This window comes from Peromyscus eremicus, unplaced genomic scaffold (assembly GCF_949786415.1).
Source record: "Peromyscus eremicus unplaced genomic scaffold, PerEre_H2_v1 PerEre#2#chr22_unloc_1, whole genome shotgun sequence".
Classification (NCBI taxonomy): Eukaryota; Metazoa; Chordata; class Mammalia; order Rodentia; family Cricetidae; genus Peromyscus; species Peromyscus eremicus.
This window is the reverse complement of record NW_026734286.1, coordinates 9962914-10076482: the sequence shown is the minus strand read 5'-3', so window position 1 is coordinate 10076482 and position 113569 is coordinate 9962914. Positions and strand designations below refer to the sequence as shown.

At 60.0% G+C, this 113569-nt stretch overlaps 10 protein-coding genes across 16 annotated transcripts; 6 read left to right on the top strand and 4 right to left on the bottom strand.

The window, feature by feature from the left end:
* The first annotated feature begins 1063 nt into the window (after window positions 1–1063).
* On the top strand, window positions 1064–28335 carry Pip5k1c (phosphatidylinositol-4-phosphate 5-kinase type 1 gamma). 3 transcript variants are annotated; one of them, XM_059252034.1, is made up of 19 exons: window positions 1064–1190; window positions 13705–13736; window positions 14321–14413; window positions 14882–15012; window positions 15579–15696; window positions 16381–16533; window positions 17732–18031; window positions 19070–19275; window positions 19978–20061; window positions 20677–20725; window positions 21250–21334; window positions 21561–21722; window positions 22011–22149; window positions 22243–22275; window positions 22630–22731; window positions 23469–23595; window positions 24382–24459; window positions 25661–25738; window positions 26045–28335. In XM_059252034.1, exons 1-19 carry the CDS (start codon window positions 1097–1099, stop codon window positions 26045–26047), a joined length of 2067 nt encoding a protein of 688 aa, XP_059108017.1. In that variant the 5' UTR covers window positions 1064–1096; the 3' UTR covers window positions 26048–28335. The 3 variants fall into 3 exon arrangements, with proteins under 3 accessions (XP_059108017.1, XP_059108015.1, XP_059108016.1); XM_059252032.1 differs by lacking the exon at window positions 24382–24459 and having other exon boundaries at window positions 1066–1190; XM_059252033.1 differs by lacking the exons at window positions 24382–24459; window positions 25661–25738 and having other exon boundaries at window positions 1067–1190.
* A 1140-nt stretch (window positions 28336–29475) lies between these two features.
* On the top strand, window positions 29476–34962 carry Cactin (cactin, spliceosome C complex subunit). Its single transcript, XM_059252049.1, has 10 exons — window positions 29476–29681; window positions 31055–31541; window positions 32108–32203; window positions 32307–32452; window positions 32624–32786; window positions 32918–33032; window positions 33282–33474; window positions 33659–33778; window positions 33895–34187; window positions 34283–34962. Exons 1-10 carry the CDS (start codon window positions 29491–29493, stop codon window positions 34771–34773), a joined length of 2295 nt encoding a protein of 764 aa, XP_059108032.1. The 5' UTR covers window positions 29476–29490; the 3' UTR covers window positions 34774–34962.
* Window positions 34963–40029: 5067 nt separating this feature from the next.
* On the top strand, window positions 40030–42007 carry Tbxa2r (thromboxane A2 receptor). The gene is made up of 2 exons (XM_059252043.1): window positions 40030–40839; window positions 41631–42007. The coding sequence occupies exons 1-2, from the start codon at window positions 40069–40071 to the stop codon at window positions 41877–41879; spliced, it is 1020 nt and encodes a 339-aa protein (XP_059108026.1). The 5' UTR covers window positions 40030–40068; the 3' UTR covers window positions 41880–42007.
* Window positions 42008–44487: 2480 nt separating this feature from the next.
* Gipc3 (GIPC PDZ domain containing family member 3) lies at window positions 44488–49749 on the bottom strand. Its single transcript, XM_059252051.1, has 6 exons — window positions 49570–49749; window positions 48213–48398; window positions 47816–47996; window positions 46862–46974; window positions 44763–44844; window positions 44488–44639 (listed from the first exon to the last, which is right to left on the bottom strand). Exons 1-6 carry the CDS (start codon window positions 49747–49749, stop codon window positions 44488–44490), a joined length of 894 nt encoding a protein of 297 aa, XP_059108034.1.
* A 2697-nt stretch (window positions 49750–52446) lies between these two features.
* On the bottom strand, window positions 52447–57949 carry Hmg20b (high mobility group 20B). The gene is made up of 10 exons (XM_059251896.1): window positions 57877–57949; window positions 57594–57649; window positions 56777–56885; window positions 56285–56488; window positions 55739–55859; window positions 55526–55572; window positions 54378–54450; window positions 53684–53899; window positions 53148–53280; window positions 52447–52833 (listed from the first exon to the last, which is right to left on the bottom strand). Exons 2-10 carry the CDS (start codon window positions 57629–57631, stop codon window positions 52821–52823), a joined length of 954 nt encoding a protein of 317 aa, XP_059107879.1. The 5' UTR covers window positions 57632–57649; window positions 57877–57949; the 3' UTR covers window positions 52447–52820.
* A 6621-nt stretch (window positions 57950–64570) lies between these two features.
* On the top strand, window positions 64571–81636 carry Mfsd12 (major facilitator superfamily domain containing 12). The gene is made up of 10 exons (XM_059251707.1): window positions 64571–64859; window positions 68211–68421; window positions 69188–69326; window positions 69404–69586; window positions 79116–79208; window positions 79315–79407; window positions 80024–80194; window positions 80271–80365; window positions 80842–80972; window positions 81077–81636. The coding sequence occupies exons 1-10, from the start codon at window positions 64571–64573 to the stop codon at window positions 81097–81099; spliced, it is 1428 nt and encodes a 475-aa protein (XP_059107690.1). The 3' UTR covers window positions 81100–81636.
* Tektip1 (tektin bundle interacting protein 1) lies at window positions 81369–83368 on the bottom strand. The gene is made up of 4 exons (XM_059251708.1): window positions 83219–83368; window positions 82052–82290; window positions 81857–81982; window positions 81369–81563 (listed from the first exon to the last, which is right to left on the bottom strand). Exons 1-4 carry the CDS (start codon window positions 83299–83301, stop codon window positions 81391–81393), a joined length of 621 nt encoding a protein of 206 aa, XP_059107691.1. The 5' UTR covers window positions 83302–83368; the 3' UTR covers window positions 81369–81390.
* A 2102-nt stretch (window positions 83369–85470) lies between these two features.
* Fzr1 (fizzy and cell division cycle 20 related 1) lies at window positions 85471–98871 on the bottom strand. 2 transcript variants are annotated; one of them, XM_059251984.1, is made up of 14 exons: window positions 98631–98871; window positions 90018–90120; window positions 89794–89919; window positions 89637–89700; window positions 89379–89506; window positions 89123–89205; window positions 88844–89027; window positions 88486–88551; window positions 87656–87758; window positions 87391–87575; window positions 86457–86690; window positions 86244–86348; window positions 85758–85850; window positions 85471–85658 (listed from the first exon to the last, which is right to left on the bottom strand). In XM_059251984.1, the coding sequence occupies exons 2-14, from the start codon at window positions 90084–90086 to the stop codon at window positions 85617–85619; spliced, it is 1482 nt and encodes a 493-aa protein (XP_059107967.1). In that variant the 5' UTR covers window positions 90087–90120; window positions 98631–98871; the 3' UTR covers window positions 85471–85616. The 2 variants fall into 2 exon arrangements, with proteins under 2 accessions (XP_059107967.1, XP_059107966.1); XM_059251983.1 differs by having other exon boundaries at window positions 98643–98870.
* A 5462-nt stretch (window positions 98872–104333) lies between these two features.
* Window positions 104334–107738, top strand: Dohh (deoxyhypusine hydroxylase). 4 transcript variants are annotated; one of them, XM_059251758.1, is made up of 5 exons: window positions 104334–104435; window positions 105875–106192; window positions 106384–106460; window positions 107096–107336; window positions 107422–107738. In XM_059251758.1, the coding sequence occupies exons 2-5, from the start codon at window positions 105919–105921 to the stop codon at window positions 107736–107738; spliced, it is 909 nt and encodes a 302-aa protein (XP_059107741.1). In that variant the 5' UTR covers window positions 104334–104435; window positions 105875–105918. The 4 variants fall into 4 exon arrangements, with proteins under 4 accessions (XP_059107741.1, XP_059107742.1, XP_059107740.1 ...); XM_059251759.1 differs by having other exon boundaries at window positions 104337–104435; window positions 105872–106192; XM_059251757.1 differs by having other exon boundaries at window positions 104340–104464.
* A 1744-nt stretch (window positions 107739–109482) lies between these two features.
* Window positions 109483–111056, top strand: Smim44 (small integral membrane protein 44). Its single transcript, XM_059252091.1, has 2 exons — window positions 109483–109733; window positions 110703–111056. The coding sequence occupies exons 1-2, from the start codon at window positions 109538–109540 to the stop codon at window positions 110903–110905; spliced, it is 399 nt and encodes a 132-aa protein (XP_059108074.1). The 5' UTR covers window positions 109483–109537; the 3' UTR covers window positions 110906–111056.
* Window positions 111057–113569: the final 2513 nt, after the last annotated feature.

The window sequence follows — 113569 nt, the reverse complement described above, 5'->3', positions numbered from 1 at the left end:
AGTTTCAGGTTTTTGGGGTTTTTTTTAATTTGCTTTTAAATTGCACTCATGACCTAATTCCTTCCTGCGACGCCCCAAGGATTCTCAGCTTTTGCCAGGCGTCCCCATCTCTGGAGGAGCTGGTGATGCCCACTGTAGTTCCTGCGGCAGGGAGGCTCTCAGGAGACCGCACGTTTGGAGGCGCGGGCGTTAGTCAGGCTGACTCGGTTCTGCCCATGCGCTCTTTCCAGTGGACCTGAGTGGACAGGAAGGGTGGTCACGCCTGTCGCCTTAGCACAGGGGAAGCTGAGGCAGGAAAATCAGGGTTATTATCCCCAGCAGCCTAGAATACATGAGTCTCTGCCTCAAAGAAATTTACTATGTATATTAGTTAAAATGTTCTTTACTGCTATAATTTTATCACTTTACAATATAACGTGAATTATCGATATAAATAAAAATATATTATATTGCAAAGTAATATAATTAAAAAAAAAAAGACGGGATGCATTATGTAGCCCTGGCTGGCCTAGAACTTGCTGTGTAGACCAGGCTGGCCTTCTGTCTGGTTTACAGTTTTGCTATCCGCGCGGGGCGCTCCTGAGCCTCACGACTAGGCCCCGCCTCCGGTTTCCGATTGGTTGTTCAGGGTTCTAGGCCTCGCCCCCTATCTCCGCCCCTGCAGCCTTCCTCGCCTCGGGTCTCCGGTTTATATGAGCCGCTCCGTCCTTCCCTCTGTGGACGCGTGGAGGCGCTAGTGAGTCATACTTCCCCTTAGCCCCGCCCCTCACCGATCCTGGGTTGGTTAGGCTCCGCCCCCTGCCGGAGCCCCTCCCTCCGCCCCCGAACTGCACGTGAACACGAGTCCTCCCGGCTCCGGACGCCTGGGGGCGCTCTCGACTCCCGTGAGCGGGCGCCGCCCTAAGCCCCGTCCCCGTTTCTGACTGGTTCGGCCGTGCGCGTCAACGCCAGGCTCCGCCCCGGCCACGCCCCCGCGCGCCGGCGCCCCTCCCTCCGCCCTGTGGTGCCGGCGGCGGCGCTTGTTGTTCAGCGGCGGCGGCCGAGCTCGGGCGCATCCTCGGGCCCGCCGCCGCCGCCGCCGCCGGAGCGCTCGGCCATGGAGCTGGAGGTGCCGGACGAGGCGGAGAGCGCCGAGGCGGGGGCCGTGACGGCGGAGGCGGCCTGGTCCGCGGACAGCGGGGCGGAAGCAGGTAAGCCCGGACCCCCCCGGCGCCGCCGTGCGCTCGCCCCGCTCCCCCTCCGCGGCGCGGTGGCCTCGCCCGCTCGCCCTGCGCCGCGCTGCGGCCCGCCGGGCCGTTCCATTCGCCCGCGCCGCGCGGGGGTGCGCGCGCCCTCCCATTCCGTGCGCGGAGGGGAGTCGGCGCTCGGGCCGGGAGGCTGCACCGCCCCGCCCGGGGACACGGGGTTCGCGGCGCCCGGCCCGGTTTCAGGTCCTCGGGTGACGACGCGGTCGACTCGCAGACGTGCGTGGGTGCGGCTCTTTATGCTGGCAGCCTGGGGAGGGAGCGAGCCCCGTTAGATGCATGCGCTCGCGGGGACGGGGTCCTCGGGCTTGGAGGCAGAGGGGACCCCTTGCTGCGGGTGATGGGCAAGCCCTCCGCGCCTGCCCCGTTGGGTGTGTGGAGAGTGGCCTGTCCACGGCGTGGGAGGCTGGAGCACCCTGTTCCAGTGGGGGGACCCCACCTGCGGGCCCTCCCCGGCTGGGAAGGGCGAGAACGTCCTCCATGCGACCCCCTTTCTGGGGCCACCATGCTGGGCTGTCAATCCTGCAAGTGTCACCTTCTGGTCCCTACACACCGCCGACCACCCATTTGTGGGCCTCAGTTTACCTCTCTCTGAAACGGGGTGTGGGGGCAGAGGAACGATGTTGAGGTGATTTCTCCACCCTGGCTGCGCGAGCCGGTGTCCTGTCAACCGCAGACCTCCCAGGCCCTTCTCCCGACCCTGGCTGCCACGCTAGCGTGGCCCGTGGGACGCCCCAGCTTCCTCTCGTCCCCTTTGCTGCCACGAGCAGCCTCTCTGCGTGTGCGTTCCGGCTGAGAACAGAACGCTCCCTTCTCCATCGAGGTCACGGGAACTTTCTGGATTCACAGAACCCTAGGCTCCTCCAGCAGCATCCCATGGCAGACCGCGCGCTGTGGTCTCGGTGGACCCACACAGGCATAGGGGTCCCCCCTGGAGCTGTCCTTACCGGAGACCAGGAAGGGAGGAAGAGCCAGGCAGCCGGTGGTCCCCAGCCGCGGGCTGCCATCTGGAACCCAGTGGTAGTGATCCGGCTTCCTGCCACCTGCCCCTCCTTCTCCACTGTCACTCGGGGTCCTGGCCCCTCAGTCCCTTGCCCTGCTGGAGGAATTGTGTGGGGGACAGCCCGGTCCGTTTCTCACTGTCCGCCTTCTGGCCTAGTGTGGCCATAAACCTGATAGTTCTAGGTGCTCAGGTCCCAGGGCAGCCTCAGGGCAAACATTCCCTCCCCTGGAGCCTTGGGGACAGAAGCTTCCACAGGGTCTGTCTCTGAACTCTGGACAAACCTGACTCCAGACCCCCAGGGGCTGTTCCTCCCGGAAGTCCTTCTTCCTGACTGGAGTCCTGCTAAGCCAGTCATTCACACAGAATCCCGCAGCTGCCGTGTGGTGTGTGGGTCCCAACCGCCAGTCCTGCTCTTCAGGGTGCCCCCAACTATAAAATGGGGAGCACCCCAGCCCTGACCGCCTTAAAGGAGTCAGTGTTGTTGGTTAGCATTTTGTTACCACCCCATGTACCACCGCCCTCCGCTGTGGCCCATTCTGTCGGCTTCCGTCTGTTAAACGTGTGAACACAGTGTGCGTGTCCAGGGTTGGTGCCGTCTGGTCATGGCGGGGGTGGGCTGGAGGTCAAAGGCAGGCAGAGCGAGGCCTCCCCTGGTTCTTCCCGGAAAGGCTGAGTGCTCTGGGTGCCCCCTCCCCTGCTGCCTGGCCAGCCAGTCTGCTATCTGCTCTGGTAATTTCCATCAATCTGATGGGACGCTAACCTACCTCTGTGCTGTTTAGAATCCAGTTACATTAAGGACTCCTTGCTCCAGAGGCCTGGCCCCAAAACTGGCCCGCCTCATGTCTTCCCGTGATTGCAGGGGTCCCTGTGTGGTTTGTGGGCTCATGGCCTGGCTTGGGAAGGCTGGGTACTCAGGGCACGTGGCTTGGTGACCTGCCTGGACTATAGTGTGAGCTGTTCCTAAACCTCATCGTTCCCAGCCTGCCACTGCCTCCTCCCCCATCCAAACTGGCGGCGAATTATGTCAGCGCTGCTTCTAAAATCACCCCAGAGTCTGCCCACGTCTCCTCCACCCTCTGCCTCCACCTGGTCCAGCTCCATCGTCCTTCGTTCGCTTCCCCCAGCTCTCCCGCTCCAGAAGGAGCCCCGTGAAAACTGGCTCAGGGCCCTCCCCCTGCCCCATCCCCTCCCGCCCCCTCCTCTGTCTCTGCCCCTCGCTCTCTCGGCTTCTCCAGTAGCACAGCACCAGGACAGGGTGGCATTCAACAGGTGCGCCGTGACTGCCAAGGTGTGCCGCGGTGATCCGTGCCGTGCCAGGTGTAGCAGGAAGAAGCAGTGACCTTGACGTCAGGGTCAAAACTGTTGACCTTAGAGACAAAAGGTTCGGTCAGGTCTTACCCTAGGTGTCATGCTGAGATCCTACGGTTGTATGTCTGCGCCTCAGTCTACCCGGTGGAGAGAGACTCTGGGGCCCTTCCTCGATTAGACTTCTGGGGTCAGGGTGCTGACGTGCACAGGAGCAAGGTAGGGCCTGGGACCCGGGCTGGACTAATTGCGGCCCCCATGCTAGGTTTTGTTGATAAAGTTTTTTGGTTTTGGTTTTGGTTTTCGAGACAGGGTTTCTCTGTGTAGCCCTGGCTATCCTGGATCTCGCTCTGTAGCCCAGGCTGGCCTCGAACTCACAGAGATCTGCCCGCCTCTGCCTCCCGAGTGCTGGGATTAAAGGCGTGCGCCACCACCGCCTGGTAATAAAGTTTTATCAGTACATGGCCGTGCCCATCATCCCACAGGCTGCTGCAGCTGCTCCCTGCTCAGTTTCCGGGCCAGCAGCCACAGCTGGGACTGCTGGCCACACCGACCTTCCCGGCCTCAGCTCGCTTCCCTTGGAGCACATCAGATAGGGGTCAGCCGTGAAGGTGACATCAAGCTGGGACCTGAAGGAGAAGCAGCTGCCCAGGCAGGGGATTGGTGAGCAGAGCCCTGGCTCCACCCCAGCACCGCATAAGCCGGGTGTGGGGGTGCCCGCTGTCAGCCCAGCACTCGGGAGGTGGAGGCAGAGGGTCAGGAGCGTGCTGGCAGCCCAATCCTCTCCTCTACCTTGTTGGTCCTGGGACCGGAGCTCAGGGCCTCAGGCTTGGCGACAAGCTCCTCCCCCCACTGAGCCGTCTGCAGGCCCAGTGCCGACCTATCTCGAGGAGGTCCAGCTGTACCAGGTTGGCCAGGGCTCCGATGTCAGGGCTTGTGATGACCAGGGACAGCGTCAAGGGCTGCATGGCTGGGGCTGGCCTGGAGCTCTTGCTCCCTCCGGGAGGCAGGGAGCCAGCCGGTGCAGAGCCCCGAGCTGTCTGTGGTCGTGTATATGTGCTGCAGGTTTGGGGATCTGGGGTTTGGCAGCTGGACTTGATGGAGGCCACACCAACATTGGTCATGGGCAGCTGTGTCTCTTGAGAATAGTGTGGTGGGTGCTTCGGGATATGTTGAGGTCTCTGGTGGGTCGTGAGTGGACCAGGAGTCAGTGGCCCCTGTACTTGGTGACCGTGCAGGTGGGGACCCTGCGTGGGATTACCCTGAGCCAGGAATTAGCTCAGAGCCGCCACAAAGCCACGGCCTCGTGGGCTGACAGACCCTCTGTGCCACCACAGGCCTTCAGGGGACTTGACTCCTAACACTTCCAGTGTGTCCATCTGTGTCCGGGTGAGGGGGAGCAGATGTGGGGCACGGGTAATCCCCAGCCTGCAGTGACAGGGCGCTGGGTGGAGGCAGGGCATGGCGTGCGTACTGAGCAAGCTTTGGATCTAGCCTGGTTCGAGGGTGCTGGGGTCCAGGTGACTCACCACACGCTGTCGACCCGGCTTGGGGAGCTAAGCAGAGCCAGGCCTGCTGTGAGGGGGGGACCCGTGGGCTCAGCGTACTGGGTTCATGCAGGGGCTCAGCTGCGGCCACTCCACCTGATTCCCGGCCTGATTCCATGCACTGTTTTTTGGTTTGGTAGCCTCTTGCCACGGTGGTTCTGTCACCGTCACTGCGCTCCCATCTCACCTCCCTGTTGCTCACCTCGATGCGCCTGCCCTTGGTCCTGTGCCAGTCACGGATTGGCCTCATTTTCTGGAAACTGCATCTTTCCTGCTTCCCATTGTGTTGTCTTTTGTTGGTTTGTAGGAGCTCTTTGTATATTGTGGACCCTTCTCTTTCCTCTGTGACGCCAGTGTGTGTCCCGTCGCTCTTCTGGTGGCTACTGACCATCAGCAAATTTTAGTTTTGCTGTTGTCAAGTGTGTCCATCTGTCCCCAGTTTGACATCATGGATAGAAATTTCCCATCCTGAGGTTTCTACTCTTCGAAGTTCCCTCTTTGTGTTTTGGTTTGGTTTCATGTAGCCCAGGCTAGCCTCAAACTCACTGTGTAGCAGAGGACGATCTTAAACTTCCAATTCTCCTGCCTCTACCTCTTGAGTGCTGGGTGACAGGTGTGCACCACCACACCTGGTTCACGTGATGCTAAGGACGGACGGACGGACGGACGGAGCCCGGGGCCTGGTGCCTGCTCTGCCCACTGAGCCCCAGCCCCACTTTTTCTTTTTTTGGGGGGGAGGGGTGTCTTGTAACCCAGGTGGCGACACAGAGCAGGAGAAATGACCAGGACTCCTACCTGGCTGGACACTGCCTAAGGGGGACACAACCACCTGGCCACGTGTCCTGGGGGGGCACAGCCTGGCCCCCACCTGGGACTTGGCTGGTGGTCGCTTTGCCCGACACAGCTCTTCATGGCAGATGCCGAGCCTTCTCTCCTGTCTCCATCACTGGCTCTTAGCATTGTCCCACTGCCTGGGGACCTGGAGGACTGTGGGTGGCCCGGTCCCCTGTCTGGCCTGGCTTCCTGTTTACCGCAGGAGCTGACCCGCAGGGTAGTTTGTCTTGTGTGGTGGGAGGGCCGAAGGGACAGTCACCCTGGAGAACAAGGGCCATGGGGTCCCGGTGCCCACCCAGGGTTGTACCCGTCCCGCGGCCCCGCCGCACCCCTGCCCTGATGGTCGGTCCCAGCGGGCCCCCAGAGTTCTGTGGTGTGTGTGGCAGCCTCCACCTCTCCCGCCACAGCCACCTCGTGATTTCCTCTCTCTGTTCCAGAGAGGTGACGCCAGTTCCCAGGACAGCTGGCGGCTGAGGAGAGGAAGTGCAGCCCAGGCCTGCCCAGCCTCCAGGCCACATGGGGTGTCCCTGTGTGCTTACAGGTCACCGACCTGCCACCTTGAACATTAACAAGGTTGACATCTGCACTGGGGCCTCTCAGCTCCAGTGAAATTCAGACACGGTTGGCGTGCTCAGCCGTTAGTCCACAGCTTACGTTATAGTTCCTGTCGCCATCCTGCCATCCGTGGGGTGGCTGGCGATCACGTGTGGTGTGTGTGCCAGGGTGCGTGTGGTGGTCCAACTCTGGGTCACTTCTCTCCTCTTGTGTGGGTTCCAGGGATTGAACTCAGGTCCTCGGGCATGTGCACCTTTACTTACTGCTCTTGTGGTGTTTATATGCAGTCTCCATCTCTGTCTCCTTCCAGAACCTTCCATCACCCCATCCTCTCTTTAGCACCTCCTGGAAACGCATGAATCCAGTTCCTGTCTCAGGGCGGCCTCTACTGGAGCACATGCCCTGTGCCTTCGTGTGTCCAGGTCCCTCCACACTGGGGTGTCAGAACCTTGCTCCTGTTCACGGCTGAGTAATACTCCATTTGGGGATAAATCACGCTTTTGTACCCTTCCTCCTGTGGGCAGATGTCCATTGCTTCCCTAGCCTTGGCTGTTTCCGGTGCTCCTGTAGGGAGTGTGTGCACAAGGTTTTGGGTGGACCAAGCTGTTCACTTCCCCTGCTGGCTGCCGGAGGGTGGATTCGCTGAGTCACTGAGAAACTGTGTGTCCAACTGAGGACAATCCAGGCTCACCCACAGCAGCCGGATACTTCTCCCTCCCTGCCGGCTGCAGGTGGCTTCCCATGACCAGCTTAGCTGACGTTGGTGATTGTTTTAATTTTTAATATTCCATATGTACTTCTCATGTGCTGCCCTGTGGTTGTTGAGGCCAGAGGTCAACTTACAGGAATCACTTTTCTCTCTCTGCGGTGTGGTCCTGGGATTGAACTCAGGCCATCCAGCTTGGCAGCAAGCACCTTCGCCCACTGGGCCCTCTCACCGGCCCACATTGCCTGTTTTCTGACTACAGCCTCACTAGAGGGCACGAGGTGGCATCTCATTGTGGGTTGTTTCATTGTTTATTTATACGTATGTGCGCGTGTCTGCGTGGGTTTGTGGCCAGTGTGCGTGGGGCGCCATGGATCTCCGGGAACTGAAGTTGTAGGTGGTTACAAGTCGTGTGGGTGCTGGGAATCAAACTTGGGTCCCCTGGAAGAGCAGCCAGTGCTCTTGACCACCATGTCACCTCCTCAGCCGCCGTCGTCATGGTGACTGTCCCTTCTCTCTGTGTTCTGGACAGGGTCCTCATTGTGTAGCCTAGGCTGGCCTTGATCTCCCGAGAGCCATGAGGACAGGCAGGGGCCACCGTGCCTTCTGTGGAGCGGGAGCCGGGATGTCATGCATGGCCTCTGAGTCAGCACCCCTGTGGGTGGGGCTGCTCCCCTCTGCAGAGGGTTTTTTTTTAAATCTTCAAATGGGCTAGCTCCTGCTAGTGTCCCTAAGATGAACTCTGAGCTGGGAGGTGGCCGTGAGTCCTGCCGTGGCTCGCCCTGCAGGGACCCAACAGCAACAGGAGAGAGTGATGAGGTCACTGAAACCGAGGGGACCGTCCCTGAGAGCTGAGCCACAGCAGTGGGCAGCACACAGGTGTGGGCTGTGCAAATGTCCTGTGGCAGAGACCCTGGCTCAGGGCGGTGATGGGGACAGCATGTGGCGGGCAGCAGCGGTCTAATGTGAGTTCTCCTTCAGCCAGAACCGGAACACCCTGGTGTGGAGTCTCTGCCCCCCAGGGAGGGTTTGATCATCAGAACCTCCAGAACCTCTGGGGAATGAATAGATTTGGACTGTGGAGCGGCGGCCTACTGGGCAGCAGCGGACCCTTGTCCTGTCCCTCCACCTGTCCTGTGATCCAGGCCTCCCGTGCTCAGCTCCCCACCGCCACTGTGACCTGTTCTCTCGAGAACATTAAACCAGGGTCCTCAGCCTCCCCTAGTCCTCAGATAAAATCTGAGGTGAGGCAGAGTATTCTCCTGGCTTGCACTGCCCTCAATACCAGCCTGGTTTACACAGTGAGACCCTGTCTCAACATCCTCTCCTTGCCTACACACCACAGGAGACCATCTTGCTCTGTAGCCCAGGCTAGCCCGAAACACATCATCCCCCTGCCTCAGCCTCCCAGTTGGACATGGGGCACGATGCCTGCCTGAATTCTTCCTTTCTGCCTGTCGGAGTTGTCAGTGGTGCATTGGTGGGCACAGCAGCTCTGGGGCCCCTGGGGTCAAAGGATCCAGCATTGTCCCGCTGCCCGTGGTGTGCAGTAAAGAGTAACGGGCAGAGCGGGCAGCAGGCGTGCCCTCGCACGAGGGTCCAGGCAGTGGCTCCGCCAGGGTTTGGAAAACTCGCTTTATTTGTGACCTTGAACCCTTCCTGTTCCACAGGACTCAGTTTTTCAGCAGTGGGTGACAGGACACACCAGCAATGTGTCGACTTGCTCACCAGGGAAAGGTGGTCGCCCATGGGAGACACCGAAGCTTCTCTTGTGTGAGACAAGGTCTCGTGTGGCCCAGGCTGGCTCAAGGTGGCCGTGTAGCCAAGGATAACACTCCTGATCTTGAACGGTAGCCAAGTAGATGAACTCCTGGCCCTCCTGCCTCCACCTCCCTGTGCTGGGATGACAGGCTTGGGCCACCAGCTCAGCAGTGTGACATCCAGCTCACCACAATCCCCCTGCCTCAGCCTCCAGAGTCCTGGAAAGATGGATGTCACCACCAGTTCTGGTCACTTCCTTACCTGAGATATTCTTTCTCCACCCCTTCCTCCTCCATCTCCTCCTTCTCCTCTGTCCCCTCCTCCATCCCCTCCTCCTCCTCCACCTCCTCCTTTACCTCCTCTATCTCCTCCTCTTCTATCATCTCCTCCTCCATCACCTCCTCCATCTCCTCCTTCTCCTCTGTCCCCTCCTCCATCCCCTCCTCCTCCTCCACCTCCTCTATCTCCTCCTCTTCTATCATCTCCTCCTCCATCACCTCCTCCATCTCCTCCATCACCTTCTCCATCTCCTCCTTCACCTCCTTCACCTCCTCCACCTCCTCCTTTACCTCCTCCTCTTCCATCTCCTCTACCTCCTCCATCACCTCCTTCATATCCTTCTCTATTACCTTATCCTCCATCTCCTCCTCCACCTCCTCCATCACCACCTCATCCATCTCCATCATTTCCTCCTCTTCCATCTCCTCCTCCTTTGCCTCCCCTACCTCCTCCATCTCCTCCACCCTCTCCTCTATCTCCTTTTTCACCTACTCCTGTATCTCTTCTTCCATCTCCTTCATTCCCTCCTCCATCACCTTCTCCATCTCCTCCACCACTCCTCATCTCCTCCATCACCTCCTCCATCTCCTCCATCACCTTCTCCATCTCCTCCATCTCCTCCACCACTCCTCATCTCCTCCATCACCTCCTCCATCTCTCTTCCATCTCCTCCATCACCTTCTCCATCTCCTCCATCTCCTCCACCACTCCTCATCTCCTCCTCCTCCTCCATCACCTCCTCCATCTCCCCTTTTATTTTCTATTTCTGCAGTTCTGGGGACAGAGCTTAGGGCTTGTGGGTGCCCTGCAGTATCTCTGGGAGCTGCACGGTCCCAGCTCCTCTCTCGGTAGACTTTGTTTGGAGCTTGGTATTGGAGGCCTCTGGGTCAGGTGGTTCTTCATGTGGGCCTGGGTCACTCTGACATCTGTAAAGTCCCTTAAAACAGCAGTCGCAAAAAGAGACCATTAACCACCACCACCACCACCACCCCCCACTCCACCCCACCAGGGAACCAAGTGCCCACAGGTTTCCCCAGCTGCACGGTGGGCACAGACCAGCGTTGTATAGACCAGGCCAATGGTCGGCTCATGATGTGGCCTTGGCCTTCAGACCTGCCCGCTTTTCAGGGAGCTGAGCTTTGTCTCTCAGTCCTGCAGAAAACCACTAATCCTGTCCCCCCACACTGCAGGGGTGGGGCCGGGAAGCGAGGTGAGAGGCTGCTGAGGGAAGTTGGCTCTCACTGAAAGGATTGGCTACAAAGCCAGGCTTCCCGACCTTGGCTTCTCAGAGGCCAGGCCCCAGCTCTGTGACAGCTGGAGTCTGCAGGTTCCATAAGGCCACACCGGTGGTCATGTGCTCACAGCCATGGGCACTCACTTCTGTGCCTGGATTTGGGCCTTTCTGAGCTCTAATTGGTAGACTGCGGGCATCACTTACTCAGGGTGCACCTGCATGACATCAGGGTGTTCGCTGGTCTCTCAGGCTTCTCCCCTAAAGGCAGCCCCTAGCCCACAAACGCACTTCCCTCTGCATTCTCCTGTCCTGGGCATGTCCTGTCATCGAGTCCACATTGTGGCTTTTGGGTCTGGGTCTCTCTGAGTACTTGTCCTCAGTGTCAGGCCTCACTCCTGTTCTTGGCTGTGTGGTACTCCGGTGAATGGATGGACAGGATGGGACTACACTGTGGCGTGTGAGGAATCCTGCCGGGCAGCGGCGCTGGCCCTGCGCTCCTCCTCGAGGTCTCCGGGCACAGCCTCTCCATCTCCGGGAGCCGCTGCCACCGCTGCTGAACCGGCGGCCCAGATGTGGGAGCGCCACACCACTCTTGGCCTTTAACCATGCCGCTGTGCCTGGGGTTGCCACTCTTTGTGGGTCTCACCTGTGGTCATGGTTAGCGGGAGAAGCATCTTGAGCCGGCTCCGTGGGTGGGTGTGGTCCTGGGTGGCCAGAGCTGCTGGGACCACCAGGACCACGTGCCAACTCTTCAGAGGGTCTCTCCTCTAACACGACCAGAGCAGGCCATGTGTACGTGTGGCATTGCGGCTGTCAGCCACCAGGCCCTTAACGGTCGTGCGGGAGGGTTGTGCAGCATGCCCGTGGGGTTTTGCCGGTGGGGTCTCTCTCAGCCGTGGGGCAAGCCTTGCAGGGATCTGGCAGAGCGAGCTGCAGGGGACAGAGCTGTGCAAGGTCCTGACAGGATGGAGCAGGGAAGCAGGGAGGTGTCTGCACAGGAAGCACTTGGTGGGACCCAGTCCCTGGGCTGGTGGACACCCCCCCACCTGTGCTTCCTCCTCTCCTGCCCCGGGCCTTGCCCTCTGAGGCAGAGCGAAGGCCTGCTCAAGGATCTGGGATCTCCCTGGCCGCGGTTTCTGTTTCCTGTCCGGTCAGCCCCTTCCCTTCCCTTCCTTCCTGTGCCGTGGGCCTCCCTCTGTTTCTCCTCTGTTGGTGTCATTGGGGTGTGCCGCTGAGTGGCCCCAATTCCTTGTTCCCTGCCTCGGTTTCAGGGCCCTCAGCGTGGGGAGGCCTGGGTGCAGAGGCAGAGAACCGTCATCTGGCAGTCAGTCGACAAACGTTGATGAATGGAAGCGTGCTCAGGCAGGAGGAAGCAGATGGCGTCTTCAGAACAGGGCAGCATCGATGAGGCAAAGGGTGGCTGGTGAGGAGGGTCGCAGGTGACGGGCACAGCCAGGTCTACAGAGACACAGGCTGTGGCCGGGGTGGCGTCCCCAGGCAGCATGCTGTTGTGGCCCGAGTGGTTGTGATGGATAGAGACACAGCTCCCAACCTGCCCAGAGAGGGTCATAGACTTACCTGAGGCCACACAGCATTGGGGAAGCAGACAGCGGCCCGAAGGTAGAGGGTCGCTGCCTGCCCCACCTAGGCAGAGTCGCCCACTTGCCTGAGTGCTGCCCGCGGACGTGGGCTGCCCGGGGCTCACGCACTGCGCCCGTAGCCAGCTGGTGCCCTGCCTCCCTCCTCCCCGACTATTTTTAAACATAATTTCCTGGAAAACGGGGCTGCTCACTCAGAAGATAATTGGCTGGGAGGAGAGGGCGTCTGTGCCGTGTCAGAGCCGCCGAGTGATGCTGTCCCCAGGGCCTGTCTTGGCCTCCATGTTTTAGGCAGGAAGGGAAACTGAGTCAAAAGCCCAATGACTCCAGAGAACCCGTGGCCACGTTGGGGCCTCAGTTTGGTTACGGGCAGGGTGGGGGCCTTGGGACCTCAGAATGTCACCTACAGCCCTGGGAGGTACTGGTTCTCGCTTCCAACCCCAGGGGCCTCCTGCAAGTCCTAGAATATTCCGCCTCGGTCCCCTGTCGTCGTCGTCCCCCCCCACACACTCCTTCTCCCTCCTCTCTGGGCCCCAGACGCATCCACAGATTGCTGCACTATCAAGGCAGATGCCAGGCCAGCTTCTAGAACCTTCCACTGGCTGCCAGGTGCCTGGTCATCAGATGGCCACCCACTGTCACCCAGGCACAGCCACAGCCGTGTGCCGCTGCCCAGGGTCCCAGTCAGGGCCGGGATCCGGGCGTCATTCCTGCACCCGATGTCCACGCATCTGTCCCAGGCCCACCCGGGTGCAGGGACCTTGTGTCCTTGGCTCACAGCCTCTTCCTTCCCCAGGACCCGAAGTGACCCTGGGTTCTAGGAATCACCCCCATTCCAAGCCCTCTCCTTTCCCCCACCAAGCACCTCCCGCAGAGGCGCCTGGCCTCCCCAACCCTTCCGTCACCACCCTAACGATCCACTCACGCCTCCATAGCCCCGCAGCTCCAGGCTGGGAACGCTCCTCTCCCTGAGGCTCCACTCACTCCACTCACTCCGGGACCCTACAACAGCCAAGTCCCTGCTCCCTGCGTCACCACAAAGCCCTGAATGTGAAACCCACGCGGGCACAGTCGCCTGGTCCCTGTGTCTGTCTGCATCCAGGGACCCCAGTGAGCCTGGGGTGGGTCAGAAGTCACCCCTGGGCACAGGCGCACACACCCCTCGTGGACCGGGCTCTGTGGTAAAGTGTTTACTGTGCAAGCCGAGGGACCAAGTTTGGATCTCTAACACCCAGGTAAAAGGCTGGGTGCCGTGGCACACCTGTAACCCCACCACGGGGGAGATGGAGGCAGGAGGGTCACCGAGCTCTCTAAGAGGCCAGACAGCCTGATGGTGAGCTCCAGGCTCAGCGAGAGACCTGGTCTCAAAAGCCAAGGTGCAGCCGGTGGTGGTGGCTCATGCTTTTAACCCCAGCACTCGGGAGGCAGAGGCAGGATCTCTGAGTTCGAGGCCAGCCTGAGCTACAGAGCGAGATCCAGGACAGCCAGGGCTGCACAGAGAAACCCTGTCTGAAAACAAAACAACATCAAAGCCAAGGTGAAGATGACTGAGGACGGCACCAGCCTGGACCTCTGGCATCCATGTGTGTGTCGAGGTAAAACATGAAGACACATGCTAACTGTGCCCTCCCTCTCCAGGTATGACCCAGAAGAAAGCTGTCCTTGCAGAGGTGAGTCCCGAGACCCTCCTCTCTGAGGAGACAAAGGTTTGAGCAGCCGCTGTGTGTTCCAGGCCGTGCACAGCACCTCTCTGGGCCCAAATACTGTTGAGTGTGTTGGGCTGAGAAAGCAGTAGTGGGGGGAGGGTTCCTGTTATCTACACAGCAAGAGGCCGGGGCCTTGGTCAACGGAGCCTGGTGTCTAGGACACCACCTGCCCAGGGGCCTGAGAGTCCTGAGTCCATGGTGAGGAATTGGAGGACCTTGTCCCCCTGGCTGGGGACCGTAATTCTTCAAGTCCTCATAAGGAAGGGTCCCAGGGACACCCAGAGCCGTGGAGTGATGAGGGGTGGGCCCAGGCTCCAGTGTCCCATGGATGGGGTGGGCAGCCATCTGGGTGTCTGGGAGCCGTGCGCGCCCCCTGGTGGCAGGTGCAAAGAACTGCAGGCCGCTTGGCCCCTGGTGACAGGCCTGCCTCTGTCCCCTCAGCCCACAGCGCCAGGCCAGCCTCCTTCTGCCTCCCAAGCCCTCTTCTGCGCTGCCTGGACCTTCTGGAGACCTTCCCGACCTAACTGGTTTTGCTCCCTGTTCCCCAGGCCCCCTCGGTGACAGGGCAGCCGGGCCCTGGCCACGGGAAGAAGCTGGGCCATCGAGGTGTGGACGCGTCTGGAGAGACCACATATAAGAAGGTAACCAGGGGCTGTCATGGGTGGCCAGGGAGGGAGGAACCGTGGCCAGCCGGCAGGCCCTCCGGGTCAGCAGGGGCCGCAGCCTCCCGCTGTGGCTGTTGCTGAAGCTGTTTGCTGAGGTAGGCAGTATGTCCCTCTGACTCGCCTTTTTTAAGGTGCACAGCCATCAGAGCTGTGAAGCCAACCCCTCTGTCTAGAACGTTGTATTACCCCAAAGAAAACCTGCTCGTCCCCATGATAAGCAGCTGCCCCTCTGAGCCCCTGCATCCACGAATCCACTTCCTGTCATGGCGTCTTCTGTTCTATGTGGCCGTGCACGGAGGGGCCCTGCTGTGGGAGGTGGCTCTTGGCTTGACGGATGCGGCTCTCGATGCAGCTGGATGCCCCCTGTTGTGGCACACTGGCGGAGGGGGGCTGCACAGCACAGAGAGGCCTTGAGGGTCCTGATGCCACCGACTCTCCCCACAGACCACCTCGTCCACCTTGAAGGGTGCCATCCAGCTGGGGATCGGGTACACAGTGGGCAACCTCAGCTCTAAGCCGGAGCGCGATGTGCTCATGCAGGACTTCTACGTGGTAGAGAGCATCTTCTTTCCCAGGTATGCCCCGATGCCACCGCCCCACTCTCCTGTGGCTGAGCAGGAGGCTGTCAGTGTGAGCCAGCAAGGCCGCCATGCCCCTGCCTGCACATCCACATTCTAGCAGCAGGAAGGAGACACACATGACCTCTGTTCTGCGTGCATCTCATTGGCTAGAATTGGTCACATGACCGTAGGTAGCTGCAAGAGAGGCTGGGCAGCCCTGTCTTATCCTGACCATCTCTGCCCTGGAAAGTGTCACAGGCCCCAGTGCCAGTGAGAAAGGGAGGAGGCCGTGGGTGACATGGCCGCCATGTAAGCATGCCTTTCTGAGTTCTGGTCCCCAAAACCACTCAAGCCAGGCCTGGTGCCTGTCTATAACCTTAGAGTGGGGGAGGCGGAGATTCATGGCCAAATAAATCAGTGACCTCTGGGTTCAGTGTCTCAGAAAATAAGGTGGAGAGGGGTTGACCTCTGACCTCCACATGCACATACATATGGAGGGAGGGAAGGATGGGACGAATGGGGAGAGGCACCCCAAAAAGCCACAGTCCCTCACAGCCATCCCCCTGCGTCCTCCTCCGCAGCGAAGGGAGCAACCTCACCCCCGCCCACCACTTCCAGGATTTCCGCTTCAAGACCTATGCACCTGTTGCCTTCCGTTACTTCCGGGAGCTCTTCGGCATCCGGCCAGACGATTACTTGGTAAGTGTATCAGTCAGCGTTGCCAAGTAACAAGCTACCCCAGGCTGGCACCTGAGAACAGCAGCTGTGTGCCACCTCCCAGGGGCCAGAGTGTGCGGCTCCACTGGGCACAAAACAGAAGCGGGGTCCCTCGGCCCCTTCAAGGACATCATGTCCTCTCGTGGGCTATGCCACTGCCTGTGAGCATCCTGGGGACCAAGCCTTCAGCCATGGGGTCTGGCTTGACGCTGCCACCCGCGGCCCCCTCATGGTGGCCTGCCCGTGGTCCTTGTTTGTGAGCTCCTGTTGAGTTGGCACGGTCTCCAGGAGGCTGTGGATTCATCTAGAGAGCGGCCGGGGCTTCAGACCCGGGTAGCCTTGGTCCAGGGGCCCTGGGGGAAGTGAGCGGGCACTGTTGACAGTGGGCAGACACAGGGCAGGCTCCTGGGTTCCCAGGAGGGTCCCCACCACCCAGTCACCGTGACGCTGTAGGGCCAGCAGTGCTGGGGCAGGAGGGAAGCCAGGCGTGGGCGTCCCTGCCTTCTGGGGACAGACAGATGGCCGGGCTGTGGAACGGTCACGGCTGTCACGCTGAGGTTCCAGGCGGGGAGTGGGGGGGGCGAGGTGTGCCCACGGTCACACAGGACCCGGCGGCCGAGGCAGACAGAGCCCCGGCTGCTCACGCCTCCCGCCTCCACCCTCCAGTACTCCCTGTGCAATGAACCACTCATTGAGCTGTCCAACCCTGGTGCCAGCGGCTCCGTCTTCTACGTCACCAGCGACGACGAGTTTATCATCAAGACCGTCATGCACAAGGAGGCGGAGTTCCTGCAGAAGCTGCTGCCCGGCTACTACATGGTGCGTGCCTGCCTGGGGGTGGGCGGGCTGGGGCGAGGCCTTTCGGGGAGTGTGTGGGAATGCCCCCTCCACCCTCTGGGCCGCAGGGCTGGGGGATGCACTGAGTCAGGCACAGAGGAGAAGACCCCCTCATAAAAGGTCACTGTGTAGGGCAGCAGCTGGCTCCACCCTTCTCCGCTCACCTCAGAACTCAGACAGGCCTGGAGCCAGAGTAGACAGACACTCAGCCCAGGGCGGGAGCTTCATTAGTGACCTCACAGGCCTGGCCGTGACCGCCCTGGGTGTCCTAGCCAGACTGCGACGCTTTCCCCTTTGGGACATCATTCTTACATTGGATGATACCTAGGGTGGGACCCCAGATGTCCCGAGCTCGAGCCAGCCTGTGTTCCTGCCGTGGGACGGGACGGGAATTCTGACCTTGAGAGAGCACTGGGAGACGCCAGGCAGGAGCAGGGGCCAAGGGCGGCCGGGGCAAAGGCCCCTGTCCCCAGCCTGCCATACCAAGCTGCATCTCGGGGAAACAGTGTGAAGGAGAGAAGTGGTCCCTGACCTGCACATGCGTGCTGTGGCATGCAGTCGTGTGCAGGTGCTTGTGCTCACAGACGCACTAGCAAATGACAAGGAGCAGGGTGCACTCATGCAGACTGTTGGCCTGGCGTCAGAGTCTGCGACCCTGTCTCAGAATAAAGAGTGTCGATGTGGTACCCACACCTCCAGTCCCAGCTCTCAGGAGCAGGAGTCAGAGGCAGGCAGATCTCTTAGCTAAAGGCCAGCCTGGTCGACAAATGAGTCCAGGCTGGCCAGGGCCACACAGTGAGACCTTTTCTTGAAGAAATAAACAACAAGAGAGGTAATGGGGACTGGAGAGGTATCCCAGTAGTTAGGGCACCCGCCGCTCTTGCAGAGGACCTGGTGTCAGTTCTCAGCACCCACGTAGCTGCTTAAAAGCTCCCTGTAACCCCAGGTCCAGGGATCTTATGCCCACTTCGGCACCAGGCACACGAACATGTTTATGTGCAGATACACATAAAGTAAAAATTAAAACTAGGTGAGAGCCGGAGGGTGGTAGTTCCCTCCTTCAATCCCAGCACTCAGAGGCAGAGTCAAGAGGACCTCTGTGAATCACACACTCTTCTGAGATCCAAGGACGAGGCTCGACCCAGCCCATCTGACAGCTCCTTGTCCACTTGCCCTGCAGAACCTCAACCAGAACCCGCGCACGCTGCTGCCCAAATTCTATGGGCTGTATTGTGTGCAGTCTGGCGGCAAGAACATCCGTGTGGTGGTCATGAACAACGTGCTGCCCCGAGTCGTTAAAATGCACCTCAAGTTTGACCTCAAGGGCTCCACGTACAAGCGCAGAGCGAGCAAGAAGGAGAAGGAGAAGAGCCTGCCCACCTACAAGGACCTGGACTTCATGCAGGACATGCCCGAAGGGCTGCTGCTGGACGCCGACACCTTCGGCGCCCTGGTCAAGACGCTGCAGCGTGACTGCCTGGTAAGCGCATCCCCCTCACCCCGGATCTGCCCTGCGGGGCTCAGCGGTGGAACCAGTTTGCTCTGGTGACTCCTGTCGTCCCAGCGTGGGAGGCAGAGGCAGGAGCATCACTCAGGCCAGGGAGTTAGTCAGAGCCGGGAGACAGAGACAGGGCTGGGTGGTTAGTGTTAGGTAGCATGGGGGCTGGCCTCCGTCCCCAGCGTCCCCGGTAAGAAATGAGAGCTTAGCCGGAAGCAAGGCTCAGTGGGTAGGTGGGGCCTCTGCCCAGCGTGCTGGAGCCCTGGTTCCATCCTGCTGCCACAGAAACCAGGTGTGGTGGCGCAGGCTTGTACTCAGGAGCGTCAGCCTCAGCTACATAGTGAGTTTGAGGCCAGCCTGGGCTACATGAAACCTTTTCTGAAAAATAAGGCAATTAATTTTTTTTTTTTTTTTTTCAAGACAGGGTTTCTCTGTGTAGCCGTGGCTGTCCTGGATCTCACTCTGTAGACCAGGCTGGCCTCGAACTCACAGTTCTGCCTTCCTTTGCCTCCTAGTGCTGGGATTAAAGGTGTGCGCCACCACCGCCCGGCCTTTTTGTGTTTGTTTTTTTGAGACAGGTTCTCACTATGTAGCCCAGACTGTCCTGGAACTTGCTATGTAGACAAGGCTGGACTCAAACTCACAGAAATCCACCTGCCTCCGTCTCACGTGTGCTGGAATTAAAGGCGTGTGCCAAACAAGGCCTGCCTGAATGTGGTTTCTACATTCCTGTGTCTTGTGGAGACTGGAAGGGCCTAGCTGTCAGCACTCTGTTTTCTTGAACTCACTGTTCATAGCTCTCAGGCTCCAGGAGGGACCAGCCCAGGGGCCTCCAGGAGGGCTGAGTACCTCCTCCTGGTCTGAGTCCTAGATCCAAGAGTGACAGTCTGGCCCCTCCAGGTCCCCAGACCTCCCGGTCCATCCAGACAGCCTGACCCCAGTGCCCAGTGCGCTGCGACCCCGTCAGGTGTGGGTTGGCAGCTGGGCCAACTGTCCCCTGACCCGTGTCCCCGGTGCCAGGTGCTAGAGAGCTTCAAGATCATGGACTACAGCCTCCTGCTGGGCGTGCACAACATCGATCAGCAGGAGCGCGAGCGCCAGGCCGAGGGTGCGCGGAGCACTGCGGACGAGAAGCGGCCGGTGGCACAGAAGGCCCTGTACTCCACCGCCATGGAGTCCATCCAGGGTGGCGCTGCGCGTGGGGAGGCCATCGAGACGGATGACACGTGAGTGGGGTGACAGGGCCCCCGTAGCCGCATTCTCCCTTGCGGTGGACCGACCATGTGTAGTTACCAGTCCTGACCCCAAGGGGGCAGTGGAGCTGGACAGGGAATCTCGGAGTTCAGGCCAGCCAGGACTGCACAGGGAGACCCCGTCTAATACCAGGAGGGACAGTAGCTTTGAGTGACCCTCCTTCTTCACCCACCACCCCGTCGCCCCCAGAGGGAGGCTCTGTGGGGAGAGCTGTCAGTCCTAGCCTGGGGTGAGGCCCGAGGACTGGGGGCTGCAGCTCTGTCGCCATGGACGGGGAAGAGTGAGCAAAGGGCCTGGGAGGCTGTCCCCCTCAGACTGTCTCGGCTTTTGTAGGGTCTGCGTGGGGCCCCGTGGGGACCAGGTGAGCCCGTGCGCCCCGTGTGGAGTGAGCCAAGCCGGTGGGGCTCCATCTTCAGCTGCAGGGCTTTGGGCTGCTGTGGCGTTTGGGGGCATCACTAACTGGACTGGGCCGCGTGGTGGCGGCCGGTGTGGTGTGATTAACATGAGGATGTGTGAGGCTGCCATGCCCTGGGTGCCGTGTGCATGCGCGCAGGGAGGCATGCTGTGTCTGCTCAGCCTGGACCCAGTGGCTGCCCAGTTGCCCCCAGGATGGAGGTCCCAGACTTGTCGGCCTGGCCGTCCTGTGTCGGGCTGATGAGAGCCTCTCTCCGCAGGATGGGCGGAATCCCGGCAGTGAATGGGCGCGGGGAGCGGCTGCTGCTGCACATTGGGATCATCGACATCCTGCAGTCTTACCGGTGCGTGTAGCTAGAGTTTCCCTGCCTGGCCCACGGTCAGGACAAATCTCTCTCACCCGCCAGTCCCACAGCCGCTCAGACCCGACCAAGTAAACACAGAGACTTATAGTGCTTACAAACTGTATGGCCGTGGCAGGCTTCTTGCTAACTGTTCTTACAGCTTAAATTAATCCATTTCCATTAATCTATACCTTGCCACGTGGCTCGTGGCTTACCGGCATCTTCACATGCTGTTTCTCATCATGGTGGCTGGCAGTGTCTCTGACTCAGCCTTCCACTTCCCAGCTTTATTCTCCTCCTTGTCCCGCCTACACTTCCTGCCTAGCCAATGGCCAATCAGTGTTTTATTTATTGACTAATTAGCAACACATTTGCCATACAGAACATCCCACAGCAGGTGTGCAGGCCATGCCCAACAGACTGGCCATACTCACCTCCTGCCTGACCACGCCCCCAGGGTGATTGGTCACGCCCACACGCCCGCCCTCCCTTGACCCTATCTCACTAACCTTCAGGCCATCCTGATGACCCAGCCCGTCAGCTTGGCCTGCAGCCCTGCCTCCGCCAGCGTTGGGCCAGTGGGCTGACCTTCTGGGCCCTTCTGTCTGTCCCCAGGTTCATCAAGAAGTTAGAACACACCTGGAAAGCCCTTGTCCACGATGGGGTGAGTGCCATTCACAGTCATTCATTCATTCATTGTACCCATCTGCCCTCTGCTGAGCAGCTCAGACTTCCCAGGGTGCTGTGCAGCCCAGCGGGGCTAGGCCTGTCACCTGTCCAGGCCAAGAGGAGCAGGGGACATACAGGTGCCCCACAGCTTAGAGCTGGCCTCTGGTCTGGGTTCCACGGGCATGCTGGGAAGGGTTTCTTTACATGACAAGCTGCTGGGGGCCTCGTTCCCACAGCCCCCGTCTCCGTGATTCTTACTCAAGTATTCAAGACTACGGTAGAATGCAGACTCTAAGAGAGAATCTCCTCTAAGGGTCATTGGGAAGGGGCAGGTCGAAGCTTCCAGAATGTGTGCTAAGGTTGGGATGCAGTGTCATCCTAGCACTCAAGGGCCTGAGGCAGGAGAAGCCTGGGTTTGAGGTCAGCCTGGGCTGCATGTGACCTTGTGTCTGGAAACAAGGAAGAGGCTGTGGGCGCATCCTCCGGTGAGACTGTCCCCGCCCCGCTGTGCTTTCCTAGGACACCGTCTCAGTCCACCGGCCCAGCTTCTATGCCGAGCGCTTCTTCAAGTTCATGAGCAGCACAGTCTTCCGGAAGAGTTCATGTGAGCCGCCGCCTGCAGGAGGGGACACAGGGCCAGAGAGCCCCAGCTGGGGTTGGGGGCAGATCAGGGTCAGCCTGTGAGCTCCTGTGAGAGCCAGCCCCCCCCCCCCCCCCCCCCCCCCCCCCCCCCCCCCCGACACTGGCCCAGAGAGGGGCAGGCCGTGAGGGGAGGAGTCACCTCCAGGAAGCTGTGGGGCCGAGGCCACCCCTGACCTCTTCCCCTGCAGCCCTGAAGTCCTCTCCATCCAAGAAAGGGCGCGGTGCCCTGCTGGCCGTCAAACCCCTGGGGCCCACGGCCGCTTTCTCAGCTAGCCAGATCCCCAGCGAGAGAGAAGACGCACAGTATGACCTGCGGGGGGCCCGCAGCTACCCCACACTGGAGGATGAAGGTGACCTGCTAGCCTGTGGTCTGGGCACCCAGGAAACCAGACCCTGAAGGAACCCTGGGGATGGCCCGGGGACACAGTACACGTGCCAAGGCCCTGGGGCGGGCCTGAGCCCGGGAGGTAGCGGGAGGTGCAGAGGACAGCAGAAGTCATGCGTCAGTAACAACCAGATTGGACAGGGTGGCTGAGGGGGGGCGGGGGGGGCAGGAGCAGAAGGCCAGCTCCTGAGGCCAAGCGAGTGGGGGGCGATGGGAGGGGACCCCAGTCTGCTTAGGCGTGCCCTCCACACAGGCCGGCCCGACCTCCTGCCCTGCACCCCACCTTCCTTTGAAGAAGCCACCACGGCCTCCATTGCCACCACCCTGTCGTCCACCTCCCTCTCCATCCCAGAGCGCTCCCCTTCAGAGACGTCGGAGCAGCCCCGGTACAGGTGGGTGGAGTTGTTCCGAGTGGGCGCTAGGAGCAGGGGGCACAGCGGCTCGTCGCCGCAGCGCTGACCGCCACCTGTGTGCCTTCCCCACAGGCGGCGCACGCAGTCTTCAGGCCAGGATGGCCGGTGAGCCCCCGCTTTCCCCAGGGCCCCATCCGCCTTCTTCAAAGGCGGCAGCATTTGGCATTGAGCTCCAGGCTTCACCTCACAGACACTGCAGGCCTGGCCGGCTTCCAGAACCTTCCGACCCTCCTGCATCTCAGGTCCAGACACCCAGCAGTGCCCGGCTCCCCAGCGTGTGGGCCGCTGGGCACTTGACCACCTGCTTGTGCTGCGCACACCCCTCGGGCCCCAGCAGGACCCAGCGGCTGCTCCCACTCCCTCGCAGCCCCCAGGCTAGGACCCCCGGGGACCAGGAATCAAAGGCAGCTCTGGGGCTCTGGGGTCGGGGGGAAACTGAGGCTGGGCCGTCCCCTGCAGGCCCCAGGAGGAGCCCCACGTGGAGGACCTACAGAAGATAACGGTGCAGGTGGAACCAGTGTGCAGTGTGGGGATCGTGGTCCCCAAGGAGCCGGATGCAGGGTAAGTGAGTGCCTTCCCCGTTCAGAGATGGTGACTTGACCTGGATTCTGCACCGGCCTGTGTGTAGGGACATGTGGCTGTCACTGTCACCCAGGCCTGGCTGCTCTGTTAGATAAGAAGTGTGCACACCTGTCCCCCCAGCACTGGGGAGGCTGAGGCAGGACAGGGTCTTGGTTAAGGCTTGTGTTGCTGTGGTAAACACCATGAGCAGCTTGGAGAGGAAAGGGTTTATCATCTCAGGTCACACTCGGTCAGGAGGGAAGCTGGGGCAGGCACTGACCGAGGCCATGAGGAGTGCCACCCGGGAGCCTCAGCTGGCTTTCTTCACGGCTTTGTGGAGTGGATCCTCCCCCATCAATCCATCAAGAGAACGTCACCATAGGCTGGGCATAGTAGCAAATACCTTTAGACACGGGAGGATCCGAGTTCAAGGCCAGTCTAGTCTACAGAAGGAGTTTCGGGACAGCTGGGCTGTGTAGAGAGACGTCGGTAACAGGAAGGGAAATGGCCGGCATACAGAGCAGTCTGGTGAGGGCGTTTTTCTCGTTCGTGGGTCCATCTTCAAGGATGACACTGTCTTCTTGACAGAACTAGGCAGCACAGACAGCTGTGGGTTCCACAACCAAGAAAACTAGTGTCCCCCAAGATGGAGAGGGAGTTGATAGATGCAGGGAAGGCCAGGAGGGCGGCCTGCTCACAGAACCACCTAGGACGCCACCACTGTCCTGTGTCCCCAGAGCGGAGGTCCCCCTAGCTGGGGCATCGGCTGCCGCCACTGTGGAAGTGGACGCCGCCAGCCAGGCCTCCGAGCCCGCCAGCCAGGCCTCGGATGAGGAGGACGCACCCTCCACAGACATCTATTTTGTAAGTCCCCTAAGCCTCCCCAGCCTCCGTGGGCCCTCGTGCCCCCAAGGTACCTGTGGACAGTCACACCTGCCTCTGTCTGGCATCATCACTCTGGGTGACAGGGGCAGGGCCCCTTCTTGGCCATGGGGAGACCGGAGCAAAGACTGAGGCCCTATGTCTCTGGCAAGCTGGAGACCCAAGAGTGTCTGGTCCTTCTGGGGGCAAGTTCTATTCATGATGGTGGGGCCTGGGGACCCAGGGAGTGACAGGTCCGATGCTGCCTGCTCTGTGAGGTGGGGACTTGGCCCCTCATGGATAAGGCTGGTTCAGTCCAGGCCTCGGGGATCTGGGACCCTCAGTGACCCTCGTCCACCACGGGGAGAAACACTAGAGGGGTCGTGGGTCCAGTGCAGGGTCATGCCGTATAAATGGGTCAGAGCCTCGGCAGCCCCTTGGGGGCCCGCCGGCCTATCACGGTGTCATCTTTTGTCCCTGGGGCCCAGGGTTGTCCGCACACCCACCTGAGACCCTCACTGCTTCCCGACTAACTCACCCACTGTCTACACTGCGCCACTGAGGCCCGTGCCCCTACCTGGGCCTGGCAGTGCCCAGGGCTGCGGCATCGTGGGTTAGGTTCTGGCCTTAATGGGCCCCCACCCCACCCCACCCACACATCCCGCTTCAGTCGCCTGTGCCCGCCAGCCCTGCTCGGCCGCCCGCCCGCCTGTCCCCCTGCCTGGTTCCCGCCTCATCCTCTGCCCTCTCCTCTCTTCCTTCCTCCCGCCCGGCCCGCTGTGTGGCCAGTTCGCCCATGGGAGATACTGGCTTTTCTCTCCCCGTCGCCACCAACTGCGGGCCGTGACACCGAGCCACACAGGCACTGTAAGTGACCGCAGACCGTCACACGTGGAGATGGGCTCCCAGAACACAGCAGCCCACACCCCTTCTCTCCTCACATGACTGTGGAGTCAGAGCCGTAGGGCGGTCAGCTGGCCCTGACCCGACTGGATGTGCGCTCATAGAACCGTCACAGCAGTGGCCATCTTCGGCGGGGCCCAAGGACCCCAGCCTGCCTCCTGTGTCACGTGTGTGCACACTTCTTACCATCCAGGCTCTGCCCCTCCCTCTGCAGCATACTTCACAGGAGGAGAAACTGAGGCTCAGGCCACACAGGGAATCACGTCCTCAGGGCCCCCATCACTACACTGCTGGGTCACCTCCCAGTGCACATGCCTGGGCCGCAGCACGGATCTCGTTCCCTAGGGCTGTCACCTCCATACCAACGAGTATTGGCCCAGAGAGGTTGAGTGACATGCCAGGGCTACACCAGCACTGGTGTGGCAGGAACAGCACAGACAGGCACACACCCGTCACCCCAGCACTGAGAGGTGGAGGCAGGAAGTTTGGGGATTTGATGGAGCCAGGCATGGCTAAGGTGGGGGTGCCGAGCCTCAGTCTGCAGAGGAGACTCTGGTGGGCTCCTTGCAGGAGGTAGACCGTGGTTGCAGGGCTGGCCTGGCCCTGGGAGGTCGTCCTGGGCTCTTTGTCCACCAGCCTTGCTGTCTGAGGCCCTCCTGTGCCTGGGACACCCCTCCCTGGGACAGGGCCGCTGGCCTGTGGCCCGTTCCCACCCGGGACAGTGCTGCTTGCCACCGTGACAGCCCAGGCTGGCTCCCTGGGGTTCTGGTTCTGTGGGAGTCCGCTGAGGCTCGGCTCCGATAGAACTCATGCAGGGCCACGTCCTGCCCGGGCACCCACAGTGCGCAGCGGCCTGTGGAGGGAGCCCAGGGTGCTGGCCAGAGCAGGCCAGGGGACCAGGCAGGCCGGGTGGGGTACAATGGAGAGGAGGAGACCCCTGCCCCTCCCCCGCTATCCCGCCTGCACCCCGGCTTCACTAACTGCTTCCGCTGCCACTGCTGCTTCCCCAGGGCTGAGGGTTGGGGGCAGGCGCCCCTCACGGAGGGCACCGGGGTTGCGGCTGCTCCCCGGGTTGGGGTCCCCCTCTTTTACTCTCTGTCTCTTCCTTCTGCCTGTCTGCTCCTCGCCCCCGCTCTTCTGCACCCCTCCTGCACGCGCTGCGCAGCCCACCGACGAGAGGAGCTGGGTGTACTCCCCGCTTCACTATAGCGCGCGGCCCGCCTCCGACGGCGAGAGCGACACAGTAAGTCCCAGGCAGGGTGGGAGGACGAGGCCGGAGCTCCTCCCTCCCCTGCCCCTCCTCCCTGTACTCCTCACCCATTCTTCTCGCTCCTTTTGCTTCAACTCCTCCCTCCTCCCCTCCCTCCCCTCCCCCTCCCCTGCTTTAGGCATAGGCATCTCTAGTTGTGCCTGCCAGGTGGGCCAGGGAGCCCAGGCCTGACTCTGGGCCACCCACACCTGCAGCCCCGAGGCTGCACCTGGAGCCTTGGTGGGAGGCTGGGGTCCCGCCAGGCCCCGCCCTCCCTCACCCGCCCTCTGGTTTTCACAGTAACTTCTATGCAGTCCCCAGTCTGGAGCCCAGGGTCCTGCCAGCCCAGCCACTTCCTGGAGGCGCTGCTCCCCACTGGGGCCCAGAGCTCAGTGACATCACCCCGAGGGCCCTGGCCCGACCTCATCCTCGTCCTCCCCACCAAAGGATGCCACCGGCCAGGCCTGTCCCCAGGATAGCTTGGGCCACCATCCGCCGCTACCTGTGCCTGTTGGGGCGGTGGCAACGTTCAGAGTGCCCAATCCTGTATTTATTTTGGGTCCTTTTTTGCACGGAGAGGGAGCACAGGAGTGATGTTCCAGGAGACAGACAAAAGACAGAACCCAGGAAGAGGCTGCAGCCGCTGGCCTTGGCGGATCAGGCTCTACATGTTCTCCTACGTTGGGGATCCGCCTCAGCGGCCAGTGGCTCCAGTAAAGCCCACTCTCTCCAGGGCTCTCATGGTGGCCTGCAGAGGGGACCGGCCCTGGAGCCTCCTTGCCATCCCAGACTGTGCTCCTGAGTGGATGAGGCCACTGTTGCTGCCTCAGCGGAGCCCCTCCGTCACCTCAGGTTTGGACCTGAGCAGACCAGAACTAGCCATGCCCTGTGGACTTTCTGCATCTTTTTACCGCCACCGGAAGGATGTCCCCAAGCACGAATGTCCTGCGGTTACAATCAAACCTGGCGCTGACTGGGAGTGGCTGGATTGCCTGCCTCCCATCCCCGTGAAGCCCTGAGTTGAGGGCATGGTTCCCTTCAACTCTCAGGGGACTCCCTGAGAGGAGCAAGACCAGGTTCCAGAGTGACAGCAGGGTCCAAACACCCCAGCTGAAGACAACACCAGGGAGACCCCACCACACCCACATGGGACTTCTGGGAAGTAGTGTGTTGGGAACAGTCCCGTCTTGTCCCTGCTTCATGGATGCTCCACCCATGGTGTTCTTGTAGAAAGAGTCGAGCTGGAACATTCTGAAAGCCAGGCTTCAGCTCCAGCACAGGGCCCTCAGGTCAGCCCCACGGGCCTTGGGTTGTACCTTCAGGGACACAGAAGTCAGGACCTGGCTGGCTGACTGGGACCACAGCAGAGGAGTAGAGGCATTGAGGAGCATGATGCAGCCCATCCTGCAGGGGTGGATTTCCTTTGTGGCAATGGAGGGCTTGGAGCCCGGGATCTGACCCTTGCCGGTGTGCTCATGGGAGCCGCAGTAGACAAGATGGACAGATGCCTGCTCTGGACCTCCCCACAGCCCCACATTAAGTCTCAGGGCCCCTCCAAAGGTCGGCACTGCTTGCTGACGGGAGTCCTGTTGTTCGGAGACCTGCAGGTGGCAAGTGAACACCCATGTGGTGAGCCACTGAATGAGTTGACTCAGGCTACAAAGGCAACGTCTGGCCTTGCACACACCCCTCCAGGAAGGCATTGTCATACCTGTCCTCCCAACACCTGGAAAGGTAAGGCAGGAGGACTGTGGCAAGTTCCAGGCTAGGCGGGGCTACAGAGTGAAATCTTGTCTCTCGAGACCAAAAGAAGAAGAAAAGAGAAAAAAAAAAAAAAAAAAAAAATCCCCGGGCTGGCGCTACTGCTCCTTGGGCAGAGCTCACCCAGCAGCGGGAGCCCTGGGTTCCATCCCAGCACGTGGGAGGTGGAGACAGTGAGCAGTTCAAGGGCATCCTTGTCTATATATCCAGTTGGAGGCTGGCCTGGGTTACATGAGACCCTCTCAAAAGAGAATCTGTAAATAACTTTGTGACTCCCCATCCTGTACCCCATCCTGGTCGCCAATGGCCTCTACCGCCCCACCGTGGACGGCGTGTGAACTGTACTGTAAGGACCAGAGGCACCTCCACGGCTGAGGTGTCCTCGGTCCGCCTCTGTCCCCCCCAAGCCATCCCAGCAACTCCCCTGTCCAGCCCCACAACCACCTCAGTGCAATATACCCTCCCCGTGGGGTCCCTTGGCACGGTACTGTCTCCGCAGCCCTCCGTCCCCCACCCCCACCTCTCTCCGGTGGTTAAAAATGGCATCGCACACCCTCACCCCGTCCTGTTTTTATTGCTGAATCCATTCGGAAAACGACAAACCTCGTGTGTCTTACTCATCAGGGCGAGGGAGTCCCGGGTCCTCAGCCCCTGCGGTCTGGTGTGTGACAATCCAAGCACGGTGTCCCCCGGCACCAACCAGGGGGCCCTGTCCCTCCGGTACAGCCGCTGCTGGCCGCCGCCGCTGCCGGCATCTGTGTGCAGCCCAGGTTCCCGCCCCACCGCCACAGTCCCTCTTTTGGAGATCTCTAATAAATCGGGTATAAACAGCTGGCCTCCGACGACTTGGGCGTGCCCTGGTGTCTGGGGTGGGAGACGCGGGTGACACATCCCAGCAGGGACAGGCGAGCGCTCAGACTCCCCTTCAAGCCTCAGTTTCCCTGTCTGTCCGTTATTACCCGGTCTGACGCACTGCACCTCGAGCTGACCGACCGGCATCTGGGAGTCCGCAAACGCTCCGGTCCGGGCCCGCCACGTTCACAGGCTGGCCTGGGACAGCGAAGGCCTCCGTGACTCACGTTCCGGGGCTTGCGGGTTTCAGCTCTCAGACCTCCACAGGCTGCACGCCCGTAAGCCCCGCCCACGTTAGCCACGCCCTTCTCTGGCCGAGCACTGCCCGCGGCGGTTCTGGATTCATTAGTCCCGCCCTCACGTCCACATCTGTCAATCGTGCGGCCTAGGCCCCGCCCGCTGGGCTCCACTTCCGGTCCGTTCTCATTCACAGTTCCTGGTTGCCTGGCCTCTCGGCCCGGCTAGCCTGGCTCCGCTTCCTCGGTTCCGCCCCCTCAGGTCCTGATTGGCCCGCCACGCCCACTGATCACGCCTGTCAACGCGGTTTACCAGATCCCGCCCATCCCCGCTCCTGTAACCGCCACTCTTCGGTTCCTTCCCAGGCCCCGCCCTGCTCTGCCTGATTCCCTCACTGATCTACGACTGTCAATCTCCGTCAGCCCCGCCCACTCCCCCTCCCCTTTCCTGTAACTTCTAGGTTCCGCCTCCCTAGGCCCCGCCCCATGCAGGTCCCTATTTCTTTGACACCGCCCACTCGGACTCCTCTTCCGCCTTGTAACCGCCGCCTCTTGGTTCCGCCTCCCCAAGCACCGGCACACTCGGCCCTGATTTCCCAGGCTCCCTTGGGCGCGAGGACCCCACCCACCTGAGTCAGTCTCTCTCCCTGCCTGAATGGAGGCTCGCCCCTCTTGCTCTGACGGCGACCCTGTCGGAGTCCGTCATGCGTGTCAGACTTGAGAACTCAAGAGATATCCCGGGTTGTTGCGTCCCCGGAGTCCGAGGCCGAGAGATTAAGTCGCTCTCCGGAACCAGGCGCACACTAGGCCGCCCCGAGCGCGCCGCGGCGAAGGAAAGCCCCCGGCGCCAGGCCCCCAGGTTGTTTACGTCAGCGCGTGCGCGGCGCCCACCGCCAAATGGGTCGCGACACTCGCTCGCGCTCGCGGTCCGCGGGGCGCAGGGGTCGGAGACAGCGGAGCCGCAGCCGCAGCCGCAGCCGCAGCCGCAGCCGCAGCCGCAGCCGCAGCGGGAGCCATGGACGCAGCAGCCGGCGGCGCCGGGAGCGCGACGGGCGGCGCGAACGCAGGCGGCGCAGCCGGGGGCGCAGGTGAGCGGCCGGGGGCGGCGGGCGGGCGGGCGGCCTGGGGGCCGAGGCGCGGGCGGGACGTTAGCGTAGTGCGAGGCGGCCGGGCGGCGGCGGGGCGGCGGGGCCCGGGGGCGTGCGAGCGGGGGACGGACGTGACCGCACGCGCCATCCGCCCGTCCTACAACCCAGGCTGGCCCGAAAGTCACCGCAGCCCAGGCTGCGTGCGCCGCGGCTGTTCGCTGACACGCAGTTCGGGTGTTCTCGCCGGGCGGCGGAGGCGCACGCCTTTAATCCCAGCCCTCGGGAGGCAGAGACAGGTGGATCTCTGTGAGTTCGAGGCCAGCCTGGGCTACAGAGCGAGATCCAGGACAGCCAGGGCTACACAGAGAAACCCTGTCTCAAACCCCTCAACTCCCCTCAAAAAAAAAAAAAAAAGACTGTGTTTTTCCACAGCTAAGTCCTTTTGCTCAATTGGAGTCCCCTTTTCTCAAATGGCTGTAGTTTGTTTGCCTCGAGTTGACAAAAGACTAACCGGGACACCATCCATATTGGGGTTGCTCCAACAGCCACATCCAACTGTTTTTTTGTGGGTGCTCGGGATTCGAACTCCTGTCCTCAAAATATTACCTGGTGGTGCTTTTTCCTCTTTCATGGTTCCCGGGATGTCAGAGAAGCCATCCGCTGGGCCTCATTCCTTCGACCTGTCACCTCAGCGGGACTTGATGGTACGGTACACACCAGTAACCCAGCACTTCAGAGACAGTACTGGTGGCCAGCCTGGGCTGTAGAGGGAGATCCCCCCAGGCAGGATCATAGAGATGATATTTAAAATAAACCCATCTCCATCTTCCTCTTATCTCATAGGACCAACCTAAGTACTCCTCCAGCTTGTATGCCCACCTTGAGTACCTTGGAGGGGGTCAGCCCTCTCGTTCCCACTGCATTGGCTCCCGGGTCTGTCCCTGCCCCAGGACTTTGGTCGGTGCCCAGCATTCCACCCCCCCCCCCCACACCCCCGTTTCCTCGGGCCTAAACTTGGCTCCTTTAAGAACCACCCCCATTTAGTAGTGGTGCAAATCTTTAATTGCAACACAGGCAGATTTCTGTTTGTGTGAGTTTGATGTCAGCCTGGTCTACAGAGCGAGTTCTAGGACAACCAAGGCTACACAGACTAGAAATAACTAAAAAACAGAAAAATACGCACACCTCAAACCACGGTTGGTTGTTTTAGGCCTGAGGCTTTAGGGCAACCTAGTTTGTGTGGGGACCAGTGTGATTTGCAGGCTGGTGAGGTGGCAAGGCGTGTGATCTCAGTGTGTTGGTCGTTGTCAACGCCTAGAACGGAGGCCCAGCTGCAGCTGGCATTGAGGAGGCCTTGGTGTGTCCTCCCATAGGTCAGACTCGGAGGGAGACCGGCGGCGGCGGCGGCGGGGGCAGAGGTCTGGGAGGCGCAGCCGGAGCCCTCGGCCAGCCCGCTGGCACTCACAGGACCAGTCCTCACGGTCTGACTCGGGTGAGGAGCGGGCATGGGGCTCCTGGGCCAGGCACAGTCGCCGGCGCTCGTGGTCCCCAGCGTCGTCAGCATCGAGCTCGGAGTCCCCGCGACGCTCCCAGAGCCCGGGGGCGGCTGCCCTGGCCCTGAGCCAGCAGCAGAGCCTGCAGGAGCGGCTGCGGCTGCGTGAGGAGCGGAGGCAGCAGGAGGAGCTGCTCAAGGCCTTCGAGACGCCTGAGGAGAAGCGGGCACGGCGACTGGCCAAGAAGGAAGCCAAGGAGCGCAAGAAGCGCGAGAAGATGGGCTGGGGTGAGGAGTACATGGGGTACACCAACACAGACAACCCCTTCGGAGACAACAACCTACTGGGCACCTTCATCTGGAACAAGGTGGGCGCCACCCTGAGCAGCCAGGTGCTGCGTCGTCCTGAGGGAACCTTCCTGCCCCGGGGCCCTGTGCTGCTGTTCCTTCAGCCCAGCTCCCTGGGGCTCCTGTCCTCCCCGGCCCCACTGACTCAGCCCTTCTTCCGGGAGGCCATGCTGGCCCCTGTAGACCCCGCACATGGTGCTTCTCAGTGCACTGTCAGTGTGTGCTTCCGAGATAACCTGGCATCATCTGTGCAGGCTCCAGGCTCAGCTCTGCCACCAGCCCCCCTCTGAGCCCTGGAGACAGCCGGGGTGAGAGGCGGCCCACACATACCGCCTGAAGGGGGGGACCGAGGCAGCATCAGAAAGCACGTGAGAAGAGCACAGCTGTTCGTGACAGGCAGGGCTCCAGGGGCTGCGTTTGGGAGAAGAGCCGACCCCAGGAACCCCTACCATGGACCTGGGGGTCCCGGGCGGCCCTTACCAGTCTAGCCTGTGAGCACACATGGCCGCGCTGGGCGCTCCGCTATCTCCCTTGCCAGCGTGCCCGACTGAGGGGCTGAGTGGGTGTGGCTGCTGCTCCTCCGCAGGCGCTGGAGAAGAAGGGCATCAGCCACCTGGAGGAGAAGGAGCTGAAGGAGCGCAACAAGAGGATCCAGGAGGACAACCGGCTGGAGCTGCAGAAGGTGGGCGGGCACCCAGGCAGGGCCGCCCGCGTCTGGAGGCTGAGCTGGCGCTCCGGGCTTCGGCGTGCCGGGCCCTCACCGCGGTGCCTCTGTGCTGCCCCAGGTGAAGCAGCTGCGGCTGGAGCGTGAGCGCGAGAAGGCCATGCGGGAGCAGGAGCTGGAGCTGCTGCAGCGGGAGAAGGAGGCGGAGCACTTCAAGACCTGGGAGGAGCAGGAGGACAGCTTCCACCTGCGGCAGGCCAAGCTGCGGTGCGCCCCGCGGGGGGGGGATGGGGGGGCAGACCCTCAGGTCCTCCGAAGACTGCGGTGGGGGGGTCCAGGTCCGAGCACAGCCCGGCCGTCCTACCCTGGTGAGGGCCAGGGTCAGCTGCGGTCACGCCAAGCTCTGGTCCTGACCCTGCACCCCATCCCCTTCCACAGCTCCAAGATCCGCATCCGAGACGGGCGGGCTAAGCCCATCGACCTGCTGGCCAAGTACATCAGTGCAGAGGACGACGACCTGGCCGTGGAGATGCACGAGCCCTACACCTTCCTCAACGGCCTCACCGTGGCCGACATGGAGGACCTGCTGGAGGACATCCAGGTGCCACCATACCTCAGCGTGCGGCAGTGACTGCCTCTGCCGCCCACTGCTGCCCTGCCCCCCCCACCCCCACCCCCACCCCCGTTAGCCTCCCCCCCCCTCACGCTCCTCCCTCTCGGCCCGCCCCCCAGGTGTACATGGAGCTGGAGCAGGGCAAGAACGTGGACTTCTGGCGGGACATGACGACCATCACAGAGGACGAGATCGCCAAGCTCCGCAAGCTGGAGGCCTCGGGCAAGGGCCCAGGTGAGCAGCCTGTCTGGGGACAGTCGGGGAGTTGGGCTGCCTCGGGTCGGCTGCCCTCCCTGCCTGCGGAGCCCGGGGCTTCAGCCGGGCAGTTGATGTCTACAGGGGGCACTGCTTCCTGGCGGCTGGCACTCCAGCCCCTTCCCGGCAGGCCCATCATCCTCACGACCGGCCCGAGTGCAGCCGGGGAGCACCCGGCAGGGTGGGGCGGTGGGGACTCCAGCCCACTCTGAACAGCCCGCCTTGCAGGCGAGCGCCGTGAGGGGGTCAACGCCTCGGTGAGCTCCGATGTGCAGTCGGTGTTCAAGGGCAAGACGTACAACCAGCTGCAGGTCATCTTCCAGGGCATCGAGGGCAAAATCCGTGCCGGGGGCCCCAACCTGGACATGGGCTACTGGGAGAGCCTGCTGCAGCAGCTGCGCGCACACATGGCCAGGGCCAGGTGAGGCCCCGTCCCCTGTCCCCTCTTCCCTGTCCCCGTCCCCTGTCCCCTGTCCCCCGCTCCCGTCTGGCCGCCAGCGCCCCTGCCCGACCGCTTGGCTAACGCTGTCCTGAGGGCCAGGCTTGGGGCACAGGGAATGCGTCCTGCCCAGGGACTGTGTTGGTGACACCCTCCTGTCCCCCAGGCTCCGTGAACGCCACCAGGACGTCCTGCGGCAAAAGCTGTTCAAACTGAAGCAGGAGCAGGGGGTGGAGAGCGAACCCCTGTTCCCCATCCTCAAGTCCGAGCCCGCGGCCACCCACAGGTGAGGACCCCGGGGGGCCGGCAGGGGGGCCGGCAGGGGGGTGAACACCGGGCGGGCCCGGCAGGGACAGGCCTGCGTCCCGCCTGTGGGCCTCACCCCTCCGTCTGCCCCTGCAGCCCCGAGCCCGAGGAGCCGGCCCCCAGCCCCGGGCCCTCCGGGGAGCCCGCCGAAGCCGAGGGGGCGCCGGCCCCCGGGGAGGCAGGGGTGGCGGAGGCGGAGGCGGAGGCGGAGGGCGAGGCGGTGCTGATGGAGGAGGACCTGATCCAGCAGAGCCTGGCCGACTACGACGCCGGCCGCTACAGCCCGCGCCTGCTCTCGGCCCACGAGCTGCCGCTGGACGCGCACGTGCTCGAGCCGCACGAGGACCTGCAGCGCCTGCAGCTGTCCCGACAGCAGCTCCAGGCCACAGGTGGGGGCGACGACGACGACGACACGGGCCGCGGGGGGGGGGGGGGGGGGGAGCGGGGGGGGGGGGACCCCGCGGCTGACCCTCCGTCCCCGCAGGCGACGCGAGCGAGAGCGCCGAGGACATCTTCTTCCGGCGGGCCCGCGAGGGCATGGGCCAGGACGAGGCGCAGTTCAGCGTGGAGATGCCGCTGGGCGGCCGCGCCTACCTGTGGGCCGACAAGTACCGGCCGCGCAAGCCGCGCTTCTTCAACCGCGTGCACACGGGCTTCGAGTGGAACAAGTACAACCAGACGCACTACGACTTCGACAACCCGCCGCCCAAGATCGTGCAGGGCTACAAGTTCAACATCTTCTACCCCGACCTCATCCGCAAGCGCGCCACGCCCGAGTACTTCCTGGAGGCCTGCGCCGACAACCGCGACTTCGCCATCCTGCGCTTCCACGCCGGGCCGCCCTACGAGGACATCGCCTTCAAGATCGTCAGCCGCGAGTGGGAGTACTCGCACCGCCACGGCTTCCGCTGCCAGTTCGCCAACGGCATCTTCCAGCTGTGGTTCCACTTCAAGCGCTACCGCTACCGCCGGTGACGGTGCGGCGGGGCCGGCCCTGGACAGCTTGGGGGGCGGGGACCAGGCCCGCCCTCTGGACAGGGTTGTGACTGTTTCTCTAGAAAGACTGCTCTGGGAGGGAGGGCACCTTGTTCTGTTTCCACGGACGTGTTCTACGGGGGGACCCCGTGTGGTTTTGATACGTTTAATAGAAAGCTTATTCTAGAACGAACGGTTTCATGTCTGCGTCACAGCTGAGGCCGCGGCGCAGACACCACACCCAGATGGCCCGGGAGAGGTCAGGACTGGGGTCTGCTCCGCCCACCCGAACCCAAGACACCAACGTCTGGGAACGTGTGGTCCTGGTTTGCACCCGGTGGCCACCAAGATGCCTCTCTGCAGCGCAGATCTGGGCACCCCAGCCCCAGGCATGCAGCGCAGCAGCACTGATCCTTCCGCAGGTGGAGCCCCCCGTGAGGCAGCACCCACGGGCACTCGGTCCCCAAAGGCCCCGCTCAGGGCTGAGTTGGGCAGGGCTAGGAGCATTTGACCTTAGGAGTTACTTGGGTGTGTGCACAGTGCACAGCGTGCGGGCCTCAGTTTCTCTACCTGGGCCAGAAGGGGGCGGTTTCCCTCTCACCTGCCCGGGGGCATCTCCGGCCTGCTGGGTCTCGTGTGTGCACAGTGCAGCAGGGTCCTGGCCTTGGGAGAGGTGCCCAGAGGGGGCGAGCAGGCCCTGCCCTGCAGAAGACACTTGGAGAAGGTCCAGCCCAGGGAACCGGACCCCTGGGGCACTGGGGAGCCGTAGCCGGCGGGTGAGCCTGGCGAGGATGCACACTGTCCCCACGGCTGCCCTGATGTCCCAGAAACCGTCGGCAGCTCCCGCTCCAGCCTTTCCTTCCTTTGCCTGTGTCCAGAGCTAAGAATAGGCACCCGCAGCCTGGCCCCGGCCTCGGCGGAAGCCACAGCCACAGGGGGTACATCCTGAGCCTGGTCTCCCACATCCACCCCCGGCTGCAGCCTGCTCCCGGCCTTGAGCGGTGTGTGTGGCCAGGAGCCATGTGTGGCTGCATCACATCTCTGCCTCAGTTTCCCCATACATACCAAGCTCTGTCACCTCCACAGCCCAGCTGCATGTCCTTTGACCATTACCTGATTCTCTAGACCAGCCGCTACCCCCGCGCCCATCCGCGTCCCACGGGGAGCACGGCCTCATCGCCTCTTCCACAACTCCACAGGGCATCACGCTCCCATCCACACTCCTGCCAGACCAGAGGAACGCCACAAATCCGTCCCACAAACCCCAGGCCTTACACTCTCCCCACAGCGTTGATTCCCACCACACTTGGGGACGCTGAGGACACTGCTCGGGCTCAGCAGCCCCGACCACAGAAACCGCGGTGGCGAGGGCAGGCCCGATGGGGGAGAACTCCAGAAAGGAGCTCCACAGTGACCTTGGGGCCGGCGCCTGACCAGAGAAGGGGCAAGTTAGAGTTCAGGGCTGAGTGTACATCAGCGAGGAGGCCCCCAGGAGTGAGACCGGAAGAGGGGGCGGCCCACAGGGAGGGGGCTTCCTGCTGCTGACAGGAGTCTGGTTGACCCTGGGCAGACTGGAACTGGGTGGGTTGGGGTCACGGCCAGGCCAGGCATCCTGTTCCCCACCAGGATCTGTCCTGTTCCAGTGTGTGAAGAGAGGCAGGGAGGCCCAAGACTGCCTCCTGGCCCAGATGTCCCCTCGGGCCACAGCTCAGGACAACACAGCCCCCAGCAGCCCTCAGGGCTCCGTGCGTGAGGCTGCGGGGAAAGGGCCCAGGGGACGCTCCATCGCTGCGGGGGCATCCTGGCATCCGGCCTCCCCCTCTGCCCCTCCCCCATCGCCCCCTCCAGCCCTGTGGCCCCCGAGGCCCGGGAAGTCCAACCGGCCTGCTGCTGCCTTGCCAGGGCCAGCCCCATCTGGCCGGTTCTTCCCACACGGGCCCGGGGGCGCTGGCCTGTCAACAACCTAAGTCTGTCACCCTCGTGCCCTGCCGGGTTCCCACCCTAGCCCGGCACCCGGCTGCGGGGCGAGGCCAGCTCAGGGGGCGGGGCTGTCGAGAGACAGACAGGCAGAAAGACAGATGGAGACAGGGCGGGGCGGGAGACGGCCTCTCTGTCACATCCCCGAGTCCCGTGCCCCTGGGGGTCCCCAGTGCTAAGCCATCTACCCAGGGCCTCTGTTGGGGCCTGTCCTCGGCCTGTGACTCGGTTTCCCCAGAGATCTTTGCTCCCTCCTCTCTCTGCCTGACCTGGGAAAGCACAGAGGCCCTGGCTGCTCTGCTTCTGGGACACCACAGCGACCTGGTACTGACCCCGTGGGTGAGTCCCTCCCCTCCCTAAGGAGACTCCACACCCACTCCCCAGGTGAGCTCTGCATGGTACCTGGGGACCCTGCACCCACCAACCACTCTGCTGAGGTCCCCTGGGGTGTGGTGACAACGGCCAGGTCTCCAAGTTCCCTGAAGGGCATGGGGTGTGGCCTTTACTCAGGTGGTCTAGCCTGGACAAGTGTAGTTCCCTTGGTAGCACATGGGTATCCTGGTTCCCTGTGTCTGGACCGGGCCGGTTCAAGATGCTCAGGTGGGATGGAGCTGGGGTGACTCGGGGTGTGTGTGCGTGTGCGTGTGCGTGTGTGCGCGTGCGTGCCGCGCGCGCGCGCGTGTGTGTGTGTTTGCGTGTGCGTGTGAGCGTGTGTGTGTGTGTGTGTGTGCGCGTGTGCGTGTGAGCGTGTGTGTGTGTGTGTGTGTGCGTGTGTGCATGTGTGTGTGTGCACACACGCGGGGACATGCATAGACTCAGCTCACAGCTCAGGCCTCATCTCCATTGACCACACCAGGAAACTGAGGCCCAGACGGAGCCTCCGTCAGGCCCCACGTCAGGGATAATACCTGCACCCCGGGGCTTCAGCACAAACAGGAAGTGGCCCGGCCCTGTGGGAGGGAGAGGAACAGCCTGTGGTGAGCCCTGAGGGTCTGTGAGGGTGTGGGCATCCACACCAGGTGTCTGGGGTGCTGGCAGAGCCCTCTCTGGGAGCAGATGGGGTCCAGACGCTGCCTCAGGGGCTCTGGACACCAGGTGTAAGCCGAAACCCACAGGGGTGCAACTTCTTTGTACCGGGGAAACTAAGGCTGCCCACGGTGGCGGTGGAGGTGGAGGGCCCAGGCTGCCCTGGGGCCCCGTGGAGAAGGCCTAGGGGGATGGATGAGCTGAGCGGAGGGGGAGGAGGAGGAGGAGGAGGAGGAGGAGGGGCCTGGCGCTCAGGGCCCGCCACACACCACATTCCTCGAGGCTGGAACGCAGCCACCGGTGCCTGGGCCTCAAGGAACAGGGACCAGAGCCCCAGGGCACACACGTAACAAGGGCGAGGCCCCATCGCTGACAGAACACTGCTGCCCGCCCCCCCAAAAGCAGGGACAGAGCTTAGGAGCGCAGAGCTACCCCACACCCCAGGACTCGGGACCGGAGGATTCTAGGATCCCCAGCACACTGGGGGTCGGGGTGGGAGCTCAGGAGAATTCTAGAACCCTAACCCAGGTGCTGCGGCCTGTGCCTGCCATCCCAGCAGGAGCTGGAGGCATGGATCTCCTGGATCTCCGTGAGTTCCAGGCTAGCCCAGTCTACACTAGAGTCAGGCCGACAACAGCAACGCTCCAGGCCCAGAGCTCCTGCCCTGAGGCTGTGGGATCTGATGAGGCACAGACGCTGAGCCATCTCCCCGGACCACACAGCCCGGGCTGCTGGCCAGCATGGGAGGCTGCCAGGCCCGGCCTGGGGTCTGGCCTGGCCACCTGAGCCAGCCATCATCACCTGAACCCCAGGGGAGGGAGCAAGTGACGGGGAGACTGGAAACCGTCGTCCATCCTTGGTGGCCGTGGGGACCCAGTGCGAGGCTGGGCCAAAGACTGGGACCGTGACAGAGGAGGGGCGGCCGCTGGGGGAGCGCGCCGGGGTCCCAGGGGACCTAGCACAGACGCTCAAGTATGTGCCCAGTGCCTCAGAGCCAGGGCGACGCCGTCAAGGGGCGGCCACGGACACCAGCCTGTCCCCCTCCTCCATCCCGCTGAGCCTCAGTTTCTCCTCCGGATGGTGCAGGCCCAGGAAGGCCCACGCCGTCGGTGGTCTGGGGCGGTGGGGCAGGGGAGCTGTTCATGCCCACTGACGCATTCTGGGCTGCATGAATTGAGCACCTAGTGTGTGCCAGGAGCAGAGATCACTGTTCTCAGCATCCGCTGGCTTAACTGGAGGGGAAGCAGTCTCCGCGGGGACGCGGGATCAAGGACAGGCGCATCCGGAACCCTGAATGACCAACGTTAAAACCCTAGAGCTCCGTGGGAGGGGACGGGCCGGAGCGGGGAGGGAGGAGAGAGGGCGCCGGGGCTGGCGCTGCGGCTCGGGGGGTGGGGGGGGGTGAGGGTAACTGCGGCCCAGCTGGAGGACTTGAGTCCAGCCCCCGAGGCCCACATGGTAAGAGGAGAGAACCGGGTCCGGCCGGCTGCCCTCTGGCCTCCGCGTGCCCTGGGCGGGCGGGCTGTGCGCCTTGCTCACTCACCCCATGTGTAAGTGAATAACGTAAAAGAAATGAACAGGCCAAACATGGATCACACCAGAAATCTGAGGCAGGAGGACCACTGTGAGCTGCTTCCCAGCCCGGGCTGCGCAGGAACGCTGTGACATTAGGCACTGCCCACCTGTCTCCGGTCTTGGTTTGGTTTGGTTTTAATCTCTCTGTGTAGCTGAAACTCACAGCCATCCTCCTGCCTCAGGCTCCCCGGTGCTGCCAGGGATCTGACTGTTGAACAGTCTCCCGTTTCGACAGCCTCGGTCCTGTGATGTGACCCAACGGGGCCCCTGCGTCCCTGCGTCCCTCCTCGCAGGAGTGGTCCCCGGGGATGTGTCCCTGTCGGGCTCTGGGTTTTTTTTTTTGTTCCCGAAATGGAACAAGAACTTCTGGGTTCGTTTCTTATTTTAAAAGTGACGTGAGAAGGAGAGGGGACCGGTGAGGGCCGGTCCAGTGAGCGGGCGTCAGGACAGGTACCAAACCAGGCCGGAGCGGTGGAGGGGTGACGGGTGGGGAAGCCGAGGCCACCGTGTGAATGCAGAGACCAGAACTCAAACCCAGGGCTGCAGGGCGTCCCCCCTACTCAGGGTGTAGACTTAAGAAAGGGTATTTGCTCCTGGGGCATGGAGGGCTGCATAGGAGTTCACCACAGGCCATCGGCCCCAGTGACAAGCCCTCGTTGTCTCTGCAGGTGAGCCCGATGGGGTGGTGACCCCCCCATCGCCGCGGGCTCGGGCGCCATGTGGGCCAACGGCAGCGCCCCGGGGCCCTGCTTCCGGCCGATGAACATCACGCTGCAGGAGCGGCACCTGATCGCCTCGCCCTGGTTCGCCGCGTCCTTCTGCGTGCTGGGCCTGGGGTCCAACCTGCTGGCCCTGAGCGTGCTGGCCGGGGCGCCGGCGCCGCGCTCGTCCTTCCTCACCCTGCTGTGCGGCCTGGTCCTCACCGACTTCCTGGGGCTGCTGGTCACCGGGGCCATCGTGGTGTCGCAGCACGCGGCGCTCTTCGCCTGGCAGGCCGCCGACCCCGGCTGCCGCCTCTGCCACTTCATGGGGGTGGCCATGGTGTTCTTCGGGCTGTGCCCGCTGCTCCTGGGCGCCGCCATGGCCTCGGAGCGCTACGTGGGCATCACGCGGCCCTTCTGGCGCCCGTCGGCCACGTGGCGCCGCGCCTGGGCCACGGTGGCGCTGGTGTGGCTGGTGGCCCTGGCGCTGGGGCTGCTGCCGCTGCTGGGGCTCGGCCGCTACACCGTGCAGTACCCCGGCTCCTGGTGCTTCCTGACGCTCGGGCCGCGGCGCGGCGACGTGGCCTTCGGCCTGCTGTTCGCGCTGCTGGGCAGCGTGTCCGTGGGTCTGTCCTTCCTGCTCAACACCGTGAGCGTGGCCACGCTCTGCCACGTCTACCACGGCCGCGAGGCCGCGCGCCAGCGCCCGCGGGACTGCGAGGTGGAGATGATGGTGCAGCTGGTGGGCATCATGGTGGTGGCCACCGTGTGCTGGATGCCGCTGCTGGTGAGTGTCCGCGCCAGAGCTCCCCCTCCCCACGGCCACGGGGGCCACGGCCACAGGGGCCACGGCGGGAGGGAGGCCTCGGGCCTCGGGCCACAGCCTCCGGGCTTCTAGGAGCTGCAGAGGGTCACGGGGAAATGTTTCTAGGTCGGGGCCTTCCGGAGCAGGACTTCGAAGGATGCACGGAAAATGCTGGGGAAAGCATCCTAGATAGCATGGGGGGCCCGGCGGCCCGGAGGACTGTTTAACGTGGGCACAAGGCCTTCCTTTCTTCTCTCCTCCTCCTCCTCCTCCTCCTCCTCCTCTCTCTCTTCCTTCAGCAGACATTTATTATGTGCCGACTGAATACAAACTTCCCCAACACAAGCCTGGAGAGCTTGCGTGTGGCCCAGGCACTCAGGACTCAGACTCAGGCCAGCCTGGGCAACTGGGCCAGACTCTGTCCAAAAATAAAACGTGGAGGCACAGGCCTTTAATCCCAGCCCTCGGGAGGCTGAGGCAGGTGGATCTCCGAGTTCAAGGCCAGCCTGGGCTACAGAGTGAGTTCAAGGCCAGCCTGGGCTACATCGTGAGACCCTTGTCTCGAAAAGTGAACAAAAGAAGGCTAGAGCCTGGCTCGGGGCGGATTGCTGCCTTGATCCCCAAGTTTACTTTCTCTACCTCAGTCCAGCTAGGGCATGAGCCAAAAGCCTGTACCCCTTCCTGGGCCCAGCAGCAGCAGCAGCAGCAGCAGCAGCTCAGAGAGGTTGTCCCACTCCCCCAAGGTCACACAGCACAACCCTCTGCTCCTGCAGGTCTTCATCGCACAGACCTTGCTGCAGACACCACCTGTCATGAGCCCCTCCGGGCAGCTGTCGCGGGCCACGGAACACCAGCTGCTCATTTACCTGCGTGTGGCCACGTGGAACCAGATCTTGGACCCCTGGGTCTACATCCTGTTTCGCCGGTCGGTGCTCCGACGCCTGCACCCGCGGCTCAGTTCCCGGCACCGGGCTCTGTCCCTGCACCCACCCCCAGCCCAGGCCTCACCCAGTGGGCCCTGAAGGACAGTGCCGCCCAAACCTCAAGCCCTGGGTGACTGCCACAGGCCCGTGTCCCATCCCAGGAGCCCGGGTGCTTTGTGGACTAAAGGAGGGAGCCATCGACACAGGGTTGACTCCTCTGAACCGCTAGGGACGTCCTCCCTGAACGCCCAGACTCCTCCCAGTCCAGGGGGTGCTTGGGTCACAGGTGAGAGGTCACATGGGAAGCTGGGGTTAACTCCCAGGTCAACCTGAGGGTCCAGGGAACCAGCTGAGACCCGGGGCCCAGAGCGGGCGTCCCCGACCTTGGGTGTCGGAGGCCTCCGTCGGTCCCCAAGCCAAGTCTGGAGTCTCCAACCTCCCGGTGTTTACCCCGGTGTTTACGAGCCTCCCTCCCCCACGGCTGCCCAAGGCACTCGCTCAATAAATGGCTGACCAGCCGGTCGGTCGATGGAGCGTCCGAGGTATACAGCAGGCGCTCAGCTTAGCATCCGTGGACCCGTTCGCCCCCTGCCCCGCAGCTCAAACCACTCAAAGTGAGGGCTGTGGGAACTCAAGGCTCCTTTATTCACTGCCGAGGTCCCCGGGGCCGGATCGTCTCACTCGGGGTTCCCAGCCAGGCTCCTGAAACCCAAGCCTCAGTTTCCACCATCTTGCCCTCCTGCTGGGACGAGGTCACCAGGCCAGTGGCGGCAATAGTCGCCAGAGCCCGGGGGACAAGACAGCTACCCCTGGTGGGGCAAGGGGCCAGGAGTGACCCGTATGGTGGGGGGCACGGACTTCTGGGGTCCCAGCTGGGGCTTGGGGGAAAGGGCTGGCTTCTGGGGGGTGGCGGGGACTTGTGGCCTGGGGCCCAGGTGGGAGGCTGGGGGACCTGGCCTGGGGCAGGCTGTGGCCCGGCTTCCATCGTGAGGCCCAGGCCCAGGGAACTTGCTCAGAGCTGGGGTGGAGGCTCTTGGGGGTGGCGGGCTCGGAGACCGAGGTCCGGGGGGCCCAGGCTGCGTTCTAGGCTCGAGGCCCGGGGTCTGTGGGTGGCGGTCGTCTCTGTCTCTAGAGCTGAGGAGGCAGCCTTCCGGGCCTGGCTGGGCTCTGGCGGTGCTCGCCTGGGCTTCGGCGCGTGCCGGAGCCTGAGGAACGAACTGGGTTCTAGAGACCAAGTGGGCTCCGGAGCCCAGCCGCCGTCCTGTGTCGAGCTGGGGGTCACAGCTGGCGCCAGCCGGCATCAGGTGCTGCTCGCGGGAGCCCTCACCCGGTCTGCCCTCAGAACGAGTCGGGGATCTGGAGCCCGGCTCCTTCTCGGCCGGTGGCCGTGGCTCAGACCCTGGATGCCCGGCTTGACCCGCGTGGGCTCCGGAGCTGGGCCAGGCCTGGAAGTCTGTCTGGGTCCCCGAGTCAGACTGTGTCCCGGAGCCTGCATGCCTTCTTCTGGGCCTCGCTTCGGAAGTGGAGGGCGTTTGGGAGCGGGGCCCCGGAGCCACAGCAGGCCGGCTTCCGGCCCTCGGCTGGGCCTCAGAGTCAGGCTCAGCACTGAAGCCGGCTTGGGGTGCAGGGTCCCGGGAGGCGCTGGGGGGCAGGGCTGGGGGGCAGGGCTGGGGTCGGAGTCTGGAGCCTGCGGCAGCGTGGCCTGCTTGGGACGGAGGTACGACAGACCTGGCCTGGGGTCCGCCAGCTGGTCCCCCAGAGCCACTCCAAAGGTCTGGAGAGGGCTGGGCCCTGGGGGTGACTGTTTCAGAGCTGGGATGGAGCTCTGGGCCTAGCTGCGCCTTGACGTTCGTCTGGGTTCTGGAGTGGGGCTGCGGGCCAGGACCTGGCTGGACTCTGGAGGCCGGCTGAGGGTCAGCCATGACCTGGGCTCCAGCACTGGGGCTGGACCTCAGCTGGGCTCCAGAGCCAGGCTTCCCCTCTGGGTGGGTCTGAGTTCTAGAACCAAGCTCACCCTCACAGCCTGCGTGTGTTCTAGAAGCGGGCTTGGTCTCAGAACAGACTTTGACCTGAGAGCTGCCCTGGGTTCTAGGTCTGGGCTTGGTCTCCGGCCTGGCGCGGGCTTCCAAACTACCCTGGGCTCTAGAACTGGGTCTAGCCTCAGAGCCAGCCTGGGTTCTAGGCCTAGGCTGTAGTGCAGATTCAGGGTGGGTTCTAGAGCAGGGCTCGGCCTCAGGGCTGCCCTGTGTTCTAGAGCCAACCTGAAATTCAGGGTTGCCTTGGGTTCTAGGACCAGGCCGCGTCCCAGGACTAGACTGGGTTCTACAGTCTGTCTGGATCTCAGAGACGACCTGGGTTCCAGAACCGGGCTGGGAGTCTGGCTGGACCTCAGAGCTGACTTGGGTTGCAGAACTGGGCTGGGCCTCAGGGTGGGCCTGGGCTACAGAACTGGGCTCGGTTCTAGAGCTGGCCCCGGCCCCGGGCTTGAACTGGGTTCCAGAGTCCGGCTGGGATTCCAGCTGGGCCTCGGACCTGACCTGGGTTACGGAACTGGGTCTGGTTCTAGAGCCGGGCTGGGCCTTGGGGTGGGCCTGGGTCCCAGACCTGGGCCGGGTTCTAGGGCCAGGCCGGGTCTCGGGGCTGTCCTGGGTTCTGGAGCGGCGCTGCGGCAGGGGGCTGGGCCCGGGGCTGCGCACCCCCGCGCACGCTAGCCACAGGCGTCCCGGGCCTCGCCGATGGCCGCCCACACCTCCACCACGAACTCGTCCGGGAAGGCGAACTCGCCCAGGACCGCGTCCAGCCCGCGCGCGAAGGCCTGGGCTCCCGCCGAGCTGCGCGCAGTCTCCACCACGGCGGCCGCTGCGGGAGCAGACAGACGCACGGACGCCCGGAGGGGCGGGATGGACGGGCGCCCGGGTGAGCTCGCGCGTGCGCGCCCGCCCCGCCCGCCCCGGGGACCCCGCGCTTACCCGCGCCGCTTACCCAGCTCGGGGTCCCGGATGCCCATGTAGCTCTCCAGCAGGTCGTCCACCCTGCGCGCCGCCGCCGCCTCCACGTCGCTGGGCTGCGGACAGGTGAGCGGCCCGGTGAGTGGCGGGCGGCAGGCCCCGCCCCCAGGAGTGATAGACAGGTGAGGGGGAGGGGCTGGGTGCCCGCCCCCAGGAGTGATAGACAGGTGATGGGCAGGGGCTGGGTGCCCGCCCCCAGGAGTGATAGACAGGTGATGGGCAGGGGCTGGGCGACCCGCCCCCAGGAATGATAGACAGGTGACGGGGAGGGGCTGGGTGCCCGCCCCCAGGAGTGATAGACAGGTGAGGGGGAGGGGCTGGGCGACCCGCCCCCAGGAGTGATAGACAGGGGATGGGCAGGGGCTGGGTGCCCGCCCCCAGGAGTGATAGACAGGTGACGGGGAGGGGCTGCGGGACCCCGCCCCTAGGAGTGATAGACAGGTGATGGGGAGGGGCTGGGCGACCCGCCCCCAGGAGTGATAGACAGGTGACGGGGAGGGGCTGGGTGCCCGCCCCCAGGAGTGATAGACAGGTGATGGGGAGGGGCTGGGCGACCCGCCCCCAGGAATGATAGACAGGTGAGGGGGAGGGGCTGGGTGCCCGCCCCCAGGAGTGATAGACAGGTGAGGGGGAGGGGCTGGGCGACCTGCCCCCAGGAGTGATAGACAGGTGATGGGGAGGGGAGGGGAGGGGAGGGGAGGGGAGGGGAGGGGAGGGGAGGGGAGGGCCCGCCCCCAGGAGTGATGGGGAGGGAGGGCCCGCCCCCAGGAGTGATAGACAGGTGATGGGGCAGGGGCTACAAGACCCCGCCCCCAGGAGTGATAGACAGGTGATGGGGAGGGGCTGGGTGCCCGCCCCCAGGAGTGATAGACAGGGGATGGGGAGGGGCTGGGTGCCCGCCCCCAGGAGTGATAGACAGGTGAGAGGGAGGGGCTGGGTGCCCGCCCCCAGGAGTGATAGACAGGTGATGGGGAGGGGCTGGGCGACCCGCCCCCAGGAATGATAGACAGGTGAGGGGGAGGGGCTGGGTGCCCGCCCCCAGGAGTGATAGACAGGTGAGGGGGAGGGGCTGGGCGACCTGCCCCCAGGAGTGATAGACAGGTGATGGGGAGGGGAGGGGAGGGGAGGGGAGGGGAGGGGAGGGGAGGGGAGGGGAGGGGAGGGGAGGGGAGGGGAGGGCCCGCCCCCAGGAGTGATGGGGAGGGAGGGCCCGCCCCCAGGAGTGATAGACAGGTGATGGGGCAGGGGCTACAAGACCCCGCCCCCAGGAGTGATAGACAGGTGATGGGGAGGGGCTGGGTGCCCGCCCCCAGGAGTGATAGACAGGGGATGGGGAGGGGATGGGTGCCCGCCCCCAGGAGTGATAGACAGGTGAGAGGGAGGGGCTGGGTGACCCGCCCCCAGGAATGATAGACAGGTGACGGGGAGGGGCTGGGTGCCCGCCCCCAGGAGTGATAGACAGCTAACAGGGAGGGCGACACTTTCTTCAGCGGGGGCAGCTCTGGGGCCCCTGAAGCAAATCGTGAGTCATTAAAGAGAGGAGAGCAGAGGAGGAGGTGTGGGTGGAGGGGAGGCGGTGAGGGGATGAGGGGTAATGACACACGTGTGGAAACACAAGGACACCCACTCTCTAGTGCAGTTAATTCACAGAACGACAACTCTCTAGGACCTCGGTTCAGCCCCCAGGACCCCCGTAAAGGAGGAGGGGAGAACTGGATCCCCAAGCGCCCTCTGCCCTCCACACGCACGTACACACACCACAGCAAGACGTAATGACGCAATAAGCTCAGTTTATAATTGAGTCAGGAGCAGGAGGCACCCTGGAACCCTGGAACCCTGGAACCCTGGAACCCGGAGCCGTTCCTGCTGTCCCATCCTCCAGCCCGCACCCGCACCAGAAACTGAGGCTCTGAGAACAGGGTCTCTATCCTTCTGACACAGGGTCCTGCTCTGAAGCTCAGGATGGCCATCCTCCTGCCTCACCCTCCCGGGTTCTGGGACGACAGTCCTAGGCCACCATCAGCACTCTGGGCTCCAGGTTTGTGACTCTTCGTGGGCCCCGAACTCACTCACCGCTTCCTCCACGGTGGCAGCGCCCCCAGCGCGCAGACGCAGCGTCTCCCTCCCGCTGCTCACTTTGGCTTCCACGGGACACTTGCTGCTCCTGCTCCTCTGGCCAATCATATCTGGAGGGGACAAAGCAGAGACAGGCGCGTTCTGCTTTGTGTGGATTATTTTTCATGTTCTCTTTTGCAAACAGGGTCTTTGCTCTATAGCCCAGGCCGACCTCGAACTCAGGGTTTGCCTGCCTCAGTCTCCTTAGGGCTGTGCAAGGATTAGGGGCTGGGGGCGTGGTCAGGGGTGGAGCCCCGCCTAGAATCCCCCAGTGAGGGGCTGGGGGCGTGGTCAGGGTGGAGCCCCGCCCAGAATCCCCAGTGATGGACTGGGGGCGTGGTCAGGGTAGAGCCCCGCCTAGAACCCCCAGTGAGGGGCTGGGGGCGTGGTCAGGGTGGAGCCCCGCCTAGAATCCCCCAGAGAGGGGCTGGGGGCGTGGTCAGGGAGCCCCGCCCAGAATCCCCAGAGAGGGGCTGGGGCGTGGCCGGGGTGGAGTCCCGCCCAGAATCCCCAGAGAGGGGCTGGGGCGTGGCCGGGGTGGAGTCCCGCCCAGAATCCCCAGTGTGTGTTAGTCTTTTTCGGTGGCTGTCCCCCGTGCGGCGCTCCTGACAAGGAGCGAGGCCGCTGCTCAGCACCCTGAAGGGCCTGGGACCCTGCACAGACAGCAGCGCAGAACAGTGCTCGCGTCGCCAAGTCTGAGAGGCTCTCCCGGAAGCCACCCTCCTCTGATCTGAGCATCCCTGGCACGCTGACTGAAGTCATCGCAAGCCAGGCCAGGATGAGGGCGTTCGGGGTCATCCTTGGCTACGGATGATTGAGTTTGAGGGTAGCCTGGGCTATGAGACTGTCTCAGGAAACCACTTCCTGCCTCTCGCTGCCGGTCCCGGGAGCACGCCGGACCAGCGTCCTCACCGAAGGCTCTCCGCGGCTGCACCAGGCGCAGCGTGAAGGGCTGGGACTTGGGCAGCTCGCGCAGCATCTTGGCCACCTCGTAGTGTCGGCAGCCCACGATGGAGTGGTCGTTGATGGCCTCGATGCTGTCCCCCACACACACTGCCTCGATCCTGTTGATGATGCTGCCTTCCTTGATTCTCTGTGGGGAATCAGTCACTAGTGGGGACGCCGGGGCCGTCCTCCCTGGGGTCCCAGAGTCGCCTTGGATCCATCAGTCACCTAGGCAGGTCACCACATACGCGCACACGCACACACGCGCGCACACACGCGCACACACACACATGCGCGCGCACGCACACGCGCGCGCGCGCACACACACACACACACACACACACACACACACACACACGGGTACCTTGATGAAGGCGTATCCCGCCCCGTTGTCTGTGATGGTCAGTCCTAGAGCGTCCTCCGTTTTGGTGACCTCCACCTCTTTGGTCTCTCCACGCACGTGCGCAAAGATGAAGTCTTCCAGCCCGATCTGTCCCCCCAGCAACTTCTGCATGTCCACTTTGTGACTATTGAGGGTGCAAAACAGGATCTGTCCGGACAGGAGAGGGACCCAGAATCAGTCATGGGGGGCCCACCCTGTGCGCACCCTGTTGAGGTGGACGGTCTCTGCGGGCGCCCCCTGGAGGCCAGCGGCACCTGTGCCCCACGCGGGACAGCTGAGGCCCCCACTGCCCACCTGTGAACAAGGGGCCAGGCCTGACTGTGGGCATGGTGCCTGTCTGTCATCTCAGCACTCAGGAGCCTGAGGCAGGAGGATGACTGACAGTCTCAGACTTCCCCCAAGTAAAAAAGTCTAAGCATCCTGGTTCACCAATGTAACCCCAGAAGCTGGGGAGCTGAGGCAAGGGGGTGCTGCAAGCTAGAAGCCGGCTTGGGTTACAGGGCGAGTTCCAGGCCAGCCTGGGCTACAAAGTGAGAGCTTCTCCTAATTAAACAAAGGAATGGGAGCCGGCAAGATGGCTGATCTCCACGACCTACGTGGTGGAAGGAGAGAACTGACCCCCCCAAGCTGTTCCCCAGCCTCCACTGTGTGCTCTGGGGTCCGCTCAGTAGGTAGGGTGCTTGTGGCTCAGTAGGTAGAGTGCTTGTGGCTCAGTAGGTAGGGTGCTTGTAGCTCAGTAGGTAGGGTGCTTGTGGCTCCGTGGGTAGATGGGTAGAGTGCAGGATAAACCAGGTGTAGTGGTGTAAGGCCTGTAACCACACCACAGCACTGGGAAGGTGGAGGCAGGAGGATTGGGAGTTCAAGGTCAGTCATCCTCAGCTACATGGTAAACTAGAGGGTCAGCCTGGGCTACTAGAGACCCTGTCTCAAAAAACATCACTTTTAATTTCTTGAATTTAATTACATTTCTCTGTTTTTGTTCTTCCTTCTTCCTTTTTTTAAATTTTGTTTTTCTGAGACAAGGTCTCACCCTATAGCCCTGGCTGTCCTGGATCTCACTCTGTAGCCCAGGCTGGCCTCGAACTCACAGAGATCCACCTGCCTCTGCCTCCCGAGTTACCCCACTACTTAGTGGGTTTTTAATTTATCACACAAGCACTCTACCCACTGAGCTATTGATTCCCACCCACCAGCCACAAGGGCGTCCTGACGCCTGGGTCGGGTCCTCGGCGGATGTGGGAACCCCACTCCCTGTCTCGCCCGTTTTTTCGCGTGGCATGCAGACGGGTCCCGGGTGGGGCCCGGGGTCTGCCCTCACCTCGGTGGGCGCGATGCCGAAGGCCTCGGCGATCTTGGCGTAGAGCTCGCGGACGTTGGTGAAGCCCTCGATCCTGCCGGTGGGGCTGCCGTGCGCCAGCTGCGTGCGGAACACCAGGCGCGGGCGCGCGCGGGCGGGGGGCTCGGTGGCCCCGGGCTCGCGGGGCGCAGCGCTGTCCATGGCGCGCGGGGTCCGCCGCGTCTCGCGCCTCCCGCCCTGGCTGTCCCTCCCGGCGACAGCTGAGCCGGGCGTAAGCGGATCCGGGAATCCGAGCCGCCTGGGGGAAGGTGAAACCGCGCCGGACCAGCCGCGCAGCTCCCCGGGGACCCGCGAACAACAAGGGGGGCCCCCACCCCCACCCCCGGCTCCGGGTGCTGTGCGCGGTCCTGGCGTCCTGGGGAGCCCCGCCCCCGCCCCCTCCGCCCCCCCCCCCTCCGCCCTGCCTGTCCACTCCCGCGTCCCTCCCTCTGCTCAGCCATGCTGCCTTCCTCCCTGCCCTGCCCCAGGGCCCTTGCACAAGCTGCGACCTCCCCTGGGACTCTGTCCCCGGAGCTTCCAGTGAGTTCTTGCTCACCTGTTTATCCCAAAGACCACCTGCTGCCCGTACCTCCGAATCTCTCCTCTAATAAGTGTTGTTTTTGAGGCAGGGTCTCATTGTAGCGCAGACTGGCCTGGAACTCACTATGTAGCCAAGGATGACCCGGAACTCCACCTGATCCTCCTGCCTCGACCTCCCCAGATCTGGGATGGAGACCCAGGAATGTGATGGCATAGACCTGAGCCAGGTGAAATGGAGTGCAGGGCGGGGGGTAGACACCTGGGGCTGTGTGCGTCTCCTAGGTTCTCACCACAGAGTGCCACACAGGAGGTGGGAGGGAGGGAGGGAGGGAGGGAGAGAGGAGGGGGGAGGGAGAGGGAGGGAGGGAGGGAGGCAGGGAGAGGGAGAGAGTCAGTCTAGACATGGGGACACCCCAAGACCGGAGGAGGTGGAGCCAGGAGGATCAGGAATTTAAGGTCATCCTTGGCTACACAGTGCATTCCAGGCTAGCCTGGGCTACATGAGACCTTGTCACAAAACAAGACTCAGAACTAATTAATTCTCCTTCAGTTCTTTTGTTTGCTCATTAGTTTTTTCTTTGTTTTTGTTTATTTGCTTTTCCAGTCAGGGTTTCTCTGTGTAGCCCTGGCTGTCCTGGAACTTACTCTGTAGACCAGGCTGGCCTGGAAAACACAAAGAGATCCGCTTGGCTCTATCTCTGGAGCGCTGGGATTAAAGGCATGCACCATCACCATTACCTAAGTTCTTTAGTATTTCTTTTTTTTTTCTGCCTGCGTGTACACCTGCAGGCCAGAAGAGGGCACCAGATCTCATTACAGATGGTTGTGAGCCACCATGTGGTTGCTGGGAATTGAACTCAGGACCTCAGGAAGAAGAGCCAGTGCTCTTAACCACTGAGCCATCTCTCCAGCCCCTAGTATTTCTTTTTTAAAAACATTTATTTATTATGTACACAGTGTTCTGTCTGCATTTATGTCTGCAGGCCAGAAGAGGGCACCAGATCTCATTACAGATGGTTGTGAGCCACCATGTGGGTGCTGGGAATTGAACTCAGGACATCTGGAAGAGCAGCCAATGCTCTTAACCTCTGAGCCATCTCTCCAGCCCACCACTTCAATTCTTTTGTTTGTTTGTTTGTTTGTTTTTTGAGACAGGGTTTCTGTGTAGCTTTGCGCCTTTCCTGGATCTCATTCTGTAGACCAGGCTGGCCTCGAACTCACAGAGATCCGCCTGCCTCTGCCTCCTGAGTGCTGGAATTAAAGGCGTGCGCCTCCACCGCCCAGCCCACCTCAGTTCTTAAGTGGAGGTGTGGCATCGGTACCCCCGTCCTCCCAAGCTCAGGGAGGCCTTCCCCGACTCTGGCAGTCCCTGTCTGTCCTGGCCTGTTGTTCAGTCTCCGCCTCTGTCCGTCACACAGCAGAGTCCTAGGCCTGTGTCAACTTTCCTTTTCTCGAAAGAACACTATTGGCACAGTGCCCGCTCTGCCCCAACATGACCTCATCGGAGTTAATTACACCCACCGTCACCCTAATTCCTAATACGGTCATGCCTGGCGGTTCTGGGGTGAGGGCTGGAACACTGGGGGGGGGGGCACAATTCATTGGCAGTGCATGTGTGTTGAGTTGTGCAAGCTTCTAAAGACACTCTTACTATCTCATTAACTAAAGAGCGCCCCTCCCTGCAGGGCTCTTCCCAGACGAGCCAGAGTTATCTCAGACGTTCTCTGCGACCTCCAACAGCTGAACAGTTGAATGCGTGGTCAAACAGGAAGCAGGCCCAGGCTGGCCTCCCCAGGGTGACTCACCACAGCCTGGGGCACATGGACAGTCCAGGGACACGCTGGAGTATTACTCAGCCGTGAAGAGAACATGCCCCACAGTGTCACGGTGCTCAGAGAGTGAGCCAGGCATAAAACGCCAGCGTGACCCCTGTGACCGGAAGTGTCCGGGTCAGGTGACTCCGTGGACCAGACGTGGATGACGGGTGCGGAGTCTGCAGACCCGGTGAGGTCAGGGCTTGCTCTGGGGGATGTTCTGAAGGCAGGAGCCGACGGCTGGAGGACCCTGTGAAGTGCGCTGTTTCCGGTTTGGAAACTGGGTTGGATGAACTGAGTGGCCTCAGGAGGGACGGACGGGTCGATGGGAGACCCCAGCCCAGCTCTGACTCAGTTTCCCCACCTGATAACAGGACAGTGACGGACCTGAGACCCTCTGCCAGAGGCAGAAGGGCTGGCGGGGCCACCGCAGCTGGAGAATCTCGGCGAAGGGGCCGGGCCCACTCCCCCAAGCCACAAGAATTAACTTGAGTGCAAACCCCACTTGTTTTCATGGAACATTTATTTAAAAGTCCGGATTGAGTGAAGGCAGGCGCTGGGGGTGGGGGCTGTACCGCAGCCTCCCTGTGCCATGGCACCCCGCGCCTGCGCAGTGGGTCCCCGGGCCCTGGAGTCGCGCTCTGCACCGGGTGGGGTGTCTCCTGCTCCTCTCCCGCTGTTGGGTGACCCTCCCCGCGAGGCAGGCAGGTCTCAGGCTCTGCAACCTGGAGCCTAGGGCGAAGCTAAAGGGATGCCGCTGAGATTTCACTGCGGGTTAGGTCTGGAGATCTCAGGGTGCAGCACCGGGCGCGGCCCGTCGGGGATCCCAGCTTCCTCCTGGGTGGGCGGGGAGGGGCGTCTGCCGGTCCCAGAGGCCTGTCACAGGTGCTCGCTGTGGGACAGGAGGGGCGATGGAGGCCGCGAGGCAGAGCCGAGTCTCCCCCGCCCCGCCCCGGCCACACCAGCCCCGCCCCGCCCCGCCCCGCCCACACACCAGCCCCGCCCCGCCCCGCCCCGCCCACACACCCGCCCCGCCCCGCCCCGGCCACACACCGCCCCGCCCCCACACCCCGCCCCGCCCCGCCCACACCGCCCCTGGCCACCCCCATCCCGCCCCAGCCACACTCCACCCCGTCCCCACCCCGGCCGCCCCCGGCCACCCCCATCCCGCCCCGGCCACACCCCGCCCCGGCCACACTCCCGCACCTGGCCACCCGCGCCAGGATCTCCTTGACGCGCGCGATCAGTCTCTCGTGCTGCGCGGGGTCACGCTCGATGGCTCCGTGCAGCCGCGCCATGTAGAAGTCCAGAGTCCCGAGCGTCGGCGTCTCCCCGGTGCCTGCGGGTCAGCGGGTCAGTGAGGGGCGGGGCCGGGCGCTGAGCGGGGCCGGGGAATTGGCGGGGCGGAGGGGGCGGGGCGTGTGATGGGAAAGGACGGGGCGGGCCGCACACTAGGAAGGCGGGTCCTGTCGGCGGAGCCCGAGGCCAGATGGGCGGGCCCGCGCGCTGGGGGCGGGGCCAGGGAAATCATCATGGCATAGCCCTCAAAGAAGGCGGGTTCTGTGGGCGGAGCCCGAGGCCAGATGGGCGTGGCCAGGGAAATCAGCATGGCAGAGCCCTCGGCGGCGGGCTGTGGGCGGGGCCCGAGGCCAGATGGGCTGGCCCGCGCGCCGGGGGCGGGGCCAGGGAAATCAGCACCGCGGAGCCCTCGGAGAAGGCGGGCTGTGGGCGGGGCCGCGCACCGGGCACCGGCAGGGAGGCGAAGCTGGCGGTGAGCGCCTGCCTCACGGCCTGCAGTTGCTGCTGCAGCGCCAGCGTGCGCCGCTCCTCCAAGGCCAGCTCCTGCTCCAGACGCTCGCGTGCGCTGCTCATGCTCTGCGTGTGGCGCTGCAGCACCGCGTTCTGCTCCTCGAAGGCCACGTTCATCTTCCGCAGGCGCCGCAACTCCGCCTCGCGGGCTGCGGACGGGAGTCAGAGCCCAGGGCTGTCCCGGGGCCGCCGCGCAGTCCCGGAGGGCGCTATCCCCCTCCATCCCTGGCCTCACCCCGGCTCCATCCCCCTCCATCCCTGGCCTCACCCCGACTCCACCCCCCTCCATCCCTGGCCTCACCCCGACTCCATCCCCCTCCATCCCTGGCCTCACCCTGACTCCATCCCCCTCCATCCCTGGCCTCACCCCGACTCCATCCCCCTCCATCCCCCTATCCTGGCTCCACTCCCCCCTCCATCCCTGGCCTCGATCTTGACCCCATTCTCGTCCATCCCTATCACTGGCCCAATCTCCTCTCCGGGCCTGACCCCGTCCCCCTCCGGCCCTGACCCCGTCCCCCTCCAGCCCGGACCCCGTCCCCCTCCGGCCCGGACCCCGTCCCCCTCCGGCCCTGACCCCGTCCCCGTCAATCCCTGACAAGGCACCAACACCTGCCAAAACCTCACCTTTGTTTTGGTCCAAAAACTCTTCAGTGAAGATGGGAACATCGAATGTGGAAAAGCCATCACAGTCCACACCCTGGGACATGGCAATGAGTTTGGTGGGGACCCAAGTCTCTGGAACTGGGAGGGGGTCTGGGCCACTCGGGGGCAGTGCAGCCTTTTATTTGTTTTGATTTGTGTGTGTGTGTGTGTGTGTGTCTGTGTGTGTGTGTGTGTGTCTGTGTGCCATGAGCATGCAGTACCCACAGGGGCCAGAAGAGGGCGGCAGATTCCCCCAGAGCTGGAATTACAGGGGGCTGTGAATGTCTATGTGGGTGCTCGGAATTGAACCCCAGTCCTCTGCAGGGATAGCCAGTGCTCTGAACCCTGAGCCACACTGGGCTGAAGCCAGGGCTTTCTACAGACCAGACGAGCACTCTGTGCACAGATTTACTCCTGTGATTTGCTTTTTTTCCTTCATGTTTATGGTTTGTTTGTTTTTGAGACAGGGTTTCTCTGTGTAGCCTTGGCTGTCCTGGAACTCACTCTGTAGACCGGGCTGGCCTCGAACTCACAGAGATCCACCTGCCTCTGCATCCTGAGTGCTGGGATTAAAGGAGTGGCCCCCACCGCCCGGCTCTGACTTCCAGGCTGGCCTCAAACCTGCCACCACCCTCCTGCCACAAGCTTGCACATGTTGGGAGCTTAGGCGTGCGCCGTCATGCCCACCTCATCGACAGTCAACCACAAGAAGGGCTGAAGCTCAGTGAATAGAGCGCTTGCCCAGCACAAAGCTCTGGCACGCACACTGTGCCTGTCATCCTGAACTGGAAAAGTAGAGGCAGAAAGATTGGGAGTTCAAGGCCATCCTCAGCCACACAGTGAGTTCATGGCTAGCCTGGGCTACCTGAGGCCCTCTCTTAAATGAAAAAAACTTCGGTTGATTATGTGTGTGCATGGTGGTGGTGGAGCCAGGGGTCCTGTGCATGCTGGGCCACGATTTCACCGCTAAGCCACGCCCCATCCCAAGATTGCTGTATGCCCAGAGTGGTCTTGCCTCTGACTGGGAAGCACATCTTGACCAGAAAAGGTCATGGTCACTTCCTCCTCTGAACTAGCTTGAAACATCCATGTCTTCTCCCCCAAGTCCTTCTGGCCAGAGAGACCCTTACCTTGTGCCCATTCAGGAGTGTGTTCATGAGCCCAGAGCCGGAGTCCTCTGATGGAGAGAGAGGAGGGTCAGCCAGGACTGCACGGAGTCTCCCTCCCATCCTCTCAGGTAGGCCTGGCCCCCTCCCAGGCCGGGGTCCACACTGGTGACTCCGTCTTGATACTAGGTAAACTTTTGTGCTTGGCACCCCATGGAAGGCCCAGGGCCCACGCACCTTTTTTAATTTTGTTTTCTTGGATCTTCTCTGTGCAGACCTTGTAGGCCTCCGACTGCTGGTACGCCCACAGCTCCTTTAAGTATTGCTGTTTCTCCTTTTCCGCCTCGTCCAGGTACCGCTGGGAGGGGGACAGCACCCACAGAGTAGGGCCAGCCCAAAGGAAGGCAGCTGGCCAGGGCCAGGACCCCGCCTCCCCCCGTACTAAACATCCGGAGCGCCCACCTTCCCTCAGACCCTTAGAGAATATGCCTTCTCCAGGCCTAACTGATGTCTGGCATTTTCTCCTTCACCCTTTCTGACCCCCGAACCTCCATGCCCAACAGGCGCTGGCTGGTGTGTGGCTCGTGTGCGATATTTGTGCGATTTGTACAGGTGTGTATTTGTGCACACGCACACGCAGACCCTTGTCCATCATTCACTCTCCTTCTTGTTCTCTGGGGCAAGGTCTCTCTCCGGACCCGAGCTCGCCTGCGGGGCTTGCCTTGCTGGCCGTGAGCCCCGGGGACCCTCTTGTCTGCCTCCCCTACCTCCCCCGGTCCCCACCTGCTTCTCTGCCGGCTGCAGCTTGCTCCACTCGGCGCCCAGCATCTTGGTGATCTCCGGAAAAGGCAGGTCTGGGTGGCGGGTGCGAATCTGCTCCCGCCGCTCGTTGAGAAAGCGAACGTAGCCGGTGACGGGGGCCTTGGGCCCATTGGGGAGAACTTTCTTTCTCTTCTTGCCTTTCGGCCAGCCTCTCTTCTTCACGGGCTGTAGGAGGGACTGTGTCCTTGGGAGGGGCCCTGGGCCGTGTGGCCATGGCCCTGGGCCGTGTGGGCGGGGTCTAGCTCAGGGACAGGGCTGCAGGTCAAGGGTCAGAAGTCTGGAGAGTCGAAAGAGGGGGTCCTGGGGCAAGACTGAGCCTGCCCGGGTGGCACTGAAGCCAGGGACAGGCTAGGGCGGGGCGGGGCCTCTCGCTAGGCAGTGGGAGGGTTCTCTACGGTGTGGACCTGGGAGGGGTGTGGCCGGGCCGGGCGGGGCTCGTAGGTGGTGACTCACCTCCTCCTCCTGGGACCCCTTCTCTCCGGCACGGGCGCCCTCGCTGCGCTCCTGTTTGACAGCCACTACGAAGGCCCCGTGCTGGCCCGGAGTCTTGCTTCCCGCAGGCCTTGGGGACATGGGAGACCAGGGTCACCCCCCACGCCAGAAGCATTCCCTCATGCCCACACATTCACCTCTGGGGGCTGGAGATCACAGAAGTGTGTGGAAGCGCACGTGAGCCCGGGGAAAGGGGGGAGTGGGGACCCAGCGTTTGGGGACCCGAGAGTCACCGTAGGCCACTGTGGGAACAGTCCAAGGATTTCAAGCTGGGGACGGGGTGGGTGTGGGGCCGTCGGGAAGCCTGGGAGCAGGATGAGGTAGTGAGGGAGACCATAGGGTGCCCTAGCAATTCCGGGGCGAGCACAGACCCTAGAGTCAGAAATCCCCGAAGAGTGGCAGGATATAGCCAGAGGTCCCAGGAGTGGGGGGAAGGCAGCTAAGGGGCAGGGACAGCACCAGACCACGGTTCCCAAAACAGGGTACCCAGGGAACGACAGGGCTTACTCGGAGGTACGGGAGGCTGGGGACAGGCATGTCTGGAGTACCCTGAGTTGGGATAGGGCTTTTCCAGTTACATGGGAGTGGGGACAGGGCATGTCCAGTTCCATACCCGGGGGTGGGGACAAGGTATGTCCAGGGGTCGGGGGGTGCAGAGAGGGCGTGTCTAGGGGGTAGCCGGGGTGAAGACATGGCATGTGCACGGGTACCCAAGGATGGGGACGGCGCACGTCCAGGGGTACCCAGGGAGGGGACAGGCTGGGAGAGGCGCACTCACGCGGTGGCCCCGCCTGGCTGCCGGGGGCCGTGGGACATGGCCTCTCTGGGCGGGACCTGGAACGGAGGACGGCAGAGGTCAGGGGGGTCCCGCCCGCCACCCCGATGGGAACCCCAGGACGGTGCCCGGGGCGCCCGGGGGAGGAGGAGGCGGATCCTGGGGCGGGGAGGTCCTCGGGCGGGCGGCCCCGCGATCCTTTGTTGCGAGATCGAGTCCCGGAGGCCGCGCCCCGCGCCCCGCAGCCCCCGCCCCGCGCAGGCCCCGACTTCCCGGCTCTTTTCACCTCCGAGAAAACTTTCCCGGGACCTGGGATGCGGCGACGCTCCAACCAAGCCGCCCGCGGCAGCCCCGCCCATATGCTAATGAAGCCCAGCACAGCGCTCCAATTGGCCAAGAACTCCACGAGGGGCGGGGTCATGCAGATTAGTCCCGGCGCGCCCGGCGGTGATTGGCTGAGGAGCTGCGGAGCCGCGTGGGAGGTGCGTCGGGCAGGTTGCGGGCGGGTGCGTCAAGTTCGGCTGCGCTTGGACGCGCTCGGGACCAATCGGAGGCGATTGGCTGCTCGCTATGGGGCGGAGCTCCTTAAAGGGCAAGTAGTCCCCATGCTGACGCGGGACCTGGAGAGGATGAGGACCGGGGTCCTCGGTAGAGGGGACGTTCTCAGTAAGTTTCCGAGGAAGGAGTTAAATTCCGAAGAGGCAGCCCCCTGCGGTGGGGCAAGATGTACTTACTCTTTTTTTTTCCTGAGACAGGGTTTCTCTGTGTAGTTTTGGTTCCTGTCCTGGATCTCACTCTGTAGACCAGGCTGGCCTCGAACTCACAGAGATCGGCCTGCCTCTGCCTCCCGAGTGCTGGGATTAAAGGCGTGCGCCACCGCTGGTGTACTTACTCCTACCACACTGAAAAAATAAAATAAAAAAATGGGCCGATGAGATGGCTCCGCACTTGAAGGAGATTGCCATCTAGTGGACAGCATGAATTCTGGACTCACAAGGTGGAAAGTGGAACTGGGGAAAAAATAAATGAATGAATGAATAAATAGATAAATAAATAAAATGAGCTGGAGAGATGGCTCAGTGGTTAAGAGCACTGGCTGCTCTTCCAGAGGGCCCGAGTTCAATTCCCAGCACCCACATGGCCGCTCACAACTGTCTGTGACTCCAGGTTCAGGGTTCCCGTACCCTTGCACACATGGTGTAGGCAAAACACCAATGCACATGAGAGGGGGGCGGGAGGAGAGCGAGAACCCATTCCCGCAAGTCGTCCTCTGAGCCCCAGAGCCCCACCGTGTGCTGACATGCGCAGTCCCCCCTACACAATAAAATAAACACGTGAACGTATGCTTTACACACGATGAACTGGGAGGTGGTACACGGAGGACTGGGAGGTGGTCTGTGCATTCTCTGACCCCGGGTCGCTGATTTTCCTTCCCATGGAGCCTTGATTTTGCCCTCTGAACAAGGGGTACATTGAACCATCGCAGCTAACAGGCTGGAGGCTTCTAAACGGACACCTGGACCTGGGACAGAGGCTGGGCGGAGAGCATCACCATACAAACGGCATTTTGAAGGACAGCTGTGGCTGGTGAGATGACTCAGCTGGCAAAGGGCTTGAGGAGGACCCCAAGAACTTGTATTTGATCTCCATTATTTGAATAGAAAATACCTCAGTTGCCAAAGGTGATTGTCACTCTAGTCTTTCATAACTTCCACAGCCAAAGAGAGAGTTGGCTCGGTGGTTGAGAGCGCCTGTTTCTCTTGCAGAGGACGTGGGTTCAATTCCCAGCACCCGCTGTCTGCTAAAAAACCATCTGTAATTCCAGTCCCAGGGTATCTCTCTTTTGACCTTCCTGGGCATGAGGCAAGCACATGGTACACAGACATACATACAGGAAAAATACTCATAAAGTAGTAAGTCAAACTCTTTTTAAAAAGACAGAAAGGCCTGAAGATATGGCTCAATGGTTTAAAAGCAAAAAACACATACAGCTTCCAGTTTGGTACCTGGTAGTCAAACGGAGGGCTGAGGGCGTGGTCAGGGTGGAGCCCCGCCTAGAATCCCCCAGTGAGGGGCTGGGGGCGTGGTCAGGGTGGAGCCCCGCCTAGAATCCCCAGTGAAGGGCTGGGGGCCTGGTCAGGGTGGAGCCCCGCCTAGAATCCCCAGTGAGGGCCTGGGGGCGTGGTCAGGGTGGAGCCCCGCCTAGAATCCCCAGTGAGGATTCAGTGACCCACCATGCACTGGGGGTCTTTTTTTTTTTTTTTTAAAGATTTATTTATTTATTATGTACACAGAAGAGGGCGCCAGATCTCATTACAGATGGTTGTGAGCCACCATGTGGGTGCTGGGAATTGAACTCAGGACCTCTGGAAGAGCAGTCGGTGCTCTTAACCTCTGAGCCATCTCTCCAGCCCGCACTGGGGGGGGGGGCGTCTTGTGCTCCATCCTTCCACACTGCAGTAAACTGAACCACAAATCCTATGATGGTGTAACATTGGACTAATCACAATGTAGGTGACTCATTAGACACATGGTGATTACGCCATGTGGGACCACACAGATACGCACACTTGCAGGCCTTGATGGCAGGTGTCAGTGACTCACCCAAACTCACAGACTGGAGGATCCTGAGCCCCTGCGGGGAGGTGAAGCAGTCAGAGGGGACTCCTTAAGATAAGGTTGGGTAGCCGGGCGTGGTGGCGCACACCTTTAATCCCAGCACTCCGGAGGCAGAGCCAGGCAGATCTCTGTGAGTTCGAGGCCAGCCTGGTCTACAGAGCGAGATCCAGGACAGTCAGGGCTACACAGAGAAACCCTGGCTCAAAAAAAAAAAAAAATTTATTTTTTTGATTCAGGGTCTCACTAAATTGCCCGGTGTAGTAGAAATCTAGTAGAGTCATTGTATCTAAGGTAAACCTTAGAATGTTACAGTTGTTTCTCGCTGTAGCGGGTAACAGTGCATGTATTAGTGTTTGTTGAAAGTACCTAGACTTTGAAGAACTCATAGCGGAGAACTGTGGTTGTTTTCTTTTTTTTTTTTTTTTTTTTTTTTTGTTTTGTTTTGTTTTGTTTTGTTTTTCGAGACAGGGTTTCTCTGTGTAGCTTTGCGCCTTTCCTGGGACTCACTTGGTAGCCCAGGCTGGCCTCGAACTCACAGAGATCCACCTGGCTCTGCCTCCCGAGTGCTGGGATTAAAGGCGTGCGCCACCACCGCCCGGCATGTGGTTGTTTTCTATGGATACTTTACAGAGTTGTTTTCCATCTGTTGCATGACTTTGGTCACAAGACTACCCAGGCACACTTGGAGGTCCTGAATGATGGTGTACTGCTGCAAACAGGACACCATCAGGACTAAAGTTTGAGGGCTTGGGATGAATTCCTTCAGGGAACGTACAGAATAGATGAAAGGTGCTTTGGTATGAGGAACTCACTGTACCCCAAACACAACCTTTGTGTACACTCAGCAAGTACGCTTCTGAACATAGGTTCCAGGTTCAGTCCACAGAAACCCTTCCTCCCTGCTGCCAGAGAGCCGAAAATTACATTCCGGAGCGACCCTCTTTCTTTGACCAACCATGTCATGCAGAACACCCAACAGACCATGCTGCCATTAAACTTGCAATCCTCCTGCCTCACCCTACCTTTAAACCTTTAATGTGAGGTCTCACAGAGCTCAGAGGTGGGGCATTCGCCTTGCAAACAATAGGCCCTGGGTTCTCAAAGCCTGGAACAGTGCTACACCAACCCCAGCACTCGGGAGGCAGAGGCAGGTGCAGGCGGATCTCTCTGAGTTCCAGGCCAGCCCAGTCCATGGAGTGAGATCCAGGACAGCCAGGGCTACAAAGGGAGACCCTGTCTCAAAAAAAAATATATAAAATAAATAAATAAATGAAGTTAAAATTTAAAGACACATGTTGCCAGACCAAGCCCCAGCACTCTTTGTCCCGAGAGACGGTTCTCTTCCCTATTGAACAGTGAGGGAAACTGAGGCCTATTGACTTGCCCTGACACCTGACCTTCCTCTCCAGCCCACCCTCAGATCTCAGAACATTATCACAGACTTGGAAATCCCTCCCCCCCGCCCCCCGCCTGTCAGCAGATCTGGTCCCCACTACATCAAAGCTGGCCCCCACACCCTGAGGCTGGACTCCAGCCACCAGGACATCCGATGCCCAGTGGATGGATGGAAGCGTGGGCTTGGCGTCCAAGGCTGCTGGACGCCCGAGGACATCAAAGACTGTCAGGGTCTGTTTGGACTCCCAGTCCATGTGTCCTGCCCCGGAGGGGCCAGGGGATGAATCCTTCCTGCTAACCTTCCTCTTAACTGGTCTTTTTTGACCTTTGCCCGATTCCAAAGCCTTTCCAGGGGGACAAATCCCTTCCATTCATGAGTTTAGATGGAATCATTCCCCTCCCTCTGTTGGGCTCTTTATGTGGCATTGTCTCTCACGGCCGGAGATCCTGCATCCTGGGGTGAGGGGTCCAGCTTTGATCCTGTCTGACCCAGAAGGCCCTGCTCTCAAACCTGCCATGGCTCCCCAATGCCCTCACTGACCCTCAGTTTTCAACCTGCCCCTGGCCCACGGTTTCCTGGTGACTTCTCCAACTAGGGAGACACAGGGGAGGGGGTGCGATAGAGAGTCAGGGCAGGGGAAATCAAGTGGGCCAGAAACCCAGAAACAGCCCATTGCTGCTGGGTCGGCTCAAGAGGCTGCCGGAAGCTGAGCACATTGCCTGTCAGCATTTGATGTGGGGTCAGGAATTCAAGGTCTGTTTTGGTTATGAGAGAGTTACAGGCCAGCCTGAGGTACATGAGACTCTGGCTGTAAAATAAAATAAGCCGAGGTTAGGGCCGTAGCTCAGTAGATGGAGAGTTGTCCCAGCTTGTATAAAGCCTTGGGTTCTGTCTCCAGCACCTGAATAAATGGGCTTTCATCCCAGCACACGGGAGGTCCAGGCAGGCGGATCAGGAATTCCTGGGGAGAGTTTGAGGCCAACCTGGGTTACAGGAGACCTTGTCAGCAAATCGAGGCCTCTGGGTGGCCGGGGACTTGGTTAATGAAAAGGACGGGAACAGAAATCACCCTAGGCCTGACCAACCAGCGGTTAGACAGCCACTTAGAGCTGTTAGTCCAGGTTGTCTCTGCCGGGTTCCGCCCTCCAGCCGGTGGCCTGGCCCGGAGCCTAGGTTGCTACATCTGTGAAGTTTGGGTCAAACCCTGAGAATCACATGCCAGCCTGAGGTAGACTTTCTCTGGGAGAGGCAGGCAGGAAGCCCACCCTGTGGAGGCTTCTACTGATCCCTATCTCTTCCTGTCTCTTAATCTCCTCAGGCCAAGGACCGTGAGCTCCTGTTATCTGCGGCCCAGCCCAGGCCAGGTCATCTCCCCAGAGGAGCCTGGGACACCCTCTCTGCCCCGTGTGCTGTGGCCCAGAACCAGATTCTCCTGCCTCCAACTGGCTAGAGCTGGGATGGAAGTCTATATATTTACTTATTTGAGACAGGGTTTCTCTGTATAGCCCTGGCTGTCCTGGAACTCGCTCCGTAGACCAGGCTGGCCTCGCACTCAAGAGAACTGCCTGCCTCTGCCTCCCGAGTGCTGGGGTCAAAGAAGTGGCCTTGGTCACTTCTGACATATATTGCTGGGTGCACAGAGGCTTGTAGGCAAAGGAGGGAGCTGTCTCATTTGGGGGTTCAGAACCAGGCTGTGTATCTCTAAGTGCTCCCGGAGGAAGGCTCTGTGTGGTCATGGAGATACATCACCCCAGCATCAGGAGCCGAGGTCCAAGGCTAGACCAGGCTATGGCATGAGACCCTTCATATTAAGGTGCTCTGGCTGTAGTGCAGTAGGTGGGACACGAAGCCCAGGTTCGAGCCTGAGCTCCACACAAACCAGAGGAGACGGCATCCAGCACTCAGAGGTCGTCCTCAGTTAGCTGAGTTTGAGGCCAGCCTGGGGGAAGGAAAAAAAAAAAAAAGGGAATAAAATGTCCTGAGGAGGAGGTGGTCCCGTGGTCTGGGCTAGTGTGTGTGGGTGTGCAGCACCTGCGTCCCTGAGTCACCACGGAGGCCTCGCCAGCTTCCCCTTTCTTTGAGCGTGCTTCTCCGAACCAGCCAGTAAGTAGGAGTGAAACCCGGGCGGCTGCCACGTGGGGCGCCGGGCCAGCAACCCTCATTAAAGGCCAGCCAGTGTTACGATGTTCCGCCCTACTATTATCTGCAATTAATAATTAATTAGTACTAATATGTCTCCCAAGCGCCTGTGTATCCCCGGGAGTTTATGGGATCACCCAGCTGTGCTCTCATTCTGACCCTTTCTGCGGGCAGCCCCGGGCTCCAGCTGCACGCTGGCTGGGGCCCAGGGTGTGGGTGGGTGGCCGACAACAGGTCTCAGGGCTCTGTTCCCTGAGCCAGGCCGGAAAGCCCATCACCTCATGAGGCTGAGGTTGGAGGATTGAGAGTTCAAGGCCAGCCTATGTTGTAGAGGGCCTTCAGGGCTAGCCTGGGCAACTAGTGGGACCCTATCTCAAAACAGAGAGAAATAATAAAGGCCTGGTGTGTGGGGTGCAACCCCCATGACCAGGAGGGGAGGCGCGAGGATCAGGAGTTCAGGGTCATCTTCAGCTGCACAGCGAGTTTGAGGCTAGCCTGGGCTACACGAAACCCTGCGTTAGAAAAAGAAACATTTTTTTTCTTTTTTAGTTAAAGAAATAAAAACATGAAGAAAAAAAAAAACCAAACTGCGATGATGAAAACCGCCGGGTAGCGGGCGGCGTTAGGGCCGCGGGGTGCGGGGCGCTGAGGCCACGCCCCCGCTTGCTGATTGGGCGCCCACCGAGGCGCGCGGCTCTGATTGGCGAGCCTGGCCGTCGGTCGGCGGCTCCGCCCCGTCGAGGCGGCTCCCGGGAGCGGCGGCCGCAGAGGAGCGCGGCGCGGCCGTGCGGCGCGGCTGTGCGGGGCGGTGGGGCCTGCGGTCGTCATGTCGCCTCCGCCGGGCGACGCGGGCCCGGGGCCGCCGCGGACGCTGTCCCTCGCCGCGCGGCTGAGCTTCGCGGTCGGGCACTTCCTCAACGACCTGTGCGCGGGCATGTGGTTCACCTACCTGCTGCTGTTCCTGCACTCGGTGCGCGGCTACAGCTCGCGGGGCGCCGGGCTGCTGCTGCTGCTCGGCCAGGCGGCCGACGGGCTCTGCACGCCGCTCGTGGGCTACGAGGCCGACCGCGCCGCCTGCGCGCGCTGCGGGCCCCGCAAGGCCTGGCACCTGGCGGGTGAGCCGTCCCCACCCGCCTGTCCCCCGGCCGTCCCCACCTCTGACTGTCACCCGGCTGTCCCCCACCTCTGACTGTCACCCGCCTGTCCCCCACCTCTGTCACCCCGGGCCGTCCCCACCCGCCTGTCCCCCGGCCGTCCCCACCTCTGACTGTCACCCGCCTGTCCCCCACCTCTGACTGTCACCCGCCTGTCCCCCACCTCTGACTGTCACCCGCCTGTCCCCCACCTCTGTCACCCCGGGCCGTCCCCACCCGCCTGTCCCCCGGCCGTCCCCACCTCTGACTGTCACCCGCCTGTCCCCCACCTCTGACTGTCACCCGCCTGTCCCCCACCTCTGACTGTCACCCGCCTGTCCCCCACCTCTGACTGTCACCCGGCCGTCCCCCACCTCTGTCACCCCGGGCCATCCCCCCACCCCAGCTGTCACCCCGGGCCGTCCCCCCACCCCAGCTGTCACCCCGGGCCGTCCCCCCACCCCAGCTGTCACCCCGGGCCGTCCCCCACCTCTGTCACCTGCCCGTCCCCCACCTCTGACTGTCACCTGCCCGTCCCCCACCTCTGACTGTCACCCAGGCTGTCCCCCACCTCTGTCACCCCGGGCCATCCCCCCACCCCAGCTGTCACCCCGGGCCGTCCCCCACCTCTGACTGTCACCCCGGGCTGTCCCCACCTCTGACTGTCACCCCAGGCTGTCCCCCACCCCAGCTGTCACCCCAGGCCGTCCCCCACCCCAGCTGTCACCCCGGGCCGTCCCCCACCTCTGACTGTCACCCCAGGCTGTCCCCCACCTCTGACTGTACCCCGGGCTGTCCCCCACCTCTGACCGTCACCCAGGCCGTCCCCCGCCTCTGACTGTCACCTGCCTGTCCCCCACCTCTGACTGTCACCCCGGGCCGTCCCCCACCTCTGACTGTCACCCCAGGCTGTCCCCCACCTCTGACCGTCACCCAGGCCGTCCCCCACCTCTGACTGTCACCTGCCTGTCCCCCACCTCTGACTGTCACCCCGGGCCGTCCCCCACCTCTGACTGTCACCCCAGGCTGTCCCCCACCTCTGACCATCACCCAGGCCGTCCCCCGCCTCTGACTGTCACCCGGGCTGTCCCCCACCTCTGACTGTACCCCAGGCTGTCCCCCACCTCTGACTGTACCCCAGGCCGTCCCCCACCTCTGACTGTCACCCGGGCCGTCCTCCTATTAATTGCCACCCAGTGTCCCCATCCTCGCCGCTGACTACCATCCTGCGGCATGACCCTCTTCCCTCTGACACCCAGTGCCCCCGTTCTCTCCCCCACTGTCACCCTGTGTCCGTCCTCCCGAGTCTCGCCTCCTGCCTCTCACTTTCCAGGATTCTGTCCCCCCAGTCTGTTATCTTGGGCCATGTCCTTCCCTGCCTGTCATCCAGCGGTCTAGCCTCCTTCCTCTGAACACCAGCCTCCCGTCCTGCCCCACGCCGCCTGCCCTCCATCCCTCACGTCCTGCCTGGGACGGCCCAGCCCGGGGTCCCTCTCCGGCTGTCCTTTGGTGGGGACATCCGGGAGGTTGGCGCTGGGGTTTGCTCCTCTTGGAATTCCAGCCAGCTGTCCGGAGGCTCAGGCCCTGCCCCTGGGGTGGGTGGGTGGCTGCCGAGCCCAGCCCTGCCCCTCGGTGACATTTTTGCGGGACAGAACAGCGGCCCCAGGCTGGGTGCTGAGCGGCAGCTGCGGCTTGAGGGCTGGAATTTCTAGTTTCTCAGGATTGTTCTAGGCTGTGGACCCTGGAAGATTCCGGGACAACAGGGCAGTAGTAGCCTGGTGTGGGCGTCTGAGGTACAGCCTGGACACCTGTCATCGTATTTACAAGCTGAGGCAGGGGGATGGCTGCTTAGTGAGACCCGGTTTTCAAAAAAGAAAAAATACTCGAAAGGGCTGCTGGGCCAGCTGAGCCGGGCCTGGGCCTGGGCCTGGGTCGGTGGTCTGGGAGGATTCCCTGGACCCCATCACAGGGGGGCAGACTGGAGAGGCACCCAACCAGGTGAGGCGGGTAGACACCCCAGCAAACTGACGACTTCTCTGTGCTGCCCCGGGCCAGGATAGTGAGGCACTCTCTGGCCGTCCTGGAACCCACTCCGTAGCCCAGGTTGGCCTCGAACTCAGATTCACCTGCCTCTGCCTCCTGGGTGCTGGGACTAAAGGCGTGCGCCCCCACAACTGGCAGATGAGCTGCTTAAACCTGAGACTTACCCCACTTAGGTTAACGGAGGCCCAGAGAGGCCAAGCCGCCCACCTGCAGTTGACCAGCCTGACCCTGACTAGGCCAATGGTTAACCAGGCCCCAGAAAGAGCAGGGTGTGGTGTGGTCACGGGAGAGAGTCCAGAGGCCGCACGGCCCCCTGGGGCAGCCCCTAGGAATCTGCCCTGGTCCCTTCCTGGGGGTTGGTTTTATTTCTCAATCCAAGGCATGGGGGTTGGTGAGGTCACCTCCGGGGAGGAAGGGGAAGTTGGACGCCCAGGCAGAGGGACGAGGCTCAGAGTCCTTTCTGAGGGTTGCGAGTCTCACCGGGCCTCAAGTTCATCAAGTTCATCTACTTAAAAATGTGGTGGCGCCTGCCTTTAATCCCGGCTGAGGCAGGAGGATCAGGAGCTCAAGGCTGACCTGGGCCATGCAATACCTTTGCGCTCCCCCAGACTGAGTGAAAACGTCTCCCTTTGGCTGTGGAGAGACCTCTGTTAATGACCCACCTGGGGCTCAGTGTCTGCAGTCTGGCCTGAGTGCCTGGGACACAGAAGGGACTTGGGGGTACCTGCGCCAGCGCCAGGGTTGGCGAGAGTGGTTCACATGGTCGGGAGTCCCTGGGTGTGGGTGTGACAAACCCCAGGGCTGCGGACGCCACAGGGCGACAGACTGTGGTGGCGTGAGGGCATCCGGGGCAGCCGTGTGAAGGCCCAGGGGCCGGCCGGAGCCCGGCGTTGGAGCAGGCGCTTGGCTGGTCGGGGTGGGTGGGAAGGCACGATGGGTGAGGGAGGGTCTTGCATTCATTAGTGTCCTGAGTGCACGGCACAGGACGGGACACCCGGTGTGTCCTGTCCCAGGACCAGGAGCGGACTTCTGACTCCTCCCTGCCCAGCTGGTCTCCCCTCCCCCCAGGGCAGAGCATAGGGCGGGCGAGTTGTAGATGTGATGGGGGTGACCCTGAGCTCAGAGCCGGCGAGGGACCCCCATTCTTGTCCTTTCTTCCAGTCCTAGTCACAGGCATGGAGAAGACTCCTGGCCCGCTGCGTCCTGTTTCTCCATCTGAGCGGAGGGTGGAGGCTGGAGCCCTGATCTGTGGCCTCCCCTCACCCCTGCTTGTCACCTCTGCCCTCCCAGGCACCGTCTGTGTCCTGCTGTCTTTCCCGTTCATCTTCAGCCCGTGCCTCGGCTGCGGGGAGGCCACCCCTGAGTGGGCCGCCCTGCTCTATTACGGACCCTTCATCGTCATCTTCCAGTTTGGCTGGGCTGCCACGCAGATTGCCCACCTGAGTCTCATCCCAGAGCTGGTGACCAGTGACCACGAGAAGGTGGAGCTCACAGCCCTCAGGTACTCCAGGGCTGGGGATGGTGGCCTAGCTAGGAGTCTCGGGAACTGTGTCTCTGTCAGCCACAGCTGTGTGACAGTCAAGTGCCAGGTGAGCCACGGAGAGGAAACAAGTACTGTCTTGTCTTCACACTTTTTCCTTCTCTTGTTTTGTTTTTCTGAGACAGGGTTTCTCTGTGTCCCAGGCTGTCCTGGAACTCGCTCTGTAGCTCAGGCTGGCCTCGAACTCACAGAGATCCGCCTGCCTCTGCCTCCCGAGGGCTGAGATTAAGGGTGTGTGCCACCACTGCCAGCCCATATTTTAAAAAATAAAGCATGAGTCAGTCTCTTCCTAGTTGCCCAGGCTGACTTTGACGCCGAACTTCCCTCGGCCTGTGGAGTAGCTGGGATGGCTTGACGATTCCCTGAGGCTAGCAGAGTGGTCTGTGACTCCGGGGTGCAGCCCAAGGCCAATGTCCTGAGGTCACATGATTAGGCCAGGCCCTTCAGGGACACCCGCTCTTCAAAGGAACCCCAGCTGACCAAGGACCTAATTGTCCCCACATGACTGACCCCTTTATTCTACAGCGGATCTGTGGTCTGGTCCTCAGGGAAGGACACACTCAGGGTGGGACGCTGTGGGCTTGTGGACCAGTTCCGCCAGTTTGGGGAGTTAGGGGATGGTGTTCTGGATTTCTGACAGACAGTAAGCATTTATTGAGCACTTGCTGTGTACCAGACACCATTTCTGTGGACTCTGTGTGTGCTAAGCATGGCCCCCCATCCACAGGTATGCGTTCACCGTGGTGGCCAACATCACGGTGTATGGCGCCGCCTGGCTGCTGCTCCATCTGCAGGGCTCCTCACATGCTGGGCACGACATCAGTGTGGGTGACCAGCTGGGAGTCCAGGATGTGCCAGTGTTTCGGGTAAGTCGGGGCTTCATGGTCATCCCAGGGGCCTCCAGTCTGTGGGAGCCATGCCTGACCCCTGCTGTCCTTCCCAGAACCTGGCCCTGCTGGTGGTGGGCGTGGGAGCCATCTTCTCCCTGCTCTTCCATCTGGGAACCAAGGAGGGGCGGCGGCGGCCCCAGGGCACGGAACCTGATGAGCACAGCCCCTTGGTGGCCCCTACAGCCCGGCCACATCTGCTCTGGAAACACTGGCTTCGGGAGCCAGCTTTCTATCAGGTACGTTGTGGGGGCCGATCTGACTGGAGAAGACACCCAGTCCCACCAGAACTACCCAGGACAGACATTACCAGTGGATCTCACACCGGATCCCTGTACCCAGGGCAGGCATTACTAATCAACCTTCCATCCAGAGCAGACTGTAGATGTAACCAACCATCTTATTAAATAAGAAACACAGAACCAATGCAAAGAAGAAAGCCAAGAGGTCAGAGCTAAGAGCTAAAACCTTACCCTTCCTCCTGCCATGGTCCTACCCCTCCAAACCAGAGCTACTTTCTGTGTTAAAGTCTTTATATAGAGTTCCTGTTCTGCCTTCTCATTGGTTGTAAACCCAACCACATGACCGCCTTGTCACGGCCTGTCTGTATAGACCTCCAGGTTTTCTATGGTTGGTATTGAGATTAAAGGCGTGTGTATCCAATACTGGCTGTATCCCTGAACACACAGAGACTTACCTAGCACTGCCTACCAAGTGCTGGGATTATAAGCGTAGCCACCACTGCCCTGCTTTCCTATGGCTTGCTAATAGCTCTGACCCCCGGGGAACTTCATTTATTAACATACAAATAACATTTTAATACAAATAAAATATCACCATAGTTCCCCTTTTTTTTTTTTTTTCTAGACAGGGTTTCTCTGTGTAGCTTTGGAGCCTGTCCTGGATCTCGCTCTATAGACCAGGCTGGCCTTGAACTCACAGAGATCCACCTGCCTCTGCCTCCCGAGTGCTGGGATTAAAGGCGTGTGCCACCACCACCCGGCGCCCTTTTCTATTTTAATAAAAAGAAAAAAGGAAAAAGCTTATAACTAACATAAGAAAAACTATATACAAAAGTACAATAATTATATACAATATATACAAGTAATAAATACCTAAACAATGTCTAGTTCATTTGTATTTGACAAATTCAGAGAAAATAATTCCATTATCTATCCTATTGTATCTAATTCACTTTCTATCCTAATTAATCGTCATCTATAACTAACTAATCTTCAACTCCCTCAGAGACCCAAGAAGGAAATAATATTAGCTAACAAAAATAAAAACAGGAAGTACATGCAAGCAACTTCCAAAAACTTGTGAGTTGACAGAAACAGCCAGCTGCCTGGACAATCATCTGAGGTTTCTTGGCAGTGCTGGGGCATCATCTTCAGTCTATAGGCTTAGCGTATCTGACAGACTCATTTGTGAAGTAGAATGTACACAAGGTCAACAGTTCAACCTCACATTGGGTGAGAGCAGTCCATGTACCAGAAACACCTGAATTCCACTAGTGTCATGTCATGATTCAGGATTTTAAGTTCTGGAAATTGTTGATGGTTTTTTGAATTCAGCTATCCATTCTTCTTGGCTGTGTGCATATGGCTTCATCTCAGCATCCCATTCTTTTCCACATCCCTCTATTAAATGCCATTCTACTGTTGAGAGGTGTGAGCTTAGTTACTCTTCAAGAATAACTGTTTCAGCTGCTGCTCCACTGCACATCAGAAGCCATCGGCCCACTGCCTGTTCAGCTGCCTTCGAAGAAAAGGGCACTGTACCTTCCCTAGATTGCAAAGGCCACTTCAGGGATGGTGCCATATTGTCCTGGCCTCAGAAGATGCCTTTTGATAAAGCCATAACCACACTTGTTTTGGCAAGAATCGGTAGTCCTTTGTTTCGTGTCCTGTCTGTCCTGTTTGTCAGCATTTGATTCGAGGATACTTTGTTGTCCAGTGGCTGACTTTTGCCACAATGAAAGTTAACTCCAATTGCAGTTTTTTCAATGCCCATATTTTCTCTGAAGTAGATTGGTACTGTCAGGAGCCGACATGTCTCATAGTCATAACAAAAAAGAAAAATTTTCTAAGTTATTAAAACATTTTAAATGCCATACTCTATTGATCTCTGAAGGGTTTGAAGATAACCTGTCTATCTAAAATATATCTACTCAATCTTGAAAACATACCTAATATAACTACAAGTTCTATTGTAATGTCTAACTACTAACTTTCATTTCTTTATATCCTAATAGTTGGTAATAACAATTACATTGTTAAATGAACGGTACAATTAGAAATATACATATAACATTTTCTAACAATATCAATTTCAATATATATAATTTGTATACAATATAAAACAATCCAATCCAATGTAAAGTATTTACATTTTTCTTTTCTTTTCTTTCTGTTTTTTTTTTTAAAACAAGAACCTTAAATCTAATCTCCTTTGCTTAGCCCTTTTCCTAACCCTTGACAACAACTTATAACCAACCCCCCTAATCAATGAAAATTATTCCAGACCCAAAACCCATTAAAAGACCAAAAAAACCACCCGCCCCACACCACCTCTTTGGGAATGTGGACGTCGTATTCTTGAGATTGCTTCCTGCTGGGTATGGGCGAAGTTATCTTTATCCTGAAAGAAAAATTTTAGGTTAATTGTCAAATTCTAGGAAAAGTAACTATATCCTTCGTTATCCAGTCTGTGTATAATGCCAAAGTTCGGGGTTTATCTCAAATCCTTATTCAAGTAGTCTTTGAGACTGGATCATCTCAGCTAGCGCTCTCAAAATTGCTCTGAGCACTTTGTAGTTCAACGCTTATCTGTAGATGATGTTTGTCAGCTTAGTGATGTTATTATTGTCCACGTGGAATTGTTGTTGTTGTGGGGCCCTGTCTTCTTCCTGGAGACTTCACTGGATGTTAGGCTTGGCCGTGAATTCCTGCAGAAAACAGATAAGAGACTCGAACACAAAGACATATATATGCAGCTAATTGAAGCCTTTTTTCTAGAATTAGTTAGTACTCTATATGACCATTTATATCTTAAAGTTTAAAATGTATATATATCTATATATTAATCTTGTAAATTTTGATATAAAATTCATACTTTAAGAAAAGTTTAAAGAATCAGAATAGAATCAAAGAGTTGAGATTAGTAATAGAATAGTCCCTTAATTAATTTGGCTTTTCTCCTGTCCCATAGCAGAAGATGGCTCTTTTCTTCTGGCATGATACAGGGAGTTTGCATTTTCCTTTTAACAACATGCTTGAGTTTAAAGAAGGAGAGAGCCATTCTCCAACTCCAAAGTCAGCTTTAAATTTTAATTGAACTGGGACTATTAGACGACCAATAGTGTTAAATCTTTAAAGAAAAGCAGAAACAAACATTTAGGAAGACATAAAATTTTTTAGATGATATATACCCATACTCCGTTTCACTCTGTTTCCTGGGACAGATGATTTGTCCCTTTTCTTCAGTTGTCTCATTTGTCCAGTGTTCTTCAGATTCCTTAACCTTCATTCTCCTAAAAGACAAAAACAAAAACCTTTCCCCAAGACTAATTTTGGGGATGTTCCTTTTTGGCAAGTTATTATCTGATTAAATGAAAAGGCATGTGTTACTGGTATAAGTTAGTTTACATTGGATGTTCATGCTGGTTGATGAACTATCACCTCCTCTAATTAAAAGGTCTCTCTTGTTCAAATCGAACCTTTATCAATTTTGATGGTACCTACAGCTTATCTTCTCCTGTAGAAACAAAAGCAAAACCTCGTCCCCAACGTAACACATACCCTGGTTTCCATTCTGAGGTCAGCACATCCTTAAAGTATATAGGTTGATTTAATTCTGTAGTTTTTTCTATTATCCAATGTCTCTCTGCAGCTGTTGTTCCTTTCTCATTGGCACTGAGAAAATTCAAAGTTAATAGAGCATTATACAGTCTATTTCTGGGGATTTTTGTTACCCCTTTCTGTACATATTTCAATTTTCCAAATTCTGCAAAGTGAAACACATTCATCTGCCAGATTTCATTCCTCTGAGTACCCTTTGGGTTACATCCTGCTGGTAATGGCATTTGATTGTAGAAGGAACAAGTAGGACATTACTATTTTTTGGCTTGTTGCCAGGTTATGGAAAAATCCTTTTTTAAACCTTTACTATTGACATTATATTTTTTATGAAATTCTGAGGCCTCCAGCACATTTCCTATTAGTAATTTATCAATCTCATCATTGCCTTGTGCTAGAGGGCCTGGCAGACCAGTATGGGATCAGATGTGAGTTATATATAAAGGATGACTCCTTTTCCTGATTGTATCTTGTAATTGAATAAATAGTGAAGTTAATTCTGAAGCATCATGGATAAATTCTGCAGTCTCAATATGTAATACTACTCTTTTAGCATACTGAGAGTCAGTTACTACGTTGAGAGGTTCTGAAAAATCCATTAATACCAACAGAATAGCATACAATTCTGATTTTTGAACTGAATTATAAGGACTTTGAACCACTTTACTTAAATTTTCTGATTTGTAACCTGCCTTTCCTTGTTTGTTGGCATCTGTATAAAATGTACGAACTCCAGATATGGGTTTTTTCCCTCACAATTCGAGGCAAGATCCAATCAGCTCTCTTTATAAGATCAATTCTATTGCTTTTGGGATATTTGCTGTTAATTTCTCCCAAAAAATTACTGCAAGCTTTTTGCCAAGGTTCATTTTCTATCCATAATTTTTCTTTCTTTTTTTTTTTTTTTTTTTTTTTTTTTTTGGTTTCGAGACAGGGTTTCTCTGTGTAGCTTTGTGCCTTTCCTGGATCTCGCTCTGTAGACCAGGCTGGCCTCAAACTCACGGAGATCCGCCTGGCTCTTCCTCCCGAGTGCTAGGATTAAAGGCGTGCGCCACCACCACCCGGCTTCTATCCATAATTTTTCAATATCCTCCTTAGTTAAAGGTACGACAATTTCTGCTGGGTCTATTCCTGCTAATTTACGAAGTCTCAATTTTCCTTTCCAAATCAAGTCAGAGATTTTTTCCACATAAGTTTTTAATTTTTTTTTTGGGGGGGGGTTTTCGAGACAGGGTTTCTCTGTGTAGCTTTGAGCCTTTCCTGGGACTCACTTGGTAGCCCAGGCTGGCCTCGAACTCACAGAAATCCACCTGCCTCTGCCTCCCGAGTGCTGGGATTAAAGGCGTGCGCCACCACCGCCCGGCAAGTTTTTAATTTTTTATTTGGTTTATTTGGTAAAAATATCCATTCCAATATAATATCTTCCCTTTGCATTAATATTCCTGTTGGAGAATGCCTAGAAGGTAAAATAACCAAAATGCAATCCAGCTTTGGATCAATACGATCCACGTGCCCTTCATGTACTTTTCTACCAAGGCCAATTCTTTCTCAGGTTCAGGTGATAATTCTCTTGGACTATTTAAGTCCTTGTCACCTTCTAAGGTTTTGAACAAATTATTTAGTTCATCATTTTTACCCCAACAATAGTTCTTAGATGAGAAATGTCTCCAAATAATCTTTGAAAGTCATTAAGAGGCCGGGCGGTGGTGGCACACGCCTTTAATCCCAGCACTCGGGAGGCAGAGGCGGGCGGATCTCTGTGAGTTCAAGGCCAGCCTGGACTACCAAGTGAGTTCTAGGACAGCAAGGACTGTTACACAGAGAAACCCTGTCTCGAAAAATTAAAAAAAAAAAAAGTCATTAAGAGTCTGTGGTCAATCTCTCCTAATTTGCACCTTTTGGGTCCTAATTTTTTGTAGCTCTATTTTATATCCTAAATAATTAATAGAATCTCCTCTTTGTATCTTTTCAGGAGCAATTTGTAATCCCCAGCAAGGCAAAATTTTCTTTACTTCTTCAAACATTCTTTCTAAAGTATCTGCATTTGAGTCAGCTAATAAAATATCATCCATATAATGATAAATTATAGATTTAGGAAATTTTTTACGTACCACTTCCAATGGCTGTTGTACAAAATATTGGCACAGAGTTGGGCTATTCAACATTCCCTGCGGGAGAACCCTCCATTGAAATCTTTTAACCGGTTGAGAATTATTATAAGTAGGCACTGTAAAAGCAAATCTTTCTCTGTCTTTTTCTTGTAACGGTATTGAAAAGAAAGTCTTTTAAATCAATAACTATGAGAGGCCATCCTTTTGGTAACAGAGTAGGCAAAGGAATTCCAGATTGTAGAGAGCCCATTGGCTGAATTACTTTGTTAATTGCTCTAAGGTGTGTTACCATTCTCCATTTACCAGATTTCTCTTTAATAACAAATACAGGAGAATTCCAAGGGCTGGTTGATTCTTCAATATGCTGAGCATTTAACTGTTCTCCTACCAGCTCTTCTAAAGCCTGGAGTTTCTCTGTTGTTAAAGGCCATTGCTGAACCCATACAGGCTTGTCTGTTGACCATTTTAAAGGTAGAGCTGTTGGTGTTTTTGGAAGATTATCAGTTGTGCCCTGTTCTTGTATGACATGGATGGCTGGTGACCACTCATTAGAATAATATCTTTTAATATTTCTCTCAGAAACATGTACTAGTTTATGATTTGTTTCTGAGATTGGAGGGATATTAATCTGAGTATTCCATTGTTGCAACAAGTCTCGACCCCACAGGTTCATAGCTATGTTAGCCATATATGGTTTTAATTTTCCTTTCTGTCCTTCTGGACCTATACATTCAAGCCATCTTGCACTCTGTTTCACTCGAGATAATGTCCCAATTCCTAACAGTTGAATGTTTACCTCCTGAAGAGGCCAAGTTGGATGCCAAAATTCTGGTGCAATTATGGTAATGTCCGCACCAGTGTCTACCAGACCAGACAACAAAACACCATTTATTTTTATTGTTAATTTTGGTCTTTGTTCATTAATAGAAGTTTGCCAAAAAATTTTCTTTATGTTTTTTCCTGAATTTCCTATTCTCTTTGTTTCATCATCCCGACCAACATGATTTATTCCAATAGGCATTTGGTTATTTAGTTGCTTTGAGTAGGGGTTTCCTCTACAACTGCAGGAAAGGTTTGAACTGGATTTACTGTGGGGGCCTGCCTGAGGCCCCTCTGGGAGTTTCCCGAAGCTCGAGGCAGAGGATTACCCTGTCTGTCCCTTGTTGATCTATATTCGTTGGTTCAGTGTTTTCCCTTACCACACCTTCTGCATACTCCAGAAGGAAGGGGCATTCTGTTGCCAGTGTTCCTTGAAGAAACATTATTTCTAGGAATGACTTGTTTACAGTCCCTTTTCAAATGTCCTTGCTTTCCACATCCAAAACATCTAACATTTCTAAAACCTTTTGAAATTGCTTCTCCTACCCACATATCATCATGGTCATAAGCCTCAACATTAACCGTGTCTCTAATCCAATCTTCCAAAGGTGCAGATCTTGCCTTTAACGGCCTGATTATTGTTTTGCATGCTGCATTTGTGTTCTCAAAGGCCAAAGATTCAATTATTATCTGACTAGCCTCTGAATTTGGGACCATTTTCTGTACTGCTGAAGTCAATCTTTGTAAGAAATCTGTGAAAGATTCTTTTGGGCCCTGTATAACCTTTGTAAATGACTCAGTTTTTTTTTTCCTGGTTCTTCAACTCTGTCCCATGCATTCAAGGCTGCTGTTTGACATAGAATTAGGGTTTGGACATCATATAAACATTGTGTTTGTACTGAAGCATATCGGCCTTCTCCAATAAGCTGATCCTGGCAGACTTGTATTCCTTTATCCCTCCATTGTTTTTCTATATTTTTAGCCTCATTATTGAACCACATTTTCCACTGGAGATGTTGTCCAGGTTCAAGAACAGCCTGTGCCAATTCCTGCCAGTCCTTTGGTATAATCCTATTACAAGTTGACCAGGTGTTTAACATTTGCTTTACATATGGGGAGTGCATGCCATAAGATGCTATTGCCTCCTTAAATCTTCGTAAGTCTAACATTTCAATTGGAATCCAAGTATTTTGTTCATTGTCTTCACCAGGTAGCTGCTGTATGGCTACCAGATAAATTAAGGGTGATTGTGTGAAAACTGGCTTTCTTTCTGTAACCTTATGATCCAATTTTGAAACAACTTCACTGTTAATTTCTTCTGCCTGAATTTGAATTTATCTATAATTCATTTTTACAGGTTTAACAGGTTTTTCTAAGACTGTTATCCTGGCACTTAAATTGACTATCTTTTTAAATAGTAAAATGAGGATAAGAAAAGTAATAAACTGGCCGGGCAGTGGTGGCGCACGCCTTTAATCCCAGCACTCGGGAGGCAGAGGCAGGCAGATCTCTGTAAGTTCGAGGCCAGCCTAGGCTACCAAGTGAGTCCCAGGAAAGGCGCAAAGCTACACAGAGAAACAACCCTGTCTCAAAAAACCAAAAAAAAAAAAAAAAAAAAAAAAAAGAAAGAAAAGTAATAAACTGAATAATTCGATCAATATTAATCTTCTCATATAGTTGTTCCATTGTCAGAGTGCCTAAAATTTCAAACAAAGCCCAATTTTCTTCCAATGTACACATAAAGCCCATTTTTTTTAATGTAGAAAAAAAATTCTCTTTTAAATAGATATGTTGATTGACTTACCATGTCTGTGTAGAACAGTAGAATCCCAGGGAATTTCAAAACAGCCACCTGGTGTTCGAGGTGTGAATCCAGAGAGAGAGAGAGAGAGAGAGAGAGAGCAAGAAAGCATAGCCGCTTGAGCCGAGTCAAGCCTTGGCTTTACAGGCAGGGGCCCTGTTTGGCAGGGCAGGCCTGAGTTGTTTGTAGCACCAGCTTTAAGCAAGTAGCAACAGCTGCGGGTCAGTCAGACCTGGGCCCGAGCTAGGGAGCCGGGCCACCCAGGCCGGAAACCGGACCTGCAGCCAAGCCAAGCCAAGCGGATTCTTGTCACGTTGGGCGCCAAATGTAGAAGTAACCAACCATATTATTAAATAAGAAACACAGAACCAATGCAAAGAAGAAAGCCAAGAGGTCAGAGCTAAGAGCTAAAACCTTACCCTTCCTCCTACCTCTTCGAACCAGAGTTACTTCCTGTGTTAAAGTCTTTATATAGAGTTTCTGTTCTGCCTTCTCATTGGTTGTAAATCCAACCACATGACCGCCTCATCAGGGCCTGTCTGTACGGACCTCCAGGTTTTCCATGATTGGTATTGAGATTAAAGCCGTGTGTATCCAATGCTGGCTGTATCCCTGAACACACAGAGACTTACCCAGCTCTACCTACCAAGTGCTGGGATTACAAGCGTACGCCACCACTGCCCTGCTTTCCTATGGCTTGCTAATAGCTCTGACCCCCGGGCACCTTTATTTATTAACATACAAATAACATTTTAATACAAATAAAATATCACCGTAGCAGACATTACGAATCAATCTTCTATAGCCGGGCATACATTATTTTTTAAAGGTCTATCCTGTGCTCAGAGTGGACGTTACTGATTTCCATTTCACTCCCAGGACAGACATCACTAATCACTCCTTCATTGAACTCTCAGGGCAAACTGATTTCCGTTTCATACTTAGGGCAGACACTATTAATCAGTTTTCCATTTCACATGCAGGGCAAACCTTACCCTATCCAGGACAGACATTACTAATCACAGATTTCTTCCCTCCTGGCCTGCTGAGCAGTCATCTGTAATGAGCCAATGCTCGCTGTGGAATTCCTCGGCCTGCTCTCCAAATCCCTTACTGGAGGGAGTGCACTGGGTCTCCCACTGACCCCTGGCTTGTCCCCCTGCTGATCTGCCCACAGGTGGGCATGCTGTACATGACCACGAGGCTGATTGTGAACCTGTCTCAGACCTACATTGCCATGTACCTGAGTTACTCTCTCAGCCTGCCCAAGGTGAGGTGGGGTGCTGGACAGCAGGGAGGAGGTGGGCGGGGAGGAGGTGGGCGGCCCCTCCCACCCAGAAGCCCTCTCTGGACCACCGCTGCCTGTCCCTCCACAGAAGTTCATCGCCACCATCCCTCTGGTGATGTACTTGAGTGGTTTCATCTCCTCCTTCCTCATGAAGCCAGTCAACAGGCGCATAGGGAGGAATGTGAGTGACAGGAGCTGCTGGGGGGGAGGGGGGGAGGGGGGAGGGGGGAGGGCTGGGAGGGAGGGAGGGGGAGGGGGAGAGGGCTGGGAGGTGGGGAGGGGGGAGGGGGAGAGGGCTGGGAGGTGGGGAGGGGGGAGGGGGAGAGGGCTGGGGAGGGCTGGGGGATGGGGATGAGGAGAGGTGGGGGAGGGCTGGGGAGGTGGAGAGGGCTGGGAGGTGGGGAGGGCTGGGAGGGGGGAGGGCTCGGGGACACCCCCCCAGGGCAGACCCACACCCCTGGTGCCAGACAGCGGCCTGAATTCTACAATCCAGACTTCTGGGCAGCTGGATTCTCTGGCCCTTAGGCCACAGGGCTCTGGAGTCTTCCAGGCTGTTCCTTCTAGTAGCCTGGTGGGTTGGCTTGGACTGCCTACCCTGGATGTAGAATGGAAAGTGGATTAGTAATGTCTAACCTGGCTGTATAACATAAGGTTAATTAGTAATGTCTGCCCTGGGCGTGGACCCGGAGTGCCTGTAGGACACGATTTTAATGGTGCCTTTCACGGGGCTGAGGACCAGAGAGGGCAGGTGTCAGGCACAGGGTGGGCCTGATGCAGGACCCGCCTCCTTCCTCCAGATGACCTACTTCAGCGGGCTGCTGGTGATCCTGGCCTTCGCAGCATGGGTGGCCGTGGTAGATAAGCTGGGCGTGGCCGTGTACGGGGCTGCTGTGCTGCTGGGCGCCGGCTGCGCCACCATCCTTGTCACCTCGCTGGCCATGACCGCCGACCTCATTGGCCCCCACACGGTAGGGCTGGCGGGAGGAGCCCTGGAAGGCCGTGGTCTGGACCCTGGCCTGGGCACTGACCCTGTGTGTCCCACAGCACAGTGGAGCCTTCGTGTATGGTGCTATGAGCTTCTCGGACAAGGTGGCCAACGGGCTGGCGGTGATGGTCGTGCAGAGCCTGCATCCCTGCCCGTGAGTCCATGTTCCTCAGACTGCAGGAGCAGCTAAGGGCCGGGCTGCAGGTGACACAGACCCACTCGGACCCTCAGGGCGTGGGTGCCTCAGCCACCCAGCCACCCATGCTGGCCCAGGACAATGCCAGCCGTGTCCCTAACGGCTGATGCAGAAGTGGGGTTGAGTGTGGGGGTAGGAAGGTGCAGTCTCCAGTCGGGGTTGGGCAGGAGGCCGGGAGGGTTCCTCAGAACCGTGTTAGGAGCCTCCGTACCACAGCCGGCCAGTGCAAAGGCCCTGGGGCAGGACCGAGCCCGTGCTGGAGCTCAGGAACCGACTGGGTAGGGCTGTGGGCTGCAGGGGAACTTGGTGTGTGTCTAATGTGGGGTGTTGTGTAGGCCTAGGGTGCCCTGGAATGTGGGATGGGAGCCATGGGGGGCTGTTGCAGGGGTACTGCGGCAATCCCCAGGGACCTTCAGCCCGCCTTCTGCCCCCAGTTCCGAGCTGTGCTGCAGGGCCTGCGTTGGCTTCTACCACTGGGTGATGGTGGTCGTGACGGGCGGCGTGGGTGTGGCCGCGGCCCTGGCTCTCTGCAGCCTCCTCATCTGGCCCATCCGCATTCGCACCCGTGAGTCTCCATCCCTGCGGCTTGGGTGGGTGGGGACCCCGGGCTGGGGGCGGGGTGCGACCTGGACCCGCCCTTCCCAATGCCACCCTGCTCCTCAATTTCAGGGGACCTCGGAGACCGGCCCTGACTTGGCTCCCCGGGGCAACAGGACGAAGGACCAGGCCGACGCCCTAACCCCCTGACCCCCCACCTGCTTGGGGTCAGAGGGCACGGTGTGCGAGTGGGGGGTTGTCCCGCCCCAGCCGTGGACTCGGACTCGGCCTGGAGCAGGGACTGGGAGGCCAGGGCCTCGGTCAGCCCGCGGGGACGGTCGGGAGCCAGGGTGGGTAAAGCGTGGCCGAGGCTGGAGGACAGAGGCCCCGGGTCGTGCGGACCGGCGAGGGAGGGACGCGCAGGCACGGTGGGCAGTAGGGCTTTATCAGAGCGAGGGCGTGAAGGCCGGGGGCGGCTGCCCGGTGGCCGGGCAGGGGCGCTGCCCGCCGCGCTGCCTGAAGTCCTGCGAGGTGTAGCGCGGCCGCTGTGGCGGCGACAGGTCGGGCACGTAGTTGGACCGCTTGGGCTGCTCCGTCCCAAACTGGTTCCTGTTGACCACTGGGGACCCGGACCCTGCTCAGAGGCTGGCACGGCGGGACCCTCGGCCTGCTGGCCCCGCCCACAGCGGGCGCGCCCCGCCCACAGCGGCCACGCCCACAGCGGCCACGCCCCCACAGCCCGTCCCACCTGCTGCCCGGCTCTGTACTGTTCTGCTTTTCTCCCCTGCTATTCTGACACAGGGTCTCTTCAAGTTTGACTCCGTGTAGCCCAGGCTGCCTCTGCCCTGGGAGTGCTGGGGTGACCCGCGTGCACCCGCCCCGGCCCCCTCCAGTCCCCATCCCGCCGCTCACCGAACTCCTTGCCGCGCACGCGCCTGTCCCTCCAGGGCACGCACCCCCAGCGCGTGCCCGCGCTCAGGTACTGCGCGGGCAGCGTGGGGTCCCAGAAGGCCGTCTCCCGCAGGTGCTGCGTGTAGGCTGCAGGCAAGCGAGGGCGGGGTCAGCGTGGGACCCACGGGTGTGCGCGGCGGGGGGCGTGACACTCACCGGAGGGCAGCCCGCGCTGGCGACTCTCGAAGCAGCCGTGCCAGCGCGCGTGGGCCTCGCGGTACGGGCTGTCGAGCGCGTTGGGCAGCATGTACCAGGCCTCGCGCGGCTCCGAGTTGGTCAGGCCGGTGAACCACACCTGGCCGGCCGCGTCCTGTCCCATGGGCGTGAACTTCCAGCGCGTGGCCTGCTTGACGGCTGGCGCCCAGCGGGGCCCCTCCAGGGACAGGTAGTCATTGCTGAAGGGGGACGGCGACTGAGCCCGAAGCCCTGCTGCTCCCAGCCTGCTTCCCTGTCTCAAGGGTGTCTGACCCCTTTAAAGGTGCTGTGGGGTGAGGGTCACTCGTCCCTGCCCAGCGTCTCCTCCATGCACCCACCACCCCACCTGCAGTCATTATCTCATGTAGCCAGCATGGCCCTGCTTATTTTTGAGGCAGGTCTCACTGTCAGTGTTGACCTTGAAGCAATCCTCCTGCCTCGGCCTCCCAAGTGCTTGTATAACAGGCATGAGCCTGGCTTCTGGCCTCACCAGGGGACCAAGCCAGGGTCGTGCTTTGCGGGAAGCTCCCCGTAGATGGTACCGGGAGTGCCGCTTGTCAAGGCCCATGCGGTGACAGGCTTAAGGAATTTTCAGTGGAGAAGGGGATGTGGCCCCTACAGTTTCAAAGCCCAAACTAGGGCTGGGGTGGCTCCATGGTGAACCCCTGGGACTGTCATCCCTACCACAATGCCCAAAGTATGGACAGGCCTGTGAAATGGGACTGTTTTGCCGGGTAGCACATACCCATGAGTTTAAGAATAGCCTGGGCTACCCAGAAGGATCCTGTGTCAAATTAAAAAAAGTGTACACCATGGTGGCACATTCCAGCACTTGTGGAGGGGGGGCAGGAGGATCAGAAGTTCAAGGTCATCCTCAGCTACATGGTGAAGCTGAGGCCAACCTGTGCTACATGAGACCTCACCTCCCCAACACACACACACACACACACACACACGCACGCACGCACGCACGCACGCACGCACGCACGCACGCACGCACGCTGGGGAGGGAGTTATGTTGTTGAGTCTAGGAGCTTCCAAGCCCAGCCTGCACCTCAACCACCTTGATTGCAGGTTAGGAGGTGGGCCAGCTGGTGCCTGGGTGGAGTGCCAAATGCAGCGACCCACCTGTACAGAAGGGCAGGGAAGTAGAGTTCCAGGGTGCCTGAGGGGACAAAGGGCTGGGAGGCCTCCCGCCTCAGGTTCTCCATGTCTGCCTCTGCTTCTCAGAGTCCCTGACCACCAAGGCCCCCCTGGGGCCATTGTTGACAGGGACAAAGGTGTCCCAGCAACAGGGAAGTGGGCAGTCAGGGTCCCCATGACCTCAGCCTACTTCCTGGTGTGGGGCTGGAGCCATCAGGACCAAAGTGGGGCTTGGGGTCTTCGGTTCCACCAGCTGCCTACATGGGGACATCTGGATGTTCTGCTCTCACCCTGTCCCACAGCAGGAAGCCACGCTCCCAGTCTTTACCCTTACATCTGCCCTTACCCACCCCACCCTTCTGTCCTCTGGACACCACAAGGAAGGCACTGTGCTCAGTGGGACTCAGTGTGAGCCAGGGGAATTCTGCTGGGTGATGGGCACCTACTCTGGACCAGTACTTAGCCATGAACAGGAGACTCGTCAGCCAGTGTGGAGGAACATTAAGGACACGGTGCTCAGCAAGGGGCTCGGAAACAATGGCCACGAAGTGGAAGCTCCCCGACAGGGAATTCCACTATAGGCCTCCATAGAGGGAAGTGGACTGGTCGGGGCTGTGGTTGGGCCTGCCTCTGGTCATAGACTGATCTGGAGTTAGCGGTGATTGTTATGTAACTGAAGATGCTGAATCCATCGGCCAGCTCATTTTATGACGGAACATTGTACGCTTTGTACATTTTACTACAATAAACAAATGCCAACCCAACCAAGCCCAAAGTACTTGCTCCACTGCCCATGGGCAGGGCTGTATCAGGTGGCAGCTGCCAGGGCACCAGGGTCCTCAGCACAGACATCAACTCTGGTCACCTGTCCTGACCCAGGGTCTTTGTGCAGACTGCGCCACAGCCCAGACTGTATAGACGGTCACATCTGAGCACTGCTCCCTTCAGGCTGGGGACACAGCCAGCCAGGCTTTAGACCTCTTGAGTCCCATGGCAGGCTTTTCCCCAGGGACGCTACGGCAGGCCATGTTGTGGGTGGGGGCCTAGGCCACACCCGACTGCCTGTCGTTCTGGAAGGCTCTGTGGGCTCGGGTTCTGGACCTCTTCCTCTACCCACAGCTCAGCTAAGTACTGTCAGCTTTACCTAAGGCCAATGGAGATACGACCTTGCTGTGCGTTGCCCAGGCCCCCCACTGGCCCTCACCCTTCACAGCTGGCTGCCCACTGGAGACCAGCCCAGACTCTGTGACAAGTTTGGTGTTGAGGTGGACAGATGGACAAGGCTGCTCTGTCCAGGGGGAGCCTCCTGCACCACCCACCTGGGACACCAGGAACAGAATACAAACTGCACATCTCCTGTGTGGCCAGCAGGGCTCCCACCAGCAACAGGCGACAGGGGACCCTTGGCACCAGCACACAGCTGAGGGTCCTGATTGGACATTTTGCTTTTGGTGACAGGGCAAAGTCCAGGCTGCGAGTAGCAGCAGGTGACCCTGAACTCCTGACAGGCCGAGCTGATGCCTTGCTGGGATGAAGCCCCCACTGGGGAGCACAGCACCCACTGAGGCCACTGGCCTGGGCTTGCCTGACAGGAGGCCACACCCCCGCCCTGCAGGCGGCAAACCCCACAGTGACCTGGGTCCTGATGGCTGTGGCTCTCCGGCCATCAGCTGGAACAAGGCAACAAAACACACGACAGACCCCAGGGCGTCACAGATACATATATACACACACGTGCACACACCATGGCCCAGCCACCACACTGGGGATCTGCAGTGTCCCCAGGTGAGGAGGGGCGGCAGAAATGGGGTCTGAGGTCAGGGAGGCCTGGGAAGCTTCCAGAAGGCCAAAAGGAGGTGGACGTGGCAGACGAGGCAGCTGGCTGGGAAGAGGCACGCGGACAGGCATGGGGTCACAGGAGGTGCACACAGACACGGGGTGGAACGCATCAGGACGTCAGGGCAGAGGCGCAGGTCCCCCGCCAGCGCCTCCCAGGATGTTCCGGCTTGGGTGACACTGGGTGGTGCAATGGCTCTGGTCCCCAGGTCCCCAGGTGATACTGGGTTTGGGGAATTGATGGGATCTTGGGCTTCCTGCTCAGCTGTGTCCAATATGGCTCGGGCAGTGGTGACAGGGAGGTCACAAGTGTCCATCTGAGCGCTGACGGCCAGCAAGAAGGGGATGCAGCCAGTGGCTGAGGGTCGCCGTGCCCCTGTCCCAGACACTGGCTCCACAGCTCACAACGAGGCGTTTAATGAGACTCTGGGGTCTCCGGCCCGGCTCCCGCCCGCCAGATGCCTCTGAGGACTGCAGGGACAGCAGGGCCCACGCATGCTGGCTGCTCCTTCTCTGCCCCGTGGGGCTGTGCATCCCGCCCGCGGGTCTATCGGATCCGGGTGAAGAGGTTAAGCACAGACACGGATTCCTGGGAACAGGGAACATGAGTGACTGTGTGCCAGGGTGCCGAGAACCAAGGGGCGTGGCAGCAGGGTGGGCATGCACAGTCACCACCCACCCACGTTACCTTTGTAGAGCGTGTTTTGCTGAAAACATTCCAGAACCGCAGGGTTTCATCTCCAGCCCCAGTGACGATGGCCTCCCCGTCAGGGGACATGGCCTACAGAGGGGACAGAGGGCCCTGGTTGTTCTCCTGCTGCAGCAGGCAGGTTCTGAGACCCAGGCAGAAGCCAGGCAGGTGCCACAGAACACAGACCCTGGGCAGAGGGCGCAGGGCACACAGGCCCCTGCAGTGGTGGGTCTGACCCTGGATTCCGGAGCTGAGCCTTCTAGGCGGCCAGGGACACTGACACTTATGTTGGACAGAGGCCCATGTGGCTCAAGGTCTGTGGGGGGGATTCCTCCACTTCCCGCACCCCAGGACGGGGGACACTGGTTAGTGGTGGCTTTGCTCCTGAGATTAAGAGCAGACAGCGGGAAGGCTGGTGCGTCACACCCTTGGCCATCCACGTGGAGCTGCAGGGGGCGGAGGGCAGCAGTAGCCGACACTCACCAAGTAGAGGACCCGGTACGAGTGGCCAGTGAGCTTGGCCACCTGTGTAAGGGACGGGTACTTCCACACGAGGATCTGGTTCTGTGAGTAGCCGTGCGTGCTCACCTGGTGTGGAGACTGGGTGTCAGAGCCGCAGAGCGCTTGTGAAGTGCCTGGCGCTGCTCTGGGCTGGACCACCTCCGCACCCCGCACGGGCCAGCCCCGCGTACTCACCAGCTCGTTGGCATGTTTGGACCAGGCCAGATTGCACACTTGTGAGCCGGTGTCGATGCACTGGAGGGGCTGGCCCGTCAGGGTGTTCCAGAAGCGGATGCAGCGGTCCGCTGTGCCACCGCCAGACGCCAGCAGTCCATGCTGGTGCGGGGACCAGGCGATGGCCTTCACGGCCGCCAGGTGCTCCGTGTACTGCTGCACAGGGCTCACCGTGGAGTGGTTCCAGACAAGCAGCTGTGGGGCAGGCCGAGGCTGTGACGGGCCGCCCGGGGGCAGGGGGCAGGCCAGGGGCAGGGGGCAGGCCAGGGGCTGTGACAGGCCGCCCGGGGGCAGGGGGCAGGCCAGGGGCAGGGGGCAGGCCAGGGGCTGTGACGGGCCGCCCGGGGGCAGGGGGCAGGCCAGGGGCAGGGGGCAGGCCAGGGGCTGTGACGGGCCGCCCGGGGGCAGGGGGCAGGGGGCAGGCCAGGGGCAGGGGGCAGGCCGAGGCTGTGACAGGCCGCCCGGGGGCAGGGGGCAGGCCAGGGGCAGGGGGCAGGCCAGGGGCTGTGACAGGCCGCCCGGGGGCAGGGGGCAGGCCAGGGGCTGTGACGGGCCGCCCGGGGGCAGGGGGCAGGGGGCAGGCCAGGGGCAGGGGGCAGGCCGAGGCTGTGACAGGCCGCCCGGGGGCAGGGGGCAGGCCAGGGGCAGGGGGCAGGCCAGGGGCTGTGACAGGCCGCCCGGGGGCAGGGGGCAGGCCAGGGGCTGTGACGGGCCGCCCGGGGGCAGGGGGCAGGCACACCCCATGGCCAACTCTGGGGACCCCAGGGATGTGGGCTTTGAATACCTGGGCCAGGACCTGTGAAACGCCTCCCGTGGAGGCCTCGGGCCACCCCCGTCCCAGGTTCTAGTGCGGGCCCAGCTGAACGGTGGACAGGGAGGGTGACAGGAGTCCTACCTTGTTGTCATTGCCCCCCGAGGCCAGGAGCTGGTGGTCTGTGGACCACTTGAGACCACACACTTCCTGCCGGTGGCCCTGCAGCCGCCGCTCTGACTGCAGGGGCGGTGTGCGGATATCCCGCTGGAGGATCATGCGGTCTCGGCTGCCAGATGACAACTGGTCTGCGTTCCAGGCCAGCGCCCCTACAGGGTGACAGGAGGTCAGTCTGGGCCTGGTCCAGGGCTGTGGCCCGAGGGCGCCGCTGGGCTGGCCAGGTCCTCACCCACTCGCGCAGTGTGGCCCTCCAGCACCGACAGCTTCTTCCCAGCAGCCGCGTCCCAGATCTGCACGAAGCCCTTGTGTGTGCCCACCGCGACCAGGTTCCCCTAGGGTGACAGTGTGGCCAGGTGGCCATCAGGTGGGTGTGGGGATGAGAAGTTTGCTCATCTTGTGTTCACCAGAGACGCAGTCTCTATAGCTCTTTTTGTTTTGTTTTGTTTTGTTTTGTTTTCCCTTTTAAAACAAGGGCTCGGGCTGTAGAGATGGCTCAGAGGTTAAGAGCACTGACTGCTCTTCCAGAGGTCCTGAGTTCAATTCCCAGCAACCACATGGTGGCTCACAACCATCTGTAATGAGATCTGGCGCCCTCTTCTGTGTACGTAATAAATAAATCAAACTTTAAAAGAAACAACCAACCAACCAACCAAACAAAAACCAAGGGCTTACTTTGTAGCCCAGGCTAGCCATAGACTCAAAATGTTACCCAGGTTGACCTCAAACTCGGGGAAACCCTTCAGCCTCAGCCTCTGGAGTGCTGGATTATCCATGGGAGCCATCACACCCACTACAAACTGCTTTGTTCAAACCCTCGGTGGGGCTTTCCGGGAGCCGTCACCCCGCGGCCCTCACTGGTCCTGCCCTGTGCTGGGGCACACCCGGGGCACACACGCCGGCCACCCCAGCACTGCCGGCTGCTGGAGGAGCAGTGCAGTCTCACAAACATGGCTGAGGCGTGGCCAGGAGGTGGGTGCTCGTGTGGTAGGGAAGAGAGCCCTCATCTAAGCGGCCTTACTGAAGATCCAAGGGTCAGGTGGCTCCACCCTCCTTACTCACCCGCTCAGACCAGCCCACGGAAGTCACCGAGTCCCCTTCCACAGAGAGGTCACAGAGCCGGGTCACCTGTGGGCAGGAGGCAGAGTGAGGGACTGATGGGCTGGCCCTCAGACCTGTCCCTCTGCTGTGCCCCTCCAGGCACCACTCAGCACAGAGATGGCACCAGAGGCTGGCAAGGAGACCAGCGCCCCAGAGCCCATGGTGCTTCCTGCCTCAGGGAGAAGCGGGGGTGTGTGTGGGCATCTGGAGGGTATAGGGTGGCTCTCTGCAGGCTGCTCCCTCCTTCCCGTGCCCTCCCTGCGGGCTGCACTGGCTGGGGTCACACTCAGACCCCCCCAGAGGGTGCCTGGGCGCCCACCTGGCTGGTGCACGCACTCCACAGGTACACGCAGGTACCCAGGCCCACGCTGAGCACGTTGAGGGAGGACCAGTCCACCAGGTTGAGGTAGAAGTCGTCCTGAAGCTCCGGCGCATCCAGCACCTTGAAGGGAATCTTGGAGATCTTGCGCGTGGGCTTCCGTGGCGACCGCAGCAGCTTCTGACTGCGGGGACAGCAGGACACCGCTCGCTGCTGCCCCAGAGCCCCGGGTCCCGCCCCTACCACCACCTGCGGGCCTCGGTCCCGACCCTGGCTCACCTCTTGTTGCTAACAGGGGACAAGGAATACGGGGACACGTCGTTGCCGTCATCAGGACTGGAGCGCTTGCTGCTGAGGGAATACTGGGGGCAGGGACACCACACTGAGCGGCTGCTGTAGCCTCGGGACTTGGAAACCCAAAGCTGACACACACTGGGCAGGAGGCCGCAGAAGGACAGAACAGGTCCGGACCCCCACCCCCGACCCCCCGCGCGCAGCTCCCTCCCTCGCGGGCACCTGGCTGCCACTGGCTCACCGTGAAGAGGCCCTTGTGCTCAGGCGTGGATGGCTGCAGCCGCCGATCCTCCGTCTGCGGGTCCTGCACCTTCTCAATGCCGGCGCCCAGCAGCTCGTTCTTCAGCAGTGCCGAGTAGGCCAGGCCATCTGCAGGGGGGCCAAGGCTGTTGGGAGCGTCTCTGGGGCGGGGCCTCGGGCGGGTGGAGTCGGTGGGGCGGGGCATAAGGGGAGGGCAGACCAGCTGGGCGGGGCCTGAGTGGGCGGGGCCGACCCTCACCTTTGCCGTTGTCTGAGGTGGCATCCTTGGCCTTGCGGTTCTGGCTGGGGGACTTCTCGTTTTCCTACGGGAGAGGAACCCGTGAGGGGACACCGCAACACGGGCTGTGCCCACCTCAGGGTGACAGGCCCCGCGCCCTGCCCAGCCTGGCTCTCACATTGATCCTGTGGAAGTTCACGCTCCAGTTGGCTCCGGCCCGCGAGGGGATGAAGCGGTCACCATGCTTGCTGGGCGAGGACACTGGGGAGTTGGCTGGTGTCAGGGTCCTCCGCATCTCTGAGACCTGGGGGAGGACTGGGGAGGTTAGCTGCGGTGACCCCCAGGGCAGGCGCTCGGCCCATGCACAGTGCCCTTTCGTACAGGGGTGGCCCCGTCACTCACACATGGCACTGTGTTCTCATTCTGGATGATGATCTGACGCAGGAGCCTGCGCTCATAGTCCTGGTCCATGGCGGGCGGGGCGGGGCCCGCAGCCGAGGGCAGCCTGCAGGGTAGACAGAAGGACGCTCATAGCAGCCCAGCCCGTAAACACAAGTGAAGAAAACAGGATGCTGGGCTGTTTTGCAAATTTTATTTTTGATACAAGGTCTCATGTAGCCCAGGCTGACCACCAACCTCTAAGAAGCAAAGGAGAACCTTGAATGTATGTCACCGTGCCTAGGGAGCACATCCCAGGTGTCACCGTGCCTAGGGAGCACATCCCAGGTGTCACCGTGCCTAGGGAGCACATCCCAGGTGTCACCGGGCCTAGGGAGCACATCCCAGTGTCACCGGGCCTAGGGAGCACATCCCAGGTGTCAAGGACTCAGCATCCCTTAGCCTGGAAGCATGTGCTCTGCCCCAGGGGGTGGGGGTGGGGGTGGGTGGGTAGCGGGATCCATCCTGGTCCTGCCATTCCAGCAGCCTCAGGCTGGCCCTGCATGCACCTGAGTGTGTCATGTGCGGTGAGCCTCAGTCCCTGGAGTGACCAGTGCTAGCAGGGAGGTGCGGCCACTACCAAGCCATGAGTGTGGGGGAAGTGGGGACATGGCCTTCATAGCAGTTGGAGCAACTGTGACCCGTGACCCTTGGTGCCCACTCAGATAACTTATACTTGAGGTAGGAGGGGTGTGGTCAGCCAGGGCAGAGCTCACAGGTTGTCTTGCCCAGGATCACAGGTTGTGGGGCCATTGCTTGCTAACACAGGACCAGGCCCTCGGCCTGCACACTATGGCTTTTATATTCCATGGCAGACCAGAAAAGCCAAAGGCCCCCCCAGCCTGGGGACAGTCCTTGCTGCAGCACCCAGTGCAGAGCTCAGGGCTGCCCACTTCTCCATGCCCACCTGCCCTAGGCCCCAGACCCCACAGGGACCCTCTGGCCTGAGCCTGAGCCTTCCCTCCCCCCAAGGTTGAACGCACTGAAGACAGAGAAACACAAAAGGCAGAAGCCAGAGACACTCCAGCATCCTTCTCCAGGACACTCCACTTTCCCTGACCGAAGGAAGCGTGGTCCTCGTTCCACACCAGCTCCCCGCCTCCCGGGAGCCTGGCACTCTCTCAGGCTCCAGTCCCTCCAGGCTGAAGGACTGTGTGACCGAGAATGTACTATACTCCCAGATGTCCACCTGAGATGGACGACCCCCATGCCGAAGCCTGTACAGCTGCAGCTCCATCCACACACTGGAGCATTACTCAGCCATGAACAGGAAGGCACTAACATGACCTTGAGGACCCAGACACAGAAGGCCTCAGTGTGGGCTCCATGACAGGAAACGTCGCAGAGACCAGGGGTGAAGGAGAGGGACTGCCACCCACCACTCACTCCAACCACCACCCTGCAGACAGGCTCTCACTGTGTACCAGGCTGCTCTGGAATGCTTCGAGTATCAGGAGTTCAAGTCCATCGTTAGGTGCACAAGCCGAAGGTCGGCCTGCTCACATGAGCCAGGCCTGGAAGATGCGAGGCCAGGGCAGTGAAAGGCCCGGGAGCCTTTCACCTCGCCACTGCAGCTGAGGCCGACTTGGGGGCGGATCCAGACCATTCCTGCTCCGAGCACTATGGTCCCAGGCCTATCTTCCACTCACACAAAGCTTTGGGCTAGGTGGGCACAGGTGGAGCGGTGGCAATGTGAGGCTGAGGGGCTGCAGGGGGAGCCGAGTCACAGACCCTCCTGGTGGCACAGCTACTGTCTGGTCTGGCAGGGTGGACCCACCCCTCCCCCTGCCTGGCCCTGAGGGAGAGGCTGGATTTTCTCTTGCTCCCTGGTCCCCAGAGGCCAGGTGACAATCTTCCTGCTGGTCCCTAGTCCCTGGGTGCAATCTTGACCCAGCAGCCGGGTGGCCTAGGCCCATGAACTCCCATCAGGCAGCAGGGCCTGGCTCCAAGCCCGGCCCACTCCTCCTAAGCCCAGTCTGGCCCAGCCAACCCTTGGGAGCTGCTCTGGGTCCTGCAGCTTCCTGCTGTGTGTCAGACTCCCTCAGGCACCCTGACCCTGGCTGTATCCCAGGATGCTGTGGGCGGGGGTGTCTAGGCATGCAATGGTGCCCAGCGCCCAGCAGGGCCCAAGCCGTCCCGGTGCGGTGCCCACTGGGGCCAAGAGCACATGAAAGTGAGTGGAGCCACGGAGGTGATGGGGCCATCAGTCCTGTGGCTGCCCCAGCCAGTGCCACCAGGAGCCAGGGTGGCACCAGCCACCCACCCCCACTGCACGCTTGTCCTCTTGCTTGGCACTGGGTACTAGAAAGCCCTTGGGATCCTGCCACCAGGAAGCTTCCCCCAAGGACGGAAGTTCAGCTCATCTGGCCCTCAACCACTGGTCACACCCTCCAGGGGCTACAAATCTTGAAAAACTGGTCCCCACAGCTTGTGTGTCAAAGAACCCAAGGAGAGCCCCCACCTGGAGCCGAGTGTGGGGATTCGCCATACTGCACTATGGCCATGGTGGCGCTTGCTGGGCCCGCGGGTGCTGAGCCGCACTCCTGGTCTCTACCCACTCTGTGTCAGGAGCTCCCCAAGTCCTGACAGACGCGTGTCCCCAGAGTCAGGAACACTCCATACTCCTAGTTAGGACAACAGAGACTGCTCAAGGCACTCCAGCGTGGAGCAGGTGGGGAAGAGGCTGGCGGCCAGCTGCACCCAAGGCCCTGGCCCCACCCCACCCAGGCCCAGCAAAGCACCGGGCCTTTTCACCCCATTCTTCCCTGTGTCACAACTGGTGGCAGCCATGTGGTCAGGACTGCTACCTGCCCTGGAAACTCACAGGGTGCCTGAAGAGCTGAGCCGCGTGAGTGGCCCGAGGACAGAGCTTGGTCAGCTCCTGAAGCAGTGCCCATCTGAGGGTGCCTGGACCCAAGGCCCCTCATATGTGACCTTAAATCAGATGTCCCACAGAGCTCCACAGACGCCCTTAGGGGCCAAGGGCAGGGACTTCCCAGGACCCAGGCTAACAAGCGGCCTGTTGACCAGCTCCCTGCACCCCAGGAATGGCGTCCCCACCCCACTCTGCTCTCACTTGTGTTACCACAAATTCCCTGTGAGACACATAGCTCTGGCCAGAGTCTCCAAGAGACCCTATGCCCAGGAACCTTTGAGTAGGTGCATGGGAGACCCGGTTCACCCCCGGGACCTTGGGCTCTTCCTCTGAGTGTGTGTGTGTTTGGGGGAGGGTGGGAGACACCTGCGGAGCTGGGGCGGCACAAAGGGTCTGAGAAAGGATAGAAGGAGCCCGTCAGTAAGTGGTGGCCGGCGTAGCAGATGCAGAAGCGGGCACATGACAGGCCCCAGACGGCATTTCACTCTTGCGCATCGGCCTTCCCACCACAGGAAATGACCGAAGCAGGGGTCTTGACATCTCCCGTTAGCGAGGGGCCCCAGGGGTACTGTAGCTGCCCTGGATGCCTGGGGTCTGACCAAGCCCCCCCCCCCGCCCCCGCCTGGGGTCCAGGGTGCAGGAACATCCCCAATAGGCGTGTGCACATCGTTCATTTGGTCTTCTGGTGCTGTGCCGCTCTCAGCCAGCCTGTGCCAGCTGAGCAGACCAGGTGGCCATCACTGTCCTTCAGAGCTGGCCCATGGGGAGAGACACCTGCCACTGTAACCCGGGTCTCCATGTGACCCGGTGCCTCACTCAGGTGTGTGGCTGCCTGTAAGTGTCTTGCACACTGAGTACCCAGGGTCCTTACAGGACGCACATGGGCTCTGTCCCCTGTGGGCCACTGCACTGCCCACGTGGAGCACAAAGGCTCCGCAGGGTGTTGAGCGGCAACTCCGGCCTCCACTCACCCCACACCTGCAGCTGTCCCAGTCATCCCTGTTCCCAGCATTGCCCACCCTGGGGGCGGGGTGCAGTCTCCGAGACTCTGGGGTTAGAGGATTTCTTAGCAAGGTGGGCTGCTTCCCCAGGGCAAGTGACCCAGCCCCAAGCTCTCTCCCAGTCCCTGGCCTCCAGTCACCGTGGACACCCTTCACAACTGCACCAGGGACAGGAGAGGCACAACTCGTCAGCGGTCACAGGAAGACAGTTCTGAGGACACACTCAGCGATGGCATTGGCAGAGCAAATGTCCAAGTGTGTGTACCCATCCCCAGCAGAGAAGGGGAGCCCATGTCCAGACAGTGATGTGGACTAGGGATGCCAGGGCAGGAGGCTTTCAGAGCAGAACACTGGGCTGCAGGCTGGAGGACGCCTTATGAGAATGGGTTGGCCTTCAGGGAGACAGAGAGTTCTGGAATATACACAGGTGATGGACGCACCACAACTGTCTGTTTTAGTAAAACATGAGATATGAGAATGTTACCTGCATAAAGCAGATAAAAATCTGAGAAAACAATTAATAAAAACCAACTTTTCAAGCCGGGCGGTGGTGGCACACACCTGTAACCCCAGCACTCAGAAGGCAGAGGCAGGTGGATCTCTGTGAGTTTGAGGGCAGCCTGGGCTACAGAGTGAGTTCCAGAACAGTTACACAGAATAACTGTCTAAAAAAACCAAAACAGATAACAACAACAACAAAACCCCACCTTTTCGAAAGGTTGGTGAAGACAGATGGGACAGCAGCCCATCCCCAGAAGTCTCTTGGCTAGGCATGCCGTCCTGGCCTTCGTGAGGTTGAGGCAGGAGGACTTCTGTGTGCTTGAGGCCTCCTGAGCTAGAGGGAGGGTGTGGAGAAAAACAGGCTGGGCCAGAGGGCTCAGCAGGGGAAGGTGACGGCCACAGAGCCTGCACACCTGAGCTGTGCCCTGCACACCTGAGCTGTGCCCTGCACACCTGAGCTGTGCCCTGCACACCTGAGCTGTGCTCTGCACACCTGAGCTGTGCTCTGCACACCTGAGCTGCAGCCCTGGGACCCACAGAGCGGAAGGAGAGACTTCACCCCTGCATGGTGGCCTCTGACCTACACATGCACACACACAAGATGCACACGCACACCCACACATACATACATACACACATGCACGCACGCACGCACACGCGCACACGCGCACACACACACACACTGAGACAAAGACAGACACAGACACAAGGACACAAGTGGGGTGCAGACACGGCTCCTCAGTGCTCACCGCGGCGTTGCAGGACCTGCGTTTGGCCCGCGACCACCTCTAAGTCCAGCTCCAGAGCATGAATGTCCTCTCTGGCCTCGGGCTCCCACACACATGCATAACCCCACACAGACACACACTAGAAATAAAAAGTAAATCTTTAAGAAAAAAAAACTACAGCTTTGGGGGTGTGGGGCCGCCTGCTGCACCTAACAGCTGAAGTAGGAAGGAAGCAAGGCCAAGTGCTAAGTAGGAGGCTGAGGCAGGGGAATGCTGTCCTCGACCTGCAGCTCTGGACTCCCAGCTGCACACAGTGGCCGACTGCTGGACAGGTGTCGTCCCCCCCCCCCCACCGGCATCCTCAGGGCCACTGTGCAGGGCAGTGGAGGCAGGGCTCACTCCAGGAAGCAGGAATCATGGGGCGCTCCTGGTATCTGCTACTCAGGGGTCCTCAGAGGACCTTGAACCCTGCTCCTTCTCCATGACCCAGAACAGAAAGTTCAGAAGCCTGGGCGTCAGACCCTGAGAGAAACTGGAAACATGGCGCGCCTGGACCTGGACATGGCCCCCTTGATGACTGACCAGTCTCTCTCCCTCTCACACCATTCTTGTTGCTATAGAGCCCAGATGGACCTCGAACTCACAACCCTCCAGCCTCAGGCTCCCAAGGCCTGTGTCCTGCCACCCCGTCCTGGCAGGCCCCACACCCACAGGGCTCTCCTGGACTTCTCAGGAGGAAAGAGCAGGGGGGACAGCCTGGGTCCTTCCAAGCCCCTGAAGGCACAGGCCTGTGATCCCAGCTACTGTGGCAGTTGAGACAGGAGGATTACCAGTTCCGGGCCAGCCTGGACAACCTACTAAGATCCTGTCTCAAAATAAAAAGGAAGGGCTGGGGGGGGGGCTTCCTTGAGGACCAGAGTTCAAGCCCCCAAGACTCTCACAAAGGGCCAGGCCCTGCTCAACACACACATGCATGTCAACTTCAGTGCTTCCAGCAACTGAGGCAGGAGGATGGCTGAGGCTTCTTGGCTGTCAGCCCAACTCCAGGCAGTGAGACTTGTCTCAAGGGAATAGACAGTGACAGGGTGGGGCACATGTCGGCCTCTCCTCTGGACTCTGTGTGTACCTGCACACATGCATGTACACTATACACACATTTAAAAAAAGAAAGTAAGTGGGGCTAGAGAGATGGCTCAGTGGTAAAGACCACAGGTAAGGAACCCAGGTTTGGTTCCCAGGACCCATGTGAGGCACCTGTAACTCCAGTTCTAGGACACGGCGCCCCTCAGGCCTTTATGAGCACTGCATGCACATGGTATGCATACAGACAAGCACACAGACACAAGCGCGCGTGTGCGTGCGTGTGCGTGTGCGTGTGCGTGTGTGCGCGCGCGCACATACGTAAAATAAAAATAAACATAGCTTAGGGCTGAAGAGACGGCTTGGTGGGAAAGAACATTGGCTGCACTTCCAGAGGAGCTGGGTTCAGTTTTCAGCACCCACAAGGTAACTCACAACTGTCTGGATCCTCAGTTCCAGGGTCTCTGTCAAGCACAAATGTGGTACCCAGACATACATGCAGGAAAAATATCCATACAAATAAAATAAAAATAACAAACAAAAAGTCCACACACACACCTTAAAAAAAAAAAAAGAAAAATAGCTGGGGTACCACGGTGAGGGGCGGGGCATCTCTGAGTGAGGGGCTGGGGCATGGTTTGTTGCTAAGTTACTGTCTAGCATGTGCAAAGGCCCTGGGCTCCATGCCCAGCACCAGGAAATGAAACACACCAGTACTCCTGCAGCTCACACTTAGCTTCCAACCCTCCAGTACAAGGAAGCAGAGGACTAGTATTGGCAAAGAGAATACACCCTTGACACAAGCCACAAGACCTTGACCCACAAGACATACTGGGCTAAAATTCCTCAAGTACCAAGTGCACCCTGGAGATATCCTTGGAGGAACCCCATTAATATCTGCAGCACCTGTTGGCGTGGGTGCATGCCTTTAATCTCAGCAGTCAGGAGGCAGAGGCAGGCAGGTCTCTGAGTTTGAGGCCAGCCTGGTACACGTAGCGAGTTCCAGGACAGTCAGGGCTACACAGAAAAATTCTATTTCAAATAACCAACCAACCAAACAAACAAACAAATAAACAAAATATTTGTAGCCATTCCAGCCCCATGAGAGCCACCAAAGTCCCTTTCTCTCCAAGCCTGATCCCCAGACCCGGGTGAGCTGTCTGTTCTAGGTGATTCTTCACTGGGGAATCACATTCATTCAGACTGCAGGAAGGAGCTGGGATTGGGGTCCGGCAGCCAGAGGAATGAGGTCATCTCCCACACGGGACAGGTAGGGGGCCTGCTTCCCACCATATGCCCTGGACTAGGGAGTGAATATGGGGTGGGGGGCATGGAAGGGAGGAAACTTCTACATGGGTTGGTGTCAGGAGATGGGTGGGCAGGGTGATTTGAAGGCTCTGTAGGGGACAATGGCTTTGAATCAGGGATAGAGGAGGAGGGGCCTGGGCTTGCATTTGGAGACAGAGAGGAGGTTCAGATCTGAAAGGGCATGTGGTGGGTTTGGGGACACACAGACTGTCTTGGCCTTCTGGCCATGTCTCCCCTGAGATGAGACACCTGTGCTGGGTGAACCACTGAGTGTTATGTGGCAACTTTAGTTCCACAATCCCATCCACTGGGACCCCCATGCCCCGACCCTGCACAAGGCCATATCTGAGACTCCTGGGCTCTGACTCCAATTTTAAGAGGGTGACTCAGATCTGGGAATTCAGTTTGCATGTAGGGAGTGTCTGAGGCAGGGGGACTTAGATTTGGAAGTCAACAGGGTGTAAAGACTCCTTGTAGTTGTAGTTGTAGAGTTCTGAGTGAGCAGCATGGGGGAGAATGCCCTAAATTTGGGGTAATATAGATCAAAAGGATAAGAGCTGTGGTGGACAGGACGAGGTCACTGGGTACAGACGGCTCTGGGATGAAGGGCCTCACCTGGGTTGTGTGGTTTTGGTGGGAGCAATAAGGCGTGAGCCGGGTTTGGGGGTGCATGGAGCCAGGGGCTGGGGTGATACAGGGCCTGACCTAGGGTCTAGAGTAGCACATTGCCCTGGATTTGGACAGTGCCCTGCTCAGAACCGGGCTCTGGGGAAGGACGGAGGGTTGTGATGGACAGGGCGAGGTCAAGGCGAGGTCGCCCGGGGTGGGCGACTCGGGGTTGGGGTGACGCAGGGCCTGACCTGGGATCAGGGTGCATTTGCACTCTGGGGTCCGGGAGCAGCACGGGTGGCGCCCGGATCCGGGGTCACGGCTGGAGCGGGGCTCTGGGGATGGAGGGCTCTGACAGACACGGCGAGTTGGCGGGGCCGGGGCTGGGGGTCGCTGCGATGTGGGGTTCAGGGTCAGGCGGCGCTGGAGCCCGGAGAAGGAAGGGGTCGGCCTGGGGGGCGGGTCCCCGAGTCACCTGTGTCCTCACCTGCCTCGCTCCCGTCGCCAGCCGGTTCCCGCCGGTTCCCGCCGGTCCCAGGAACACGCCGCGCCCGCTCGAGGCCCCTCCGCTGAGCCAGGCCCCGCCGCCGCAGCTCACGGGAATCCCCCGGCCTCCGCGGTCGCTAATATGGCGGCACTCGGCGGCAACCCGGCTCCCTCCCTCCGTCTGTCCCGCAGGCCGCGCGCGCGCCCGCGACCGGCCCCGCCGCCGAGCGCATCCCCGCGCCTAGGCCACGCCCCCACACGCAGGCGCGCCTAGTCCCGCCGGGCCACGCCCCCTCGGCCCTCCCCCTAACGCCTCCAGGGACTTCCATGGGGAAGCCACGCCCTTGACCACGCCTATCGCAGGCCCTCGCACAGGACACCCGCCAATCGCCTGTGCCCTCAACTTAAGCCACGCCCCCTACCAGTTACCCGACGCCCCTCCTGGGCCCCGCCCCCGGGACCGACACCACACTGCGTCGGGAAAGTCACGCCCTCTAGACACGCCCACTCCGCGCCGGGCTCGCGCTCACCGCGAAGAACTGCGCCTGCGCGAGGCGGCGCGGGGCAGCTCGGGAGTATGGGACGTCCTTCAGGATTCAAATCAATACAGGAAGCGAGGCGGCACGCGTTGCCCGGGGCAACGGCGGTCGGAAGCGCGGTCCAGGAAGACTGGAGGAGTGTGGAATGGGGAAAATAACGCGGATGACTCGGCGCTGAGGAAGGCGTGGCTCCTGTTTGGGGGAGAAGTGGGGACGCGTCACCCCGAGACTTTGATTCACTCGACAGTTACGTGCAGTCACCCCGCGGACGGCGCGCGGACGCCGCGGTGCACGCCCTTCCATTTGTGCGTGGTTTTGATTTTTGGAGATGTCTCACTCTCTAGCCAGCTGGCCTCGAGCTGGAAGCAATCCTCCAGCCTCGGCTCCCGAGTTGCTAGGATGACATGCATGTGACAACACCCTACCCCAGCCTCAAAAATAATTTCATCGTGCGTCTACCAGAAACCCTAAAGATGACAGCTGGAAACAAAACTCAAGAAGGGCCCGCTTCAAAACACCTTGGGATGTGGCCAGCGAGACGGCTCAAAGGGCAGAGTGATTGCGGCCAAGACAAACGGCCTGAGCTCAGTACCCGGAGCCCACTTGGTGGAAGGACGGAACCTTCCTGCAAGTTGTAACTTTCTGACTGCGCGTGCGCGCGTGCACACACACACACACACACACACACACACACACACCTGTGGCTCCCCTGGCTAAATGACACACACTAAACAATTTTGAAAAGTTAGAAAAGACACAGAGGGCAAGCTGAGGGGCTGAGCTCAGTGGGCCAAGGGGGAAGGGTTTGTGCAAAGGCCCTGGGGTGCTCAGAATACAGTGCAATCGCAGTCTCGGATTCTGGTGCCTGACTACTCTTCAAAACAAGACAAATCCCACCGCAGCAAGGCTCTGGGGGAAGCTGGGCCATTCTCCTCGCTGGGCAGGTTGTGAAATCCACAGCTTACACAGGAGGGAGGCTAGCAGCTGTTCAGAAACGGAAACACAGAACAGCCAAGCCACAGGCGCAGGCCGCCAGAAGCGCAGCCACCCACCCACAGCTTCCTACCGCGAACATGGATGCCCCCTTCATCCACAACCTAGTGTCCACCCCCTGAAGAAGGGAGCAAGCCCCATTCATGCACTGGAACACAACACAGCAGTGAAAAAAGCCAGGTTGTCAAACAGAGGGACCCCAAAGGACACTGTGTTCAGCGAGAGGGCCACACAGTGTGGATTCCATGACAGGAAATGTCCAGAGATGGGAAGTGGCTTCCTGGGTGCCAGGGACTGGAAGGCTCAGGCGGGAAGTTAGTGAGATCAGGAAGACCCTGGCTCAGAACAAATGATGAAGGAGCCGGTAAAGGTACCCTGAGCTGGTAAAGCCATGCCTGAGACGCTGAGTCCGGCCCCCAGATCCACCTGGAGGAAGGAGAGATGGGCTCCTCATCTGCTGACCTCCACAGGAGGGCTGTAGCAGGCACACATGTGAGCACGCAGAAGAAATGAACATTTAGAGATCTCAAACATACAATAAATAATAAGAACGACCAGAAATACAGCCCTGTGAGTGTGTTTGCCAACAAGAAGGAGATCCTATGCCCAGAATCTCCCCCCAAAAAATAAATTAAAACACATTTTTGGGCCCATTTGGTAGAGCCCTTGCCTGGCACATGCACAGGGGAGCATGCCTGTCATCCCAGCGCTGGGGGAGTGGAGGAAGGAGGCTCAGGAGTTAGCGCACCAGCTGCCCCTGCGGTGGACCTGGGTTCTCTTCCCGGCACCTACAGGGGGATCACAACCACCTGTGACTCCAGTTCTGGGAACCCGACGCCCCCTTCCAGCTTCTGTGGGTACTGCACACACAGGGGGCCGGTAGTGTGTGTGTGTGTGTGTGTGTGTGTGTGTGTGTGTGTGTGTACACACACGACCTGACGCCCCCTCTGGCCTCTGCAGGTACTGCACATGAGTTGCACATAAACTCAAGTTGTCACATTCATACACACAAAATAACTCTTTAAAAGAAAAAAATCTAATATATGTATACATGTACATATCATATATGTATACATACATTTTTAAAAATATGTATTTGGGCCAGGTGGTGGTGGCACACACCTTTAATGCCAGCACTTGGGAGGCAGAGGCAGGCAGATCTCAGTGAGTTCAAGGTCAGCCTGGGCTACAAATCGAGTTCCAGGACAGCCAGGACTACACAGAGAAACCCCCCCCCCCTCTCTCTCTCTCTTGGTTTTTCAAGAAGGTTGAAAAAATATTTTGGTGATGCATCAAAGTTTGTTAATCTATACCTTTGTCATTATTTTTTTAATTTTTATGTGCATTATTTTTATGCCTGCATGTATGTCTGTGTGAAGGTGTTGGATCCTGGAGTTACAGTTGCAAGCTTCTGTGTGGGCACTGGGAACTGAACCCAGGTCCTCTGGAAGAGCAGCCAGTGCTCTTAACTGCAGCTGTCTTTCCAGCCCTAAATTTTACTATTAAACTTGATTAAGTCAGCATACCGGACAGAGTCCAGGTCAGAAACACCTGGTTACCAGGTCTGGACAAGACAGGTCCAGTGTGGTGACAGAAGCCAGTGCCAGCCAGAGGTACGCAGAAGGTGCCACCCCATAACGCCTGCAGAGCACCCACAGGCCGTCACTCTGGACCGGGAACTCGAGTGGGGGGCGACAGTAGATCCACAGGCACAGGCCAGGAGTTCAGATTCCTAGTCCTGGGGTCTGTGAGATGACTCAGCAGGCAAAGGTGCTTGCCACCAAGCCGAGGGACGCACATGGTAGCAGGAGAGGCTGATTCCTCCAGGGTGTCCTCTGTCCACCTGCACGTATATGCTCCACCCATAAATCTAACAAAATAAATAAAGTGAGTCACCACCACCAACAACCCAGCCAGTCACGGTGACACTGGCGTGAATCCGCAGGTGGGGCACTGAAGCAGGAGGATCCTCGGGCTCACTTTAACAACAACAACAAGACCCACTCTTACAGAGACTGCATTGGTGGGGACCAAGACAGCTGGTAAAGCAGGAACACGCCAGAGGTTGGGCCTCAGCCACATGGATGCTAGACTTCTGGCCACCATGGACTCAGGGGCGGAGAAGCTGCTGAAGGGAAGTCATGGCCGATGGGCCCTGTGAAGCTTTTCCTGGTATCAGTTCCTCCCAGGGCAGCCTGGGCAGCAGGCCAAGCTGTAGCCCAAGCACCAGCCTCCCTCTGGAGCCGTATCTGCTTCCTGCACCCTGGGCCTGCCGCTTCCCCTCTGCTGTTCTGAGGGCCAGATCGCACCTGGCATCTCCCCACCCCGTGATGCGTTGCAGCCCCCACAGCCCTTCCGAAGCCTCGCGTAAACACGAGTTGGAGCTGTGCCCCATGGCAAGCTGACCAAGGGTGATGGTACAGTTCACTATCAGCAGCCATGTTTGTTATTTATTTTTTTCCTGTGCGTGTGCACGTGAGGTCAACATCAGGTGTGCTCCTCAATTGCTCTCCATCTTGTATTAGGGTCTCTCACTCAGCCTGGGGCTCACCTGTTAGGCCAGGCTGGCTGGCTGCTGAGTCCCTGGCATTCCCCTGCCTCTGTACACACCATGTCATCTAGGGAGCCAACTTTCCGAGTCCTCAGGAGGTAGGTGTGATCACTCTGGTTAGTGGTCCCAAGCCCCAGGAGGACAGCCCCAAGCTGCAGAGTCAAAGGCTGGTCTCAAACCCCATTGTCTTGAGAGGAAGTGAAGTCAAACGGTGCAGCGGGGCTGGAGGAGTGTGGACTCCACTTTGTTTCCCACAGGACACTCAAGCCCACAGAGGACTGACTGATGAGTAAAGATCTCGATGAATGAGTTGAGGTGGCTTTCACTTACTTTTTTATTTTATATTGTTTATTTAGTTTTTGTTTATTTTGAGGCAGAGTTTCTCTGTGAAGCACTGGCTGTCCTGGATCTCACTCTGTAGCCCAGGCTGGCCTCGAACTCACAGAGATCCTCCTGCCTCTGCCTCCTGAGTGCTGGGATTAAAGGCATGTGCCACCACCGCCAGGCTATAAAATATTTTAAAATGATTAACTCCTAGTTTTATTTTACTTTTAACTTTTTTGCACTTTCATAAATATATATTGTGTATTTTCATCACATGTACTCATATTTCCGTTTTCCACATTTATTTACATATATCATACCAGCCCATATAATAATGGCCTTCCTGGTGGCATTTTGACCAATATATAGTGTATTTTAATCTTGCCTTCATTTTATATGTATTTTTAAAACGTTGTCATTACCACAGATTAAATTTACATAATTATGTAATGAACTTCATTATGACATTTTCACGCACGTACAATGTATTTAAATTTCTTTTTTTTCCGATTTTATTTTATGTGCATTGGTGTGAAGGTGTCAGATCCCCTGGAACTGGAGTTACAGTTGTGAGCCACCACATGGGTGCTGGGAATTGAACCCGGGTCCTCAGGCAGTGCTCTTAACCGCTGAGAAATCTCTTCAGCCAGTATTTAAATTGTTTTTGTTTTTGTTTTTCTAGACAGGGTTTCTCTTTGTAGTTTTGGTGCCTGTCCTGGATCTCGCTCTGTAGCCCAGGCTGGCCTTGAACTCGCAGAGATCTGCCTGGCTATGCCTCCCGAGTGCTGGGATTAAAGGCGTGCACCACCACCGCCCGGCTTATTTAAATTTCTTAAACATCGATTTTATGCGCGTGTCACTGGAAGCACGATGGTGCTCGCCATCTAGCCTGTGGCCCCCAAGATCGAACTCCTGTCGTCAGGTTTGGCCGCAAGCGCTCCCACCCGAGGAGCTGCTCCATCACCCAGTTCTTGTGGTCCTAGAGGCCGTAGGCCACGCCCCCTGCGGTATAGCCCCACCCCGAAGCCTTGCGCATGCTCTGTCGGTACTGGTCGCCGCGGAACTGTGATTCAGAGCAAACCATTTTGATTTCTCTACCGGGGGCGGGTAGAGGGAGACCGGAAGTCGCTTCTCGGTGCCTGGCGGAACTCTCCGGGCCTTGACACCCCTCGCCGCGGCGCTGGTTCCGCCCGGCCTGGTCACGTGGCCGCCAAGATGGCGGCGCCCAGGGTACGCTGCGCGCGCGGCGGCTGCTGACGGGTCCTCGGTGTCCGTGGCCGTGTCACCGCTTCGACGCGTCCCCGCGGCCGGAGCACGGTGACGGCTGCCGGAAGTGCCTCGGGACTTCCGCTCTGCGGGTCTGCCTGCCCGGGACGGCTCCGGAGTGGTGCGTAGGCCGCCCTGGCTTTGGGTCTCGTGAGCGCAGGCTAGCCCGCCCCGCCGCCCCGCGGGTTTGGAGGCAGCGCTCCGGGGCCCGGTTATCCTGCTCCGCTCCAGCCCCGGCAGCGAGGTGCAGCGAGGTGCTCGCCGTCCGCCGGGCAGCCACGTCTCCCTCGTCAAACCCGGGGCGCTGGTGACGTCAGGGTCCAGAACAGCCTTCCCGCCTGCCCGGCCTGGTCGTCCTGTTTGTGACGTCCAGATGGCTGACCCGTAGACGTCAGGTTCCATGTTTTTGTTTTTTAAAGATTTATTTATTTATTTATTTATTTATTTATTTATTTATTTATTTATTATGTACACAGAAGAGGGCACCAGATCTCATTACAGATGGCTGTGAGCCACCACGTGGATGCTGGGAATTGAACTCAGGACCTCTGGAAGAGCAGTCGGTGCTCTTAACCTCTGAGCCATCTCTCCAGCCCATTGTTTTGGTTTTTCGAGACAGGGTTTCTCTGTGTAGCTTTGCGCCTTTTCCTGGAACTCACTCTGTAGACCAGGCTGGCCTCGAACTCACAGAGATCCGCCTGGCTCTGCCTCCCGAGTGCTGGGATTAAAGGCGTGCGCCACCACCGCCCGGCATCTGGTTCCATGTTAATTCACCCACGAGAGAACGTGTCTTGTCAGGCCATGCAGGGGGTGAAACCTGTGCAAAGGCCCTGGGGCAGGAGCAGGGAGAAGTCCCGAGGGAGGAGCGCCACGATGGGAGGGATGGAGTGTATTGCACGGGGCTTTGACGGCTGTGGAGGAGTCTCTGTAACGTCACGGGAGGATCAGCTAGGTGGCCATGAGATCCATTTTGCAATGGAGTTTCCAGCTCTGTCATCCAGGCTGTCCTGAAGGGGTCTGTCATCAGCGCGGTGTTTGAGCCCAGGAGGTGGCGGCACTGGGGGGCATCCTACTGGGGGCGTGATGCAGGGTTAGATCAGTTCCCGGGGCCCGGTTTCTGTCCGTGCCTCCGTCTCCGGCCTTGTGTGGAGCCTGGGGCAGGTACCCGGGGCAGCCGTGAGAGCCTGGGGCAGGTACCCGGGGCAGCCGTGAGAGCTTGCGGCAGGTACCCGGGGCAGCCGTGAGAGCCTGGGGCAGGTACCCGGGGCAGCCGTGAGAGCCTGGGGCAGGTACCCGGGGCAGCCGTGAGAGCCTGGGGCAGGTACCCGGGGCAGCCGTGAGAGCCTGGGGCAGGTACCCGGGGCAGCCGTGAGAGCTTGGGGCCCAGAGAACAGCACAGCAGAAACCCTGGGCTGCTCAGGGGCGTGAGTGACCGCCTGTGGCCGAGATGGCCGTGAAGAGCGCACGGGGAGGGTGGCGGCGGCCGTGGAGGTTTGGGGATCCAGGGCTGGGACGCGGGTGTGCAGGGCAGCAGGGCCTCACCCTCCCTTTCTGTAGCAGGTTAAGGAACCGGCTCTGTGGAGCAGAGTAGGGAGGCGGTCGCCATGGTGACGGAGCAGGAGGTGGAGGCCATAGGGAAGACCCTGGTGGACCCCAAGCAGCCCCTGCAGACCCGCTTCCGGGCCCTGTTCACGCTGCGGGGACTCGGTGGCCCGCACGCCATCGCCTGGATCAGCCGGGCCTTCGAGGACAGCTCTGCCCTGCTGAAGCACGAGCTGGCCTACTGCCTGGGCCAGATGCAGGACCCGCGCGCCATCCCCGTGCTGGTGGACGTCCTGCGTGACGCGAGCCAGGAGCCCATGGTGCGCCACGAGGCCGGTGAGTTGGGCGGCCACCCGTGTCCCGGCGCTGAGCCGGGCCCACATTGTGTCCCCTGGGCCCAAAGCCTGTTGTCGGCCCGGCCGGGGTCTAATGACACTTCCGGTGTGGTCCCATCAGGCCAGCCTGGGGTACGGGTTCTGATTGGCCGGCTGGGAGGCTGATGCTCAGCCGCTGCCTTGTCTTCTCAGGGGAAGCTCTGGGGGCGATCGGTAACCCGGAAGTTCTGGACCTCCTGAGGCAGTATTCCACCGACCCCGTGGTTGAGGTAGGAGACCGACTGACCCGGCCTTCAGACCTGCTCTGGAGTCCGTGCTGGTTGCCAGGGCGACCTCCTGGGAAAGGACGCTGTAGGGATGGGGCACGTGAAGCCGGGCAGCAGGGCAGGGCCACCGCCAAGCCCTCCCCATAGCTCTGGGCCCTCAGCCTGGAGAACCTGACCTCTGCCCTTGTCTGTTTTCTGCCTCTGACCTGTGTGAGCCCCCCCCCCCACCCGCTGTACGCTCCTGTCACGGAGCAGGCGCTGTGTGGCCTTTTGTGTCGGGGTCCCACTAGGTACCATGTCCCGAAAAGGCTCCACGCTGTGCTGTGTGTCAGAGCCTCCCTCCTGTTCATGGCTGAGTAATACTCCAGCATGTGAGGGGGGAACTACGCATGTGTGTCTGTCCATTACTCCTGTGGCCGCTGGGCTCCCTTCCACTCTGTGGCCTTGCTCCTCCTCCCTCGCGGGCTTCCGTGCGTGAGTCTGTCCCCTCCACCCCCAAGGGTCTGCTCACACCCCCTTGGTCCGTGTCCAGCCTCGCGCCCTCGCCTGTCCCAGCCGCACGTCCAGGAGAGGGGGCGGGTCCGAGGGGTCCCCGAGCTCCCAGCGTTGGGACCCACGGCCGCCTCCCGCCCGCGCAGGTGGCCGAGACATGCCAGTTGGCCGTGGGGCGCCTGGAGTGGCTGCAGCAGCACCCCGGGGAGGCCGCCAGTGCAGGACCCTACCTCTCGGTGGACCCGGCCCCCCCTGCAGCGGAGCGCGACGTGGGGCGGCTGCGGGAGGCGCTGCTGGACGAGGCGCGGCCGCTCTTCGAGCGCTACCGCGCCATGTTCGCCCTGCGCAACGCAGGTGGCGAGGAGGCGGCCTTGGCGCTGGCTGAAGGTAAGGCCGGACCCCGGACCCGGGCGCCCCACGCCCCGGCACCCGCTCCCGCCACCGTCCTGACCCGTTCCCGCCCTCCCCGCAGGCCTGCGCTGTGGCAGCGCGCTCTTCCGCCACGAGGTGGGCTACGTGCTGGGCCAGCTGCAGCATGAGGCGGCGGTGGGCGCGCTGGCCGCCACCCTGGCGCGGACCTCCGAGAGCGCCATGGTGCGGCACGAGTGTGCCGAGGCCCTGGGCGCCATCGCCAGGCCCGCCTGCCTGGCCGCGCTGCGGGAGCACGTCACCGACCCGGAGCGCGTGGTGCGGGAGAGCTGCGAGGTGGCGCTGGACATGTACGAGCACGAGAACCGCCCCGACTTCCAGTACGCCGACGCGCTGGAGCGCCTGCGGCCGCCGCCCTGACCCAGCCGCCCTGACCCAGCACCGGCCACCTGCACCCGGCGGCACCCAGCACAGCACCCTGACTCTGCGCCACCCTCCATGTCGCCCTGGGCCAGGGTTCTGTGGGCTGTGCCCGGGGCTGCCTGCCCGGCCCCACGTGGGGCTCCACCGGCTGTGCCCACGACCCAGACTTAGGGGACCAGGCAGCTGTGCCGGACCTCCCCCGGCGACCTCCCTCCTGCCTCCCCGGGTGCTGGTGCACAGTGCTCCCTCCTGGTGCTGTCTGTCTGTCTGACGTTATCTCCCGCGGCTGCTCCACACTGGCACACTGCAGCGTGGGAGCTTCCAGATGTCGGGGAAGGCTGTGGGGTCCCCGAGGTCAGTGACCTCCGACCTGGCGGGGTTGGAGCGGTGCGTGGGGGCCTCCTGTCCCGGCCATCAGGAGCCGAACCCAGGGCCCTGCACAAATAAATAAGTTATTTTCGGCAAGTGGTGCCTCCTGGTGTGGGGACAGCGACATGGCGTTGTGTGTGTGTCTGGCTTTCGGGGGCATAGAAGAAGGGGTTCAGTGGTACAGCTAAGAGCCTGTGCTGACTCCCACAATTCCTTACTACCCGGGGTACCCAGTGTCCGTGTCACCAGGCTGGCCTGATCCACAGTGTCCTACCCGTCCTCTTCCCCAGGAAGTGGGCGTGTCCAGGGCGCCTGCGCCAGTCAGGGAGACCGGTGGGCGGCTGCGCCCCTGGGCCGGCTGCGGGCGCTCCTGCAGAGTACCCGCCAGCCGCGTTTCCACACCCGCAGAGTACCCGCCAGCCGCGTTTCCACACCCGCAGAGTACCCGCCAGCCGCGTTTCCACACCCGCAGAGTACCCGCCAGCCGCGTTTCCACACCCGCCAGCCGCGTTTCCACACCCGCAGCGGCGCGTGACGCCCGGCACTTCGCCGCACTCCGGGGCGCTCCGGCCATCCTGTCTCGGCGTGTGGCCGCCTGGCTTTTCTAGGTCCTCACGACTGCATTTTAGCCTGAGCTAGCCCCCAGCCCTGTGTGTTCTTTAGAAACGTGCCTCTGAAGAGCCGCTGGCGCTCTAACCGCTGAGCCATGTCGCCAGCTTTGCATGGTCTTTTCCAGGCTGCGTCTCCTGTAGCCCAGGCTGGCCTTGAACTTGAGGCGTAGCAAAGGGAGACCCCTGGCCCCCTCCCTCCTCCCGGGCCGTGGCGGCAGCTATGCACCGTGACGTGCAGCCGTGTTTTGAGTCGGGGCGCGGTGCGTAGCCCAGGCTGGACTGGAGTCCTCTGGTCTGTGGTGCTCCTGGCCGGTGTTCTCCTCCCCCGTCAGTCACCCCCCTCCCCGGGCGACCTCCCGAGGCCCAAGTCCATCCGCTCCCCCCACCCCCGCCCCTTCTGACTCCTCGGCCTAGTCCTGGAGCGGCCGGTAAAGCTCATCTACAGACCACACAGCCCAGCGTCCGGTGTCCACTGCAGTCACAGCGGCCCTAACGCTGGGCTTTACGGGGCGACACCAGCCCCTGCCCCGGGGAGACGCCCCTACCGGGTCACCCGCAGCACCGGCCAGGGCCAGCGACCCCACATCCGCCCTGCCACACCGGCCGCCAGGGGGCGCGCTGCCCGCCCCGCCGGGGTCCCCGGGCGCACGAGCCCGCGGCGGGCGCCCCGAGCACCGGGCGCCCGACACCGGCCCCTCCCGGCGGCCCTGCCAAGGTCCCCGGGTCACTCCGGGAGAGCCTCCCAGGGAGGGGCGGCCGGACGGGCAGCAGCGCCCTAATCCCAGCTCATCCCCTAATCGCCCGGTGTGGCCAGCCATGGCGGGGTCGGCCGCGGGCCAGGCGGAGGCCTGGAGCCCCCCGGCCCTGTACGAGGAGTACCGGCCGCCCCCGCTGGACGCCGTCCGCCTGCCCCGCTACGCCCTGTACCTGCTGATGGCCGCCATCCTGGTGGTGGCCGTGGCCTACGCCATCGTCGGCCACCTCATCAAAGACCTCGCCCACGACCTGGCCGGTGAGCCGCGCTCCGCTGCGCGAACCCACCCCTGGCCGCGGGGTCGCGGGTGCTGAGGGATCGGGGCCTGGCGGGCCGTGGGTGGGCCAGGGTGGGCGGGGCCGGCCGGGGGTGGGCGGGTCGGCCGGGGGTGGGCGGGGCTGGTCAGAGGGTGGGCGGGTCCGGCCAGGGGTGGGCGGGCCGGCCAGGGTGTGGGCGGGGCTGGTCAGAGGGAGGGCGGGCCGGCCATGGGGAGGGCGGGTCCGGCCATGGGTGGGCGGGGCCGGCCGGGGGTGGGCGGGGCCGGCCAGGGGGAGGTCGGGGCCGGCCAGGGGGAGGGCGGGCCGGCCAGGGAGTGGGCGGGGCCGGCCAGGGTGTGGGCGGGGCCGGCCGGGGTGGGCGGGTCGGCCTGGGGGAGGGCGGGGCTGGTCAGAGGGTGGGCGGGTCCGGCCAGGGGTGGGCAGGCCGGCCAGGGAGTGGGCGGGGCCGGCCAGGGTGTGGGCAGGGCCGGCCGGGGTGGGCGGGTCGGCCTGGGGGTGGGCGGGGCTGGTCAGAGGGTGGGCGGGTCCGGCCAGGGAGTGGGCGGGGTCAGCCAGGGTGTGGGCGGGACTGGTCAGAGGGAGGGCGGGGCCGGCCAGGGGGAGGGCGGGGCCAGGAGCGGGCCTGGGGGTGGGCGGGGCCGGCCAGGGAGTGGGCGGGGCCGGCCAGGGGGTGGGCGGGGTCAGTAGTGGGCCTGGGGTTTGAGGGGCCTGACCTGGGGGTGGGCAGGGCCTGGAGCGGGCCAGGGGGTGGGCGGGGCTGGCCAGGGGTGGGCGGGACCAAGAGCGGGCCTGGGGTGGGAGGGGCCTGACTTGGAGGTGGGCGGGGTCAATCCCAGCCAGGGGTGGGTGGGGCGGGGACTGACCTGAGGGTGTGGGGCCAGACGCGGGTGGGGTCCGACCCTCAGGTCGGGTGGGCGGGGCCAGTCACGCCCTCCGGCCTCCTCCGCAGACTGGGCCTTTGGCCCCAAGCCAGACCAGGAGGACGGGCCCCGGGAGCTGCGGGCGAGCCTGGCCGCGGAAGACCTGGAGGAGCTGGACCTTCAGCTGGCCCTGGCCTGGCGCGGGGAGGAGGACGCCGCGCGGGCCCCTCGCCGCCCCTCCATCACTTTCCGGGACCCGCCCGTGCAGACCGGCTTTCGGAGGCTGGACTGACCCGGCGGGGCGGCCGTGCCCACGCCCCCTGTGTCCCCACCACCTGTGTGTGTAACGTGTTTGTTGTGTGACACAGGGTCTGGCTGGCCTGAAACTCAGAATCCCCCTGCCTCAGCTTGAGTGCTGGGATTGCAGACACCCCCCCCCCCCCACACACACACACTTATTAAGACGTTGAGATAGGGTCTCATGTAGCCCAGGCTAGCCTCGAACGTGATATATAGCAGAGGATGACACTGAACTGTCTCCCCCTCCTGAGTGCTGGGGTGACAGGCCACACCCGACTTCTGTGGTGCTGGGGATGGAGCCCGGCGCCTCCTACAGGCTGGGCCAGCCCCAGGCCTGATGTTTTTCTTCATCATGAATAATTCCAGGCACAGACTCTGCATCAGGAGTGTCTGCGGAGAGAAGAAAGTGAGGCTGAATTTAGATACAAATTAGAAGTGTGGGAAGGGCTGGAGAGATGGCTCAGAGGTCAAGCGCACTGGCCCTTTTTCCAGAGGTCCTGAGTTCGATTCCCAGCGCCCACATGGTGGCTCACAACCATCTGTAAGGAGATCTGGTGCCCTCTTCTGTCCTGCAGGCAGAGCACCACATTAAAATTAAATAAACCTTTTTTGTTTGTTTGTTTTGGGTCAGGTTCCTTTTTTTCTAGCATTGGCTGTCCTGGAACTCGCTCTGTAGACCAGGCTGGCCTCAAACTCACAGAGATCCTCCTGCCTCTGCCTCTCAAATGTTGGGATTAAAGGCATGTGCTACCACTGGCCAGCAATAAATAAATCTTAAAAAAAAAGTGTGTCCGACTCTCCAGTGCCTACCATCTCCCTTTCTCAGTCTGGTCCACGCACGCCCACATAACCCTCTTGGTTTCTGATAAGCCCAATAGCATGGATGGGAAACTGAGGCAGGCTACTGAGAGATGTCTGGGCTGAGGTCTCATAGCCCAGGAAACTTGTGACACACACATGGCGGAGTTAAGCATTAGTGGCCTGCTGTTGCTAGATCCTCGGGGAGGGGTGGGAAGGCATGGCATCGGGGCACAAACACCGGGAGTCTGTTGAAGGCAAACAGCGGACTCGTGTATTCAATAACGGGGAAGGCCTTATACACCCTCCTCCCAGCACCCAGGCTGTGTCCCAGTCTGGTGGCATTGCGTGGTCATCCCTCATTGGCTGGGCACCATGAGGATCTCTGAGAGCGCCTGTTGCTGGGCCCTCAGGCAGACTCCAGATGGGCATTATGTGCGTGCCGTGGCAACTGGTCTGAGCCAATTTCCTCGACCCTATGGGCCTGCCCTACTACAGCCTGCCATCCTTAGCACTCAGGAGGACCAGGGAGGAGGGTGGCAAGCTGTAGGCCAGCCTGGGCTATGGAACAAAAGGATCCAAGTGTGGTGACTTCCTCTCCACCCGGCGTCCCCCACCTCATCTGCCAGGCCTGTCAATCTGGGCTCCTGATGTCCCACCTGGACTGAGACCTCTCAGCACATTATGGGTATACAGCAGGAGTTTAATATTTGCCTGCCTAGTGGGTTGATGCAGGTCCTTGCTGGCTGTGCCCAGTGTTCATATGAAGAATTCTAGAATCTGTCTGTCACTGGATTACAGAGGCTCTCCATAAACGTTCTCACAACAGTTCTAAATAGTTTAGGATTATTCTAAAAAATGTTTCAAGCCGGGAGTGGTAGCATCTTTAATCCCAGCAGAGGCAGGTGGATCTCTGTGAGTTCGAGGCCAGCCTGGTCTACAGAGCAAGTTCCAGGACAGCCAGGGCTACACAGAGAAACCCTGTCTCAAAACACACACACACACACACACACACACACACACACACACACACACACCGTTTCCAGACAGTGTGAGGCTGGCCTCGAACTTGGTTTGTAGCTGACGATGACACTTGAGTTCCTGATCCCCTCGCGAGTGTCAGATGACAGGCCACCCCACCTGGCTTCTAGGGTGCCGGCAATGGAATCCAGGGCCTTGTGCATTCTGGGTGAACACTTGGCCCTCTGACCTGCAGCCACAGCACAACTTTTTGCTCTGGAGCCCAGGCTAGACCTGGAGCTAGCCATCCTCCTGCCTCAGGCTTCCTGTGTGTGTGGACGACAGGCATCCTCCTGCCTCAGGCTTCCTGTGTGTGTGGACGGCAGGCATGGCACGGAAGCCTGTTTTACTGTCTCTTGCATGTGCCCAGGCTGTGACTGCTCCCGTGATGCCCCTGGGTGGGGTCCCCCTTTGCCCAGGTGGGGCTCACTATCTAATCAGCTGGAGGCCCAAGGTTGAGGGCAGGAGCGTGGATGCATCATCGTCCAGATTCCTGGATGCTCAGCGGGCAGGTGGTTCTGCCGCGACCTGGCGGGTCCCTGGCCCTGGGAGCCTGGCGCTGACCCCCCCTGATGCACTCACTTGCCAGGCCCGGAGCTGCGAAGCCAGTCACCAAGCCTGACCGCCACACGGTCTGTGTGCCCTTGTGAGGGTGTAGGATGTCACATGTACGCAGCCTGGCCTTTCAGGAGATGCTGGGGACCTGTGGCTGGCCCGGGGCTGCTGGTCTCCAGGGCAGGATGGGCGGTGGGAAGGGACAGGCCAGGTTAATATTAAACCAGCTGCAGACTCTGCCCTCCAGGGCCGCAGGGGCCCGATGCCCGGCCAGGCAAGCACA

Coding starts and splice junctions, on each gene's coding strand:
- Fzr1 (XM_059251984.1), bottom strand. CDS start 90,086: ATGGACCAGGACTATGAGCGCAGGCTCCTGCGTCAGATCATCATCCAG. Junction 89,507..89,636: donor CACCTCAGACAACGGCAAAG/GTGAGGGTCGGC, acceptor GCCCCCCTGCAG/ATGGCCTGGCCTACTCGGCA. Junction 88,552..88,843: donor GGAGTGCGTGCACCAGCCAG/GTGGGCGCCCAG, acceptor TCCTGCCCACAG/GTGACCCGGCTCTGTGACCT.
- Hmg20b (XM_059251896.1), bottom strand. CDS start 57,631: ATGTCCCACGGCCCCCGGCAGCCAGGCGGGGCCACCGC. Junction 55,573..55,738: donor AGAAAACAAAATTAAAAAAG/GTGCGTGGGCCC, acceptor TCTCTCCATCAG/AGGACTCCGGCTCTGGGCTC. Junction 53,281..53,683: donor CGCCTCCCTGCCGGTGCCCG/GTGCGCGGCCCC, acceptor GCTGACCCGCAG/GCACCGGGGAGACGCCGACG.
- Mfsd12 (XM_059251707.1), top strand. CDS start 64,571: ATGTCGCCTCCGCCGGGCGACGCGGGCCCGGGGCCGCCGCGGACGCTG. Junction 69,327..69,403: donor AGGATGTGCCAGTGTTTCGG/GTAAGTCGGGGC, acceptor TGTCCTTCCCAG/AACCTGGCCCTGCTGGTGGT. Junction 79,408..80,023: donor ACAGGCGCATAGGGAGGAAT/GTGAGTGACAGG, acceptor TCCTTCCTCCAG/ATGACCTACTTCAGCGGGCT.
- Tbxa2r (XM_059252043.1), top strand. CDS start 40,069: ATGTGGGCCAACGGCAGCGCCCCGGGGCCCTGCTTCCGGCCGATGAAC. Junction 40,840..41,630: donor TGTGCTGGATGCCGCTGCTG/GTGAGTGTCCGC, acceptor CTGCTCCTGCAG/GTCTTCATCGCACAGACCTT.
- Pip5k1c (XM_059252034.1), top strand. CDS start 1,097: ATGGAGCTGGAGGTGCCGGACGAGGCGGAGAGCGCCGAGGCGGGGGCC. Junction 18,032..19,069: donor CGCTGCAGCGTGACTGCCTG/GTAAGCGCATCC, acceptor CCCCGGTGCCAG/GTGCTAGAGAGCTTCAAGAT. Junction 24,460..25,660: donor CACCGAGCCACACAGGCACT/GTAAGTGACCGC, acceptor CGCGCTGCGCAG/CCCACCGACGAGAGGAGCTG.
- Smim44 (XM_059252091.1), top strand. CDS start 109,538: ATGGCGGGGTCGGCCGCGGGCCAGGCGGAGGCCTGGAGCCCCCCGGCC. Junction 109,734..110,702: donor CCTCGCCCACGACCTGGCCG/GTGAGCCGCGCT, acceptor CCTCCTCCGCAG/ACTGGGCCTTTGGCCCCAAG.
- Dohh (XM_059251758.1), top strand. CDS start 105,919: ATGGTGACGGAGCAGGAGGTGGAGGCCATAGGGAAGACCCTGGTGGAC. Junction 106,193..106,383: donor CATGGTGCGCCACGAGGCCG/GTGAGTTGGGCG, acceptor TTGTCTTCTCAG/GGGAAGCTCTGGGGGCGATC. Junction 106,461..107,095: donor CCACCGACCCCGTGGTTGAG/GTAGGAGACCGA, acceptor CCGCCCGCGCAG/GTGGCCGAGACATGCCAGTT.
- Gipc3 (XM_059252051.1), bottom strand. CDS start 49,749: ATGGACAGCGCTGCGCCCCGCGAGCCCGGGGCCACCGAGCCCCCCGCC. Junction 44,845..46,861: donor CTGCCACCGTGGAGGAAGCG/GTGAGTGAGTTC, acceptor ACCTGTCCGCAG/CCCAGCGACGTGGAGGCGGC. Junction 44,640..44,762: donor CATCCGGGACCCCGAGCTGG/GTAAGCGGCGCG, acceptor CTGCTCCCGCAG/CGGCCGCCGTGGTGGAGACT.
- Cactin (XM_059252049.1), top strand. CDS start 29,491: ATGGGTCGCGACACTCGCTCGCGCTCGCGGTCCGCGGGGCGCAGGGGT. Junction 33,033..33,281: donor GGCCTCGGGCAAGGGCCCAG/GTGAGCAGCCTG, acceptor CCCGCCTTGCAG/GCGAGCGCCGTGAGGGGGTC. Junction 33,779..33,894: donor GAGCCCGCGGCCACCCACAG/GTGAGGACCCCG, acceptor CTGCCCCTGCAG/CCCCGAGCCCGAGGAGCCGG.
- Tektip1 (XM_059251708.1), bottom strand. CDS start 83,301: ATGGAGAACCTGAGGCGGGAGGCCTCCCAGCCCTTTGTCCCCTCAGGC. Junction 82,291..83,218: donor TTCCCTGCCCTTCTGTACAG/GTGGGTCGCTGC, acceptor GTCCCCCTTCAG/CAATGACTACCTGTCCCTGG. Junction 81,564..81,856: donor CGTGCGCGGCAAGGAGTTCG/GTGAGCGGCGGG, acceptor CCGGGTCCCCAG/TGGTCAACAGGAACCAGTTT.